Here is a 116,496-nt window from a genome sequence, read left to right on the forward strand (position 1 = left end):
GTGGAGAAGTTGATAATATAGACAAATCAAATATTTATGGAGTTATGCCTTATGTAGCCCCTGAAGTATTAAGAGGAAATCCTTATACTCAAGCAGCAGACATATATAGCTTTGGTATGATTATGTATTTTGTATCAACAGGAAGACAACCATTTGCTAAATATGCTCATGATGAGATTCTAGCATTAGATATATGTAATGAAATTAGACCTGAAATTAGTGAGCCAGAAGCACCAAAATGTTATATTGATTTAATGGAAAAGTGCTGGGATTCAAATCCAGAAAATAGACCAGATTCATTAACATTATACAAATCGATTTTACAATTTCGTAAGTCATATAGAGGAGAAATTTTTGATACAGGAAGTGGAATTTTCGAGGGGCAACTTAATAAGTCATATAATTCATATAGAGGAAAAAATTTAGGTACAGAAACATATGGTATTGGGGAGAAATTAATTGCGCCACATAATAAAAAAAGTTTAGGTATAGCAACATATGATCAATCGAAAAAATTTTTAGATATAGGTAATATATATGGTGATGAAACTGAGAAGTACTATGATAATGAAATTGGTGAGCAGTTTGAAAGGTCACATAATGGAGAGATTTTCGGTGCAGGGACATATGGTGAAATTGAGAAGTATGATAGTAATGAAATTGAGAAGCAATTCATAAAAGCAGAAGAATACAGAATAGGAACTCTTTCATTTGAAGAAGATAATCAACTTAGTAATCAATCAGATACCCATCCACAAGCAATTTATACATCCCGATTACTTAATTCTTTTACCCAAGAACTAAAATTTGATGACAATCCTTCTGAAGCTTTAGAATGTGAGATAAAATAATGATTGATTTACTAAGATGCAATTCACTTGAATTAGGTAATTTATAAATATTATTTCATTCAATATAATTTTATATTTTAAAATAAGTAAATAAGTTTTATATAGGATCTTAGTACAACACTTATTATAACTATAGATTAACATAAAACAAGATCACTGTGTAATTAAGCAATTTGTTTTTAAACTATTACTTGATAAATAAAATTTCTCTTTTTTTTTTTATATTTTGAAGTAATTATAAATATTGCTTTTAAAGATAAGATTTTACATATAGAATTTTGTGTATTTCCATTAAATTTGAACGAAAATTTTTCATTTTTTAATTCGTTTAAAAACAAAATAAAATGAGTGAATTTAATTTAATATTTCATCCGTTTAACTTTATAAGTGAATTAACAATACAATGTTATTTATAAACATACAGTATAATAAAAGTGAAGAAAACCTGGCAAAGTTTAATTCATTAGCATAATTTTTTACTTTGTCATCTTTTGTTATTGAAATCGAGGTCACCTCTAAAAATAACTATAGTCTCCTCAATGCCAAAGGTGCTATCTTGGGTGCCTTGATTGGTCACTTCAAAATTGTTATAAATGTCATCTTCTTTCTCAACATTATCTGCTTTCCTTTTGTGTGTTAAATCATCTTGTTTTTGCTGCACGCATGTACAAGATCAAAGCTGAATATCTAGATTCTGTGAAGAACTAAATATCAAAAAAAAAAAAAAAAAAATACCAGCAAGTCACAGCTGATTCTTCCGATTCCTGAAATAATCTCTATTATCAGAACACAAGATTGTGGATAAGGTAATTACCAAAAATTGATCTTCATTTCTTTCTGATGGCCACTAACCTATGCACATCAACAAGATAGATAAAGGCTTAAAAGACGACTAATCATCCGTACGAACCCTTCAAAACTATTTACATCATCGTCTTTCATGGACTTCAAAGGACTTTTCATAGTTCGGAACTGCTTATTTCATCAACGACTTAATGTTCGTCTGAAAATTGTAAGAAATAAAAATAATAATCAAATAATTACAAATATTTTTAGTAATATGCCATCAACTTTGCATCACCTTAGTTTAGCAGCTCACTTAAAGTTAAATCAACTTGAGACTTTGCAATCTCATCGCTTCTAATCCAAATGATATCGATTATTTCTGATATTTCACTATTTTAAAAGGAAAATTTAAGCAAAAGAGAACTACTGAGTAGTAACTTTTTTATGATATTTGGAAATAGAAATATAAAACGCAAAGAAGCTACATATAATTTTGCGCTTTTCTTCATCCTCCCATCGGGTTAGAACAGCATTCAACTCTCCTCGACAGCATCGAGAGATATAGTTACATCACTTACATGTAGTAGAACCAATTTAACTGACCTTCAGTTAATTCTGTAACAATTTTGCTTTATTTACCGCATTTTAATCAGTTGCTTTGACAACTCGTCACCTAGCAAAGAATGAGCTTGAATTCGCTTCTGAATCCAGTGTATATCAAAGATTTGATAGATCAACTCTCAATATTCATATTTAGCCAGTAAGTTGCACAAACAGTCCAGGTAACGACTGTAACACGCATATTAGTTGTAGTGTTAAGTTTCATATTATTGTATGTAGAGAAAGTGCCGATGGTAATTTTGATGATAATGGCGGTCTGATGTAACATTCACGAGTTGAAAATAGACGACGACTCTACTTAATCTAAACTGGGGGTTCAGTTTTATTAAGATTTATTTCCATACTGTTGCAGTAGAGTTTTCGCAGTATTTGTTTCGGAATAAACTTTTCCTAAAGTTTTTTCCGTAGACCATAGTAAAATGTATCATTAAGACTTAAGTACTAGGTCTTGTTTTCCGTTGACATAGCTACAGGTTTAGCTCAAACGAAAAAAATTTGCTAAACGAGGAGTTTCCGGACGAATGTTTATGTTTATCCGTCGCGTATTTCGTTTCTATTTTATCAATCACATATTCCCGCCGTTATGTGATCCTATGACAATTAAACGTCATAACTTACAGATGAACACGATATACGTTTAAGATATCTTTATTTTGTTTCAAAGGAGATGACAATAAAATTCAACCGTTAATCGTTATTCATTATTAGTCAAAACTAACCAAAACTAGCTTTTTTATTTATTTATTTATTTTATCTATTTTTTTTTTGTAAGGTTCAATGATGACAGAATGACTTGAACTAGTTGCGCGACTTAATAGTGAATGGGTAAATATTGAAAACGCTTTAATAATTTTTATTGTAATACATGAATTGGGCAAGTAGTATTTGTATTGGTACGATGAATAAATTTTGAAACCACATTGCTGATTTCAATTATAAACAATAGGTATTATGTGAAAAATGGAGGAAAAAAAAATTAAATGTCTTGTTATGCTTTTTTACTAGCTTTTCTTTCTTTCTTTCCGGACAAATTGATTATTAACGTATCGTAATCTAGTATCAAAGTTAAAAATTTTATAATATTAAATAATTTTTCTTTGAACAACTTTACATTTTAATTCAAATAAAAATATTAATAAGTACATGGAGCGAATATGGTTAAATTTAGAAATCGCGAAGAATTCATTGTGCAGATATATGATAAATAAATTAAAAGGTATATAAATTATGTGTTAAATTGTGTTTATAAAGAAATCTTGGCGAAATTTTTATCGTTCAAAATTAGTTTTTTAGTTACACAAGTTTCAATGTAAATATAATAATGACCCAAAATAATTATTTATTATAAAGTATTTTTATAAGAAAAGGTTTTATTGTTACATACAGTACATATAACTATATTGATTATTCGTTGATTCAATGAAAGATCAATGAGAATAAAAAAGGAAAATCAATATCTATATCACAAACAGGGGTACGAATAACAGCCACCTAAAATCTTACTTAGAACAAAAAACTATTGTTATATGATGAAAATATTTTTTTTTAGATATTCATATTACTTTGTAAAATACTTTAACAGTTGTTTGATAATGTATGTAATTATCAAAAATTTAAAGAATAAGTTTATTTATAAAATTTTCAAAATTTTCAAAATTTCCCAAAAAATTTATGTTAAACCCATTAATATTAAAAACCTTCCAATTCTTCTACATATCTTAATTTAGAATTAATAAACAAATCATAATATTTTTGAATTTTAATATTATATAACTCAAATTCTTTCACTTCATCTTTAAATGAAGATAAATCAGTATTAGAACTAATAATAGCCAAATATTTGATTCTTTTCTTTTTCATAATATATTTTTTTATATAGAATAAAATAATATCATGAGTATCACGACATTCCTCATCTTGATCTTCACTATAATTGATTAACAATTTTTTAATATAAGTATTCTGAGAATTTTTTAAGAAAATTTCAAAATCTTCATATTTAATAATAAGAGTTAAACTTAAATATTCTAATTTAAGAGGAAGTAATTGACCTAAATTTTGTAATATAATTGAACTAAATTCAATAGCAAAGATTTTGATAGAAAGATGATTAAGATTTTGTTTTAGATTTTCAGTTAAATTGAATAAAGGATAAATAATCCGACTATTAAATACAGTCAAATCAAGAAATTTAATATTTTTACAATATTTTATAATTGATTCAAGTAATTGTTGCTCCTCAGATATAAACGAACTAAAACCAACTTCAAACCCAAAATTTTCCAAATAATCACCATATTTTTGTAATAATAATTGTAATAATTCAATAAATTGTAATTCATTATTTCTATATAAGAATATAGATTTTAACTTAAATGGTTTAATTAAGTTAATTATTTTTTGAACAAAATCAGTACTTAAAATACAATAAATGATATGAACAGATTCTAAAACATTCAATTGTTTAAATAGTTTGTCTAAATTGGTTATAACTTTAAAATTTAGGGAATATAAGATGATTGTATTTAAAGTATTTGATGAATGATTATAATCTTTTGATAACAATGATGATTGATATATAGGAAAACTATTACAAGTTGATGAAATTTTTTTAAGATTTTGACATAAAATAATCATTTGAGGTGCAAAATTTTTAGCATGGCTAAGTAAGACATCAATACAACCGAGTTTTAAATTTCTAATATTATGAAAGAAATCTGGGTTTTTTAACATTAATTCAAGTATATCATCTATATAGGAAAAATTGATCTGAATATCAAAAGTATGTATATTTACTTCATTTAAAATAAATATTTTAAATAATGACATGTGAATTAATCTCTTAAATCCAAGTATTGAGCTTTTTTCGAGTTTAACATCTTTAGCCCATTCTTTAATAGAAGAAATAATTTTCTGTGTATACAAATATTTTAAAAAAGTGGGATAATTAAAAAGTGTATTTGAAGGAAATAATTTATCATCAATTTTATATTTACTTAATTGTGCTTTTAAATCACCATTTAAGTTATGTAAATAAATTATAATAAAGTTATAATTTTTGTTAGGAATTGAAAATGGATTTTCCCATAATAATGGAATCGCTAAACGACACCATAATCTGTTAACTAATATACATGAATGTAAAGTTGAAAAATCATTCTTAAAATATTTTATAATATCATATGTTAATTCAGGTAAATCTGAAAATATTTTTGAATATGACATATTTTAAGCGAAGTAAGAAAAAAAGAGGTATTAGTTTATCACTTATATTAATTTCGGAGTATTGTCGCACAATTAGGGCGTAAAAAAAGGTATTATGTAATTATGTTACAATTTGAATCACGATGATTGATATATCCAAATACTTATTCTTTTCCATATTTTGAAATCATCCTTTTCTCAAAAATTTATTTATTGAAACATTACACTTTTTAATAGTATAAAATGTTATTGCAAAGATAAATCTTATCATTAATCGATAAAGAACACATTTTTCGCATATATATGTTACATACATTGTTTCTTAAATTTTAATTACATTTTATTCTGTTACTATCACGTGACTAAATCAACATACAAAATACTGTTAGAAGTCAGTTCTTGTATGCTTAGGATTAAGCTATGTATATAAATTTATATTTTGGGTTTAGGCAGAAGGTTATAATTAATGGATCATTGTTAACGCTAAAATTGAACTGATCAGATGTAAATAATGTATCACTCAACACTAGTGCATACACTCAGATACAAATAAAGGTCACAAATTAGCAAAACTCAAAAATCAAAGTGTATATTTTAAAGATAAACCTTTTTTATTAATTAAATCCTAATCAACCGATACATTTTAATGCTCTTCTTTTACAGGTCTATATATATGTAAAAATACTAGACTAAAAATATCTAACATATTGCATTTATTAAATAAATTAAACATATTTGATATATTGAACATATTTGATATGTTGCATATATTTGATATGTTTCATATATGCAACATATGCAACATTTCGAACATTGATCATCACCCCGTGATTAGGCCGAATTTTTGTCACGTGATTGATCGTTCGTTACATCATCCCCCGCAAAAATTTCAACTCCCGTTAAAATTCCAATGGATTCGGTTACCAGTTTCTGATATTCTTCATGGCTTAATTGCCGAATCATGGTTGACGTTGTTTGAGTAGTCCGTGTGATTTGGGCAACTCCAGGAAGCTCAAATATGTAATATGTTCGTATGGCTGAAGTCCGATAATGTATTGATAATTGCTGCACGTAATAACTCCGCAAAGTACCAGTCATTTCTTTTTCTAGAAAGTGACCCATATAGAACAAATTTGTCAACAATAAGATTCTATTTCTGAAGCGTTTTGCTCGTTCGATTGCTTCCTTTAATATTTGAAACTTTTCTCCATGGTTAATATTATCATCAAATGGTGGAGGATAAGGGACAACAACTGCCAGTTGGTTTTGATATAAGTCTGTATAGATAATTTGAAAAGCATCCATTTCCGAATGATTGTAATTTCAATAATAATAATAATTAAATAAATAATAACAAAAAAAAAACTAATAAAACTAAAACTAAAATTCCCGAAATTTTCTTTACATATATATAAAAAAAAACATCTCTTTTTTTCATCTCCTATTCTATTGATCGTCAATATTTAGTAAAGATCATCACTTCCAATAATTACACTTCTCATTACATGAATATTTATGGATCACCACCTGATCGTTGGTGATACAGTTTCAAGCGTTCTGAATTGATGGGATCCTTCAAAATTTTCCCGTCTAAGGTTCGCAACTTATAGGCACCATTATTTATTGTTTCATGAACATAATACGGCCCTTTCCAGCGTTCTCGCAATTTTTGTTTTTCTCGTAATTGACTTTGATAAAGGAGAACCAGGTCACCGATTTTAAACTGCACGTCATGAAGAGCATTATCGTGACGTTGTTTTTGTTTCTGTTGCGATTGGTATATTACATCCTGTGTTATAAGCCGATCTCCCACAATTTTTCCGGTCAACGTATGAATTAGGTTGAAAAGATCTTGTTGAATATCACTTTCAGGTAGATCTACTTGAGTAGTCCGAATAGCGAATTCAATCGGCAGTATAGCATCTCTTCCATACATTAAGTAAAACGGTTCGTGTCTAGTCGTGTTATGTCTTTTTGTTCTATAGGCAAACAACACAGACGATAAGTACACGTCCCAATCATCCTTGTTTTCATTGGCATACTTCGCCAATGCTTCGCATAACGTTCGATTGAATCTCTCTACCAACCCGTTAGTTTGAGGATGATAAGCTGTTGATAATCGATGCTTCACTCCAAGTTCTTGACAAAGTGAATCTAACATTTTATTTACAAAGTGGGTTCCTCGATCGGTAAGGATTTCCTTTGGGCATCCATGCCAGCATATTATGTCCTCGTAAAAAAAGGACACCACAGATGAAGCCTTTGCATTTGGCAAAGCTCGGGCTTCCGGCCATTTGGTCAAGTATTCCGTGGCGACCACTATATACATATTTCCTTTCTTTGTCCTTGGAAGTGGTCCAACAATATCCATACCGATTCTGTCAAAAGGCTGCCCCACTTTTATTGGATGTAATGGTTCGTTTCTCCAATTTTTGCCTCTTTTCTGACATTCATCGCAACTTTTGACATAAACACGAATGTCATTGAACATTTGGGGCCAATAGTATCGGATTTTTATTCTTCGATACGTTTCATCAATGGAGAAGTGCCCGGCCAATGGGTCCGAATGTGAGTGGTGTAATATGCTCTCAACATCGTCGAGCTGGTAGTGTAGTCACTACGTTCCTCCACCTCGGCCACGGCCTCGCAGTACCTACATCCCCCTCCGTGGGGCAGGTTTACCTGCCACAGTACCATGGTCTGCCACGGTATTTTTCCACTTATTTTTTTTTCTACATTTTTTCTTATATATAACTTACTATGACAACTATGGCAACTATGGCAGACTACTTAAAAACGGAATAAAAACGCGAATAAAGCCGAAATCAAACAGAATCTCCTGCCATAGTACCTGCCATAGTACGAAAAATCTTATAATAATACTATGGCAGCCTTAGTCAGCCCCTCAGACCCCAAAATTCGATTCACGCTATGATTACCCTTTATATACTCACCTAGACCCTCCAAGTATGATTCCCTATGTCCTGAACTATGGCACCCGAACTATGGCACCCGAACTATGACCACTTACCCCCGTCAGAAAAAATATATTCGGCAATTGAAGATTAGGTAACTATAAGTAACATACAATGATAAACTTACACGCCGCCACTTCTCTTGCCGAAGACCTCGGGCTTGATCTTGTAGACATCTATGGAATCCGTAAATGGATCCAAATTCGGGCATCACCCTCAATGACCTGGACATAGTAGCAGAGATGGTCAGAAACCTTCCGGTTAAAGAATTCGGAAAACATCTCAAGATTAACAGACTCTGGTATAACTGTTGTAAAGCCGAGTTGTGGAAGCGGCATAAAGAAGCCGAAGAGGTATACAAACAGGCAGTAGACTACTACAAGGAAGCCATTGACAATTTCAATGAAGCCGATCAGAAAAAATACACCAGGTTTGCAGGGATGGTAGTAATAGAAAGAGCACTCCTCAGATGCAGCTTTATAACGCAAGAGTCCGACTGGGAGAAATGGACTCAAATAACGTACAACATCCAATTGCTTAAGGAAGGTCGCACTCCTGACGACTCGGATGATGAATCAGATGATGGAGAGGTATCTCTCGATGACTCAGATGATGAGGAATACTTTTAGAAGGCGGTACTAATCCGTCTTCCTCTTTTTTGCCTCCTTAAGGCATTTATCAATACACTGCTTACACGTGTCATCAGAATCTAAGATTTTCTGCCCGAGTTTTTTGCATTGCCGATTGTACGCCGTCTGATGTCTTTTAGCCGCAGTTTCTTTTTTCTTCTCCTTGGTTTTCTTTTTGATAACCCAGTCTATCCCAGTAAAAGTATTCTTATGCATCCCACAAACTACACAGTCACCATGTAAACGATAGCGGCCATTTGTGGTCATATCTTGTATTTCACTAGCAGTCTTGGTTTCCTTCTTACACTTTAGGCAGTAAAATTGTGTCATCTTAAGATTTGAAGTCTGAAATCTTTCCTTTAATTTGTCGTAATATGTCGCATTTAGAGAATTACTACAAATACTACAATCTCTCCAGAGTACCGGCACGAATTCTAAAAGGTGAGGAGCACTACAATCTATATAAAAAGCCCCTAAAGGAGAAGTCATCAGAGCGTCCACGAGTAGTTGTATGGAAACCAAATGCAACACATCAGGCAGATCTTGCAGAGATGCCAGTCGACCCCAAAGGATTCCACTATTTCCTCGTAGTGGTAGAAGTCGCGGGTAAACAAGTCGATGCAGAACCCTAAAGGATAAGACTGCAAATAGGGTTCTAAACGGGTTTGTCAAAATCTACAGAAGAAATCGTATTAAGCCACCAACACACAGACTGGAGACAGACTCCGGATCAGAATTCACTAACGACCAGGTACGTGATTTTTTCCTGAACAGCCTAGGGGTAATGATGAGGTTCGGCGAACCAGGAAGACACAAACAGCAATCATACGCTGAACGAGCCATCCAAGCAATCCAGAAACCTCTCCTAAAACGAATGGTGGCACAGGAGTTGAAGACCGGGGTGACATCCGTGGAATGGTCAGAAGATTTCTGTGATGTAGTTAATAAAATAGATGAAATCTGGCAGAGAAATCCCCCAGACATTCCGACAGGGTCACCCAAAGTGTCAAAAAAGACGGAACTTCTCTCTGAAGGAACACATGTCCGAGTCAAGTTAGACGAACCTATTTCAGTACTCGGGAATAAACTCCATGGAAAATTTCGTACAGGTGACATAAGATGGAATCCCAATATCCGTGTCATCAAAAAAATGATCCTCTCACCTGAACAGCCTCCTACGTATCTTCTTGATGGACCACACGGGCGTCTAGGTGTATCCAGATGTGCGTACACCCGAAAAGAGTTGCAGATTGTTCCAGAAAATGAACATCCCCCACCTGACTCCGTGATAAGAGGGCAACCCGAAAGATTTGTACCTGAGCGGATACTCCGGCATCGCATCAGGAAGGGTCAAGACCAGTATCTAGTCAAGTGGGAACGATACCCAGATACCGAAGCCACTTGGGAACCCGCTGACCGGTTGGAGGAGGATGTCCCTGCCTTAATCCGCAAGTTTTGGGAATAAAAAATAAATATTCCCTATTTTTTGTCTCCTCGATTCACGTCAGAAACTATCGGGATAAAAACATTCTTCTCATTACAAGTAAGGGCGATATGTTCACGTGATTCATGGACATCATAATTGTAACATTTCAGACACGTCTGGCTCAATCCAATCTCCCTATGCTTGTAATCGCTTAAAACTGCGAGATTCTCAGTGATTACACAATCAGGGTTAGTTTGATTGACACACCTTTTACCATGCCGAATGTCCTACCAGAACCCGGAGCGCCGGATATGTTATGTGTAATACTCTTGTCGATATCCAACCCTAATTCTTCAGCGGCTTCCCTCTGAATAAAAGACGCGTTAGCACAAGTGTCTGCTAAACACTGAATTGCTATCCCATTGACCTCCCCATCCAGCGCTAAAAGATCTTTAGTATTCTCCAAACGAGCTATGTCAATATCCATCGGGTCATCTTCCCTGATATCCTCTTCTTGTTTTTCCTCAACTAGGTCTTCTGGAATCTCCGTACTTTTACGAGCAGACTTTAATTCTTCCCGAAGAATCTCGCGGAGTAATTTTCTAAAATCTGCAGACCTTAATAAACTTAATGAATCATTTTTGGTGACGGCTTTTATAAGTGTGGGCTTACTACTAGTAACCTTCACAGGAATCTTAATAGGAGTCATTTTAACTGATTTTTTTGGAACAGATTTAAGAAGTTTCGAGATACTTACACCCTTATCCGAGTTTACTTTTTTTTTTTGTACTTCGAACTGCACAAATCCGAAAACCACCTTCCTCATCGGGAACAATTTTCAAGTCATCAAAACTCGCGGTATTAGTATCAATATCCATAGCATCATCATTAAGATCGAGGTTTCTCATTGCTCGGGCTAATTCCAGATCATCGCGTCTATCTTTAGCCTTCTGAAGTCTCTTTGGAAATCTTTTAGACGTCTCATATCCCATAATAAGATCAATAACATGTTGATCATCCTCACTAGTCCACTCAGGAGCATCAGGGTCACTAGGGTCATCACCAAAATCATGATCTACATAACCATCATCCCAATCAGGATCCTGATGATCCTGAACAACGCGTGGCCGTGGCTTTGGCCGAACAGGTTTAATCTGTTGTCTATAGACCGGTGGTTTACGAACTGGCTTAGATGCTTGTAATTGTTTAAATTGTGCCTGGAAATTCTTGGTAAGTTCCTCGGCTTGTGCCTTGAGCAATTCTTGTAATCGTTCTTGAGTAATAACGTCTGTCGACCTTTGTATTACAGCACCTTCGTGTGGAGTCACGGGATGAGTATAGCCAGCCAATTCCTCTTTTTTAGCCTTTTCAATACCCTGACGCCTTTGTAATCCATAGAACATTTCACCCTTTCATCGCTCAAGATCACTCAATCTATCGATTAATATATTAAGAGGTGCCGCCCCGATTCTGGAAGCTTCAATAACGTTTTCCGGCAAAAGTCCTCTATAGAACTGGTCAGTAACCATAATTCGATTATATCCTACAATATCCCCAGCCCTCTCAACTCGCTTATAGTAAGATCGAACAGGTTCACCTTGTTCCTGGTAAAGGTTACTAAATCGTATTTGAAGTCTTTCTTCCACGACGGTTGGAAAATTTGTACGCATATACATAAATGCTTGATCCAGGAGAATCCCCTGTAAGACTATTGGTTGATTCTGGACAGCAGCATTAAATGGACCTCCATGATTTCCCAACCCATTAACGGGTTGATGAGTAGGACGTCCGCCCGCACGCCTCCACTGCTCTTCAACTTTAAAATTCGTTCTAACGATATCAGCGCGTGATGGGAAAAATGTTTCTCCAACGGTTCTCGCCGCATTAGCTAAAATCCTTGAATATGCATCAACATCAGACCCGGGTAAGTAAGTACCAACATGTAATCCATTAGCAACCTCAGGAACAGCTAAAGCTCTGAACGCTCGGCGAGTAGCACCGGCTCCACCATTTGCAGTAGCCACTAACCGAATATTCGAGAGTTCCCAATTTTTTCCAGTAAGTTCTGCATCAAACCACCTCGCCGCTTCATCTCTCATACAGCTACGAAGAACCCCCATCGCTCGCACCCGACCCAGAGGTGCACCGGCATCGTCCAACGGATCAATACCAACGGTATTAATATACCCTAAAAAGTTATCAATAAAAAGATTAAGATCTTCATCTTCCCGACCATGAAATATAGGGGCAGCTATACCAATGGCAGCCATATCGTATTTTGTGGATGGTTGAGAGGAGGTGGAGGAAGGTTCAATTGTCTGATCCGAAACCATTGTACTTGGATACGCAGAGCGGCTATTTGTTGGAAAAGTCGATTCCTAAGACGTCCCAATGTCCGAATTCCAAAAAGAACCCGATTATTGGCATATACAAGCCGATTTCGTGCCGCATCACGCTCGCCTATAGCTCTATTACGTTCACCTATAGCTCTATTACGTTCTCCTCTCATAAGATTATATTGCTGCTGAAGACGATGATTAGTCGTCCGCATACCACCAAACTCACGTTCCAATTCAGCCAAATTAGCTTCTAAACTAGTAATAGTATCTTGTACGTTATTTAGCTCATCTTGTGTAAGACCTAACAAACCCGTTTGAACCTCGAGTTCATCTTGTAATTCATCACGTTTTTTTCGAGATCGATCACGTTCCGCTTTTAATATATCGCGTTCTTCGTATGTTTCTCTACAGCGATGAATTAATAAATTAAGAGCATGTTTAAGACGATGGTTTGCATTTTGTACATCTTGATTAACAACCATGCGATCACTGACAGTTAAAAAATCTGTTAGATCCTTAATTACCGCAACTAATGGTATATTATTCATATCACGCAAATCCCTAGGAGGCGGTCCAGTAGGCTCTGAAGGAGTATAAATTGCAATTGGTGTCGACATCGTATTTAAACTAAGATAGAATAAAATTCAAATGGATCTTTATGTATACAATTTGGACGAGTACACGACCGACTCGAGACAGGGTAATGAGTTTGCCCCATCATGGCCTTTCCGTCTTGCCGTAGCAGGAAGTTCTGACTCGGGTAAGACAACTATGATTATTAATTTGTTAATGGGAGACAAGAAGGCAAAGGAGGATGGCGAAAGGTACATATTATGTGATGCGGTAATTCTAGTTGGCAGATACCTTGATGAACCGAAATGGGCAGTCGTACGTGATTTTTTCAAAGAAGAAGAAATTCCGTTTACCGCAGTATCCCATAGTGAGATTCCAAATGTTAAGGACTTCAACTCCACCCAGGCTACTGTGGTAATCTTCGAGGATTTGATGGATGCGCCTAAAAAAACCCAGGATCTCATCACTGGATTTTTTACACACGGGCGTCACAAAAATATCTCGTGTATCTATGTGGCCCAAAGATTCTTTACCATTCCTAAGGCTATTCGTGAAAATGTGAATTATATTTCCCTACATGGAGGTCACGGAAGTTTGACCGATACTAAGAGGATCATCCGCTGTAGCCATAGATACTGGAGTAATCGCATAATATGGAGGAATAATATGGAATAAAAGATCAAACGATAGAAAGTCACATGATGGGATAAAATTAACCGGAAAGGATAAACTTTTAGGAGAAGGAATGATCTACATGATGTAATGTTTATTAAATGATTAACGGAGAACCAATAGATCAAGTGGGGGAGTTGATCGATGTGGCTTAGCAACCAGTTTATCAAGTTCAACAATAGGAACAATTAGGAGGAGTAATCATAAGCCACAAATGATAAATCATATAAAAAGGAAGGATAGCGAATTAAAGGAACAAAAAAAAATAGGAACATGTAAAATATTGATGAACTGCAGCCGCAGTAGAAGAATAGCTGACGAGACGCAGTAGAAAAGATAGCACAGCCACAAAAGATGGATCTTTACAATATAATATTTGAAAGATTATTTTATTTTAAAGAAAAGATAGCACAGCCACAAAAGATGGATCTTTACGATATAATATTTGAAAGATTACTTTATTTTAAAGAAAAGATAGCACAGCCACAAAAGATGGATCTTTACGATATAATATTTGAAAGATTATTTTATTTTAAAGAAAAGATAGCACGGCCACAAAAGATGGATTATATCTTTACAACATAATATGCGAAAGATTATTTTAAAGAAAAGATAGCATATTAAAATAGTATAACATATTAGAAAAGATAACATATAAAATAGCATATAAGATAGCGCATAAAAGATAACATATAAAATATTAGAAAGAAATAAGAAGTAGGAAAAGAAAGAATAAGAAAGTTGGTTTAAATAGGAGCGGAATGGGAAGTGAATTCCACAGTCGTCAGATACGATGTAAAACTTTAAGTAAATTAGTTAATTGTGAATTTTATGAAGAATAAATAAAATACCCTTTATATGAAAATTAATTGTTCCGATTGTTTTTGTTACTATTTTCTTATGATGAAAAAGTAATTTTGTTTAATTAATTGTTAGTAAAGCATAATGTTATTTTAAAGGTAATAGGTTCGCCCTAAACTTTACTGTAATGTTCGCTTAATTAATTTTAATTGGACAAATTCATGGTGAATTTAATGTCATAACAAGAATTATGAAATGAATAAAATATAAACTTTTGTAAAGAGAACTATCGTATTTTGAAAGAAGATAATGGATGAAATATCGTGGCGAGAGCTATCGCAATTTGAAAGTTAAGTAGTAATAAAACTAAACCAAGCAAGAATATTAATGTTTCGTGGAGAACGAATATACATTAAAGCAGGGAAGTTTGTTTACCGCCGGGTGGCAGACGGGGGTGACACCGCCAGTATACAGAAGAATCGGAGTCACTAGCTCCAGTAATCGATGACTTTACTCTACAACGCGAATTTATAGTATTTGATCTTAGAAGATCTAAGAGCGATCCGTTATCTATTCGGGTTAGATGGGATACTAGTCTCAGTTCGATCACCGATCAATCTCAGTTCGATCCTAGTTCGATCTCAGTTCAATTCCCGTTCGATCCGAGTTTGAACCCAGTTCAATCGAAGTTCAATCCGAGTTTGAACCCAGTTCGATCGAAGTTTAGTTCCTATGGCCAGAAAGCCGTAGCTGAAGCAAAAAAGTCCTCCCAGCTAATCGAGTTTGCTCGGGAATATCCGTCGCCTAAAGAGAGAAAACACCTTCTCGTATCTGGTGTTATAGCTAAGAACGCAGATACCTGGATTAAGTACGTCTTTCGGGAAGCCTACGGACTATCTGGTAAGACCTTGGGATCAGACTTCCAAAACTTCTTAGCGAAAGTACGGGATAGGACCACGAAGACTGAAATTCCAAAACCTGAGACCGTAAAGGAGTTATTCTCCCGATATGAAGTCCTGAAGTCTAGTCACCCTTTGGATAATAAAAAATTAATAGAAGGCATCGGGGTCCTTTTACAGATCTTTTCTAAGGGTCATATGGACCGTTGAGCATTACGAGTAGGGATCAATAGTATTTTGTAAGAATCTGGCTGCTTTAGCAACCCATCTCGTGAAGTTCTTCCACAGAAGCCCTAAGAATCATGGCGCTTTTTTTACGTCCTTCGAAGTCAATCCGTAGCATCCTAGCTTTTAACCCAATAGCTCCTAAGGCTCGAGAAGCAAAGTTCTTAGTCATCGGATTTCTTACATGACTTACATAGTTTTCATAGAATGTAGTAAAGGGTTCGTCAATACCATCCGGGTATGTATTCCGTAAGAACTGATATAAGGCAATTTCCCCACTGTCACATCCAATGGCTATAAGCTGTTCAAGAAGCCACTTCCTAGTATCCTCGTATGAATCTCCGTCCATAATTTTCATATCCAGTCTTTGTGTGAATAATTGCGTAAAATCCGCATTACTTGCCCGACGGATAATCTGGACCAACTTATCCCTGGCAAGTCCCAAGGCTTGTAAAGGTTCACTCTCGTCGCCAATCTTCTTTATAATCTATCTATACAACACGCTGGATAATCCTCTATATGCCACTTTTGCAGAGAATACTCCACAAGGACCCAGAAATATATATACAGGGGTAGGGTACACAGATGCGTCGCCATCATAGTGGAATTAGACGGAGTAAAGTTTTGATTTGCGTACAATTTTAGAATTTTTCATCTATAGTTAGGTCATCAAGATTGCGTATTTTTTATCAAATTTTTTATATGTAAAAAATTAGTTTGCGTATTTTTGACCTAAATTTGGCTAATCTTATATATATAATATATTTGCTGTACGTACTTATTTAATTAACCGAATTGTAAGAAATTTCTAAGGGTTAAAAAGTGAAATTTTAGAAAATATTATTAAAAAAATGGTAAATTCTATTTTTCACATTAGTATTTATAATATAGAAGCCATGATAAAATAATTAATAACTTAATGTCTGAAATTTTATTTGCGTATTTTTGCAGGATTTTCAATATCAGGTGTCAATTATGCGTACTACTCATATAAAAAGTCTCTGCGTACAGCTCATAGTAAAAAATTTTTTCGCCACCTGACCCCTATATATATATTTCTGGGTCCTACTCCACAGTTCTGACACTGGTTTATTACGATTGATGTTGACATGGCTATCTTTCTTTGATTATTCGCTCACTTAGTATCCTTCACAATCTTTTTTATATATTGTTATCTTTAAATACCTGTCATTTGTATAAAAAAAAATAACTGGCATTAAGGGATCGACCGTTGGAAAGACCGGAGGACCAGAGGACCAGAGGACTGACCATTAGGAAGCGCAGTCCTTGCACAACTTGTCCGTTAAGTCACTTGGGCTCACAGGCATGAGACATTCCCTACACAACTCAATATTAAGCTCTGCAAGTCTCGGGGCATGGTCCTCCAAAGTTCGTGGACGACCGGAAGGACCAGAGGAAGGTGTCCTGTTAGTCGTATCTTGCTGTAAGATAAAATCATCATATTCATCTTGGTCAGCCTGAATAGCGGCCCTGATTTGTTGTATATCATTAAAAGTTAACCGCTGGCCATCAAGATTTTCCTCATTATAGCGCGTTTCATTGATGATTTCCTCTATAAGCTCCTCCTCTTCAGAATGAACAAGGTAGTAGTCCTCAACTACCTCGTAGTCACTCTCAACCAGTCTATGATACGTTCTAGTACCGTGTTGAATATAGCGTCCTGTATCTGTATTTAAATATACAGGTTGTTCCTGGGGTGGAGGCGGTATGGTTTGTCTACGGACAAGCCTTCCATCGATATAATCATGGGATTCCATAACTATTCGATTAAAGGTATCTCCACCAACACGGATTGGACGTCCGGTTATAGGATTAGTTATATAAGGGTATGACATGTCTTTTTTCTGTACATACCTAATTGTTATCTTCAATTTACAATAACCAAGTGACATCGTCATCAGTCCTTGTCAAGGTAAATATGGCATAGTAGCCTTTATCTTTATTAAATTTATTTAACGAACTTACAAAAATAAAATAAAATTTTCAAAGTACAAAAAAGAAAAATAAAATTAACTAAAAACAAAACTATATAGTCTCCAAAACAGTAATAAAGCTATAAAATTAATTCAAAAAGGAAAAAATCGCATAACACTAAAACTATCCTGATCCCCCGCCTAGATATATTCCAACCTAAGAAGAAGCAACTATGCAAACAAACCAACGAACAATGCGCCCATTATTAAAATCGACACACCATCCTGCTAAAGCTGTTAGTAAGTTGCACCGTTAGACGACCTATAAAACCCGAATAGTGATTAAACCAAGGCAAACCATATTTCATCGAGTTCTTTAAATAATCAACATCGGAGTCACATGCGGTATCGGAAAGGGTCGGAGGAGGTAAAGTTGAGAAGGGTAAGTACGTGGACTTTGGCAAATTAGAAGGCCGAGAAAGTTTGAGTTTATGAGTAATATTCATCGCGTCTTCCCATTTAGATTTATCATAGGAGCGCGGTAGCCAAATTCGTTTTCTGATCTTTTGGATAAAGTGATTGTGGATAGCAGAGATAACCTTCATCGCAGAATTACGTGGAATAGAAAGTTCTTCAAAAAATTCGACAAAGGATTTCGGAAGGCAGCCACGGACAAGGCTATATGAGGTCCAATTTGAAGAAGAAAAGGACCAACAAGGAAGAGATTTAAATTTGTTAATAATTAAAGAGGGATCTTTCTTAACGAGATCACCAGCTTCTTGAAGTTTGTTGATAAAATGATGTTGGTAGGAGAGAAGAATCTGTTCCATAGCGATTCGTCTACATTTACACATAAACAAGTGTATGAAATCTTCCTTGGAGTCGAGGCATGAACGACACAATAAAATGTCGATGTACAAGTCCGGGCGAATTCTTTTAAGATGTTCCAAGGTAGGCAATTCTTCCAAAAAGAGTTTGAATTTGAAGGTGCGATGAGAGGAAGCATGAGCACGAGTAAAGGAAGCATCATGCTGAGGTTCAGAATTTAGCGAAAACCAAGTAAGATCCCAGTCAATCACGAAATCTGAAACAGAAAATAAAGTAAAAGTAAAATTGAAATGCGATAAACGCGTTAATCTATGCATCCACAACATCTGCGAATATTGCTTGAATAGGCGTCGAGGGTTGGATTCGCATAAAATATCATCATAGTTTAATATAAAATCGTGGGGAGAAACTTGATCCAGATCGGAAAGAAGAATTGCTGATGAAGAAGTATGCGCAGAATTGGCCAAAGAGTCCGCGTAGTCATTATAAAAATTACCAGAGTGACCTTTCACTTTAACAGCTGTGACGGATAAAGATTTGGAGGAAATGAGACGTTCAATAATAGCCCAGAGTTCAAAATTGGTGGTCTTGTAATAAAGCCTGCTATTGGAATAGGAAAAGGTAGCACATAGACGAAGACCATCTATGGCAGATTGAGAATCAGTATGAATAGTGACCGTTGAAGAGGGAGGAGTAACTGTAAGAGCAGCATGTATAGCGGCGATTTCAGCTCTTGTAGAAGAAGGCCAATTGTGAATAATTCCATGAGCGTGAGTAGCGATAGATTGGAAAAAACCAGCGCCATCGAGGACTTGAACCCAAGACCAACCCATAGAAACATCAGGAGTGCCAAGGTTAATTAAAGAACCATCGGTATAAAAACAATAATGGTTATCAGGAGGAGTCGCTAACGGTGAGGCAGCAAAAGCAAGAGGGGCAGCCGATCCCAAAGAGGGAGGAGGAGAAGGAGAAGGGAGAGTAATAACATCTTCTTGTAAAAAATTAGGTAGAATGTCCAAACGACCGTAATAGGATCTTACAGTCTCGTCAAGGTCCGCCCAAGTAAAAGGAGAAGTAATAGTGGTGGTGTCATGTCTAATACGCTCCTGCGTTGTTGGGAGAAGTAAAGATCTAAGAGGAGAAAGTTTTGGGATGATACATAAAGGAGTAACATCTGTTGGATTGCATTTATTATGGGTAACTGGTACATGTTTAGAACAACCGGGACAAGGAGTAAGCGTGATAACATCATTAGGTCGAATCACACAATCAGAGGTCCAATGGACAATTTTGCAGGAATATTGTTGTTTGCTAAGTTGTTTTCCAAAAAGAGGAGAGCCATCTTCATCCAAAGTCACGATCCATTTCATGGATTTGCGAGAGGAACCAAAGGCTGGAGCCAAGTCAATATTTGAAGGAGTAGCATCGGAAGAGAATTGATCCAAGAGCAGTGAATTGGAGTTTGGAACAGTGACGCATTGGTGAATATTATTAAACCATTTATGCGGGAGGATACGATGACCTTTCCTACTTGATAGATTGGATAAATAAACATTCCAAGTGATCATATGGGTTCCTTGAGGCGTGATGAATTGAGATAGGTAATAGAGTTGCAAACTTCTTAGACGTCGGAAGTAAGATATAAAAATTTTTGGAGTCATCACTTCAAATAAAGGCGTGTGACCATCAGGTATGGTGAGGTCAGACGAGGTTGAAAATCGAGAACGTGACAACTTGAAAGGAGTGGTGGTCAGGAGAGCAATAATGCAAGCGATATAATCCTGTTTAAAAGCGAAAAGTTTAGACCATAAAGTCCAATCTGTAACTAACAATGGAGAAATGGGAATCAAAAAAGAAAATTGAATTAAACGTAATCTATATAAAAATAAATTTTTCATAAAAAAAGAAGAAGAATTAGCTAATAAAAACAAATTAGTTAAATGTGTTTGTGATTGGTGAAAAAATAAATTAATCAATCCCAAGCCTTGAGATAAAAACAAAATAGAATCTGGAAGTACACGTGAAAAATTGGCCTTATGTTTAACCAAGGAACGGATACTGCTGGTTGCCGACGCACATTCAGATTCAGAGAGGTGTGTGACTTGCATGCGATATTCCAATTTCGGGATAAGGACAGTGTTGTGTAAATAAACTACTTGCTTAGCAGATAATTTAGCAGGGCGAACGGTAGCAGCGAAAGAGTTACATTCTCGAGCAACTTGCTTTCTGACAAAATCACGAGATCCAGCGACATTGAACCAGACGCCCAGGAAGCGGAAAGAACTATTCATGGAAATAGGCACAATAGAAATGGAAGGAACTTTGTTCAGTCCAGATAATTGCAAGTCAAACACGACTGGAGAAGGCGAAGGAGCTGAAGTGGGAGGCAACGAATTAGTAATTAAAACATATTTGTTGTGATTAGCGGAAGTATTATTGATCTGATAAAATTCTTCTGTAATAGAAAGCATCGATTCCATTCCAGATTTAGATGACGAAATTAAAGTGGAATCGTCCATAAAGACCAAGTTGTTGATGCGTAATCCATCGGGACTTATCGCAGCCAAGGGATTAGATAAAGAAGGAGCATGAAGTATATATGGATCCATCATTTCATTCTTAAGAACAGTCAATAAAGGGTCTATATATATAACCCAGAGTAAAGGAGAGATAACTTCGCCTTGATCTATACCAATACGAACGCGGTAAGAAGGTGTAGTTCCATGAGCAGTAAAAACGCGATTAGAGCGTTTCATAAAAAGGGATAAAATAAACTTGGTAGCAGAAGCAGGAAGTTTAATGCGTTCTAAAGCAAAACGCAACATCTTGAGATCAACCGAGTCGAAAGCTTTCGAAATATCTTGTGAAAGGATCCAAAGCGGCAATTTGTTGACATGAGCGTCATGGATAATAGATTCCAGGACGACAATAGGGTCACGACAAGAACCACCAGGGAGACCGGCGAAGTTTCCTCCTTTGAGAACATCATTCGAAGCCAAAATGGAAGCGAGACGATTATAGAAGAGTTTGACCAAAGATTTCCTAATTACTTCAAGTAAAGTAATAGGTCTTGTATTCTTAAGTTGACATTTCCATTCGTGAGGTTTAGGGATAGGGAAAACCATAGCTTGACGCCATAAATCAGGAATATCTGCAGTATGGAAGCATGACTGGACCAGGATTAAGACCAAAGCTGAAGCGCTGGAACCCAGATGCTTAAGCATCTCATAAGTAATCATAGAAGGACCAGGAGCTTTGTCGTTAGGCATAGAAGAGACCGTAGACAACCATTCTTCAAGAGTAGGAGGATCCAACAAAGAATCATAAATAGAAGAATTCACATCATCCATAGGGCGATAAGCAGAAGACCATTTTTCAGGAAGAGCTGAAATGTTATCAGGAGGAGATGATTTAATAGGTACGGAATTCTGGAAGTGGTTGATAACAGCGTCATCAATATCATGCAGGTCCGTTAGAAGTTTAGGTTGTGTAGGGTGGTCGATAAAGACTCGATCCAATGTGATATGACGTCGAGTCTTTGAGAGAGCCGAATTAATGAATGAGGAAATATCAGATTCAAAATTGTTGTCCCTATCATCCACTTTAGCACGAATGGAAGAATCTTGAAAATCTTTTTCTTTGAGAAGGAGGAGGCCATAAAGGGCACTGGAAATAGTCTTTAAGGATTCTAATAAAGAAATAAAACCGTCTTGCCTACATGTGGTTAAAGAAGTAGGTAAAACAGGGGGGGAGGGAATAACCTTCTTATAAAGATGAAGAATTTTCTTAAGTCGAATGAAATGTATGGACCAAACATGTTCATATCTATTAAAATATGTGGAAGGATATTTGCGCAATAAGCGTATCGAATGCAAAAGACGGCTGAGGAAACGATAATGTTGAGTTAAAGCTTCCAAATCTTTAGGCACCGTAGGTGTGTGTTGATTACCGACCGTGACAGATGGAAGAAAAGCATTAGCAGCTTTCACGATACGGGAATGTAAATATTCACATTGTTGATTGATGTGCCATGTTGAAAAAGTAGAAGGAAGAACGTCGCAAAGAGAGTCAGTGTGAGTGGAAAAAGATTCCCATTGTTGAGCAGTGACTGAATCAAATTTGAAAATGCGGCGAGTTCGACGTTGAAGTTGTTTAGCACGAGCAACCTTGATAGACGCAGCCAAGAGTGAATTATCAAAATACGTGATGACAGGATTGTGATCAGAAGAGCAGGTATCATGGGCGTCGAATATGTAGGAAGTGAGAGCAAAGCTTTTAAGCATCGGGCAGGACCAAACATAGTCTATGCGAGTAATCTGGTCATCACGGTGGAAGGTGCCTAGGGAATCAGAAGCATTAACAGGAATGGTTTCTTCATAACCATGAGATAAAAGATGATGCAACAAACGATAAGACCGTTGAGAAGCAACAGAAGGGCGGTTAAAATAAATAGGGTAATAAGTATCTAAATGCATATTAAAATCGCCACAAATGGCGTGATAAAAATTTTGTTGTTTAGTTTGCACTAGTAATTGTAAAAGGAGATCAATAGTTTCAGATCGTAATTTAGAATCGGAAATAGGAGGGATATATATAACAAAAATACGCAATTTAATGTTGCCTTTAAAATAAAGGTCAACAGATAAAATACGTGAGGAATGTGAAACAAAGTCTTGTACATGAGAAGCAAGAGATTTTTCAATAAAAAGGGAAACGCCACCAGTAGATTTGACTTGTTTAGTTTTATCTATGTCAGAGGAAAAGACAGTATAATTAGGAAGGCATTTAGATAAAAAATGAATTTGTTTGGGGGATAAATGGGTATCTACGATACCACCAAGGGAAATATGTTTAAGGTTGAAAAAGTTTGAAATTTGTTCAATTTTAACTTGACTATTATGTCGAAGGCCGTTAATATTAAAGGATGAAATATTAAAGGAATTGGGGATAGGAGAAGAATTTAAGGTGGTAAATAAAGATTCATGTTCTGAAAAATTATAAATATCTACAGGGTTGGGAGGGTTCCGAACAAACGTATCATAATTAAAATTGTCAATCATTAGAACACAATGATAATAGAGTACGGGGAAAGGAGGTGAGAAATCGGTTATTGCGAAGGAGCAGAAGCTCGATCGAAGGGAGAACCACCAAGAGAAGCAATAAAACCTTGGATGGAACCAGTGAGCGATTGTAAGGTATCTTTAATCGCTTTTTGATCTTGAATAACTGAGTTCAATTCTTCTTGCGGGGAGGGGTTGGGAGTGGAAGTGGAAGCAGAGTGCGGAACATTTTTGAGCGTAGATTTAGGAGAAGAGGATTTCTTTGCACCAGAAGATAAGGGAGCATTAGGATGTGGGATTAAGGTACCAGTAGTTTCAGGAGGGTCTTCTTCCATCCGATCAGGATCAGAATTGACAACAGGAGCGGAGGGAGGGTTGATGCCTAAATGGGCTTCAATAGCAGATAGCCGTTGATTGTTAAGTTCAAGATTTGAAATGCGGGATTCCACACGAGCAACATCTTGTTGAAGATTCTTTAAAACATTAAGAATCTTAAGGGCAGCCTCAAGAGCATTAGGAGAATTCGGATCCAGGAGTGGAGCACGAGCATTGGACGAAAAAGAAACAGATCTATCTTTGCCTTTTCGATTATTGGAAGGCGTGCGTCCATGAGCAGTTGAGGAGGAGTTAACTGGACCAGAGGAGGAGGGTTTAGTATTGTTAGAGCTATTATTATTATTATTAGAGCGGTTAGAGTTTGAATTCGGACGTTGAGCAGAGGCAGAATGATCTCGGGATTTAGAGCGAGAGCGAGACCGAGAATTATTACGCGGAGCTCTTTGTTGAGCAGGTCTTTGGCCAATGTTGAAGCGTTCTTTAAGGGCGGCAACAGGGTCGCGTGTACGTGAGCGTCCGTGGCGTTGATTGAGCGGGCAGGAGGTAGGAGCACAACCGAGCTTACCACATCTGTGGCAGAGAGCTTTTGAATCATTGGAAGTACCCCATCGAAGAGTACGACCTTGGAATCCAATTGTTTGTTCCATAGCGGCGTCCATTGTTTCTTGTGAGTTGAAGGTAACATAAGCCCAAGGCTTAGGTTTATATGAATTTAGGGAAAGAGGAATGTTAATAGCTTTAGCTCCATGTTCTTTAACTAACGGAGCGAGATGGATATCTTGAGTGTTAGCAGGGAGTCCAGAGAGGACAGCAACAAATTCACGACGAGCAGCTTTTTGTTCCACTGAATAGTGACAGGGAGTAACGCGCAAACAGGTGGAAAAACAATAAACTGCCCATTGGGTGGTAAAACGGGCGATGGCATCGGCATGATCATAAATGATGCGGGCTTGTTGCATTTTGGCACCTTTCCTTGAATAGAGATGAAGGGATAGCAGGTTGCCAAATTTCTTGAAATAGGATTGTAGTTGGGGTTTAGTAATGAAAAACGGGATATCCGTGACTTGAATTGCACGGAGGTCATCATCGGACCAGAGCTGTTTGGGATCATACAGGTGGAATTGAAGGTCCGGAAAATCGGAGTGTATGGAACCAATACACAAGTCTCGAGCCTCCGCGGTATGGAAGTGAATGATGAGACGTTTAGCATCCCCTGAACCAGTCATACGAGCCCGACCGGTATATGATTCATATGTTTCTAAAAACAAATTGTTAACGGCATCAATGATTGCCTTATTAGTTTTAAATTTCTCTAGAGTTTGGGGAGCGGAGTTGGGCGCAGCCACAGCCAGGAAATCTTGACGATTAATGGTAATGGTAGGGGAGGGATCGACAGCCTGATCGGGCGATGTGCCATCATTTACGTCCATATTAAGGGACGCGTTAGGGGATAAGTTATTTTTTTTGTTTCGAGGTGCATGAATAGACGCGTTAGTTCCAGAGGACGCGTCTTGGCCAGGCGCAGTAGGCGCAGCAGAATTATTCGGGGTAGAAGCTTGAGTATTTTCTTGGGCGGTGCTGCGGGAATTATTTTGTTGAGGAATAGCGGTCGAAGTTGAACCAACTAAACCACTGTCAGCCGGCGCGTCGGCAACGAAATCTTCATAGTCTTCATCCATAGAGTCTTTTGTAATAATACGGGAACGTTTTTGGGAAGTGTTATCACTATCGGAACCAGAGTTGTCAGAGAGTTGTTTTTTATTATTTTTCTTTTCTTGACGAGCAGCCTTATTACTGTTAGGGTTATAGCTGCCGCCACCTCTTCTAGCAAGGTTTCTAGACATGTTAGAAGGTATGAGTTGGGTAAAATATAAGAGTTATTAGTACGAAGATATAAAATTTTCTTTCCGAAAATTTTTGGTTAATAGATCGGCGGTAAGAGATCTATCATCAGTATCAGTCCTTGTCAAAAAATGCGAGGATGCCTGATGATGAGGTTACATGGTCATCAGTCCTTGTCGCAAAACACGAGGATACCTGATGAATAAGTTATTGGATTATTGGCCTAAAAAGCATTCATGGAAAAACTATGGATTATATTACAGAAAATGTGAACGGAGTTCATGTCACGTGATACCCTGAACAAATGTGTAGAGTGTCACGTGATTTCATGCGGTACGTAGATCATTTCCTTTTTGGGCGATACCCGTTTCACAAAAAATCGATTTTGGTAAAAATGCGTTTGGAACCTTGTGTAACATAAATTTCCTTTTTCGGTAATTCGGGATTACGCGGTAATGCCGGCCGGATCTAAAAAATATGACTCTGCAGGGTAATTCCTACGAAAGTCAAGTACAAAATGCTTACTCCTGTTGAGTCCATTCATACCACTCCCCAAGGATCGCCTCCCCATCTATGTTCACTTAATGCATGCTCTATGGTTTCCCTCTCTTGGGGGTCCACGACCATCCCATTCCTAAGCATTTTCTCCATAATATAAAGCTGATCCTCGGTGAGGCGGTCTATCCATCTTTTATAGAAGTCGTTTACATCTTCAAATGTTATCCAGTCAACATTTCCTTTTTCGAATGGCTTTCCAAGAGCTCGGACATACCCGATCGTAGTGGCATAATTTTTCCACCTCTTATATGCCTCTCGACGAACTTCCTGCCACCACACTCTATCTACCTTACTCGCTGCAATAAGGTCAGTATCCGGGATCTTTGCGACAATGCGTTCGACTATTTCTACTGGTAATCGGTCTAACATGATGTTATGTTACTTATACTATAGCTATCTTCAATTACTGTATGCCTATTACACATGGATAAAAAATATAGACTAAATTCGTACAGAATCGTAGGACCACAGGAGCCGCTTATGCAAGAAGTTCTGTTAAGGTTTTCTCAGCCTCGTTTTTAGTAATAGCTCGCTTTGGGGGACCGGTTGATGAGTCCTTAGTCGCATTATAATACAATTCGAAGAGGGCCTCAAGCTTATCTAGGAGAGCTTGTTTATTCTTGTATGATTCGCGGATTTTTGCTATTTTAGCAGTATATGCCGCATTATCTGGGAAGAGTTTTCTGGCCACGAACTTCACATATGATACAGAAGAATTTGCCGTTTGGATTCGCTTGATATACTTCACGTGGTCCTGGACGAGGTAACTGGTTTTGCTAAACCCAGATACTAATGCGATTACTATAGTATCTTTTAATGCGCGGATAATCTTGGGGACAGTTTCGTCAGAGACAACATTAGGCTGAATGCGCGATGCCTCGTAAATAACCTCCTCACTAGTGCTGTCAGTGCTGTTAACAATGCTTGCGAATTCGGTATATGTTGACATGATTCTTTGTACTTTGTAAAAAATATAAATCTTCAGTTACCTGTTCATTCGAATGAGAAAAAATAAATATGAACCTCGGGGTTTACACTTGGGATACTGCAAGACAGTAGAAGCGTCGCTCGGCCTTTTGCATCAATGGAGAGCCTGGTCTATATAACCAGGGGATAGCGACTTTCTGGATTATCCTAGCCGCTTTATTGTTCCTTCTTTCTATATATCTCCTAAAGGCATTCTGGATCATTTCAGCATGATGAGTATAATAGTCGAAATTAAAATGCTTTGGGCAACTATATAAATGTAGTCGCACCGCTTGATCCATGAAAGCGTCAGCTCCCCATCCACGATCAATAAAAGATTTACAGTAGGTACAGTACCACCTATTTGGTAGTCGTGATACTATTCTCCTAATGTGCACAATATAAGTATATACAGCTTGACGAGACCTTGGATAAGGTAGCCGCCTATGAAAACCTATTCTACTACAAGTCTCATAATATTGCACAGCATTCTGAATGCGCTTAGCCCACGCGTGGAAACTTTCGTCGTCTTGTCTACATAATCCGTCGGTGTTTTGCATTTGGGTATCTCGTAAGATTACATATCCCATAGGTTTATTCAATTATGCCATCACAATATGTCAGTAAAAAATAAACCTACCAGTTCTTAGCAATCATGTCCAGATAACCTTGTTCGCATTTTTCACATGGCAGTATCCCGCGGTTTCAAACTTGAAAGTCTTTAGAGTCGTATCTGCATTCTCTGAACAAGTGAAAAGCGCGGGACTATCTGGCTGCTCTTCTAAAATAAATCCATCCGTATGGATACGTCGTACTTTATCCTTGTATGGTTGAATTGCCTCAGATGTAATTTTGCGACCACGTGCTAATAAGAATGGGGCGATCCTGGGATACTCACCTTTGAAGGGATTACCTGGGTTTGTGAACTGGAATCGCCACTGGTCAGATTCTACTGGTATGATAGAGTCGAGTGTATGGCCCTCTGGAAATGTAAACGGGTCTGTTTGATCTGCGGTGAGTGTTTTGTAATTACGCTTCCTCTGGCATAATGCTTCCCATAATGTGTTGAGGACTCGCTTTGCCACGCGGCCAGCTACGCCACCCTGGTTTTTAATTTTGAAGAGGAAGTGTACATACTCACCGAATATTACAGTTCCAGGGATTCTCGCTTCTCTATCATATATCAATGCATTTGGCTTCCCATCCTGTATTAACTGTATATTGAGACCAAGTTTTTTTGCTCGTTGTAAGTCAATGAATGTATAGATTCCCCTTTTATTCTGTCGGAAGAGAATATTATTCCCACTTACCTTGGCACGGAATAATCCATACAAGGCATAACCCTGTGGTCAACAAAGTCATTAAGTGTCTGGAATTTACCCCGTCTGATTGGAAAGTTTGCATTCGATTGTTGAATACTCGGGTATAAACTTGTTGCATCGTACTGTCTTCCATAGCCCTTCCACTCGTTATCTGCCCAGATTAATCCTCCCATCATTGCATCACTTAACCACTCTGCTTCTATCGGGTCAAGAGGATCATTGGCTGGAATCCCTACACTTAATCGTTCGAATAACCAGAGAGCCGTTCTTTTGTAAGACCAGTTATGGTATGATAAGTCGATTCCTAAACCGAACTTCTTTGTCTCCTGTAGAAAGGAATTCCGCTCTTCGTGGATTCTCTGATATGCTTCTTCGAGAGTTTCATATACCCCAGTCTTACGGTTTTTCTCGACGGGGATGAAAGAACTCTTGGAATTCTTATTTTTTTGAAACTGCCCAATTGTGCAAGACTTAACCGTTTTGCCGTTGTATATTGTGACTACATTATTGGTCCCATCTTCATGGTATACAATGGGTAAATTACGCTTTTTATCTAATTTACTGGAGTGGAGTCTTCCGGGATTTAACGCGAGGGAGTAATGGCCTTCTGACAGGATGAGAGTCGCACGTCTATCGGACTTACTCTTAGAGATTCGGGTAATGTCCCCCACAATATTAATTGCAAGACTTCCTGCGAGTTGTTCAACCTTGTCCATGCATGAAACTGGGATGGAAGCATCACGATTGAGACCTAATGCCTTTTTGATATACTCGGGCTTTTCGATTGACTTTGGCATTTTAGAGAATGTGCCGTAGATATATTTCAGGCATTCATACAGGCAATCATTTAGCTCCCCGTTGCAACCTCCTGCAACCGGTGGGGCATCTCTCACATAAATTATGAATCGTTCAAAATAATCAGGGTCTGCGTCATCCGGTAGTTGTGCTTCGTCGTAGTGATCCAAGAGTGAGAAAAGGCTAGCTGGTTGGTTTCCTGATGTCCATCCACCGGGTTTCCAGTTTTCATAGGGGAGCAGGATCTGAAATTTATGTGTCGGATACCGGGATTGGAGTCGCTGTCCAAGTTTTGCTATTGCTCCTCTGGAAAATCTTGCGCCTGAATACTGTAATTCTTTGATATCCGGTCTTGTAGGTAAAGCACGGACAATCTCTGAATAAACCATTTGATGTATTTATGAATTGTGTTCAGTTGTAATATAGGTTTTTTATACAAAAAATATAAGATAACTAAGAAGTGCTTATCTTATTAAAAGGAGTCAATCTTGCTGCATACACAATCAAGATCCTCTTCATCCCAGTCATCGATGAGTCCATTGGCAGCTTCCCATTCACGTTCCATATCAGTTTTTGGACGTTCCTCGGGGATCTCTCGCGCTTTACCCTTATCTGCCCTCATAGTTTCATAACCAGAGGGGTGGGAATAATCTCGGCATCACGATTATCCTTGTATATTCTTATTAAATCTGCGAGTTCTTTACGGCTAGGTATTTTAGGTAAGTATCCATTATATTCGATCCAGTCCTTGAAGCGGTCTACTACCTCTATAAGGTAGTACTGGTACTCGTCCTCAATACGCGTTGTGGGACATTCCTCTATTTCAAACGCGAGTATTTCCCAGTCATATTCGTCTGATGCGTCTTGGTACTTAGCCCATAATTCCTTACTTGTATTGTAGAGATCATCGAAGGCCTGGTCTTTTGAATTTTTAACCCACGGTTTGCGATCCCATCGGTGTCTTTCATGCCAAGCCCAATGCGCTCGAGTGCCTTCCTTTGGTTCAGGATCCCGGTCAACTTCTGGTTCTGTGTCGGGTTCTGGGATAAATTGCTCTTCAGGAGCCGGTTCTGGGTCAGGCTTAGTGACAGATGCAGAAGATTCTGCGGGAGATTCGGGTTGTTGTTCAGGAGTTGGGTCCACAGTTGTAGTATCCGAGTCTGATAACAAGTTGTCTAAGACGTCGTAGTCATCATCTGGTTCAGGGGTGGGTTCTTCTTGGTCAGGTTTCTCGTCAGATAGATAACAGTCTGAGAAGTTATCTATAGGTTCATCAGTGTCTGACTCATTAGTATCTTCATCGGGATCCGGTTGTTCTTCCCTTAACTCTTGTTGACGTTCTTTTAAGTGGTCAGGCTTGGGTGGAAGCGGTGGAGGAGTCTTGCGAATTACAGGTGCGGATTTTTCCTCGGCGGGTTCGGGTTTTTTCTCAGCGGGTTTTTCCTCAGCGGGTTTTTCCTCAGCGGGTTTCTCGGCAACTAACTTTACTCCCTCTACTGGTGCTTCCTGTACATCTTGTACATCTTGGATTACTTTACTAAAATTCTCCACGATTTTTGCTTTATCTAATATGTAATAGTTTATTCGGGTACCTGAGCGGCTTACACGCATTTTAGGGGTGAATTGTTTAATCTCCATACCGAATTTATTGTCACTTAGTGTTTTGTTTTCACCCTTCTCACTGCACCAATTCTGGTAAGTGCTATAGAAATTTGTACACGGGATTTCAAGTGTGTCGCAATTGTCGGGCCACATCATTTCAAGGTAATATTGTATAAAACGCTGGGGATTCGGGATACTTGCTTCAATTAACTCCCGTTTCATTTGAGTATCAGGAATAGATCGGGGATTGAAGCCAGTTAAGTCTCGGCTAAGTAGATAGGACATGAAGGAACTGGCTGTATCCGGATTTTCTAATACTTTTACGAGAGAACTGAAGTATTCTCTATTGCCCTTATATTTGGCTGAGACGTTGAGAGCTACAAATCTTTCATCTCCCATTTCTATGCGGATTGGCATAGCATGATTACTGAGGATCATGTAGCCAGCAAAGTCATCAATAACCTTCACATCTATCCCCTTTTCCTCAATAGAGATGTAAGGCTCGGTGATTAAACTCTTGAGTCAGTTGTTTGCCCCGTGCCATTCCTTGCCTGACATATCGCATTCATTGAGGATGATAAGTTTTTTGGCACGAACAGCCGCATTGAACCTTCCCATTACATCTTCAAGACGAGTAGTGGAGAGGAAATTTTCACGGCCGAGAATACGTTCTCCGATAAAATCGGTTAAGATATTCTTACCACATCTGGGGGGACTGCGCATGATAATTGCTGTACCGGGTTTTTTGTCTGGATTTTGAATTAAAAATGCGAGCCAGTTGAGGATGTATATAGTTAATTGCTTGTCCTCTGCACACCATACCTCATGAACATGTCGGATGATTGGATTAACTAGGTTTGGTTTGATGCGCTCAGCGGGTTGGGCCCTGAAACCTAGGAAGAGATTGAAGAATTCAGGATTATACTTTGGCGCATTTGGGGGATAAGGCATGAAGTTTACATCTGTATAACAGATCTTTGCGATTGATGCTTGGAGAAGAAGATCCTTTAATTTGGTGGATGTGGTCACGTCACTGTCTTCTCCGGTATCTGACCGAATAATTACCTTGTGCTTAGTAGAAATCCCCTTAAGATCTGTGGCGAACTCGAAGTATATGCTTCCATTGTAAGCCTTCTTTTTTCTAATCCACATGCTGGATTTTGTGGTGATGAAAGCCACAGAAGCCAAGATTGCTGAATTGACGCTTTCTTTCATGTGTGTACCTACACATTTTTTAAGAAGGTCATCGTAGAAGAAACGGTTGTTGGGGTTAAAGATTGCTGGAACTTGAGCGGCCATTTTTTGTTCTATCAAATCGAGTACTAATTTATAGTTACCTAATCTTCAATTGCCGAATATATTTTTTCTGATGGGGGTAAGTGGTCATAGTTCGGGTGCCATAGTTCGGGTGCCATAGTTCAGGACATAGGGAATCATACTTGGAGGGTCTAGGTGAGTATATAAAGGGTAATCATAGCGTGAATCGGGTGTTGGGGTCTGAGGGGCTGACTAAGGCTGCCATAGTATTATTATAAGATTTTTCGTACTATGGCAGGTACTATGGCAGGAGATTCTGTTTGATTTCGGCTTTATTCGCGTTTTTATTCCATTTTTAAGTAGTCTGCTATAGTTGCCATAGTTGTCATAGTAAGTTATATATAAGAAAAAATGTAGAAAAAAAAATAAGTGGAAAAATACCGTGGCAGACCATGGTACTGTGGCAGGTAAACCTGCCCCACGGAGGGGGGATGTAGGTACTGCGAGGCCGTGGCCGAGGTGGAGGAACGTAGTGACTACACTACCAGCCCGACGACTCAACTTCACTTTCTTTAACAACTTTTATAGGTCTGTTCGGATTGTCTTTATTCTTCTTATACAGTTAATCATTCAATACGATAAAATATCTCAATTTTCATTTGATGGCAGCCCGCTGCTCTTTAGTTAGGTATGTTGGCATAAAATAGTCCGTTAAAAATTGTACGAGTGAAAAATATATAGATAAATCCATTCCGTCAAATCAATATGGGTAGTCTGTAAAGTGGTGTCAATAATGCGTGTCCGATGTAAAAATATTCAAATGTAAATACTCTTTTTTAGTGTTTAATCCGACTAAGTGTATCTACGTTTGAGTGTAATCGCCCAGGGTGGTTTATAATTTCTAGATCATAGCCGTTAAGAATCATAATCCATCGTCCAAACTTGCCAACGGGTTTGATATATTCATGAGATATCTTAATGCCACATGGTCCGTTATAACTGTAAATCGTTGACCATGCAGGTAATGGTGAAAATATTTTACCGACCAGACAACTGCAAGGCATTCTAGTTCGGTAATTCCGTAATTTCGCTCATGCCTATTTAGAGTCCTGCCCGCGTAGGTGATCACATGTTCCCTTTTTTCATCATCTTTCTGTGCCAGGATAGCTCCTAATGCAAACGTAGAAGCATCGGTATACAATATAAACGGTTTTTCAAAAACCGGATATGCCAAAATTAGTGGAGTTGTTAGACACACTTTTAATTTTTTGAAAGCTTCTTGTTGGTCGTTTGCCCAAATGTAAGGAATATTTTTTTTGAGAAGGCGATGTAAAGGCTCAGCTATCCTCGAAAAGTTTTTTACACACTTTTGGTAATACGAGGCCAACGCAATAAACCCTCGGAGCTGTGTTAAGTTTTCTGGGATAGGAAACTCTTTGATGATTCTCAGTTTTTCAGGATCAGTATGGATGCCTTTCCGGCTTACAACATGTCCTAAGAAGGGTATTTTGTCCTTAAAGAAGAAACATTTCTCCGGACTTAATTTTAAGCCGGCCTGTGCTAGTCGCGAAAATACCTGTTCCAAATGCGATAGATGTTCCTCAAAAGTTTTTGATCCCACGTTGATATCGTCAATATATACAATGACGAATTGCCAGAAAATATCCCGCAGTACTGTATCCATGAGTTGTTGAAATGTGGCTGGAGCATTACATAAGCCAAACGGCATTACAGTAAATTCGTAAGTGCCAAATCTGGTGATAAAAGTGGATTTTTCACGATCTTCCGGGTCCAGTTCCACTTGCCAGAATCCACTTGCCAGGTCTAGTGAAGAGAACCACTGAGAACCAGACAATGTTTCCAACATGTCATCGATTCGTGGCAGGGGATAGCAGTCCTTCTTTGTCACCTTATTCAATTTTCGATAATCAACGCAAAGGCGTTTCTTCCCATTTTTCTTCTCAACAACGACTACCGGGGAAGTCCATTGACTATTGGAAGGAACTATCAATCCGGCTTTCAAAAGTCGTTGTATTTCTTCCTTTATAAACAATTGGTTTTTATAGGACGTTCGATAGAATCTTTGCTTGATCGGTACTGCGTCTCTAGTGTTGATATGATGCGTAATCGCTGTAGTTCATCCGAAATCATCCGAATCCCAAGAGAATAAGTTTTTATGCTTATCCATAAATTCTTTGAATGTTCGTTGTTGTATATCATCTAGTTCTCCTGTATGGAACATTCCTTTTTCTACCTCTTTATATTGGTAGAAGTATTCATTTTCAATAAATAAATCTTCCTTCAAATGTTCTTCAATTTCTTGTGCTTTTTCTTGTGTTATAAACTGTGTATTACAAAACATTTGTTCCTGGATATCTTCATCATCGCTTTCGTATTCTTCCTCGGATTCCTCTATAGGTTCATCATCATCATCTACTGCTTCGATTTCAGGTGCTTCAATACTTACAATGTGGTGAGGCACTTCCTGACATTCAGTTGCAACTTCAATGACATTTTCTTTTCATTCAATAATCATCTTATTCTTATTATAATCAATAACGGCTTTGGTCTTTCGCAACCAATCGTTTCCTACAATAGCAGAATACGAATCGGCATCTGTAACAATAGCATCCATTGGTATGGTAAGACCTTGAATCATTAAAGGAATGTTTGTTACTGCGCCCAATGGTCTCCTTCGTTCACCGTTAACATTTACCATTATCGTTTTTGACGCTTGTGTTATTTCCATGTCTAAATCCTTTAACAATGATAATGATATGATGCTTCCGGCAGATCCAGAATCCACAATTAAAGGAAATTGTATATGTTTAATCAAAGCCTCACAATATAGTGCAGATGTTTTGTCACTATTTGGTCGAGCAGTATTCACTTGCATAAGGTCTTGTATTTCAGGAGCAGCTTCTTCTTCTGGGGCTTCATTATTTGTAGATTTCTTGATTGGCCTTTTTTCTTGTTCCTCGTCTTTTTTCCGAACAACAGGTTTTCTTAATTGTTTGGCGATGGTTAAGCCAAACTTAGGGTTTAGGGCTAATAATTGTCCGTTCGTGATGTTAGCGGGCTGATCGAAAAACTGTTGAAGTGTGTAGGGTTCGACCATTTTATTAACTGGAGCGACGATAGGCGATTTCTTCTTAACGATCCTGGTCGTTGCCTTTTTTATTTCGGTTTTCTTTGACTCTACAGTCTTTACCGTTGGTTTATTTTTCGTTTGATTTAATTGAGGAATATTTTCATCCTCTTCCGTATTAATTTTTGTTGTTCCTTGTAAAGGATTATGTCTTGCCTTACTCCTAGTGATTCTCGTTGCGGGATAAGTTTCTAATAATGTGAGATTCGAGGGAATTGTCTTAAGGCTAGTACTCTCACCCCCCTGAGGTACGCCTTTTAGTTTAAAGACTGATTGTTCTCCTCTTCTTGTGATACTAATTGGGTTAGTAGCTGATGAATCTGGGCAAGCTGATTATCGATAGTACCAGTTGCTTGAGGCGTGGGGCGTCGATTGTTATTGTTATTACTACCGTCATTATCGTTACCACTGTTGTTATTGTTAGCGGGCGCCGTGTTATTATTCCGATTGGGACAACTCCTCACGATGTGTCCTGGTTGCCCACAGAAGTAACAAATCACTCTACTTTGCATAGCAGGATTTTGCTGAGCTTGATTATTGGGTTGCGTAGCACCTCATTGGCTATTATTATTATAGCCACTTCTATAGCCTCTATTCCCATTATTTCTGGTAGATAACTGTTGCACTTGCTTCGTCAACTCCTGAATTGCTTTATGTAAATTTTCCATTTGTTTGTCTACGCCGGTGGGAGCAAATTTATTTAAATAGGCGTTAACAGCATGCTGGTCTTGATGGGTCAGTTCGTAGGCTTTAGCTCTATCTACTGCGCCATTCCACGTTTGATCATTATACGGCTTAACTGTAACATATAAATCTGGCAACAATCCATTGACGAATTTTCTAGCTTTGATAGCTTCGGGATAGATGAAAGCGTTGGTTTCTACTCTTTTGTAAAGTTCCTGTAAAGCAGCAGCATACGTGTTGACATCTTCTCCGGGCTGTTGTCACTTTTGTTCCAATTCCGTAGTCCAGATTTTGATCAAGGTTTGCGTTCTAAAAGCTGTAGGGAAATTTTGGATGAAATCAGTATTATTATTGTCGCCAGTCCATGCAACAATTTTATTCGGATCATTATTCGGTAACGCTTGATTGGCATTCCACCAAGTGGAGGCGGCTCCTTTGAGATAGGCTGGTACAACCTCCAATTTTCGGCCATTTGCTATCCCATTTGCATTGCATGATCGAGTAAAGTCTTCTAACCATGCTATTGGGTCCTGGTTTCCCCCATAGAAGTAAGGTAACTCAGCCATCCTTCCCTCTCTACGCGGCGGGTTAGTGATTGCTTGGGTATTCCCGACTAACGCATTGTTAGTGTTTGGCAACGCTTGGGTCAAAGCGGTAATAGCAGCTCGTAGTTGTTGAAAATCTTGCTGATTAGGCTGTGCCATGTTATCGGGTTGTTGGGTTATCCGTTGTGTGTTTGAGTCCTCTGGTTCGGTGTAGCTTCTTCTGAAACTGGTGCTATTGAAAGACTAATCTCACTATAATTGTAGGCAATTATAAATATATCCAAGCGAAAACCTTGGGTAATACTATAAGCGTTCCAAATCTCTTGTTGTAAGGTTTCAAAACTTAGAGTAGGTGTATCTGAATACCTAATACTAAAAATCAAATCAATTATAGCTATCCAAATGTCGTCTCCTTCGACGTACGATAGCTCCTCCAAATATTGTTGAGTGTACCGAGTATAGGTTATGGCTGGGTATTCCGAACTGTACCAGTCCCAAAAGGTACTAAAGTTGTCGGATAATAATAGTTCGGGTGGGTAGCAGTGGTTGCAGGATCTGTCACGATGACGATAGGTGATATTAGGGCTTCTTAGGTCTTGATGTAATCTATCGTGGTTAATATTTCTTTGAAAATGCGCTACAAACATACACTTTGGGTCGGCAGGGGTGTTAAGGATTCTGGCAGAAGGCACCAATTGTTAGAAGTCAGTTCTTGTATGCTTAGGATTAAGCTATGTATATAAATTTATATTTTGGGTTTAGGCAGAAGGTTATAATTAATGGATCGTCGTTAACGCTAAAATTGAACCGATCAGATGTAAATAATGTATCACTCAACACTAGTGCATACACTCAGATACAAATAAAGGTCACAGATTAGCAAAACTCAAAAATCAAAGTGTATATTTTAAAGATAAACCTTTTTTATTAATTAAATCCTAATCAACCGATACATTTTAATGCTCTTCTTTTACAGGTCTATATATATGTAAAAATACTAGACTAAAAATATCTAACATATTGCATTTATTAAATAAATTAAACATATTTGATATATTGAACATATTTGATATGTTGCATATATTTGATATGTTTCATATATGCAACATATGCAACATTTCGAACATTGATCGTCACCTCGTGATTAGGCCGAATTTTTGTCACGTGATTGATCGTTCGTTACAATACAATTTTACTTCGCATATATTTTACTAAGTAATGTCAAATTTTGTTATTGGTATATTACTTTTATTATTTCAATTTGACTAAACCAAAAAAGATATATCTTTTTTTTTAAAAAAAAATTAGTAATTTTATTGATAAGAAACACTCGTTATATTACAAAATAATTTATTGTTCCTTAAGGTCATAATATATTTTAAAACATGATTGTTAAATATAATTTCTGTCACCTCGATTTAACAGCTGGTCATATTAAATAATTTTTAATTAATAATATTATTGTTATTAAATGAGATTGTAATAAAAAATATGCTATATTTATATATTATCTTGAAAAATCATTATGACTTTTTTTGTTTTCATGTGAAGGTTGTTCATTTTTCTGTAAATCTTCAGCTTCAAGCATAGGAATCCATTTGGTACAGAATTAACTTTTGGAATAAAAGATATCACTGATCGAACAAAAGAAATAAAAGTGGTATTTAAGCCTTTTTTTTTAATCGCCTATAGGATTAAAAAATCTTTTGAATTATAAATTATTTAAGTTAGTCTTTTTTTTAACGGAAATTTGCTAAATGTCACGTACATAATTTCTTTATTCGATAATTACATAAACGAATTTTTATTAATTTATAGTGAGAAACCCAAGTCAAATTTTTTCAGGGATATTTCAATTTGATCATTTTTATTGAGAAATTATTTTCGGTTTATTTACTTTTAAATTTAGATAACTAAATGGGTCGGATACCATAGAAGTAATATTTTTTGCTTAAAATTTTTTATTTTTTTGGCTGAAATGCTAATGATTGACATAATAAATCGTAAGATTATTAGAGCACTACAAAAAAAGAAAGGTTTTTCAATATTTTTTTTTTTTAATATAAAACTTTATTAGTATTATAATAACTACAGTATACACAATAATCAATTATAATATAGACGTATACACATCTCTCAATAAAGTTTCCCTCTTTGTATCGTATATATTGAGATCTACCCATTAAGCGTTGGTTAATTATGCCTTTGATAGCTTCATGAAAGATTCGTCCATTAAATATGATTTTCGATCTATCATCTAAAATATTGAGTAACTCCATCTGGAGTCGGTAATCTATCTTTAGATCCTTGCTTTCTAGATTATTATTTAATCTTTTAAACGCTTCATTAATGATTTGAGAAATCGTGGTTTCGTTTTCTTTGCAGATCCATATGTGCGTCCAATTTCAACCGTTCGATTGCACCTAATTCATATGCTACGCGTATAAATTTCAGGATTTCTTTTGTTTAATAACCCATTACTGGTAAAATTTCTAATATTATACGCTGTACGATCATTATTAGTCCACAATATTTCATTTTTAAATTATCTGTACTGACGATCTCCACTCCATATCCATATCCTGAATATTCATTCTCAATGATCTATTCACAACCATTCCGCTTTACATTTAACTTGATTATATTTTTTCATGAATTTCTTGAACTTTCTCGTAATATTTCCTTTCCAATACACCATATATTCCCACGAAGTCTCACTATCGATATTAATATACACTCGGTAATCATCATCCTTTTCATTCAACCCTTGTTTACTTAATGAATCTGCTATATTGTTTCCTGTATCATCAGAGTGGACCTTTACTTTATTCATCACTATAATCAAATTATTATCTTTCACCAAATTATACACCATTTTCCATATCCCTATTGAATTAACATTCCAAATTCTCCTTGTACCCATTGTAGCTCATCGTCCTCAAACAACATTTTCCATACACTAACTACTCCTAAATTATCTGCAATATTTAACATCTTTTAATTTTAACTATAAATAAATTATTCCGAAATAAAATCGGTAATTCTACAATTACCGTATATTTTTTTTCATTGGTAAATGTTTATCATCAAAAACGAAGAGATAAAATCATTCTAAAATTAAGATAATTTTAACTGATTTTGGTTATTAAGATCAACACTAAAATGTCCGTCCAGCACGTGACGTCGTACAATATAAGTTAAAAATAATTACTCATATGAGTCATGATGTGAGTTTCGTCATGAATAATCGAGTATATAATTTAAATAACATAAATATATCTTTTATCTTCTTTTTTTTTCGTCTTCTTTTTTTAGGTCTTCTTATCTTTTTTTTTTTAGGTCTATCTTTTCTCTGTCTAGGTCTTCTCTTTATTATTAGGCTCCTTTCTTTACGTCTTCCTTTAGGTATGTGGGTTGAGAGTATGTAGGGTTGTGTGTGGGTGGTGTGTGTATGTTTGTGTATTTCTTTCCCTTTCGTATTTCCTTTCCCGTTTTCCCCTTTCCCTCACGTATTACCCTATTCCCCTTTCCCTCTCGTATTCCCCTTTCCCTCTCGTATTCCCCTTTCCCTCTCGTTTTCCCCTTTCCCTCTCGTATTCCCCTTTCCCTCTCGTTTTCCCCTTTCCCTCTCGTTTTCCCCTTTCCCTCTCGTATTCCCCTTTCCCTCTCGTTTTCCCCTTTCCCTCTCGTTTTCCCCTTTCCCTCTCGTATTCCCCTTTCCCTCTCGTTTTCCCCTTTCCCTCTCGTTTTCCCCTTTCCCTCTCGTTTTCCCCTTTCCCTCTCGTTTTCCCCTTTCCCTCTCGTTTTCCCCTTTCCCTTTCGTATTCCCCTTTCCCTTTCGTATTCCCTTTCCCTTTCGTATTCCCCTTTCCCTCTCGTATTCCCCTTTCCCTTTCGTATTCCCCTTTCCCTTTCGTATTCCCCTTTCCCTTTCGTATTCCCCTTTCCCTTTCGTATTCCCCTTTCCCTTTCGTATTCCCCTTTCCCTTTCGTATTCCCCTTTCCCTTTCGTTCTCCCCTTCCCCCCTGATCAATGTTGCTGCACCTCAACGTGGTGATCAGGTGACAACAAGTTTTTAAAAAGACTTGGCTAAGTCAGCAACAAATAGTAACTACATATTACATAAGCCATATCGATTTAATAAAACATACCACAAGTTTTAATTTTGAAAGAGCCGTTGTTATTAACTCACTTTCTGGAGGTCCAAAGGCTATTGAAATATTATCATTGAAGCAGTTAATATAAATGGACGTATGTATATATATAAATTATTTTTCAACAAGTTCTGTGATCAATAAACTAATTAATTAATATTTATTGGTTATAATAGGTATTATCAACATAAAAAGAAATTACAAGTTTTTGATATATATGTGCGGTACTCTAAAACCCCTCAAAAAAACCTTACCTTAATAAACAACGTGATACCAAATATAACAATCTTCATATAATTCTGAATAATTTTTTTGTTCCTATTGGATAAAGAATTATAATTCACAAAATCTGGACTTGTTTCCACAAGCAATTTATATTCAATTAGTTGGTTAAGGAATGCCTGTGTTTATACAGCAGAAACAAAGTACATCTATACAACATTGGAGATATACTCAATATCGTTTAACCATACAACATTGGAGATTATATCATATCAATAACTATATTATCAGCAAAAGCGTCAAGAAATATCCTTTGTGCAAAAGGAGTTGAACGAAACTTTAATCAAATCACTTGGAAGTATCATACTCACAACATTCGTTATTTGAAATAAATAATGTAACTAGTTTGATTTAAATTTATTAGCATGACATTTTAAAGCTTTTCAACAATATATGTTAGGATGGACCATTTGAAATTTCCCTCTAAGAATGCTATAAAATATAATGTCATTTACTGTACTTAATTACTGTTGCATTATTTCTTTAGTGAATTATTGGTTAAAGAATGTTTAATAATGTAAATTTTGAATTTTTAAGTTTAATTGACTTTTGCGATATGAATATTTTTTCAATCCAAATTTAACTTGGGCAAAAAGAAATAAAGTTAAAATAATAAAATTAAAAATAAAAGAAGCCTAACTTTATTGATTTTAAAAGTTTTAATGAGTATAGTAAAAAAATAGGTGAGTTAAATATTTGCAAAAAAGTTATGGTATATTGATATTTTCGTGTTAACGTTAATTTTTTTTTTTTTACCCCGTGTCTTCTATATGGCTATATATGGCTATGCTACAGGAAACGTTTGTTTTATATCATTTTATTTTACTTTTACTTTAGAAGGCAGTTACTGCCGATATGCCGATAATGGTACAGAATTACAGCGGTAAATTGATTACATGAAATAAAGTAAGTTATCTATCGACTAGAAAAATAGTGGACAATAGCTAGCCACAATAACATAGTTGCTGCTCTAGCAAAAGAAAGTGTTAAATGTTAAATAAAAATCATAAGGGTAAGAAGAATAAAAAGAAGAAGAAAAAGAAAAAGAAAAATTAAAATTTATAGAAAATCAAAACTTGTTAACGGGAAATTATGTAGGAAATTATAACTAGTGAAATAGATCCACTTAATAGTATCATCGTTAATACGATAGTTGTAAAAATTACGGTAAACATGAATACATGACAGGCTACTATCGGGACGACAACCCGAATCGGGATGAGCATGATCTCCCTATAAAAAAAATTGACCAATTTTTGATTAGAAATCGTCTATATTTTCCGGACAAAAACAGGATCTACAAACATCCGGAATATTGCAATATTCCGGACATTCATAAATAAGGAATTTGTTTGTATAGATTACTTTAATGGTATTTTATTATTATTTATACAAATTAAAAGTAAAACAAAAAAATATCATAGACTAGTATGTATAGAATTAATACTGTCATTTCAATTAAATGTGATCTACTTGCACCTACATTTATGAATATTGAGACACAAGTAAATTTTTAACCTCGCTGAGCAACTTTAATTAAACACAAAAGAGTGGTTAAATTACGCTCTGAAGTTGAAAAAATTCAAAAATTAGTAATGTTATAAAAGCGTGATTTTCTTCACAAATATTATACTTACACTGAAATACAAGTAATTTTGTCCTCACTGAACAAAATTTACTTAAGCACAAAAGGGCAATTTTATTTGACAAAAGTGGTAAAATTACGCTCTGAAGTTGGAAAAAAATTCAAAAATTAGTGATGTTATAAAAACGTGATTTCTTCACAAATATTATACTTACACTGAAATACAAATAATTTGATCTCACTGAACAACTTTACTTAAGCACAAAAGGGCAATTTTATTTGACCAAAGACGCTCTGAAGTTGGAAAATAGAAAAGTAAAAGTTCAAAAATTAGTAATGTTATATAAAAACGTGATTTTCTTCACAAATATTATACTTACACTAAAATACAAGTAATTTGATTTCACTGAACAACTTTACTTAAGCACGAAAGGGCAATTTTATTTGACAAAAGTGGTGAAATTACGCTCTGAAGTTGGAAAATAGAAAAGTGAAAATTCAAATTAGTAATGTTATAAAAACGTGATTTTCTTCACAAATATTATACTTACACTAAAATACAAGTAATTTGATCTCACTGAACAACTTTACTTAAGCACGAAAGGGCAATTTTATTTGACAAAAGTAGTGAAATTACGCTCTGAAGTTGGAAAATAGAAAAGTAAAAATTCAAAAATTAGTAATGTTATAAAAACGTGATTTTCTTCACAAATATTATACTTACACTGAAATACAAGTAATCTTGACCTCACTAAACAACTTTACTTAAGCACGAAAGGGCAATTCTATTTGAACAAAGTGATAAAATTACGCTCTGAAGTTGAAAACAGAATAACGAAAAAATTTGAAAATCTAAAAATCTTGTAAATATTATACCTATATATGAAATATGTAAAGTTTTTATCCTTCGCAAGATATAAGTAACAAAAACTGAGTTAAAAGTGTTTGATATATGCTAGTTTGTATTAACAAAGCTTTTTTTAAAAAAAAAGAGGAAAGATTTTTTTTTTACAGCTATAACGTAAACAAAAAACAAATAAATAAAAAAGGTAATCACATGATACTGATGACGATCACTATGTATTCCTTTGAATTTGATTGGCTCAGTTAAATTGATTTTTTGTGTAACATTTTGAAAAAAAACAACACGCGCGTAATAATTTTGCAAATATTCAAGCTAACTTGATAAAAATTAATATTTAATTAGTTTCATCCCCCTTTCTCTAAAGTGTTGGAACTGTTAAAAAACTACAAAAAAACGTGCTTATTGTAAAATAAAAATTGTACACAGTTTACAACAATATCCCATGCTCACTTTTCAAAATAAAATTTTAAATATAGAAAAGAGACGATCTCATTCTCTGAATATGGATTATTCTCTATTTCAAGATGGATTCTAAAAATTCTGGACATTTCTTTTTTTGGATAAATTCCGGTTGATCAAAAATTACGGACAAATTCTGGATATTCAAAAAATTCCAGATATTTCTTTAGGGCAAATTCCGGGTGAACAGAAATCCCGGACAATCAAACATTCAGAAAATTGATTCTTGTCCTAAATCCAGGGTAATTTCCGGATAATTTTTGGATGCACCCGGACATTTTCAGATACAATTTCCGGACATTTTTTTTATAGGGTCTTGATTATGAACAAAATTTCCTAAAACTGGATTTGATGATGTTGAGTGTTTCATTCCATTGGGATAATTTATCACATTTATAACGCCAAATATTGATATAAATATCTCGATGTAAGTTATACACAAAGTTACATAGTGGCTTTTTCTAATTTGATGGCTGCACGGAAAGTAACTATTAAGTCAGAGGGTATTAGATTTAGAAGTAACGTCATAAGCGGTTTGTTAGCTGATATCTTCGTTGAACCAGTTTAACACTATTAAAAGCGTCAATCACTGAATCGATCGTATCGTTCTTTTTCGAACCACCATTTCCGATTATATCGTTCCAAGCATTGTCCGGTTTTCCATAATTAAAAGTCAAATGAAGAGATGGCTTCGTATTGAAGTATAGTAAATGTAATAAATTTAATTTACAGAATATTTATTCCGTTATCAATTAATCTCGCGTACTTTGAAGAGGGAACAAAGATCGAAACTATCTTTGAACAAGATTATATATTATTAAATAATGCATCACGATTTTATTTGTTTATGCCATAAAATTTATTCCATAAAATTATTATTTTCGTCTAAATTCGATTATTATTGTTGTAACGATTAATAATGGTTATTATAAGATAATTTATATATTTAATAATTTGAATAAATTTATCACATAATTATTTAAATTACAAACTAAGAATCTTGTAAAATATTTTACTACTCTAATCTTAGTGTTTAAATAATTCAAAATAAAAAAAAAATAAACAAACGATAATAATTTAAAATATAAAAAATATGGTTAATTTGATTTATCAAAAGACAATTTAAAATCCATCTAAAGACAAAAAAAATAACATATCAGTAAATTAATTAATTTGCTAAGTTTGATTTTTCTATTTTATTTTAAGAACTTACCATCAGGAATTTCCAATTCATCTTGTTCATTCGAATGAAGATTTGGATTATTATACATTTCGTCATCATCTATAAGAAATTAATAAATAAAATTAAAAAAAATATATAATATTGATATTATAATTGCAACATTTTTACCATCAATATTACTAATATTTTGTCTTTTCGTTTTTCGTAAAATTAATTCTTTTTCATCGTCTAAATTTTTAATTAAAGTCACATTTAATATACAATTTGCAAAAATGATGCATTATTTTTTTGCTTACCATTAATATCAATATTTTTTCCTTTTACTTGTTTTTGTCGTCAGAATTTTTTAAATAAGAATCGTTAGTTTTAATAAAAAAAAAAAATTGAAATAGTGAATAACTTTATTCATTTATTTACTCACTATTTGAATTTATTTGCAACATTTTAAATTCATTGGGTAATCTTTCACTATCACCTAGAATTGAAAATGCAAAAGTAGATTTAATAATAATTTCGTTATTTTCAAAAATAAGTTCAAATCATTTACCTCTGAAAGTATTAATTATTTTTGATGATTTAACGCTATTCCGCTCATTTGATTTATGAAAATCATCGACTAAAAACAAATATCGATCGAGTTATTAAACATCAATATATAATTAATTCAAAATTGTATCGTTAATAAATACTTACTATTGTTAGGAATATTAAAGTCATATGATTTACTATGAGATGCTATTATTTAAAAATAAATTATTTTAATAATTAGAAATATTAATTTGCCTTCTATAATAATTTAAATTAGAAAAATGACAATCTATTTAAAACAATAAAAAAAATTTATTAATAAATTATACTTAATACCTTCTGTTGAATTTCTTGATTCAAGCAGATTTTCAAAATTGTGAACTTTACTTATAAATAATCTTTTACTTGTATAATTCGCTTCTAAATTATCAATTTCTTGTTGAAATAATTCATCTGGCATACTTTGATAATATAAATTAATTTTACGTATTATTTTCATAAGTGTACTAATATCAGGTCTTTTTAATGGATCAGCATCCCAACATTTTTTCATTAAATTTTTATATTCTAACGGAGTTTCTGACACAATTTTTGGTCTTACACCATTAATTATATTTATTGCGAGATCATAATCATGTTCATAATTTATAAATGGTGGTTGTCCAGATGAAATTTCCCACATTAGCATTGCAATACTATAAATATCAGATGCATAAGTATATTCTCTTCCATCAATAACCTCTGGTGCTATGTAAGGAAGATTTCCATATATACTTGTTGAAGATTTATTAGCAGGTCCACAAAATCCAAGATCACTAATACACCAGCAATCATTATATTGTGAATACAATATATTCCCAGAATGCAAATCCCTATGAATTGCTTTCTCAAAATGAATCGAATTTAGTGCATTAGTTATTTCAAAAGTAATTCTAATTCTTTCTTTCCATGTAAGTTGATTATGATATTGTTGTAAATATTTTCTTAAATCTATATCCATTTTATATATTACAAGCATATAACTTCCATTTGTCATATTTTGTGTTAAACCAAGACATTGAACAATACTTGCCCATTTATTGCCTATAGTCAAATGTGACACAGCCTAAAGACAATATTTATCAAATTGTCAGTGTTAATACGAGAAATTATCTTAATTTTATAAAAATTTATAAAATTTAGAATAAATTATACAAACCTCTTCAAACCAACATTGATTTGCACTTTCAACATCTTCTAATCCTTTAAGTATTACTTCTAAAGATTCGTTGGTTCTTACTAATTGTTGATTTTTGGAATCCCATTCATCATAATTTCCATTAATCCAGTCTGCTGTATAAATTTCAGAGAATCCACCTTTTGTTAAATAATTGACATTTTCTAAATTATTGTATGGGATCCATTCAACTATATTATTCGGCATGAGTGATTCCATTTGACATTTCTGGATTAAATTATCAATATCATCATTTCCAGATGTCCAATTTGAAAAATTTTCTTTCAAATAATTTCGAACGCAATATTCACAATATAATGTAGCTAAACAATTTTGGTTACAATTTTCACAAATTCTTCTTGTACCAGAATTAATCATAACTTTATCTCGATCATAATTTCTAGTTAAATCTCTTATTGCTTCAGTTTTTTCTTCATTTGTAAGAATTTTATCAGCAAGAACTGTTTGTTTTCTAAATTCGAAACGTTTATGTATATCATTATGAATATTAGTATCTATTAATGTAAATGATCTACTATTTGTTGCATAAATTAATTCATATCGAAGAGTGGACATAATGTAATTAATAAATTAAAGGAAAGAAAGAATTGTGTTTCAAGTTCGGTCACTCCAAGATAAATTAGTAAATGCAAATTGTAGATCAAAACTTGTATCACCATATGATTAAATTCTGTGAAGGCGCAGTATCGACGCCTCTAGTATTTTAAAAGTTAACAGAAAATATAATTTATGTGGCAAACTTTTTTCTTTACTTAATAAATAAATATCATTTAATATTTAACTTCATATTAATTAACATTTAATTTGACGAAAAAAAAAAAATTTTAAACTTTCATTTAATAGAGCTTAGATCCGGTGAATGATCCTAATGGGTTATTCAGTGAATATCCTAGGATTACGGATATATCCGTTCACTTTTAGATAGGATATCCGGATTTTGCTTAAGAAAATAGGATATTCACTGAATATATGATGTAAATATGATGTAAACATGATGTAATAAAATTTCAACAATGGAATATTACTTAATATTAATCCCATATGTATTTTTTTGGAATGAGATTAGTTTAATTAACGTTCCCATCTGAATAAGTAGTCTAGAGTTATTTCAAAAAAAAATACTAGCTTAAAGAAACAGGATGTCTACTGTAATATAATAGAAGTACAGTAGATAGTAATATTGAGAATTACCTAGATTTTGATAAATGTCAAAATATAGATGACGAAACAACAACAATAATTCAGCTTTTAAGATTCTTTTAGAATCTGGTGGCCATAATCAGGATACGAATAAAATTTAAAAATAACTCAATGAATATCCTATGAATATCCGGAATTACCATCCGGATTAATATTTAGAATTGATACCGGATATCAACGGATAATCCGGATCTAAGCTCTAGCTGAATTGATAATATCTGCAAAAATTTGAATGAAGTCCTAAAATATTAGTTAAGTACATATTTTTTTTTGTATTTAAATATGTTAAAATTTGAATTTAATAAAATTTATAGAATCAAGTATTAAATTTACTACTCTACTTTTAAATTTTTTAATAGCGAGGTCTAGTGGATTTCATCATATTTTATCCTAGGATAATCCGAATTATTTTAGAATAATTTATCCGGATCACCATTTTCTAATATCATAGGATATCCAGAATTCAAATTCATCTAACGAATTATCCTAAATTATTCATAGGATAATCCGGTGAAAACTCCACATAAAGTAGACGTACAGTGCATATAAATAAATAGAATAATTTTTTAAAAATATGTTATTCGGGAAAATGTCCATTCAGGATTTTGTCCTGTCGGGAAATCGTTGTCGGGAAAAGGATACGTCAGGAAAATGGATGTCGGAATCGGTCCGACAACGAAAAAGGTAGATTAAATAAGTGCTAAGTCTCATAATTTTAAAAATTTTTGTTTTTCAATGAAAAAAAGAAGATTAATAAAAATATTTGAAATGTTTCTCATCATAATATTACCGAATAAGAATTCTCGTTATGTGCAAATGATAGATTTTTGATATTTTATCAATAATATCTATTATAATATAGCAAATTGAAAAGCTGTATGTCAAAATAATAAGCACAATAAATCAGTCATCATAATTTTAATTAAATAAGAATTTTAAAATATTTTGTATTATAACTTGATCTTTTATTTTAAATATTTATTGATTTTTAATTATAAAATATTACATTATAATTTTTATAAATTAAATTCTTTTTATTTTTCATCTAAACTTATAATAATGACGTTATCAGCGTAGCAGTTAAAAAAGTCAGTAAAACATATTATAATGATTGAGAAGTTACAGTTTATTATATATATATGTGTTATATATATTTATTTATAAGGTTATCACATTAAAATTTTTTTTCGTTCCACTTTAATAATTTTAATAAATTTATTCAAATTCTTACTATAACCGTAAATTTTTATAATCCCAAGTTTACATCGCTCGCCAAGTCTCAGGTTTTCTTCCTTTCATAAAATTCGATAAATTCTTTCGTGTGAAGGGCTGCTTGTTTTTATCATAAAATCATTGATTATGTAACCGGGTCTTGAACTAATTAGATCAATGAATGATGAATAAATATACTCCCCACGTAAAGATTAAAGATTATAAATCAGTTTATGTTAAAGTTTATTTACGATAAGTATTTTTTTATTTAAGTCTGATATTTCACGTGGGAAAATTTAAATATAGATTCACTCATAAAAACAATGAATATTTCGTGCTCTAAAATTAAATCCATGTTTATATTTATTAACTGTATCCTTAAAAAATATATAATAAAATCTATAATTATCCAGAATACTCCTAAGACTTAGTTCTAAAGCTCTACATGAGCCGGCTCAAGCCGAGCTGAGCCAAAATTCGAGCCAGCTTGGCTCGATTATAATGGCCGAGCTTGGTTCGTATCGAGCCAACTCCAAGCCGAGCTTTAAGGTAGCTTGGCTCGAGCCGGCTCGATTTTTTAGATTTACTGTAAATATAGAATTTGCGAAATGATCAGCTGATGACCACATGCGCAAATATCATTTATGCTTAGTTTCAGAGCTCGCGAGCCAGCTCATAGTTCGTGAGCGAGCTTGAACGAGCTGCATTGAAGCTCGGCTCGAATGATCCGAGCTCAATTGATTGCGAGCCGCGGCTCGCAAGCTGGCTCGAGCTGGCACGGCTCGTTCGGAGCACTACTTAGTTCTATAAAAAATATGCGTATGAGGGCGTAAAAGTGATAAAATTAAGCCATAACATAGCTTGAGTTTATTTTATTCAACAAATAAAAATAAAATGAAATCAATAAAAAATAATTGAGTAAATTGTATTCTTACATGGTAAAAAAGATACGCAGTATCTTTTTTCTTAAATGAACCTATTTATTTGAAAAAGAGAATAATTTATAAATAGCGGTTAGTATCATTATCATAATTAAAAGTCACTTGCACATGCAAAAAAAATTATACTTACTTTAATTAGAAAAAATAATAATAATGAATATTTACCGTATAGTATTGTATACAATAACCCCAGCTATAGCAATAGTATTGAGATACTTATTATATACGGTATCTACAAATTTTTGAAAAGAACCTGGCGCTGATTTGACATTTGGCCAAGAACCATTAGTATTCGATCTAAGCTTGTTTTTTGAATAAGACTTGGATACTACATGCAGCGTTATGGCTATAAATTATGTCCCTGTACAGTATTTGAAATGCGATGATGGTAACTTAATGAAACGGTAGATTTTTAACTTTTGTTATTAAGTATAAACAATACAACTCTAGCCTTCAATATGGAATAATTTTAAACTTTTAAATATTTTATCTTTATCATTTTATTATTGCAAATATAAAAATATTTATACTTAAAAAAAAAATCAAATTTGAAGATTTGAAATTCGATCAAAAACTTAATTTTTGATCAAAATGTTTTGTTAGATTATAGACAAAAAGATTGACATAATTTAAAAAATTAAAGAATTGATTCGTTAAATTTAAGAAACTGATAAATGGTGCAATAATATATTTGTAAATATTTTCCATAAAATAATTTCAATGATAGTTCTATCGAAAATTCTTTTTAACGCTATCGCCATTCGTCACTGTAGTTTCACTTAATTAATTGTATGGAGTGCTGTAGGTACGAAAATAAAAAGTCTGAATCGTATATAATGGAAAAAATATACGTTCAATTTAATATATGGGCCCTGACATTTAATAGATGTTTAATATTATTGAATCTAATACAATTTTTTTAATAAAACAATCACGTTACCTGTCAGATATTCCGTCTGATAGATATTTTTTGATTTTTTTGATAACGAATGAAATGTTTGTTATGATTTTACAAATGTTTATGCCATAAATATACTTTATATCATATTTAACATATATACAGTAGTTGTAACGGTGAGATAAATACATTCTTTATTGATAATGATAATTTATATATTTAGTAATTGATATAATTATTTAAATTACAAACCAAGAATCTCGTAAAACATTTTACTACTCTAATCTCAGTGTTTAAATAATACAAAATAAGTATAAATAAATGATAAAAATTTAAAATATAAAATAACATTTGTTAATTTATCAAGAGATAACTTAAAATCAACCTAAAGATAAAATAAATAAATTAGTTTTAAATTGTTTTAAAAAGAAATTTTTATTTTATTTTAAAAATTTTACCATCGAGAATTTTCAATCCATCTTGCTCTTTTAAAAGAAGATTTGGATCTTTATATATTTCGTCATCATCTATAAGAAAAATGAATAAGCAAGAATTAAAAATAGTAAAAAAAAAATTATTTTATTATTATATAAATTTCACCTACCATCAATATTAATATCTTGCTCTTTTTGAATTATTTCTTTTTCGTCATCTAAATTTTTAAATGCGCCACGTTTAATAAATGAAAATGATATAATGATAATTCGTTCACTTATTTACTTACCATTTGAATTTATTTGCAACTTTTTAAATACTTTAGATAATCTTCTACTGCCAGCTAAAATTAGGATTTTGAATTAATGTTAAATTCAATTTCAATTTATTACTTCTAATATATAATTAATACTATTACCTCTAAAAATATTAACTACTTTTGATGATCTTCTACCATTCTGCTTATTTGACCCGTCAAGATCATTAACTGAAAACGAATAATATTAAAGTTATAAACATGATTGTTATGAAAATAATTCAACAATATATTATTTAATACTTACTATCATCAGGAATGCTAGAATCATTTGATTTATTGTGAAATTCTATGATCAAAATAAGTGGTTTAAAAAAATTAAATTATTATAATAATTTGATAGAGGGCAAGTAATTTTAATTTATACCTTCTTGTTCTTCTATATAATTTAAATGAAAAATGATATTAGTATATAATTTATTTTTGAATTAATAATAAAGATATAAAGTTATACGCTTATACCTTCTGTTGCATTTCTTGGTTCGGGTAGATTTTCAAAGTTATGAATTTTACTCGTAAATAGTCTGCTACTTGTATAATTTGTTTCTAAATTACTAGCCTTACTTATTTCTAAGTTATCGCTTTCTGATTGGAATAATCCATCTGACATATTTTGATAATCAAAATTAATCTTTTCTATTTTTTTCAAAAGTGTAAAAGCATCAGGCCTTTTTGATGGATCGGAATCCCAACATTCTTTCATTAAATCTTTATATTCTAATGGAGTTTCTGGTACAATTTTTGGTCTTATACCATTGATAATATTCACTGCAAGATCATTATCATGTTCATAATTTATAAATGGTGGTTGTCCGGATGAAATTTCCCACATAAGAATTGCAATACTATAAATATCAGATGCAAAAGTATATTCTCCTCCAATAAGAACTTCGGGCGCTATATAAGGAAGATTTCCATATATACTTTTTGATGGTTTATCAGCAGGTCCATAAAATCCAAGATCACCAATATACCAATAATCATTCAATTGTAAATATAATATATTTCCAGAATGTAAATCTCTATGTATAACTTTCTCTTTATGAATATAACAAAGTGTAAGAACTATTTCATAAGCAATTTTAATTCTCTCTTTCCATGTAACTTTTTCGTGGTTTTGTTGCAAATATTTTCTTAAATCTATATCCATTTTCGCCATCACAAGCATATAATTTTCATTTAATGGATTTTGTGTTAAACCATAACATCGAACAATTTCTGTCCTTTTATTACTTATAGTTAAGTATGATTTAGCCTAAATGACAACATATTATTGTTAATAGAAAAATCTTTTAAATTTTATAAATGTAAAGTTAAAATTATAATTATACCAACCTCTTCAAACCAACTTTTACTTGCACTTTTAACATTTATTAATTTTTTAAGCACTACTTTTACCAATGGACTTTGTATTTCAGGTCTTTCAATTCTTTTTAATTGTTTTTTATTAGAATCCCATTCATCATATATTCCACCAATCCAGTCTGCTGTATAAATTTCGGAAAATTCATCTTTTATTAAATATTTAATATTTTTTAAATTGCTGTATGGGATCCACTCCACTATCATATTTGGAGCAAGTACTTCCATTTGACATTTCTGTATTAAATTATCAATATCATCATTTCCAGACGTCCAATTTGTAAAATTTTTTTTTAAATAATTTCGAATACAATGATCACAATATAATGTAGCCAAACATTCTTGGTTACAATTTTCACAAATTCTTTTCGTACCAACATTATCCATAACCTTATCTCGATCATAATCTTTAGTTAAAAATCTTATTGCATAAGTTTTTTCATCATTTGTAAGAAATTTATCAGTAAGAACGGTTTGTTTTTTAATTTCAAAGTGTTTGTGTATATCATTATAAATATTAACATCTATCAATGTATCTGCTCTATTTATGGTTGCATAAATTAATTCATAACGAAGAGTAGACATAATTTTAATTAATGAGAAAGCATGAATGAATAATGTTTAAAATTTGTTCATGCAGACTCCGAAATAAATTGATAAAAAATGCAAATTGTTGATCAAACCTCGAATTGTACCACCACCAAAAAATGAATATTGCGACCTTGAGGCGCAGGACTTGATAAAATAAGAAATACTTTTTGCTTCAGCCATCAAATACGATTACCACATTGAAATATGGTATTTTTGCAAACACAATTTATGTGTGACAAATTTTGATTTCTATATTTAATATATTTAATAAATAATTAAATCAATACATTCAATACATACTATTTTTATAATTTGACGAAACAAAATCTAAACATTCAATGATTTTCAAATGATTGGCTAATAAATTAATTTACATTTTTCATTAAAAAATATTCATTATTTTAAAAATTAATATAAGCATGGTTGATATTTGATAAAAAAAAAGGCCCATATTTCTAGGTAATAGTTTCAATTTGAATTTATTTTAAATAAAAATAATGAATATTAAAATTTTTTTTTAAAAAAAGATTCATCTTATTATTATTTTTATTTAAAGTCGTATCCAAAGTTGGAAAAACTTTGTAGAATTTAGGGCAGTGACGTCTATTTATTTATTACGTAATATTACGTAATATTCATTTGTTTATAAATCTTAACCCACCCCCACATAACATATAAAATCTTATGTTACACTATATATATTAAACCTTTCTTTACTCACCCCCTAAATATTACATAATAAAATTTTCATTTGCCCTTATTATTTCTGTAACCTGTTACGTTGCAACAGGATTAATTTATGCTAATATGCTACTCTCAGAAAAAAATATATTAAAAGAAAAAATTAGTAAAAAAAAAAATAAATAAACTATTATAGCCCTGCAGCGTCGATCTGATCACCCTATCACCTCTTCTCAGTTATATTTCGATACTCGGCGATCCGATCCTAAAAGACATAATAAGTAACAATTATATACACGTAAAAAAAATATTAAATATAGTTTATAAAAAAAAAATATAAAAAATAAAGGTGGTTTTTTTTAATTAAAGAATAGTAAAAAACATTAATAAAGAACCAAAAAAAAAAGTACGAACGACTGCGGCAAAGATATGTCACGGGGAGAATATCATTCTAAACGTCAGATGAATTTTTTTTTGATGGATGTGATAAATAATAAGGCTTGATTTTTAAATTTTCATTTTCATTCATTATTATTAAATTTATAATAAATAATTGCAATAACTTTTTTTTATGCATTAACTTTTAAATTATTGATCATATTAAAAATAAATTTACTGGTAGTATATTTTATATTTCACTGATATTTTATCATTACAACCATATATTTTGAATTTGACAAAAAATTAATATAAAATATGGCATAATCAGCACCAGAAGAAACTATTTGGAGATTTATTGATAAGGGAGAAAAATAATTACTCTATTTACCATTATTTAGAATTATAACTGTGTTGCATATATGATATGATTTGTAACAATGAATTCTAAGAAAGCTTTTTTTTATTAGAACAATTTGTTTTTATCTTTCGCTAAATTAGTTGAATCAGTCGATGTTGAACCTGTTCTATAAGATAATACTTAACGGTCATAAATGGGTGTTAGTATTATATGATATTAAAGTTATTATCATAGATTTTATATGTTTTTATTTTATCAATAAAGAGAAGACAGTAAACTGACCTGATTAATAATTTATACTTTTAATAATTGATACAATAAGTTCGCTATAATTATTTAAATTACAAACTAAAAATCTTTGTAAAACATTTTACTACTTTAAATCTTAGTGACCTTTAAAAATATTAATAATTGTTGATGATTTGCTACTTTTCTGCTTATTTGACCCGTTAAAATCATTTACTGAAAACCAATATTAAATTTATAAGCATGGTTATGAAAAAAATTCAACAATGTATTATTAAATATTTACTATTATTAGGAATTCTAAAATCATAAATTCATACGATTTACTGTGAAATATTATTATTAGTAAAATAAGATATTTTAAAAAATTAAATTATTACAATAAAAAATGATAAGAAATTATTTATTTATACCTTCTTGTTCTACTGTTGCATTTCTTGGTTCAGGTAGATTTTCAAAATTGTAAATTTTACTTGTAAATAATCTGTCTGCTACTTGTATAATTTGTTTTTAAGTTACTAGCTTTATTTAATTCTAAATTATCACCTTTTTCTAATTGAAATAATTTATCTGGTATATTTTGATAATATAAATTAATTTTGTTCATTTTAATCCCTAGTTATCAGGTCTTTTTAATGAATTGGCATCCCAACATTCTTTCATTAAATTTTTATATTCTAATGGAGTTCCTGGCACACTTTTGGCTTTATACCATTAATAACATTAATTACAATATCATTTTCATGTTCATAATTTATAATGGAAATTTCCCACATAAGAATTGCAATATTATAAATATTAGATGCAAAGTATATGAAAGATTTCCATATATACTTTTTGATGATTTATCAGCAGGTCCACAAAATCCAAGATCATTAAATTGTGAGTATAGTATATTTCCAGAATGAAAATCTCTATGTATAGCTAAAGCGTAAGAATTATTCATAAGCAATTTTAATTCTCTCTTTCCATGTAAGACGACTATTATTTTGCTGTAAATATTTTCTGGAAAGTTCGTACTGCGGGTTTATCTGATTACCATTTGTGGATTACTATTACTAGGTTATTCGTGTGAATGAAAAATTGAATCATAAATACCGTATTAATGCTATAATGAGTCTCTTAATGTATCAAAATAAGAATGAACCTGCCTTTCCATCGGTTCAAGAATTCAAGATGATGAATTCGTTTAGTCTCTGTGAATTCCTAAAGAATAAATATAAACAGCAGGAAGAATTTTTTAATCATTTCGAGATTCTCAGACATGAAATGATTGATGGTGAAAATTTTATGTTATTAAATAAACCAAACCTCGAAGATTCTCCATTCATATTTCCTGCCGGGGATCGAAGATTTGATCAAAAAACTTAAAAGTCAAGAAGGAGATAAGGAATTATACAGTAGCTTATATTGCTGAAACTACCGAGATAAATATTCTAATTAATCGGATGATCAAACACAGTGTACTACATATAATGTCGATCATAATATATTTTTTATTTGTGTAAAATGCCGCAATTTATCATGTGTACATAAATGCAATAACTGATAATAGTTATATCCACGAAAAATTCTCAATAAGGATTAAATAGAACAGTATAATAGTTTCCAGAAAGTTCGTACGATATGGATTGTATGGTTGACGATAACAGGTTATTGTGGGAAATGTGTGAAATGAAAATTGAATTATAAATACAGTATAAATTCAATAACGGGTCTTATTATGTACAAAAAAATGGTATCTCCCCCACGAAGAATTCATAAAATTTGACGAAGTCGTTCGCTAACTTTTTAGTGGAAGATATGAAATTTATTTCAAAAAAATGAAAGACTAACTTATTGATGGTAGTAATTTTATGATGTTAACTGAACAACGACTTCAAAGCGATTCTTATAATTTTCCCGGTGGCGTCATTTTATTTATCGAAGAACTAATCAAAAAATTCAAAAGTCAAGTAGGAGGTAAGAAATCAAAACTTATAATACTAAAATAGTTATAGTAAATTGTATGTATATATTCCTAAAGGAAAAATAGTTAACACCGATGTTGGGGGTTAACATATGTATCATCTGTGGAAGTATTAATTTTATTGGACACTAAATAACACTGAGAAATGGGGTTGAAATTGATACGTAAACTGGTTGAAACAAGAACATCATTTAACTAGATGAACTTCTCAGTTGCAATGTAGCCAACGTTCCTGATAAGATAGTTCTCCAAGCATGAACATAATTATATACCGAATATTCATACTAGACTTACATCCGAATGTATTCAAAAAATTTCTTACGGAGAATTTTTTATAATTATTTTATGAATAGGTACCAATGTTGGGGTATAGAAACCTCTATGGAAAAAATGAATATAACGGAAATTCAGGTATGATAATTCGTGCATTGATGATTGCGTAAAAGTATACTATGCCTTATTAATATTTTTCCAAAGCCCATTCCAAATTAAATGATATCGAATTACTTCGAAGATTATTCAGAGGAATAGCCGAGGACAATAATTTCACATTTAAGGCCATCGCTGACGAATTAAAGTCAACAAACCATTCTATCAGTGAAACCACAGTAGAGAAATTTTATCGTAATAAATCCGACCTTACTCTGGATAATAAATTAGCTGTGCAGAAGTGGATAGGAAAATTTATAGACGAATGGAAAAAGGATGATCAAAGTGTGACGATTTTAGTCAAATTGGATCCCGCACATAGCACGAAGTAATGTCAAATATATTATTAGTTCTCGAGATCGATATAAACACAATTGTTATGTATATAATTATCACACTTTGTATCTGTAAATAATATACTGATCTTTCATCGAATAGAAAAAAATCAATAATTTTTATTTCATATAACTACGAGATTTATTACAGTATTAATTGCTAGAATATACTGAAAGGCGACTGATGATTTATCTGTTTCCATCCAGTAGAACTCTCGTAATCGAATATCGAAATTATTTCTCATTTCCAAATAGTTATCGTACTGATCTCATATAGACTATAAGAGGAGATCCCACACAGCCATTCTTATGTATTAGCTCATGTGGTGAGATTTTTGTTAACAAAGCAGAAAATTATATGATATCGTGGTTAATCACATCATGTCTCGAAATTCCAGTAATGTGTTCCCCGTAATAAGTAGATAAAGACAGGTTAATAGTTAATTGCTAACATTGGATTAATGGAAGTTATGATGAATGAGTTCCTAAGAACAACAATTAAAAAGATTTGGAACTATTAAAGTCATACTTAAAAGATTAGTAGATGTTGAAAATGTAAATCTAAAATTTTATTCTAAATTTACTTATATAATCCGAAGTTTCAGTTTTGTATTAAATAGAGTGTTATTATTTAGGCCAAATCACATTTGGCTATAAGTAATAAACAGGCAGAAAAAATTGTTCGATGTTATGGTTTAACACTAAATCCACCAAATGGAAATTATATGCTTATGATGATGAAAATGGAAATAGACTTATAGAATATTTCATTTCAATGTATCTTTTATTCGTATTATTCGCAGATAACATGTACTGTATTTATAGAGAACTCTAATTTTTCTATTTGCAGGTCCTTTTCCTTTACGCTTAAGAGTATTAAGCAATTTATTTAATTAGGTAGCAGAAGGTTATAAAGTGTATAATTAAACAACGTATCAAAATTATCCGATCAGACGTGTAGTATAACGCTGTACGTCGGCATATACTTCCAAATACGAATAAAGGATTTCACACAATAAAAAACTATCAATATACAACAATGAGATAACCAGATAACCTTTTATAACTTTAAATAAAAACTTTATTTCGTTATTATCTTCCTAAACATTACTACAAGTAAATTGACCTATATTTATAATAAATTATACATATATTAATATCAATATGACTAACATGTTCAATATGTCAATCATGTTCAACATGTTAATTAGGTTCGATGTTAATCATGTTAAACATTTGCAACATCGATCAATTTCGGAGTGGCACATGATGATCACAAGACACGAGTTACATTACAACATAGTCAGATTCTCGTTGCCGCCAATGTGAAATTCTCGTCAAACATCACAGGTTGTGTTGACACTATTAATGAATTTTCTCGTAGGTAACTAACCAACTAGGACCATTCATTAGTATTATTTCTCGTTAACTTTTGCATTAGTGTTCTTTCTTTTATTGAGTAAAAATCCTACGTTGATGTTGATGACATATATCTCGGGAAATATGCGATTTACACACTATATCTATTAGTTAGTTTACTGTATAACTCATGTCACATACGTATATCTCGGCTTTATCTCTTAAAATCATTATGAAACAAAAAATGTAAAACCGAAGAAATCTACCCGATCACCCTGAAAAATAGCATTTCAGAAGAAATTATTTCGTCATTAGCGTGTGCACATGGCGCTTTTAAATTCTTTATTTTCGCATATTTAGTATTTATTCCATTACATGATATCCAAGAGATACGCTTCACATATAACGTAAATACAAAAAGTCACACGAGACATATATATATATAATATGTAACATATATGAATTTTATTTATAAAAGAAAAAAAGAATTATTTGTACCTTTATTCCTCCTTTTCACGTACAGACACATTTGACAGATGAATTTGAGTATAGAGATGGTTTTTATATCCCTTTGAAGTTATGTATTTGTTGCAATATTCGCAATAAACGTGCGTATTTTGTCCAGGAGTATCAGGAGTAGACTTGGAGTGATTATGCTTGCTATCCGTACTTTTTTTTTGATCAATCGGAACAACCACGCATTCATCCGTATAGTCCGAATCTTGACCTTCATCATTAGGAAAGTTTTCATCCTCCACTACTATTTCTTTAGAAACACTAGTTCCAGTTGCGTTCGAGCCACCTTCTCTTTCGTTGCCACCCAGATCATCATCGCCAGCGTTCATCATACCCAATATATCTTTCACTTCTCGTGTGAGCAAATTTAGCTTCTGATAATCATCGGAATTTTGTGATTCATTTTCTTTTACGGAACTATCTAGCTGTCTCTGCAACTCCACGTTTTTACATGAAAGTTCTCTATTCTTTTTTTCAAGTTCCGTACATCTACGTTTAAAACTTTCTTTTTCTTGCGTTATCGATTGTAATCGTTTCTTAATAATTTCTATATCCTTTCCCAGGGTTTCAAGCAGTCCTTTTTTTTCTTTTTTTTCGGAGGACGACATGACGTTACTACTGTCCGTGTTATCTGTCATCATTAGAGCTGTTTGCTGAACTTTTAAAGAATAGTGTGCGTTTCATAAAAAAGTATTCTTGCCAACCTTCTTAACAAAAATTAACAGGACTAACAGGAAACTTTAACAAAAAATCCAGTTTACGTTTAAATAGTCCCACGTGGAAAGAGAGAGGTAAGATACCAAATGTGTTATGATCTTCATTCCCTTGTATTCCAAAAAAGGAGCTACAGTTTTGTAATGCAGTTTACATGTAACGTTACATCGGTAATACAAACATAAAAATTTGGTGACGTATCATATTTGTAAATTCATGAACTTAATTTACAGAAAAAACAATACGGGAAGAGATTATTTATGTTTTCTTAGACGAATAGTGTCTTAAAATAATTTTATTTTATCATACTTCACAAAAGTCTAAGATCACCATTTTATTATTCCCTTGCTCGTGTGAGTGATTTTTATAAAAATACTTAGGAACGAAGACTCTATCTTCCTTGTCGTGTGATTCAGAGATTAACAAAAGTGTTTATATGCAATAAACAATGTGGGGACACAACTAATTACATACTTACCACAGAAAATACTTTCCATTATGACCCCTTGCCGCTCAACCACGTCTTTTATTCATACATTTTATCGATAACGATCATTTATGTCATGTCAAAGAGAATACCCAAAAAAATAAGAAGGTTCTAGGAACACACCTTCGGTGAGCTTTTGTATTACACAGAAATAAATATATCACTTAATTTATCGATAATTTATTTTCATTTGAAAGTCTTGGCAAATTAAGGATCAATATGAAAATGAATCTTAATTGTTTTCGTATCAATTAACGTTAAAAAGTAGAATCTCTGTGAGAATATCAAGAAAACAAATCATGAATTATAATTATGTAACACGATGGTAATATACAAAAAATATGATTTTTTTAATTGTTTCTTTTTATTGATTGTAAATATCTTGTTGAATTTAATTATTGTTATCTGTCATTTGTTAAACTCTTAATGTCTTAATCGTTAAAAATATTTATTAAAAATAATATATACCAATTTTGGTAGTGAACACAAGATCTCGATAAATCTCATAAAAACTTACTTAAAAACTTAAAATTATACAAAGCTGCGTCTAACCCATTGTCCCAACCGACATCAGATTGGATTTAAATAAATCATTAAATATGATGATTTTAAAAAATCAAAGAATAGAATTGTAAAACATTTATTAAACTCTCAAACTCAATACAATTTTTTTGTCCCAACTATCATGCCAAGATTTTCTTCGTGATCAAGGTATTACATTGATTTTTTTCTTTCAGAGTAATATTTTTCTAACAGCTTTATAACACAAAGTCAGGTTACTTGCAAGAGAATGTAACTTAAGAGCGTAAAAATTAGCAGTTAATTATTTCTTATACATAAAAGTTGTTTCTAATATTTTGTGTATTTAGCTCCCTTAACTCTTCCTCGAGCATTTCCTCGCCTCTCATATTCTAAAAATTACAAAAAACCACATCGATATGCCCGCTCTTGTAATTCAATGGAATGATGCCGGCTTTAATGACGTTGCAGCCTCACCTGGTAACAGAAATGGAGTAGTTGGTCGAGATAGAAATGCGATAATTAATCACTTGGTTACAGGGGGGGAAACAAACCATCACGAATGGACAATCGGTTGGAGACTGCGAAGCTACTCTTCCCAATTGGTATGAGAAATTTCTTTTCTTGATCTCATAGCTCTAGCTAATTCATTTTCATTTTCCTTTTATTCTATTTGCTAAAGATTCCGGCATCAAACCGGAATTCCTGATGTTGTTATTTCTTGTTATAGAATAAATAAGCTAACAGCTGGGGGTGTAATTGATGTAGAGATATATAACAATGCATTTAGAAGATAACGTGAGTTGAACACTATTTTTTTGTTTATAGCATCGCCCACTAAATTCTAAAATAGGTGATTTCTTTTATTTATCGATAATTCCCAAATACGGATATTATTTTTTAATGAATTTTTTTTCTAACATTTTTTTAACGAACTTTCATGCGAATTTTTTGGTTTTTTCAATATATTTTTTTGTTCTCTGCCAAATTTTACGAATTTTTCTTTGTCTTTGAATTTTTTTTTGTTTTTTCAATATATTTTTTTTGTTCTCTGCTAAATTTTACGAATTTTTCTTTGTTTTTGAAATTTTTTTTGTTTTAATGAACTTTTGTTTTTTAACAAATTTTTTTCGATTTTTTAACTAAGAATTTTTTTTGTTTTTAACAAATTTTTTTCCTTTTAGCAAATTTTCTTTATATTTGAACTATATCTTTATTTGTAAAAAATAAAAAAATTACAATTCATAGTTACTACTGACAATAATTAGTTTTGTCCTTCCATGTTCTTGGCATTATTAATTGGTGTTTGTATTCTTTTATTTGTTGAACCATTTGTTGAAGAGGAATAAAATTAAATGAAATATTTCCATCTATTTTTTCCTTCGAGTTAAATTAATAGGTTGGCGCAATCTTGAATCACTAATAAGAATGCCCTTTTACGGAAATGATTTAGATTTCAGATTTACAATGTCATCGATCGGTTTCTCATAAAACCGTTATTGCCTCTAACCCCGTTAAGACGCGTAATCCCTAATTAATATTCTATTTTTGGTGAGTTAATCGGAATTGTCGTATTAACGAAATCTTTCCAAGATCTTGTAGACCCAATGCAAATTTATAAAAAGGTGATGTCCCGATCAGTGAATCCTTTTATCTGCCTTGCACACTTTCAATATTCAAACAAACGAGTATAACCCATAAAGTAGTAATAAAGTAGGTCGGTTTATAGTTCGTGTTGGTAAACGAAACAAAAAATTTGTTTGGATAAATGAACCTAGTAGAATGAAGAATACATAGTTTCTAGGATAAGTGGGCGTGCACTACATCACCAGGGGGTTCCTTAAATGTATACGATACTAACGTACGCACCGGCCGGAGTTAAGTTTAACGCTTTCACGTGCAAGTGTATAACTCCTAAACTCTAGTAGGATATACGTACGCACGGTGCGTACGTTAAGGAACCTCCCTTATAGCTAGATGCCCCATCGTCACGAGATCAATCTAATTGGTCTAAATAAATATGACTAATTCTGGCCAACTCCATTGTAAACTCTGACCAAATTCCAGAATAACTGGTCAAATTATTAACATAATAAAGAAATGTCCGTTTTTTAATTCTGCTCCATTTTTCGACGTAATTCTGGCCAATTTGTAAAAAAAAAATGAACATTTAAAATGGATAAATATTAAAGTACATTGGGGTGTATATTATTAACGTACAAACTTATATGTATGACTAGAATTATTGTAATACAGGTAAAAGACTGATAATTTTGGTAAACTATTAAAACTCCATTTATCACGCAATTTATAAATAGACTTTCCTAAATAAGAATATTTATATGGAAATATTAATAGTACCCTAAAAATAAATAAGATATTGCGCGAAATCTTGAATCTTTTTCCTTACATTGTAACCGCGAACTTTTTTTTTTATAGAAAACATGTCTAATAGCGAAGTAACACCTATATCTAAAGATATTAAAAATGCATAAGATATTAAAGGTGATACTTTTAAATTACAGTTCTTTTGAAAATTTATAAAAAACTATAATACTTTACATGGCAAAATATGATGATGAAAAAACAATGAAATAAGATGAAGAGAGATAGTTTGTTCAAAAAGTAGCCTTACAACAAAAAATAAACTATAGAAAACGAATAAGCCGTAAATAACAAATCCACTAGAAATAGATCATCTTAAAGATGTAATTGTACTTTTTTATTCGTGGAATTAAATCGGCTTATGGATTATAGTTAAAATTGATTTGACACATAATCATGATCTCATTCCTTTACAATTAAGGAATTTTATACCAGATAATCGAGAAATACCTGATAATATATATTAAAGATACAGTATATACTTGGTCTACATATGGCTGGAATTTATGCAGCAAAGATTCGTGAATAAATCAACAAAAGAAAAGCTTTTGATGCGCATAATTTTGTTACATTATTAGATAGAAAATAATGAACTTGCATATGTTAAAGTTAATAATTACACAAATGAATTTGAATCCACAATTTGGATGTTTCCAGAATAAAAACAAGATTTTTTGACATTGTTGATTTTGACAATACATATCAAACAAATAGGTTTGATCTTCCATTTGGAACCTTTACAGAAGTTATTATGGTCAAAGCGTTTGCTTCACTGTTGCATTATTAAAAAGTGAAACAACAGAAGATTTATATGGTCTTTTCATAATTTTTTGAGTTTAGTTAATTATCAGCATCAAATGTTTACTTACAGATAATGATAGTGTTATGGAATCTGCGTATAATGTTACATTTAACAATTGTGGAACTAAACACGGCTTATGTCAATGGCATTTAATTAAAAATAAATCAATAAAGTTTGATTTTTAAATTTTTATTTTTTATTTTCTTTGCTTTATTGTCTGAAGCGTAGCGAAGGACTCTATAGCAGAGGCATGCAAACGGAACCGGAACCCAGAAACCCGGACCCAGCCTGGACCAGATCCGGGTTTGGGCCGGCAAACTTTCTTTCAAAATTCACCAGGGCTAGACATGATTTTTTTAAACTAGGATTCTCGTAATTCTGGCCAAAATCGTCTTAATTCTGGCAAAATTAAGTTAGACGTACGAATTTCGTCAAATTGATATAATAAAGCCCGGAAACTTAATATATTAAGTTCGGGATGGGTTGAGTCTACAATGAGTCTACAGCGGGACAATGTCAAGTCTACAATGAGTCTACAACCAGATAATGTCGAGTCTACAATAAGTCTACAACCAGTCAAGGTTGAGTCTAAGATTAAACTAGACTAATCATAAATAGATCACAAATCATCTTAGACAGGTTTTCAGAAAGTATATTTTTTTCGGATATTTAGATTACTCCTTGCATCCTCTCATTTTCTAGCCCAATATTCAGCTTCATGAAAAGAATTAAATGTATTCGGCTCTATTGTCCCATCCCTTCCAGCGCTAGGATTGAAAGATTTCACTTGATCATTTAGGGCTATAATTTTTAGATCTTTTGTAAAGATAATATCCTCCAAGTCTTTACACACAGACTCGGCGGTCTTCTTTATATCCCGTTTTTCATTCTTAAGCTGGAAAATAGTAAAAGATAACTTGCCGATCTCCTTATCTTTTCTAACTATATATTTATCCAAAGTAGAGATACGTGATTTATATTGCTTCTCTAACTCAGCTGAGCGTGAATTATGCTGGGATTCCAATTGATGTTTAAATGAATATGTCTTCTGTTTCATATCTACCATACAATTATTATATTCACTCTCTTTGCAAGCCATAAGAGCATCATATTCATCTTTTAGACGTTTGCATTCCTCAGCAACCTGAGCCTCAATAGTTTTTTTAATATTGTTTTCCTTCTATCTTAGTAAAGGTCCTTAGTAAAGTCTCATGCTCCTCCAACTGTTTTTCCAATCCATCCAATCCGGAAAAAGTAATAGTACCATCAGTGGAGATATTTGCTTCGATCTTAATCTTCTGGTGATTTTTAATCTTATAGTTACCTATTAACATTACTAGTGAGCAACTCCTCTATATTTGGACGAATTCCTCTAGCCTGTTCCTCAGATAGTGGGTTATTTTTGCGGGTTGTAGGATGTAACCATGCATCTTTTTTCATGGATGGGGGTAATTGGTCAAGCAAACTCTTATAGTGCTCATTGAAATGTGATTGGCTGAACATATGACTGATTATAATTTAGTTCCTTTGGCAAAGTAATATAATCTTAAAAAAAAAAAATCAAAAGTTCAGAAATTTCAGAAATTTCATATTTTTCCAAAAGTATGGGTATTTCATTTGTTTCCAACAATAATTTCCGCCTAGAGATTGGCTAAAAATTTGTCAGAGTCTAGTTTTCAGAAAAAATACTAAGAATATTCGTGAAAAAATCCTCCTAAACAATCATGGTTTTTGTCCCATCTTTCAATCTTAATGCGGGCTGATTAAGATAGTTTATAGATGGTAGTAAGTTATTTTGTTTTGCATATAGAGACAAGATAAATATTTCGCTTGTATTACTTTTGCAATTCGATGATTGATAAGAAGTTGGTGAAATCATTTCTTGCCTGGTTGTTAAAATACAAGCTGGCTCAAAATTTGGAGCACTGGGCATAGTATTTTTTGCTATAGTTGCAGTTTCAGCCTTGAAGCAAGAGTAATTCCAATGATCCTTCATCAGATTTTCAGACTCAACTTCATAGGCCCATCTCCCCCATCCACTATAATATTCCTTTCTAGGCTCTACTTCGGTAATCTTTACCAATTTCCAGCATTTGAAGCAGATAGCCATTTGACTTTTATGGACACTAGGTTTACAATAGCCAAAGGGATTTCCATATAACTCACCATTAACATAGTATGTTGTGGATTTTACTTACCCGAATGAAGCAAAAAGGCAGTATACATGGTATAAACTATATTTTCACTTAGAAAATAGTTCTTGCAAAGGAGCCCTTATATGAACAGCCCATTGCTGGGGTGTTTCATGAGGTCTAATAACGGATAAATGATCATATTGTTTTTCTATTTCAACCACTTTTTCATACTGATAGTTATCAGTTTGAAGTCGATAGTTAAAACCATGTTCCATATCATATCCAGGACGGAGATTGATAGGTTTAGGAACAGATGTATTATAAATATTATCTAATATGATTTTAACTGTTTTACCGGGCATAATTATTAATAAATTAGCGATTTAGTGAATTACAGTGAATTGTAGCAAATTATAACAATTTATTGATTTATAGTGTTTTTTAGCGATTCTTTATTAACTTTATATTAGTGTTTCAAATTTGTTACTACATTTCCCGATCACTAACTAATTATTTTCCTTAATTCGTTTCTCATGATCCCTAGTTAGATTTTGTCATAAATCGGCCAAAGGTCTTTATTATATTTAAGCAGTTGCTTTTGCAGAACAATAAGTTCATATTTAGCCCGATTAATTTCCACCTATGATCACATGATTTGTTTTCTGTTTGGGATCCATTATCGGGTGTCAGGCATTCCGGCCAACTTTGAGGATGTGATTTTTTCCGATCCATAGTTTTGCGACTCCGGTCTAATGATTTCTGGTAAATCTCTAATGTATGGTGCAAATAATCCTCTATCCGCATATTTTTCTCAGAAATCTGGTTTTGAGGAATAGGTTTGTGAGTGTGATTTAGGAGCTGTTGATAAGCCCTTTCTAATTGAGAGTTTACCCGCCGTAATGCGATTATAATCATGATACTCAGTTATTTTGCGCACCCAGCTTCTCACAAGTTCGAAACCAGAAAAAAAATATACTTATTATGCTAGAATTGAGAATGATATAGAAATTAGATATTTGATAAAATGCTTATTGCGTCAGTTAACAACATATTAGTCTTTTTAATTTGCTCTAAGAAATCAATACCTTCTGTTTGGGTCGCCATTTAGTAACGAATTTACTACATTTAATCTGATAATGTTCAAGTGTTTGTGCAAGTAAAATCCCCAGAATGCTAAAAATAATGATTATGAAGTAGCATAAATACAATACATTTCCCGCATATAACAGTTACCAAAGGTAATGGTAACAACATATACACAGTTGTCTGATGTGGGCGAACTTTATTGATATACATTTTCGGTGCTATTTTTTCACTACAGTATAATAGATATTGCTGGTCACAAGTGTGGTAATCTTGGTGCAGTAAACAAATGGCATTCGACACAGTAAATCTCATAAATTTTTATTACAAAAAAGGAAAACTCAAAATATATATATTATGCATTATAAATCTCATTTCAGAAAAATAAAAATGTGCAATTAATAATATAACTAGATGAAGCGAAACTTATACAAAATAAGCCTTACTACTACACATAAGAAAATATAATTTTTTTTTAACTACATTTGAGACGCATGATAATCTATTGATTAACGCATTGGTTTAGGTACGTCGCTTAAGCGCATGCTCTTTTCGAAAATGCTTCATAAATATGTGATTATCAGTAAAAGTTTCCGCACATTTAGGACAGGCAGATCTAGTATCATCATCCGATGATGATGAACCTGAATATTGCTGTAATCATTTCATGAAATAAATAAATAACTAAAAATGAACTCCAATAATAAATATAACATACTTTTGAGATAGCCTTTTCAATCATCTCTACATCCAAGATGAATCCTGGAAGAATCTGCTGACCATTAACAGTGGTATTCATATCTCTCCATCCATGTTCATAATGATGAACAGTATCACTATTTTCGTACCTTCTCCACGAATGGATATTTCCCACCAGTTGGTTGTTTTCATCTTGGCCGATGCTAACTAGAAATCCTAACTCTACAGCTGTTCCCTGTGCAAAAATTTTATTTCTGAATCTATCGTCAAATACTTGAAATTGTGCTTCAGTTTCAATAAAATCAACCTCAACAATGAATATTGGAGTGAAGGGTTGGCCTTGAAAGGTCCAATTTTGTAAGCTGTTCAAATTACGGTCTGTTTGTTTTGGAGTGAAAGAAACATCTGGTGCTAGAATGGTTCTCTGTCCCCCAACATTAAAATTAAAGCCACCTTGCGAAAAGGTAACGCCTCCATTTTGGCGAGTTTCGATGTTCCAGTTAGCTAACTGTCTCCCAATTTCTAAGACAACCTTTCCTCTTGCGTATGGAGTCTGTGGCATTGGGATTAACTTTCCATTTTCGTATTCGAAGAGGTTAACTGGTTTTCCATTAAGTTGTATAGTGCGAGTCTTAAGTTGGTCGTTTATGTACTCGAACTCTTCAAATGTATAAACCTTCTTAAGGTCTATAATTTCGAGATCTATTTTCTCACAGTAAACTTTTGATATGTTCGCCATGGTTGTATGGTTGTAGGAATAGAGTACGAAAATTTTTTTAATACTAAAAAATTCGTTTTTATGACTTTACGTTACACAAGTGAATAAGCCAATGACTTGCTCCTGTTGAAGATGTAAGTAATCAATCCCCTTACTAATATAGTATCCGATGTATGACGTAATAGCGATCCAAAGAAGAACACCAGCAATGGGAAAAAACTAAAAATGACAAAAGAAAGGCTTTAGATAAGTAATAATCTCAAATAGTAAATTCTGATATCTTAATAATCACACAGAACACAAGTACAGCAAAAATTATGAGAAGGATAGATAGGATATTGATTAAACTTTTCTTATAAATGAAAAAAGAAGACATTGATTAAAAGAAGTGTAGGAAACTTAGGAAACTTTTTTTGAATACTCGTTATTATATATCTTTATTTGATTCTGACATGACATTATTGATTAATGCTATATTTCAACGATGCAATACTGCGGTAGAATTTTTTACATACGCCCACGTGATTGTTAGGAAAATTCAAGTTTCCTAAACGGAACACGAGTACGGGAACATCTAGCTATAGATTTATAGCAGTTTTAAAGACTTTAGTGATTCTTTATCAACTTATACTAATGAATATCATTCAAGAGAGCATCATACTCTTCGAATTTCTGAGCAGATCGTTAAAGATAAAACCAGCCACATTCGTTACTACTTCTTGATCATACCCGAAATTCTCTGTTAGGATGTCCTTATTGAGATCATTTAGATTTTGCTATAAATGTTTTGAACAGTCAGAATAAAACAATTTTTATAAAGTGCATAAAATTTATTAATAAACATCTTACTTTCTCATTTTATCTGTTATTATTCATTTATAATTCCTTTTTTTATATAATTCTTTTTAACTTTGGTATTATTTGAGTTACGATTTTCTCTCTCCTAGCGTAATTTTATGTTAATAAATTTCAAGTTCGTTAGTAATTATAATATCAATTTCTAATTATCAACCAGTATGAAGAAAAACAACTACTATATAAATATACGGTTCCTAATAACAATTCATGATTTTTTTTTCTTGATATTTTCACGGATGATCATTAAAATTAGTAATAAAAATTAAAAATTCCATAAAATCTATCATTATTAGTTAAAAAAGTATAATAAAAAGTTTTATGATTCTCATGACGCAGTAACTATTTGATACTAAAATTAGTTTAAAAAAGACCAATTCGAAATATAGTGGACACTTGATAATTTTTATTGTCGGGATTGTCGGGTACTTGGGTTACTGGGTTATTAGAAAATATAAATAACACGGTATACCTTAATTAAATTTTAATATAACATAATTTATAAATATATATATGTCACGTGTTATATATCTTTTCTAATAACCCGACTAGCCGAGTAACCCGAGTACCAGACAATCCCGACAATAAAAATTTTCAAGTGTTCATTAATTATATTTCGAATTTTGCTGTAATAATTAGAGATTTTTTATACCTCCGTTCCGGTCCATTTATTTTACAAAGAAATTTACTGTTTTCAAAAATTTATTAATATATCCACATGATACAGTATATCAAACTCAATGAAGATATTAAAAGTAATGATCATCAAATTTTTAATGTTGCGATTTAACGATATTCATTAATTTAAAATTATGATCGTTTTAATAAGGATAAATCGACAAAACTTCAACAAAACTTCAACAAAATTTCAACCAAATTGATTTTAAAATGATATATTAAATTTTGTTTTATTTTGTTTTATTTTTTTTTATTTCTTTGTTTTATTTATTGATCATCAAAGTTTCAATTTGAGAAAAAACAAAAAGAAAATATCGTTTAAAGTTTAACCATTCGAAGACCAAGTGAAAAAATAATATGTTATTATCTTTGTAATTTAAAAAAAGAATTTTAATTTATTAAATTAAAACATATAGTTTATCTCTTGGGTCAATTAATTAAAACATTGGACAACGAAAATGAAAAATAAAGAAATTTTGATCGACTAACAAAGACTAACAAAGAAAACCATTGATTTAACCTAAAAGTTTCATTTATTAATAATTTAATAATAATTCACCCAATTAATCCACCCAATTAATCATGAGCTGATATAAATAATATTTTGTGCTACTATAATACTATTAAAATAAGTTCCAACTTCCAACCACGTTTACATGAACACGAGACGATCATATAATACAATCGTGCCATTTATAAAATTAATATTTTAATTAATATCCTTATCGGTAATTCAATAAAACTTATCTTATAAATTAAATCATTGAAAGAAGTTTAAATGGCATGTTTTTATTCATCATAAAATTAGGGGAAAATGTGTAAAATTTATTTATTTGATAAATACGATATCAAATATTACTTGTACTTTTATTTTGACCAATATAAATTTGTTGCACATTGTACACATACACGGAAATTGCTTAATCCTGATATAGTTATGAATTTTCCTACAAACTAATACTTGGCTAATTTATGCTGGATGTAAAGTTAGTTTATGCATAATGCAATGCTGGTGAATGCAATCTGCCGGTAAAGACGGGAAAATCCGATTGGTTAAAACGTCGTCACGTCTGGACACCGCAGTTACCGCACACAGTATTACAACTTTGAATTTTAACGCATCATCGGGATCCTGGTTCCATACGTATTTTTATATTTACATAATTATATGATTATTAAAATGATTTATTAATTTACTAAAAAATCTCAGTAAATTTATATAATCTCTATATAAGATAATTAATTTTTAAATTTTAATATGATATGTTTTTTTATATATAAATATACAAAGACTAAATTATATTATTATCACATTACATAATCCTCTTAATATAATTTATCATCACTATCATACTCGCTACTAGTTTCACTTTCCTCATTGTTATTGTGATTAAACCCTAAACTTCTTGGTGATTTTACTCCTATATTATTATAATTATTTTCTCCTGGAACAAAACTTAATAAAGGTTTAACGTTCGTATTCCGTAATGCTATTGTATGTGCTGCATCAGGTTTTAAATCAATTTCAAGTAATGTTTTTCCATTTGGTGATAATATACTTTGAACTGGTGCACTCTTTGATAATGGTGCATCTATTTTTAATAATGTTCCCGAAGGATTTTTATGTGATCTTTGAGTCTTACTCTTAGTTAGTAAAGATCCTTTATTAAATTGTACCCCGTTTTCAATTTGCACCAATCGACCTGTAGGTGAATTATTGGAATTATTATTATTTTCATTTGTTGTATCATTATTCTTATCTAATAAAGATCCTTGGCTGAATTTTACAGAAGTATTTAAATTAACAAACGTTAAACTATTCTGATCTCTGATGATTCCGACCCCTCCTATAGCTTTACGAAGTTTTTCTCTTTCTTTAGCTTGTTCAAATAATGCATCGTTTGAAGCTAATAGTGATCCTTTCACAAATGCTTTACTTTCAGGTTCAACTTGTTTGGGAGATGGAATTTTTTCGTTATAATCTAATAGTGAACCTTCTTTAAATTTTTGATCCCCACTCGATGCTGATGTATTATTCAATGAATCTTTTATCCCATTGTCTGATTCTTTCTTTTTAAGTCCTGGGTTAGTAATAAGTCTTAGGGAATTATTTTCTATTTTACCGTATAATGTTGAATTACGAACATGTTTACGTAGGTTTTCCCATTGGTTAATAGACCTACGTCTTTCCGATACTTTATTATTAGATTCATTTAACTCCGTAGAATTCTCGCCAGATTTCTATTCCGTCAAATAATATAAATGTTAAATTAAAATTTCTGATTTTTACTAAGTTATAAAATATATATATAAAAAAAAATATATTCTGCAAACCTCTGAATAAAGCTTATCATCACTTTTGATGGTCTTTTCAAACCTTTCCGGATATTTAGCTCGTAGCAAGTTATTCTATTAAACGTGGATAAAACTTTAACATTATAAATTTTATAATATATATAAATTTTATTTTATGAAAATTACCTTAGCAGCTCGAAGACTCAACACCCAGTCTTTCATTTTATCCAAGTGATCTGCACACAAATAACGTATGTAATCATCTGGATTTTCAAACATTGCAACTTTGTCTTGAGATTTCAATGCAAAAATAAACTTGGTTGGAGATTTTCTCACGGTTTTTGTAAAAGTATACACATCAAAGCTTGCAAGCGAACAAAGGAGAGTTTCATTATTCCCCTAGTTATAAATAATGTTAATTTTTTTTTTCAAATAAAGTAATAATTCACAATTTTATTTTTACCTTTGCATCCTTGCAATGATATACAGTTCCATCTCTGATAAAAAAGTGTCTTTTCTGCCATTTATTTTTCTTCACCTCTAAATGTAGAGATCCAAACATGGGAGGTACAGCATTTTTGAATCCCTAAATAATGAAATTGAATTTAATAATTCTAGCGAATAAATTATTTAACATAAATAAATACATACTCCTAATGTCAGACAATTCCTGTTTATGTATTTTTTTAAAACAAGTGCATTTTGTTTATTTGGTTCCCAATTTCCGATGACTGTAGCAACATATTCCCAATCTCTTATCGGACGTTCTAAATAACAAATTTACAATTAATTAAATTTTATAACAAAATCTTGATATCCTAAAAAGAGAAATATTTATTATATACCTAAACCATATTCATTAATTACTTCAAATAAAGTCCAAGATTCAGAATCAGAAATTGTTTCATTATCACGGAAATAGTTTAAAATGTCTAATGCAGTTCTAGTTGCTGTTATTGACAATGTTCTATATTGACGTAAGTTTTCGATAAAGATCTGTGTTGTAAGCTAAAATTTATACATATATAAGATTAGTTTAAATTGAGAATAACAATTAACAAGAATGGTGCAGTAAGGACATCACTCACTTTAACTTCAGTGATTTTCGCTTCCTCTTTTTCAACATGTACTTCCGCCTACAATAAAATAAACAAATTTAAATACGCTTAATAAAATTGGTACATAACGATTAAAGCCAGGTGATACGCAAAATTTTCGTATAGTTAGGATTGTACCTTTTCACGACGATAACGAGTTCGAGATTTAGCTCGTTCTCTGTTCTCATTTTCTTGAGTCTTAGATTTAACAACTTCACGTTCTTTTGGTGTTCTTCCACGCTCTTCTAGTGGTTTAGATTTAACTCTCTCGCGTTCCTCTTGAACTTTTGATTTGGTTCTTCCACGTTCTTCCTCCTCTCGAACTTTTGATTTGGCTCTTCCACGTTCTTCTTCCTCTCGAACTCTGGATTTGGCTCTTCCACGTTCTTCCTCCTCTCGAACTCTTGATTTGGCTCTTCCACGTTCTTCCTCCTCTCGAACTCTTGATTTGGCTCTTCCACGTTCTTCCTCTCCTCGAACTTTTGATTTGGCTCTTCCACGTTCTTCCTCCTCTCGAACTCTTGATTTAGCTCTTCCACGTTCTTCCTCTCCTCGAACTTTTGATTTAGCTCTTCCGCGTTCTTCCTCTCCTCGAACTTTTGATTTGGCTCTTCCACGTTCTTCCTCCTCATGAACTCTTGATTTAGCTCTTTCACGTTCTTCCTCCTCTCGGACTCTTGATTTAGCTCTTCCGCGTTCTTCCTCTCCTCGGACTTTTGATTTAGCTCTTCCGCGTTCTTCCTCTCCTCGGACTTTTGATTTAGCTCTTCCGCGTTCTTCCTCTCCTCGGACTTTTGATCTTGCTTGATCGTGATCATTATCTAGTTCAATGTTTTTACTAGATTCTCTTCCTCGCTCTTCTAAATTTTCACGGTTCACATTTTCTTTTTCTGATGATTTTTCAACTTTATTCTTAGATCTTATCTGTTCTTTATCTTCAGGTTCTCTTATCCTTGATATCGCTCTTGTACTAGTTACATTAATCTGTGAATCCACATCATGATCCTGAGAGTGTATTCGACGTCCTCCTTCTCCGTTTTCTCCTCTGTATTTATTACCAAGAACTTCTCTATCATCAGATTCTTTTTCGATTGACTCCGAACGATCATGAACATGCTCAGTTTCTTTTAATTTACTAGAATTAATTGAGAAAATCTTGTTATCATTAGAATTTCTTTCCTGAGATCTTGGCCCTTCAGTATGTTCTTTCGAATTTGGTGGTTTAGAAGTTTCAATATGATCATCTGATGACTTCTCTTTAGATCCTGAACTTCGATGAGTTTGATCAATAGAATTTCTGTTTCTTTGCGTCCTTACAGGTGAATTTGTAGAATTTAATGAATTATCTTCACCTTGTTTATCTAAATTAGTATCTTGAGCTTTTGAATTAGATCTAGATCTTAATGGACGGTTTTCATCATCAGTCTCATATAAAGTAGATGAAGAGGTTTCACTACCATATTTTGATTCTTGAGTTCTTAAATTTAAACGAAGTATAACTGATTGTTTATCAAAATTAATATCTTGAGCTTTTGAATTAGATCTAGAACTTAGTGGACGATTTTCATCATCTGTATCATATGATTTTATAAAGGTTTCATTGACCGATTTAATTTGTGATTTGCCTAAACCACGACCGGTTGTCGGAGTCCTTTTAATTTTCTTTTTACCAGTTGATAAATCAAGGGATGATGTTGGGGACAAAGTTGGGGAACTATTTTCATTTGAGATGGTGGTTTTTTGATCATCAACAGCAGAATTTTTAATATCTGATAAATTATTTAATGATTTACTTCTTAATGTACCCATCAATGAACTATAATCACTATCATTATCACTTCCTGAAGTATCATCTGATGATGACTCGCTAACGTCATTGTCACTATCACTACTTAAAATTGAGGAAGGATCCATCATAGTCCTAGGAGAAAGCATAGAAGAATGTATAGGCATCACAACATCATTAACATTAGCATCTGATAAAGACCTAATACGTTGATAGTTTGAAATACCAAGTGTTTGTGAATCACGCGGATGTAAAAGATTATTATCTCGTGGTTTTGATTTCACATTACGAGAATCAACAGATTTCGATTTTTGATGAAGCGAAGTGCTATCTAAATTACGCATTTCTTTGTGAGAAGCAGATCTTTGATGAGTGTTAAAAGAAATTGTAGGTGGTATTGATAGTACTGGATCGCTAATTATGGGATTGGACGAATCTTCTTTTTTTAAGCTTCTCTCTATTTCAGATTTTAAATTATACAAGCTATATAAATTTGCATCTAACTCTAAGGGACTATCATTTTCAGAAATAGTATCCGGATTTACATCATTCGAGTGTAAAAGATCATCTGAATCCTCTCGAGCAAGATCCTATTTTATAAAAAAACAAAAAAAAAACGTTCAGAATATTTGGTATAATTATTATTTTCATTTTTATAACCGAAATTCTAGAAAAAAAAAAATTCCAGTAAATAACTAACTTACCGCGGTTAATTTATCAACCTCTTGCTGTAAAAGGTCAAACATTAATTCAAGTTGGCCACTCATAATTCTTCTTTTTACTATTTTTTTTTATTTTAATGTTTGTTTTTTTTCAAATGTTCTCTTACACTCAAAAAAAGAAAAAAAAAAAATTTCTTTTTTTTTATCAAAAAAAAAAAGAGAATTTAAAAGGTTTAGGTTGGAGGCTTTTAAACGATTGAAAAGAAAGCTTTACAAAATATTTATGTTCAAACTTTAAATAAGCATAAGTTTATGACCTATTTTTCTATATATATATTGATCAAGTTTTTTTTTTAAAAAAAAAACCACAAATAAATTAAATAATTAAAAATAAAAAAAAATAAATTTACAAAATGTTTAATTTTTGAAAGTTATAAATAATTATTCTTTTTTTTTTCTTTTTTATTTAGTTCATATTTTTTTTTTGACTTTTTTTACCGCATTTACAACGAAATATATGTATTAAACTGTTTATAGGGTAAATAATGTAGAGAGTATATGAAAAAGTGAACAAAGTTCAACTTTTTCCAAATTCATCATTATTATAATATTATATTGCCGTATCACTTAAAGAGATCTGAAAAGTATAACAATGGGGTCACAAGCAACGAGGAGAATATTCTAAAAAAATAAACTGTACAAAAAAAATTTACTTTTTCCGGAAACGTTTTGTTTCACGTATTTATAAATGATCAATTTATTCCCAAGTGATAAGCGGTTGAACCAATTGTCGGATAGTACGAATGGTGTGAAAATTTAATACTACTTGGCGAATATCAAAAACTTCAACGCTGCGGTATGACGCAATTGTTTAAATTAAAAAAGATCTTTTGTCGATTGAACTTAACAAAGAATTTTTTTTTACTTTATCCAGTCCTTTAAAAGTTAAGTGAATTATATAAGTGAGAAAAAATATATATTTATAATTTTTTTTTTTTATATCTTTTCGAAGGAATTCTTTTTTTTTGTTTGTTTGTTATTGTTTGAAGCCACCACGTGCTCTAATTCATTTCGAAATGATAGATTTTTTTAAACATTTTTTACTGTGTTCCCTACTTTTTTTTCTAAAAAAAAAGTATTATTGATCTTCATATTGATTTAATATCATTTGTGAAACATTGAAAAAAGGCTTTTCTTATTAAAATCATCATCAATTTTTTAAATCTCCCATATACGGGGAAATCTGATGCAGGTAATCCATATCAGTATTTAGTTAGCTTATAATATCGGAGTTTTTCTCGGACATTTAATAAATATCATTAAATTGGAAATTCCTTGCCGTAAACGATGTAATATCCGCGATTCCGGATTTTTTTATTGTTAATTATTATTAATTACTATATTTTTTACTATGTACAAATAAGGTATTATTAATTATTTTTTTTTTTAAAAAAAATTCACATTTTAACATATTAGTACAATTGTTTTTATGTGTATTTAATCTCCCAAAATATCAATTTAATTATTAAAAAGAAATATTAATGAAGATATTAATTATTATATAGGTATATATATATATTTATTTGAAACATATTGTATGTCTCGTTATAGTCATTATAGCCATACTGGTTCATGTACTTGTCCATTGAGTTTATATCTGAAATCAACAATGGTTTCTTTTGCTTTTTCAAGAAATCCCTTACTGAATCTTTTATCAGTTCCTATATGTAAACGATGCAAGTGTTCTTTTAAATATCTAAATAAAACTTCTAAATGAGCATCAGAAAAATCCGGTGAATATCGAAATACAAGACTTTTGAGAGGTGCCCTTGATTTAACAATAAAGATCTCTAATGATTTGGCACAAAACCGCCATTGAGCATCAATAAACAACTCTTTTAAATTCGATAATTCTTGATTAGCTATTCTTAAAAATAATTCATCCGCAACATCTGGATTTCCAGTCAATTTCACTTTCTCAAGGAGAGGACATGATGCAAAAAGAAGCATCAACTGTTGAAATTCTCTTCTATCCACATATATCTCAAGATGAACAAGATTCTGACAATAATTTGCGACAGTCGTTATAACTTGAGGTATGAAGTTGTGTTCAGGATAATAATATCTTGTTAAAGTAAATGTTCTAAGTGTCTTGCCTGAATGTTGTACTATTAGTTCCGGAAGAATGGTTTGATCCCTGAAACAACAAACATTGAAAGATAATTTTGTTAAATGAGGGAAATATGATTGTTCTATCATGTTTACTTCGTTACATTGAAAATTAGCGTGAGAAAATATTATTTCCCTTAAATTTGTTAAATGTTTCACTTCCGAAAAAATACTCCAATCCTTTACTATCCCTTGAAAATAAAAAATACGCAACGTTTTCGCTTGTGTTCGAAGTCCTTCCATGATTGATGGTAAAATACGAAATTTACATTTAATAAATTTAATTTCTTGTAAACAATTTTGTACTTTTATCAATGTTGATAATCTCTTTGCATCCTTTCTACTTTCATCCCTTCCAAAATTTGACATATCAATCACAAGTTTTCTAAGATGATGTGTAATTTTTGATAAAGCATCTAAAAAATTACTTGTCCAATGAGTAGCCCCCCACGTAAATTCGACAAGTTGTGATAAACAATTCTGAGATCCGGTATAAGTAGGAATTAATAATATTTCATTAGGAATTTCATTTACGGTAATCCAGAAAGAAATACTCGGCAAACTAGTACATCTTTGTTTATCCTCTGACCATTTTGTATTCACCATATCTATCGATAAATGACTTAGATTTGAACAATATAACACTAAAAGTCTGCATAGATCACAAGCCATTTTTTGAAATAATGATTCCGCCCAAGTAATCGATGATGTTGACCAAGTAATTTCTGAAAAGAAAGGCTTAGAACTACATTGAAAATCCATTAAAAATCGTTGAGATCGAAGATATTCAACGCCATCATGTAAAGCCCAAACTAAATCATGTATGTCAAGATGTCGAATGAAATCAGTATATGCAAAAGTTGTTAGAGGTGCCGTTGTCCATATAATCAAGTCTTGAATATTTACTGAACTTGCTGTATGTTTGTGTGCAAGAATGGTAGTCAGAGTCGCAAGGAATTTTTTTACTTTCATTCGACGTTTTTGTTCTGAACATCGACAAAATTTAGAGCAAGTATATAAAAAACGAAAAGGTTTTCTCCATAAAAATTGAACCGCAACTTCACACCAAAGTCTATTAACCAATAAAGCTCCGTGTAAAGATTTTTTATCATGTTCGAGATTAGTGAATATTTCCCAAAGACAATCACGGTTAAGGGCAGTCATTTTTAAAAATACATTGAATTAAATCAAAATTCAGGTCTATAGAAAAGTAACCCGTGATAATATTTTATTGGCTAAATTTCTCGTGATAAGCTTCCAATCAAGGATGCCACATGTCAAAAACGACACTCATAAAATGGGGACGATTATCAACTATCATTCTTTAAAACTAAATAGTAATGGAAACCGAAATTCAAAGCTCCCCTTTGGGTCAAAATGTTGATATCAAAACTCTTTTTACTAGTTTACGAGTAACATTAGATCATCATGTAAGTAAAAAAAATTAATTTATTTGGTTTTGTATTATAGACATTTTATTAATTATTTTATTTAATTCCATGGAATAAAATTTGATAGTATGATAGAAAAGAAAGAATTGTCAAGCAGTCAAGGTTTTAAGGCGTTTAAAATTATTGCAAATAATAATTTAAATTTATTTTAATTAATTTTACATTAATTCGATCTTTTTTTTTTCGATTATTATAATTAAAAAGAGATATTACAGGATTGAGTAAAAAATTAATATTTCTTGCTCATAGGTACGTTAATTTAAATTAATTATTTTTTATTTAATTCTTTATTCTTTAAATTGAATTTTTATGTTTCTAAATTATTTATTATGAAATATATTAAGATCAAACCAAAAATCATTAAAATCGATTTTAGAAGAAGCAGAAACGAAGAAAAAAGAAATACTTGAATTATTTCAGAAAGTATCATGTGAATTAGAAGGAATAAATTATTATAAGTAAGTTTTTTGTTATCATAGGTTCTTGTTAACATGATTTAGTTTGTACCAAAATTCTAATTTTTTCATCGCACTATAATACGGTTAGATATCATAAAAGTATTTCTCCTGCAATTCAAGAATTTATCGAGGCTATATCATTTCTAGAATATTTGGAACATAATCGTTTGATTTCTATGAATGATGTTGAATTAAATTTTAGAGACAAATCGGGTAATCAGGTAATATACATTTTTTTCACGGTATATTATTATAAGTTTAAAAATTTTAAATATCTTTAGCTCTTCTATTTAATTAGTATTTACAAGTAACGGTTGAGGATTATGTTCTAGGTATAGCAGATCTAACAGGAGAGCTGATGCGTTACGCCATTAATAGTGTTGGTAAAGGAGATCATGATCGTGCTTTACAAGTTTGTAAATTTCTAAGGAGTTTAAAGTCTGGTAATAAAACTTTATTTTATTGATTTCGATAAATAATTTTTAGTTTAATCTTAAACTAACTAATAAAAAAAAAAAAGATTATGATCTCCTCAAAGTATCAGGATATTCTCTCTTAGGAAGAAAATTGGACGGGATAAAAACAAATCTAGCAAAAGTTGAAGATGGTACGAACTTCAAATAATTTCTTTTATTTATATGTTATTTTTATATTTATTTTATTTTATCTTCATTACCATTTTTATTAGCTTGTTACGCTCTTACAATTAGAGGTTCCGGTAATTATTGCTTTGTTATGTTCTGACATCTAATTTATTTTTTTTAAAAAAAATATCGTACCTTGTGGTTAACATTATATTCTTTTGATTACCAATTTATAGAGTATCCAAAAGAATTTTATCAACACATCGTTAGTGAACATGCAAGAAATTACGGCGATAATATGGACGTTGATGAATGAGGCTTTATGCATTTTTATTCTTTTGAAGTCATTATTTAATATTAATAACAATAACAACATGTAAAAATAATTATTAAAGATTTGAGATTAAATAGCTTTGTATAATAATAAATTTAATATTTTCACCACTGTTTTTTTCATATTTCGTTTTCAAGTTTAATGATTTTTTTATAAATATACAAGTTGAATATTTTCATCGCAAGCAAATCCCCTCTTCCTCCCATCCAGAGTTGAATTGGAGTGGGGATATAGTCAATACTCATGTCCTTAGGAAATTGATAAGTACTTCTTGTCATCAAAGAGATGTGGGTTTTTTTTGTTACATTTCGTTTTTAGTTGTTACCACGCTCTTCCTTTGTCCCCATATATGTTTCTCTATAAATTTCTACAGAACAATGAAATCTCCTCCCACTTTTTTACCTTTAAAAATTGGATCTTCCCAGTGGTTTTTCCTTGCAATATAACGATTATATTTCACTCTTTGGTAAGAATTGACCCGATCTCGATCCCTGTATGCTCCTTGCAGATAATAAGTGCAGATCTTGGAGGTGCACTGTTCATCATATGCGACATGTGCGGTCGACTGTTTCATGTGCATCAAATGAGCATACTGACTCATCATTAATGTCCATCATGTCCATCTAAAAAATCTGAGATCTCGTAGGATTAGCAATATATAGTATGGTGCGCACGATCTAAAGCTAACCACATTTATCACATGACTTCAAAAAAAAAGAAGTAACCAAAAAATCGATTATTTTCTCTGTTAAATAATAGATCAGATCATTATCTTTCATATGGCAGAGCCCTTTTCTGGTTAAGTAATCAATTAACAAAATCAGGTATTATTATTAATTATAAAATGCAATAAATCTTAAAAACAAAACAATCCCCCCCCTATTACATCGATCAGTATTAAGTAAAAAATAAAATATTGATATCCGCATGCAAAATGTCACAAATAGCAAGCAAAAAAATACAAATTACCAATGATAAAATATTTGATAATTTTGAGGATGATGATATTTGGGATGATTATGATTTGGAGATAATCACACCATCTGTATTTGATATTATGCATCAAAAATTCTCGTAAAGTGTAATTATATATGCGTTAACCATATAAAAATTCATTTCACGTGATATGATTATAAGTCTGAAAATTTTGGCCACTAAATAAAATATTGATTGGCCTTACTATCCTGTTTCGGTCGGGATCCAGGATAGGCAAGTGAGGGTCCGCTCCTTCGGCCTTTGACCGTTGGTTTGGACGAAGTTTTATAATGGTGTCCGTTTGTTAGAATAGTGTAGCAACTTCTCATTGTAATCCTGCTTTACATAAAATAAATATAAACATTGATTGGCTTTAGACTGAGCGTTTGATGGTGCGTATATTGCAAATTTTAATTTTCCTTTGCTCATCATTTCAACACCATCATAATACATATATTTAGGAACAAATTTCTTTATATTCCCGTAATTAAGTTCAATGTCTTTCTTTTTTAATTCATTTCTCTTCCTCACGCGTCAAATTAGTAGTAATATTTATTAACAAAACTATTATTGCAACTTTCTTCTTTAGAATCCCGGCGAGTCTTATATGTAATTTTGCTACGATATAATTTATTTCTTAAATTGAGTTCAGAATTGAACTGCCTTCTTCATAATTATAAGAATAAAAGAATTCGTATATAGGTTTTCTAATATTCAATTTTTTTGAATTTCATAGGTGAATGCCAGTTTTCGTTTATTATAAGCGTTGAGGAATTTTTAAATTCGTTAACTAGTTACTTTATTATTCATAATATTATGAGATTGTTCATTTTTTCTCTGCTTGTAATAAAGGGTTTTCTGCGTACAGTAGTAAAAGTTGGCTTGATTGATTTTACGATTCACGTGATATCTTTCACCAATATTTAAACCACATGATAATGTTTCGATGTATGGGATGTGCATTCCGCGTCTATTTTATATACCTAATTATCATGTAATTAGTACCTCTGTAATTTTGTATTGTATCGACAGGTTGCCTGCCTTTCTTGAAATAAAAATAAAATAAAATAAAATAAAATTCTTATTTTTTTGATGGGTCAACCGAAAACTTTATTTTCAAGTTCTTTCATCATATCAACATCTTGTAGGGTCGGATATTACTATTTTTTATTTCAAGGGTTGCATTTCCAAGTTTTATGTCAATATTCTGAATGGAAACAACTTCAGTTATATGAGATGATTAATATTGAATGGGGCTGCTTTATATGTTATTGATAGAGATTAGGTTGTTCACGACGTCTTTTTGATTGAGATTGAGCGGGTGTGGGAGTTATATGAGTGGGAGTAACATATATACAGTATATATTCACAAGCTATTATTACAACAATGACAGTTGAAAAGAGCACGGTATCTTTATTTTCAATATTAAGTACAGTCATGGCAACTGTGATTGTTTGAGGTAGAGTGCAACTAACAGTGCAATGTGTGCGTAATAGGGCTGCTTGCTCGTTATCAAGTTTTTTTTTTATTAATAATATTCTTTTACAGTAAGTAGATGAAATTCATGATCTAAAAGAGGACAAACGACAGCATGATGTGTATTTACAGATAATCTATACATTAAAAAATTTATACTAAAAAATAGCTTTGCAACAAATCTCTATCAAAAACTCAAACAAAATCTCTACCAAAATGTATCAAACAAAATCCCTATCAAAAAATGTCCCAAATGAACCCTTAGAAAATTTCTCAACAAAAATCTATCACTTCACTTTGTGTCTTTATCATCTCCCGGTGTAATATAACATGATTTCCACTAGATGCTGAATAATTTTTACCATCAGTAAAAAAATGTCAATTTTTCAATTTTCCATAATCAATATGATTAGAATCTCCGTCATTATCAGATCTCGCCCTTTCATTTAGTATGTTGTACTTTGATTCTTACGATCATCCACATTGCTTGGTCCTTGATTGTTTGACTCTTTTTTCGTCCCTTATTGAGATTACAATATATTTCTAGCTTTACATAATATTCTAAAAATAATATAATGTGATGAAATTGCTGACTTATTTTCGGATACAGAGATTTAAATTCAATGTAATATTCTTTTACAGTAGATAGATGTAAATGACAGTATGTTAAGTATTTTTTTACTTTATAGGTAATCAAACATTTTTACAGATAAATTAAATGTCAAAAGTAGTTTTGCAATAAAATCTCTATTAAAAAATGTCTCAATTGAATCCTCAAAATTTTTCAAACAAAATCTTTATCAAAAAATGTCACATAGCATCAATTTCAATATCAAAATCTTCACTATCTGAATCTGCTCTTTACTAGTATGTTGTACTACTTTTACGATACCGATATTCTTACGGTTACATATTCTTTTCTACTATATAAATTATCTAATTTTAATTTTTGTTAATGTTAAATAAATCTTCGTTCCAACTAAATTGTTTTTTATATCTTTACGGGCAAATAAGTCGTTCCAAATTCAAGATTGATTTTACTTGCCACTCCTTTCCAGAAACTATGTTTCATGTTACCGCTTTTGTTTTCGTTTTTTTCATTATCGTTCCACGTGTCCCTTTGATGACAATATCGTTCGTGGATTATGTGCCTGATTATACCATCATTAATAGGGAAATCGATTTTTGTACATCGATGTTTTCATGTTCATGTAATCATTTAATTCATCTCCTCCCTGAATAATTATTGACTTTAGTTGAGGTCATATAAGATTTAATTTCAAATAATCATAAATATACATACAATAAAATCTCTAATGAGGGAGCCATTTACTTTGTCCTTTGTAAAATTCTTGCACTGGACAACGAATTTTACTCCCCTATGTTCAACAAATGGTATGTGTTCTGAATCTATAACTCCAATATAAATTCTTCAGGTACAATATTTGATTCATTGGATTTAAGTCTTTTTAATTCATTACTTATACCCCTAATTTCTTTAGATTTCGAGCCTTTCTTCCATACTTTTTAATCAATCTATTATAGATTACAAAATATTAATTATATATTTATGTTACTTTATTAACCTCTAAATATTTAATTGGGAATACCTTCGATATTTGTATTAACAGGATGCATCCTAATTAAAATTTCGACTTGTCATTGAATCCACCATAAATTTGTTCTTTTATCGTTATTATCACTACTGGTCCATTTATGGTAGGCTGATATAGCCGATATGTGTCCACATATTGTATATCTCATATTGTTATTTTTTCATAAGACGTAAGATCAAAATATAACAATGATGTAATAAAATTCTTCTCTTAATATATCAGACGATTTGAAATAAAAATCAAAGATATGAACGTGAGAAGTGGTAAATTTGATGATTTTTATATTAAAAATATTTTGCGGTATATCAAATGTGAACAAACATAATTGATAGTTATTTACATCTGTTATTTTCGAATTAACTAATTTTTCTTTCGTATTAGTTTTTCGCATAGTTGATTATTTTGATGGCAATGCAGGAATAAAAATTTGAGACAATTGCAAATACTTCTTTTAATATATATATATATATTACAATATGAATTCTAAAAGTAATTAATCAATGATAAATCGAAATGGTTTACTTATATGTGATTGGATTCAGTATAATCATTCCCATTGATGGAATATAAAAAAAAAAAGAAATAGTAACCAATCAGCGTAACTTTATGAGATGGTTCAGGAATGGTAATTCAAATTTTATTTCCGGTCCATTGAGATTTGAGAATGCCCTTAAACTTCTTTGAAAATTTCAATAACATGAAATTATTTTTTATATGTTATTAAACATATTTTTGTATTATTTTTTTCTTAAAGAAAATTCTCATATTATATTTGACATATATGTATTAAAATATACACGTCGTAAGTAAAAATTGGATATAATTAAATAATTAGGAAATATTTGACATTATAGAGTTCTAAATATAATTAACTTTTTATTAATATATCATAATTGTTAAACTAAATAATAATTTGTATATGTATCGGGATTATATCAATTTAGTAAAAACAATACCAATCAAAAATGATAATTTTTGCGTCATTGTTTAGATTCTTAATTTCAAACATTAATCAGCACGTGATCGATATCAATTTTGATAACAATATATTTAGCAAACAAAAAAAGAAAGTGCATAGGCGGAAGGAAGGAAATAATTCTATAGTCCTACGCTTCGCTCCGGACGATAACAGGTTTTAATCTTCATATGACAATTTTAATTTTTTAAATTGGTAATAGGATGTTTTTTTTGCTGTAAGGTAAAAATACTATTTTAAAAATTTACAAGGTAATTACCTTCCATGTTTTACAAGCATTTTAGAGGTGATTAACAATTCAAATCATTGTATTAAATATTAATATGAAAATGAAACATGTAAGTGGTGTGATTTGAATGATTGAACGAATATTCTATTAAACATAAAATAAAATTTCATCATGGTACGATCACTTACAGTAAAAAATCATTTTTATAAAGTAAGTGGCAATATACTCTTTACTAGTTAGATTTAGTCTAGATGATCACTAACTGGAAAAAAAATTTTTAGACAAAAAAAAATTAGCGACTGTTTTAATTTACTCTACGATAAACAATGAGCTCAATACTAGCCCAGACCGATATTTCTATTAAGGAGTAAACGAAAATAATGTAAATGAAAATTTTTATAGGAAAAATTTAAATAAAGTTATAAAGTGGATTAAAATAGCATAAAAATAAAATTTATAGAAATTAATACATCACTTTTATTGGATGTATGACGTTGAAAACAATCTAAATTATAATTACCAAATACAACTTGATTTTGTTTATGGTATATACAATTTTCTAGGTGAATTTTTAATTCTTCATAAATATAATAATTTTCTGGTTCAATTTCTATTTTTTATCTTTCAGTAATCAATTTATAATTGTTTCTAAAATAGTTATAAAAAATTAAAAATTGATCCAGGAAATTGATAATATGATTAGCAGAGGAAATGTTTTCAAACCATGTTGAATATCAATATCATTCTACATATATCTGACATGGTGTCTAAACATTATCCGACATGATGTCCAGACATCAGCCGGCGTGATATTCAAACATCTGAAGACTGCTAAGTGACCTCTGTTTTTGTACCAATTTTCTACACAATGTTTAACTCGCTATATCTGAGCGAATAAAAAAGTAGTGAATAGGACATTATCAATGTTGAGGAGTCTTACTGTACATAAATTATAGTGCTTTTTAATTACAGTATTATCAACGTGTAATTACTTCCGAAATTGACTTGCATAAGAACCAATCATGACAAATTATCTCACAGCTTATTTTCAATATCAACACAAAAATTGAATTAATAAAAAGAAAGGCAAAAAACTTTATTAAATTTTTAATATGCGTAAGCTTTACAATACGGTATATAAAAAAGTGCTAAACTTTGAGATCGTGAACTTGGTTTGGTTCACGAAGTCGATGTTTATGACAAATCTTAGCAATTACATTCTAAAAGGATTTCTTTAAAAACAACACTTAAGCATATAAATATACAGTGTCAAGGTACAATCATGAACTTGAAGCTATATATCTTCAATCTTCAGGTCAAGTTCAAGAGCGTATTGTTTAAAACGACCAAACCAAGCAGGTTTTTTATTGATAACAGTTTTCTTTGTAGTGTGAATACTGTAAGTAGTAAATCTTGTTTCAGGTAAAACAAAGTAAAAACTGATCTCCTCATCTGGACGTGTTATTCCACGAATATACTTTTCCAGGCCACTCTTGACGATAGGATGTCTCTCTGCAATAGTCATCTGGAAGAACTTGTTTGTAGGGATAAAAGAATCGAACGACTTATTATTTTTTTGAGTTGGTATGTAATATTTAGTAGTACCGGACGTATTTGTAGCATCTCCAATATCATCAATGTCACTAAACAACACTTTTTCCATGTTATTCAGTACAAGCCTTGGATCATTCCTTTTGAAGTCTCGATCTATAGGGCGAACTTTAAATTTTCCTCCACGTAGCAACTTTCGATGAGCAAGTCGCTCAAACATAGTACCTCGGAGTGAACCAAATTCATTCAAATCATCGCTACTATTCACAAAATCTAACAATTCTTGCTTGTGTTTTTCAGCAAGTTTGTTTATTACCATTTCGGAAACGTAATCAGACGCAAACTCTAGAATACGTTCACTATAATAAGACATTTTATCAGCGAGTTTAGAATCTGTGGAAGTTGCGAGGTCTGCCGAATTCACGAGAGTTGCTGATGTAGAAGAACCTTCAATTTCTCTCCCCTTTCCTTTATTTTGTATATTTCGTGCCTCTTCCTCTTGACCCGCCTCTTCCTCTTGATCCACCTCTTCTGCTTGATCCGCCTCTTTCACTGGTACATTTGTACAGATATGAACGAGATTATGATTAGCACTGTTGCCCGAAGAGGTTTCACCAACAAAATACATTATGCTTTTTTCAACTTCAATAATTGCAGCATCCAGTTGTTTTTGCGAATTGTAATTGCGAGCATGAAACAAGACAAATCGAGGAATCCCACCCCATTTATAATGCAGGGCCCGAACTTCTTCTTTAGTAAGATGTTTGAAAATATCAATTTTATCCCTACAAATATCGATCTCTGCAAGAGACCACACCGGCATGTATCGTACATTTATCCCAAGTGAATCAAACGTTTTATAGTATGTCATCTGGGGCGAACAGACAAGAATAGTTTTTCCACGAAATTCCATCGGTTCCCGAGCGTCTACAATATACCAAGTATCATTTTTTCCTAGGTAATCCTTGAATAGGTGAATATCGTCTACCTTACTACAGTAAACTTTGTCTTCGCTGAAAAGAATCGGAGATCTGTGATGTTGGTGGTATACGACCGTTCTATTGGCTTTTGCAATAATATAAAGCAAATAATAACCGAAGAAGGTTTTCCCAATCCCCGGGTTTCCGGTAATACGCCAACGAGACCTATTACTTTCAAAAATTATCTTGGACAAATCGAGATAGCAATCGCGGATGAATATAGTAGATATTGGATTTCCGTAATCGTCAACGCCCAGAAAATAGGAAGCATCATTGGACAAATTAAGGACATTGTCATCTATTGTCGCCTCCTTGAATGCTTTCCAAACCTTTTCAAGAGATTCATTATCATAGTTATCACTTTGAATTTCTTCTTCATCATCAATTTTTCTTCGTTTGTATCCTAAATACTGGAAAATATTAAATAATGAACGGTTATCAAATAGTCAAGCCAAAATGCGTTGACAAAATCTATTACGACTCATTTACAGCAGTGGGTTGATCTACAATAACGTGAACGTTTTTTGGGAGGGTTTGACGGTTTGATGATAAGAAGCAGGAAAGAAAAGCACATTATTGGCAAATATGAGAATGAAATTTACTTACGTCCTTTATATTCATTAATCAAATTTACAATCATTGTAGAAGCTCCAAGAGGTATTCCATAAGCTTTAAGACCTTCGTACGTTAATTTAAAAAAGATCGAGCCTTTGACTTCTTCAGCTGTTAACGTGTCTATGTGATTATCAATGTCGCTTAACCTCTCTTTCAAAAATAAATTAAGTTCTACGGCATTATATCCTTTCACTTCCTCGAATGTCGGAAGAGGAATAACAGGAACACCAGTGGAGGAACTTGCAACGTTAGACGACATAATTTTTGCGATTAAAATAGTATGAAAAGAATGGATGAATCGAGAAAAAAAATTTTGGGGTTATTCATATATGAGAAATTGTCTCACAGACTGATCTGACTCATCAGTTGATCGGTTACGCAAATTACATCACACAGAGGCGAGAAAAATAACAATTATCTATTACCTCTGATAATGAACGCCTTAACGGCGGGCCGACAAGAATTTTCCTGATATCATACAGCGTATTTCGCATGATGAAATTTTCGTTCTCTATGCTTTTACCGATACTATTGGTATACCATTTTGATACAAAGCCTCCCAGCACTCTCCAAAATACTCACAACAGCCCTATCGACCATCTTTACCATTCTTTATATTTTCGATTTCATGGTATTAACAAGGTACTGAACTGTTAAACACAAATTTATCACCATAATTCTCACTGTATCTCAATAATAGATAAGGAAACTGCTCTAACACTATATGTTTTCGCTTTTCATCTGCTTCATCAGGTAAAATAGAGATCGGAAGTCTGGATATGGATCTCCCCTGAAGAATAGATGATGTACTCACTTCAACTTTGGACGATCTGCCTGGATCGATTCCTTTGGAATCACCCGAAGAATTGGTGTCATAAGTTAAAGAAATAGGTGGGTAAATGTGGGTTGATATGCTTACTCCAAGGTATCCGCTTGCGTCTCCTACGCATTGGTCTAATCACCTCTTCGGAATCAATAATAGAGTCATCCTGATCATCGGGTAATTCAGTGTTGGATTCTTGGAGAAATAATCACTCCTGTTAAACAACATTTTTGTTGTTCTTTCCATCACTAAACTAAGTTAACCGACCTTCTCCTTTAGTCAAAATACTGTTGAACTAAAAAAATTAAATTAACCTCCCCAAAATAAATAAAAATTTTTAATGGTTATTTTGCTAATAACATTTGATATCGTGGTACACCAAGTATATTTTTTGTAAAAACTAAAATTTACTATCTACGATTTTAGCAAAAAGCCCATGTACACGAAAACTATCCTAAAAAAACAAAGCAAAACAAAATTTTACCTAAAAAAACGATAATACTATTTCTTTTCTCAATCTTCTTTACTTTTTGAGGTCTTTCTACCTGCCTATTCCATATTCACCCTCTTCGTCTTGTCTTCTTTTGCCAAACGGCTCGCCATCTTCCTATTGTTAGTGTCAATTTTCGCAATCTCACATTCTATTAATTGTTTTGATAGCCGATCCCAAAAGTTGCGATCATCTACTCCATCACGTCACCATCATTGAACACCGACACTTTATGTATTCAACCACGTCCTTCTCTGATATCTTTTCTTTATCGAGAAGTCTTGACGAACGGTCCACTCATCCATTCCGGGTCCTTATTTTTCGACTCCGGATCACGTGATTGATGATCGTACCTAAAGTCGCCTGTAACTTTTCCCGCTTCATCAGGTTCGACCGACGAATGTAATACTTCTCTAGTTAAATTCTTCTCCTTTTCCAAGAATTCGCCCAGCGCCCATTCGTGACGGTCTTGGATCTTTTCCGAATTTACCGATCCAAAAGATTCCCGTTTGAATAAAGCTTCTCTTCTTTTTGTTCGAGGACTAATTTCTTCTTCTCCAGCTGCTCCTTTACTTCTTTGAAAGTTCGAAATGACCATTTTGTTGTATCCCCTTTTTCTGCAACCAGAGCTCCAGATCCTTTTGCGACTTAAAATAAGTTGACACTTTCCACGGTCGATGCTTTTATTACTTTGAGAACGCTATTTTGGGATTACTTATGATTATTTTATTACGTTACAATCGTTACATCCAGATATTTTATTAAGATAGAGTTATCTTGGCCAGTTCTGACGGAATTCTATAACGTAAGTTGACCTAAATAATGATTCGATATGATATTTTTTTTTTAAAAAAAAATCGTTTACACATGTGATAAATATAGCATTGTCGAGCTATAGCAAAAAAAAAGAAACCATAATGATATTAATAAAAATATAAATTCAGATAATATTTTAAATTTGATGGATCGATGAACTTTGAAAATGATACGGAAAAACTTTTTCAGTTAGAATAAAAATATGAAAAGAATTAAAACCTTTCAAACGCCCATTAATTAATTTATGAAATTCACGCACAATTAAGTACTGAAAAAAATTAAAGCATTAGAAAATCGAAAAAAAAAAATAGGGAAACACTTATTAAATATTATTTGGAGATTTTGTTGATCCGAGTTCTAGTGGCGGTTTTGGTGGTTCTTGGCAACGGTTCAAGTGATAGTTATTATGGTGATGAAGACAATCCGTATGACGGTTCTAACAATTCAGGTAGCGATTCTGATAGCGACTTTAATTCTAGTTTTAATAAAACAAATACATTTACGAGATTTGAAGATAAGTATTTAACTCCGGGCGCAAGTTGCCGCCGTTCAGTTTAAATTACAGAATAGGTACATAAACAATTAATCATTTATAAGAATATACATCAGATGATCATCCAATAAATAAATACATTATTTTAATTTTTTACTTTTAAATAACTTTTTACAAGTGTTACAAATTTTGATATCTAAAATAGTTCTGTGATTTTTTTTTTTTAAATAATATTATATACATTATATACTTTTTACTATTACTAGTATTTACTAATTAATTACACGTCAAGTGTTTTGACAGCATGTTCGTAGAAATCCATGTAGATATAGTATTTTGCAAGTAGATTTTTTAATTCAGTTTGATTATTGAGATTACTAAATTCATTAAAATTTTCCTCTTTTTTCGAGATATTTAATTTTACACTTCTATCATCTTTAATTTTCCCCAATTCTTTAAGAAGTTTCGCTCTATCATGTTCTATGAATATAAAGCGTGAGACAAACCCGAATGGGTCCATCTTGCCACGACCAAAAAGAAAGACGAAAACTCCCCAAATGCTAATGTAACCACCGATATTACTAAAAAGTTCAAATAATGTAAGGGATGGTTTTAGAACCTGTGTCATAATATGTGTCGGTGAAGAGAGTATAATTCCAACCAAATTTTCATCTTTGACAGTAGAATCAACATGACCCTTAAAAGCCATCTGAAAACTTCGATATGTGGTTCCATTTAAAACTTTAGTGCGTGTCTCTGTATATTGTAACATACTCATATTTTTTAATGTTAAAACATCTACATAACTAAATTTGTTCCCTTGAGGAATGGAGCGTGACCAGTCTATATCATTGTTGGTGTCACCCATGAAAAATATAACATCAGAAGATTTAAAGACTAGAACAAAAACCCCAGCAGCATTAACCTCCTGCTTCAAAAATGATGGGAACAATGTACCATTAAAAAATTCACAATCACCATGTTCTCCAGAAATAGTAGTAAAAACTCGTGATTTGATTAAATTAATGAATGGGGCAGAATTATTTTTCCTGACATAAGTATCAAAACTGACATAATATTTTGCAATTACAATTTCGAGTTTAGCGTCAGGATTCTGAGTGTTAAGACAAAAGAGCATAGATGGAAAAGATTTATTCTCTTCCAATGTCATGGATAACTTGGGAGGATAAAATATCATTTTACGAACATTATATGAAGTGACTGCTACAAAACCGAAAGTCAGAAGTAAGAAAGTAATTATTTTAAGTATTCTTGTGGGAACGCTTCGAGTATTGTCATCAATGAAATAATTTATAAATTGTTGACGGAATTGGGGAAATTGAAAGATTCGTACGATGAATGTAAGAATTATAATAACTACAAAAATTATGGCTACTATTACTGCGAACACACCAATTTTGCCATTGAGAGTCTCAAGCCAATCATATTCAACAAAATGACCAGAATCGAGAGAGTCATCCATATTGTTAATTTTTGTTTTTAATAAAAAAAGGTTTTATAATATTTATAATATTTGAAAAAATTGGAATAACTAGAATATTTATTCTATTTTATTTTTATTTATTTTATTTTTTTTAAAATATTTTGTTATTTTCTGTAGCAATGATTTTTTTTTCAGTTCTAAAAAGTTTAATTTATAAAGAATTCAACAAATAATTTTTTTAACAAGATTTTATGAATTGTTATTGTTTTGATAATAACAGATAATAACAAAATCGATTTGAATTTGCGTAACTAATTGTTCTCATTATAATCATTGTAAGCATGTTATGATACATGGGGTAAAATATTATCCTTAAATGTATGTATCCTTAAATGTATGTACATTTAACAACCTGTCGTTTTTCCTAGGATAAAATGATTTTTACCAAAATGTTATATTGGCGGATCTATTTATGTTACGTTGGCAAATCTATTTATATGTTATTGCGGATCTTTCCTTTTAGTGTTTGTTGTGAAGTTTGATTTGGACGCCATCATGCAATGTCGATCAAATTTTCTTTAGTAAGTCCGATTTTTTTTTAGTAAGTCCGATTCTTACAATATTTAGGTTAGTATGAAAAAATCTGGTGTAAACAGTATTATCCTTTAATAATTGTTGAATCGCAGCCTTTTATTTATGAAACACGAAGAATAATAAAAATCTTGGTAGAGTTTAATATACCATAAGGAGTAGCAAGCATCAAAAGTTTAAAAAAAAGAAGTTTGATCGTAATACAAATGATATGACAATTATTAATAATAGGAAAACCTATTGTTTGATAAAGTTTCTTTGTATGAAAGTACATTACTGTATCTTTCTTTATCAGTTATACCCGAATTATGTAGTATTGCAATTTTCTGTATTTTGGTTTTTTGCTATTGGCGAGTATATAGTAGAAAGTGAGTAGGTTTATTTATAATAGGCATTTTTTCTTTCAATTTGAATAACTGTACTGTACGTCGTTTTTTTTGTGACGGAGGCGTGTGAATTGAAATTATTATCGTGGTTCCATTGTATTTTATCTTATGATTATTATGTAATTTTATTGTAACGGTTTCTGAAGTAATTTTATTAAGACATTTTATATACTTTTAATTATTTTTTTATAACCTTTTCTTTCCTTTTTTTAACTTAGACTCGCAAGTATATGATGATTGAGTAACAATTTAAGATTGACATTTTAGATAACTGCGTAAATACAGTAGTGCTTGCTAATTAATTAATTAGTAAATAGGAAATAATTATGATATTTGGTAATAAACAGTTTTAATTATATTTTCTCATCAGTATTGATATATTGATAATATCTTTCAATTATTTCAATTATTGTATTATTTATAATTATAAAAAAGAAAAAAAATTGATTGAAAAGATAAAATTACCTTTTCGTCTAATTTAATAAAAAGATCTTCTAACGGTATTGGAACCCAATATGGAAATGTGGTATCGAAATTTTTCGAAAAACATTTTTTGAATGGTCTTTTAAATAAATTGTAAATAAATTTTACAAGAAAAATTTTTATGTATCGCGTGGGAATTGGAAGTAACATATTTAATGACTCTTATTTTAGAAATATTTTATTGAGGTTGTTCCTGAATAATAATTATTTATGTCATTTAATTTAAAGTGTGGTACAAAAATAGTCTTTCGCGTTACTTTTGCATGTAATCAGTCAAATTTTTTTTTGAATTAATTTTCTTTCACATGAGTTTTTTCGGCAATCTGTGATGACAAATTTAATAACATTTTCCCCAGCGTCACTATAAAAAATTTAAATACTTTAAATAGATAGCCTTCTAAAAATGTACTATTTAATAATCATAATTTTATGAATTTTATAAATTGAAACACTGTTATCAAAATTTTTTATTTATTTTATTGACTAATTATAGCGCTAGAAATTTAATAAATTAGTTAGTATTATATATAAGAAAATTTTCATTTTAAATAATATATAGAATTGAGTTATTCTTTTTACATAATATATACTTTTTTTGGTTTACTGATTTTACAAAAAATTTCAGTATGTAAAAAACAAATCATAGTCACGAAGTAACGATAATATAATCACTACTATTATCAATATTTTCCATTCTTTTAATTCTTTCGTCAAAGTAAAAGAAATTATTTATAACTTTACACTTAGATGTTTTTTTATTTTTAGTTACAGTATTTATTTATAGAAAATGTAAAATTTATTATAGCGATAAGCATGTTTAAAAATAGTTTATTATGTCTATTTTAAACTTGTTTGTGTAATTGTTGTTACACTATAAATTTAAATTTTTTTTTCTTTCAAAAAAAAAAAAAAAAAAAAAAATTCATTTTTCCAATTTATATTTGTATTTATTTATATAATAAAATAAAAAAAAAGTTTTCATTTAAACCTTTATAATAAAAATTGCATTATGTCTACTATTCGAAGAGAATTAGTTTATGCAACAGCTCATAGAGCATATTCGTTAATTGATTATAATATTCACACTGACATACACAAACAATATGAATTTCAAAAACAATTTATTCTTGATGATAAACTTCTTACAGATGATGAAAAAACCGAAGCAATAAATTACATAACTGAAACTTATGACCGAAATAAAGTTCTTTTTAATTCAGGAACAAAAAGAATTTGTGAAAATTGTAAACAAGAATGTTTAGCTACATTATATTGTGAATATTGTGTTCGAAATTATTTAAAAGCAAATTTTAAAAATTGGACATCCGGAAATAATGATATTGATAATTTAATACAGAAATGTCAATTGGAAACATTTGTGCCAGATACGGTAGTTGAATGGATTCCATATAACAATCTAAAAGATATTGAATATCTAATAAAAGGTGGATTTTCTGAAATTTATACAGCAGATTGGATTAATGGAAGTTATGATAAATGGAATCCTAGTGAACAGCAATTAATAAGATTTGAAAATGAAGAAATAATACTTAAAAAATTAGAAAATGTTGAAAGTGCAAATCAAAGTTGGTTTGAAGAGGTGCGTATTTTAAATTATTTTATAAATTGAATAATTTTTGTATTGACAATAAGATTCTTAAATTTTTTATAGGCTAAATCACATTTAATTATAAGTAATAAATGGGCAGAAGTTGTCCGATGTTATGGTTTAACGCAAGATTTGTCAAATGGACATTATATGCTTGTAATGAGAAAAGAGGATATGGATTTAAGAAAATATTTACAACAAAATTATAATCAACTTACATGGAAAGAAAAAATTAGAATTGCTTTTGAAATAATTAATGCACTTTATTTTATTCATCTTGAAAAAGCAATTCATAGAGATTTGCACTCTGGAAATATATTATATTCACAATTAAATGATAGATGGCTTATTAGTGATCTTGGATTTTGTGGACCTGCTGATAAATCATCAAAAAGTATATATGGAAATCTTCCTTACATAGCACCAGAAGTTATTAATGGAAAGGGATATACTTTTGCATCTGATATTTATAGTATTGCAATACTTATGTGGGAAATTTCATCTGGACATTCACCATTTATTGATTATAAGCATGATGATTATAATCTTGCAATGGATATAATTAATGGTATTAGACCAGAAATTATGTCAGATATTCCTTTAGAATATAAAAATTTAATGGTACAATGTTGGGATGCTGATCCATTGAATACAATCTCTTCGGAAAAAAATAAAAAAAATTCATCTATCATATCAAAATATGCCAGATGAATTTTTCCAGCAGTCAAAAGCAGTGAATAATTTTGAAATAAAAACTAGCACAAATTATATAAGCAGCAGATTATTTACAAGCAAAGTTCATCAATTTGAAAATTTACCCGAACAAAAAAATGCAACAGAAGGTATTATTTATGAAGTTTTTTTTTATTGATTAAGATATGATGACGTTGCTAATTTTTTTTTTAATTTAAATGATTATACACATTATAGAAGAACAAGAAGGTTAGCTTTTTTATTGTTATTTTATTAATTATTATAATAATTTATAACCTATTTTTCTTATTTTTTAAATAGCATTTCATAGTAAAACATATGATTTTAGTATTCCTGATAATAGTAGGTATTTATTGAGTATTTCATTTGATGAAATATTTATTAATCAAATTTGCGTTTTTATAGTTGAAGATTTTAATAATTCAAACGATCAGAAGATTAATAAAACATCAAAAATAAATAGTATTTTTAAAGGTAATTTAATTATATATTCAAATTTTTAAAATAATGATACAAATTTATCTCGATTTTAGGTGGTAGTAAAAGATTATCTAAAGTATTTAAAAGGTTACAAATAAGTTCAAAGAATGGTAAGTAATACTATTTTAAATTTTAATTGTTTACAATATTTATTATAATCTTATTTATTTATTTAAAAATTTAGACATTCAAAATGATCATAAGAAAGAAAAAATGCAACAAATGAAAGGATCAGTTAATGGTAAGTATAATTTTTTTTGTTATAAATTTTCATTTTATTTTTTGCAATGTTTAAATTAAAAACTTTTGTCCTTTTATAGATGATGATGAAATACATAATAATCTAAACCTTCATTCAGAAGATCAAGATGAATTTGAGATTCCTGATGGTTAGTTTCTTAATATTTTTCTTAATATTGTTTGAATAATATCTTAAATACTAATTTATATTATTTGTATATATTCTTTTTTAGATGGATTTTAAAATTATGTTTATAAACAAACAATATTGAAAATTTATTGGATTATTTAAACACTAAGACTAGAGTAGTAAAATATTTTACACATTTCTTAGTTTGTAATTTAAATAAATTTTTTTTTATTTATTGTATATTATCAATAAATCTAAATCATTATTTTTTATTTATTAAATCAAAAAACGCAAAGAGAACAATAATCTATGAAAACAGTAATGTGAAGATTAGGTTATTAAATATTATGGTTTCTTACGCAAGTTACATATCTATAACTAGGAACAAGAAATTTAACATCCGTATGTGAAAGTTGGTCGGGAATAATTAATTAGAATGCATGGATAGAAAAAAATGTATCAATAGAAAAATGTATTAATCGAAAGAATGTATCAATAGAAAAGATAACAATAGAACATGTTACTATGTTAATAATTAATTTGTATAGTTATTGCTTTAATATTTTTTTTTTTATTTCAGTAGATAAGAGTATTACAAAAAAAATTTTAATATGGTGCAAGTAAACTATACTCAACAATAAAATTGTAGTACTAAAAAATCTTATAAAATTTTAAAAAATAAATTTTAAAGAAAATAAACTGGTAGTTTTATTCTTCAAGACAAGTACTATCAAATTACCGGTCAGATATTTGAAAAAAGATCTGTATAAAAAGTTATAGGCATTTAAAACTAACCAATTTTTATATGATCGGCCTAAATTTGAAACAAATTGAATCACACGTGCCCTATCTTATTGGCTAAAAATTTTTATAATTCAGGCCGAAATTATGATATTTCAATGCTGGCCCGAATTATCACATTCATTTGATGAGAAAATTCCTTTAACAATGAGAAAACCTTCTGATTTATGAGAAAATCATCACACGTTTACTGATGCCATGTAAAACAAAATGACAACAACAAGTTAGTAAGATACCTAGGAAAAAAGGTTGTTATATATAACAATACCATGTAATTTAAATATGAAGAGTTTCAATGAATAAATTTTTCGTTTTGACATAACAGATAAAATATTATGTACGAAACAGTGTAACATATAAAAATTCTCGTTTTTTATTGGACAAGGTCTGATCACGTGATATGAAAACTTGCGCCAGAAAATTGAAACATCATCACGTGATTGTCGAGTATAGTTTACTTGCACCATAGAAGTAACAACTACAAGTAGTGAAAACTAACTATTATCTGTGTTAACATCCCGCAAGTAGGACCTCGTCTCCCATTTTAGAACTACTTCAACAGTAAACTACGCTACTGCTAAAGCTAGTAGAAAATTGAAACGAAATAAAAAAAATAAAAAAATTAACGCACTGGGGAATAGGAATATGACCAAATAGGATATAAAAATGGGGAGGAAAAAAAGCTAAAGCTAAAAAAAAGCCTAGAACCGTCGCACTACAACTACCTACAATTACAACTATACACTCCTTAAAATTCACCCAACTACACCACCGTGGGATCCTACATAAGAAAATAAAAAGAAGGCATCATGGAGTTAGCATATGTATACTACCGGTACCAGAGGAACGTTCTTCTTTCTCTTGGAAGGATTTTGCTTGAAATCTAGGAGAGGAGATTGTTATTGCTTTAATATTTATTTTTATTTATTTTAAGGCTAGCCAGGAGAAGTACATTTGTAATAATTAAACTAATAAAAATAATTATAAAAATAACAATATGTAGAATCATCGCTCAAATAAATTGAGCCCTAACTAGATTAAAGAAAAACTATCTAAAAACCCAACCGAATGAAGATAGCTAAAATCAATTAAAAAGAAAACTAAATAATCTGTATTTTTCTTTCAGCTTACACTGCCACCTGTAAATATTGTCATAGGTGGAATGTTTCACATTGTTTGAAATTGTTGTATTTATGGAAGAAAGAAGAAGAAGAAGAAAAAAAGAAAGGGAAACACTAAGATACAAATCATCTATATTCTGTAAATAAAATGAATTTTAGTAGAGAGAAAATCATCTTTTTCCTTTAAAATAGTGAATGAGGTACACGCTCTTTTTGCTATAGGAGAGAATTCCAAATTTTGGTTTAGATAATTATTGTTCAAATGCCTTTTTTTGTGATGAAATTCGATCTTTTTAGTGTCATCAGAAGTGGCTTCCTGATCATCAGGTTCGTGGTCAATACTTTGTGGTAAAATGATTATACGTTGCGGTATAAACTTTACATCGCATGGTTTTTCAATAATTTTCCTCTTACAACTTCACCACCATTATGAGTATGAAAAAAATCTTTAAAAAATTTTTTATTAGTAAAATGTAAAACATATAAGAATTTAAATAATAAAATATTACCACATGTTTTTCTCCTTGAATTTAAAGGAAAAATTGTTTTACACTCATTATTTTCAATTTCAGGCTATTAAATTAATAAATAAAATTAAATAATTTGTAATTAGATAATAAAAATTGTAAATTTATACTTACTATATGAGATCCATTAAATAAATTTCTCAACAATGATATTAGATCAATATCATCTGGTATTTTCATGTAGCGATGCCATTTTTCGCCACTAACATACTTTTCACATCCAATTATATATGTTACTACTAAAGTACCATTACATTTAACTTTTCTCAATGTAGCTTTGCCAGTACATTGCACATTATTAGATTTAAATTTACATGTTGATTCTTGAGCAGCTAGAAAGAAGCTTTTCAAAAGAAATATAGGATAAGAAATTATTTAGAAAGTTAATGTTGTGACTTAATTTGAAAACTGTAATTATAAAAAACTTATTATTGATAAATTTAAATAAACAAATTAGATACTTACGAGCAAGTTTTTCTTTGTACTGTGTTATTTTCTTGTTGTGCAATGATTCTTTTAAAATCTTCTGAATCAAAATCAACACATTGATGGCTTTGGTTGATAAATTCAGCATCTGCAAACTGGCAGTGCTTTATTCCTCAGCACTTACGTTCATTTTTTTTTACTGAAGTGCCAAGAAATGGACAGTCTTTAAGTGTAATACCACCACCTGATCCATTTATAGAATACTGTATCTATAAATAAAACAAGAATGTTAGAAATGATTTTAAATGAATAAATAGGTAAAAATATATTTACATCACTGAAACAAGCAAGAGGATTAGACCATCCAGTTATGTTGTAAATTGTAGCAACACCAGTTGGTGATGTTCTTGGATACTCTATAGGAACTGAAGTATGGATTATAGTATTTACTGAAAACTTTTTTGTAAAATATGCTAGAAAGTCTTCATTATCATCATTGCATTCTTCATCACTCTAAAAATTAATATTTTAAGTGGTGCTAAATGTCAATAAAAACAAATAGTTTAAGCTAAAGTTTTACCTGAGAATTAATAGTCTCATTGTCTGATATAAATTCTATGTCTGATAAACTCATTTTTGAATAAAAAAAAAAATAAAAAAAATAAGAACTTGAAACTATTTGAGTTTATAAAACTGATATTGTATATAAAATATTTTATTAAATTGAGTGAAGGTTAAAAGTTTTCAAATTGACAGACGCGTCACGTAAAAAGTATATAACTCACATAACTGAGAGTAAGCCACAAAACTATTTATAGAACTATATGAACTATATTATATCGAATCGCATGATTTAACTCTCATAACATAAATATTACACAATGTTCATCATACGTTATGTATGATTTTGATGCTTACATATATGTATGGTTTAAAATCAACCATACATTACATACTTCGTCATCCATACACTACATGTTATATATATACTCAAGAAAGAGAAGGCCAAAGGTACTGAAGAAGATAAAAGAGTGTTGAATATAATAGTCTGAGGTATATTTTTCTGCGGTTGTGTATTAATATCTAAAACATTATTCTTAGCAAGTCCGCCTTCGGTAATATTACTTCCGCTATCGGAACATGAGTCCAGCTGCAAATAAGGTTTTAAAGGTTCATACGGAACTGAGGAAAAGTCTTTTTTAACGTGGTTTGAAGAGGACATATTCCCTAACAGCTACTAAGTTTGGGTTATGATAAGAAATAAACCTCGTATAATGACCGAGGTGCCCTAAAGGGCCTCTTCCCCTCAAAGGTTTAAAATAGAAACTAGAAAAAAATTAACTATGCGCTATTTACTGCGGAAAATGAGAAAACGTAAAAAAAGGGGAAAGAGTTTTTTCTGATTTATCTGTTGCTTTAATAAAAAATAACGATAAACTAATCACATGATAATAGTCTAAACACGTGACATTTGAGGACTAGCTGTAGCGATAAAAAAAAATCCTTAATTTAATTTATTTATTTATTAACTTTAAATTAACACATTTTGATGTTGTCTCCTTGTCATGCTGGTTCGCTTTGGTCTCCTGGAAAATTATATATGTATTGGCATTTCTTGCACTCCTGTTGGATATTTCGGCTAACTACTATTATTTAAAAAAAGTGTATTTAGAGAAAATATTCAGCCAAAAATAGTAGACGTTGAACCAATAAAATATTCAAGATCAACATGAATTTTTTTCGGCTGGGTGTTGTTAGCCGAAAATTTACTGCACCTTCAGCTGAATTTTTCGGCTAACTACACCATTATTTTCGTAATTCGTTTTTTACTAATTTTATTTCATTTTTTTTAGATCTTTTAGTTCTTTCAGTTCTACGATTAATAAAAGTATGTTTTTATTTTTTATTTATTTTTTTTATTTTGTTTCTATCTTATATTTCATTTCTTACTAACTTAATTTCAGTTTTCTTTTACTTTATGGTTTATTTTTTACTTGATTTCCTATCATTATCTTTTGCTACCCAACCCTCTATCATGATCATTTTTTTTATTTTTTGTCTCTCATTAATTTTCACCTTCTATTACTTCTCATTATTCTATCCTTTTCGTCTCTCATTATTTTCTATTACATCTTTTCATTTTCCATTATTTCTTTTTCTCTCCTGTTTATTTCCCATCATTTCTTTTTGTCTCTCATCACTCCTCTTTATCTTCCCATCACTTTTTTTTGTCTCCCATCACTCCTTTTCATCTCCCATCACTCTTTTTCGTCTCCCATCACTCCTCTTCATCTTCTCTTTATTTCTCTTCATCTTCCCATCGCTCCTTTTCGTCTCCCATCACTTCTCTTCATCTCCCATCATGTCCTATTTCTCCTTTTTGTTTCTTATCACTTCTCATTACTCTTTTTTACTCTCCATTATTCCATTGTTATTTCATTTTTTTTTTTATTAGCATCTTTCTTCTTGATCATTGTAATTTACTTGTCTTTTCTTTTATTTGTATCACTTCATTAAAAATAAATACAGTGATTTTTTTTTATTTAAAATCGTAGATGTGTGATTTAAATTTTAATATTTGCAAATAAAATTTCATTAGCTAAGATTATTTTGAATAGATATGTTTGCAAAAAATTTTTTTTAAAATATCTTTTAAAAATTTTGAGTTTGGCCGATCAATAATTAGCTAAGTTGCTGATTAATAAATTTACTCTTTATATTGTACATCATGTGACATATTTGAAAAAAAACCAAGGCGACAATAGCCCAGGCGACGTTTAGCAATTCCCAATTATGTTTACAATAATGTAGCTGTTTATATTAATGATCTGACGTTTGAATGTAGAATGAAATTCGGATTAATTAAAGAATTGTGAAAAAATAATTATTAATAAAAATTGATTAATTTTTTAGAAGTATTTTCGAAAAAACTTTAATATTATGAAAATCATACAAATATTTTTATTAATTTTATAATGAATAAATGTATTTGTAACAGCCTGTTACATATCTTATTTGTAACATCCTTTTTTTATTTTTTTTAATAATAAATTTAGTATATAGTTTACAAATAAAATTTTTAAGAGTGTTTCATAGACAAAATTTCAAGTTATAAGCAGTTTCTTGAAATTTTTTAAAAAATTCTTTTGTCTTGGTTACACGACTGATCTTTTGTTTTTGTTTACATTACGCCTGATCTTAAATTTTAATTGGATAAAATTGGGATTGTTACAAATAAGACGCGTAACAGGCTGTTACAATTAGATTTATCCTTTTATAATTATTTCTTATTATTTTATATTACATCAATCTTAAATGTATTAGAATCTGTTCATTTCATCTATTATTATTCTTTTAATACTCATTTTACTCATTTTACTCAATAAATTATTAATTTAACTAAACCATTTGAATTAAAACTTTATTTAGAGAATCTCGGATATGGATTTGGTTGTAATAATCTATTATTAATCAACAATTTCTTCAATCAATTAATTATAAAATATTGGGTGTGTTTGCAAATTCATTTGGATCGGATTGAGTCGACGCCTCAATCCAACCCAATTACAAAATTAATTTAGATCTAATTGAGTTGATCTGGATTTTACTATTAAATTTCCGTATATACCCCACGATTAAACATACCGTACTACTTACTATCCACCACCCTACTACCACATGTTACCCACTATGATCACCTATATAAATTTTTTTTGATAAAATAATTTTTTTCTCATATTAAATTTTCTTTCATATTTCATTTAAATAATGGAAACAACACTTCATGACAGTGCAACTTTTAGTAAAAATGATAACGCGCAAAATTCTACTAAGGTGGACCTTAAAAACAATAAAAAAAAATCATGCCAATGGAACGATGATACTATCAAGCTTTTACTTTCATTTTTAATAGAACGGAAAGAAGAAGCAAACCATATAGTACCAAACGAGGTGACAGTGGTAATACAAAAGAAAAGCTTTGGCAAGACGCGTCAAATATATTTCTTAGCAGTCATTGCCAGTATTCTGTCGAACAGTGCACGGTTAAGTGGAAAAACATTAAAAAAAAAATATGGTACTACTTGAGAATCTACTTATTCAAAATCCGATGCTCGTATTTTCTGATCTAATCCGAATGGATCGGCAATTCAATCTAAATCTAATTTGTAAACGAAAAATATCAATTTTTTTTGATTTTATGAATTTGAAAATTTATCCAGCGTTCAATTTAATTGAAAAACCTTAATCAACTTTCTATCAACGTCGGTCAATATTCCTACATGTTACTTAATTTTTTTTAAAAAAATAATAATTTTGTAAATATATTTAATACAATATTTTATTTCTTTATTTAATAAAAAAAGTTAAAAAAAATTTGGGGAAAGAAAAAGAATAATGAAAGAAATCGGTTTAAAAAAAGGAAATAAGTACTGAAAAAAAAGGATAATAATTCGGTCCAAAAAGAGTGAAAAAAAAATTTTGAAAAAATAATACGGTCTAAAAAAAAGATTATAAAAAAAATCGGCCGAAACAATTTCAGTTTTGGAAAAAAAATTAAACCTAAACGGAAAAAAAAAGGAACCAAAAAAAGCTAAAAATATTTGAAAAAAAAAAATCGGTCATAAAATTTCATTAACTGAAATTGGATTAGTTTTTTGGATTTTAATGGGATTTCAAGTTACGCAATTCAAACTATTTATACATGTAGTCTAAACGTTGCGGTTAAACTTGTTTGTGTAATTGTTACATAACATTTCGGGTCATACCAAAATTCAAATTTATGTTACACTATTAATTTATTGAATTTAAATTTTTTTTTAAAAAAAAAAATTTCATTTTTCCAATTATATTTGTATTTATTTTAATAATAAAATAAAAAAAAAGTTTTCATTTTAAACCTTTATAATAAAAATTGCATTATGCCTACGGTTCAAAGAGAATTAGTTTATGCAACAGCTAATAGAGCATATTCGTTAATTGATTATAATATTCACACTGACATGCACAAACGATATGAATTTCAAAAACAATTTATTCCTGCTGATAAACTTCTTACGGATGATGAAAAATCTGAAGCAATAAATTACATAACTGAAACTTATGATCGAAATAAAGTTCGTTTTAATTCAGGAACAAAAAGAATTTGTGAAAATTGTAAACAAGAATGTTGATGTTATTTAAATGAATGAACATTGTAATAACTGCGGACTAAAAAGGTTAATATTTCCTAAGACGGTAATAGACAATTGCTTATTGATTACCTTTTCAGATTTAATTTAATTACTTTTTCGACACATAAATTCATTGATGAGAAAAAAATATTTTTTTTTTCACATTTCACAATTTTTTAAGATTATTAGGATTTTCACCGAAGTATTCCTTTAAATGTATGAGTAGATCACAATTTGAATGAATGAACTATATCATTAAGCCTCAATATTTCTTAAGTCGGTAATGATCGATTATATTATGGCTGCGGGATTGTTTAAAATTAGTTACTGAGGGCTCATCAATTATTTTTTCAAATCAAATTAATTTTAACTAAAAAAGAAATTTTTTTTTCATATTTCATTACAAATTACATATATGTGGTGCTACTCTGCTCAATAATGACTAATGACTAATGATTACTGTATGGGTAGATCATGACCAAAAAAGAGTATTTATTCAAGTGGAGTACATATATAAAAATAAATAAATATTACTTGAATAACATTTGCGTTACAAAGTCCAAATAAAATAAATAGGGGACTTGTTTTCTATCCTATGATAATGCAGATACTTAAAAGCGGATGAGAGAATTGATAAGCGAAAAAAATCCATTAACAGATTCTTTTTCTTAATATATTCTACATTATTACAAACAAAAACATAAAATACACAACTCACAATAAATAACACATTAACTGAAAAAATATTAAAGGTTGATTCCTGGTGCCACCCTAATTTACACTATAAATTTGTTTCGTTTAAATTTTTCCAATTTATATTTGCATTTATTTTAATAATAAAACAAAAAAAAAGTTTCATTTTAAACCTTTATAATAAAATTGCATTATGTCTACCATCCGATATGAATTAATTTATGCAACAGCTAATAGAGCATATTCGTTAATTGATTATAATATTCACATTGGCATGCACAAACAACATGAATTTCAAAAACAGTTTATTCTTGATGATAAACTTCTTACAGATGATGAAAAAACTGAAGCAATAAATTACATAACTGAAACTTATGACCGAAATAAAATTCTTTATAATTCAGAAATAAAAAGAATTTGTGAAAATTGTAATCAAGAATGTTTAGCTACATTATATTGTGAATATTGTGTTCGAAATTATTTAAAAGCAAATTTTAAAAATTGGACATCCGGAAATAATGATATTGATAATTTAATACAGAAATGTCAATTAGAAACACTTATGCCAAGTAAAGTAGTTGAATGGATTCCATATAATAATCTAAAAAATATTAAATATCTAACAAAAGGTGGATTCTCTGAAATTTATACAGCAAATTGGATTGGTGGAAGATATGTAAAATGGAATTCTAATGAACAGCAATTAGAAAAATCTGGAACTATGACAGTAATACTTAAAAAATTAGAAAATGTTGAAAATGCAAATCAAATTTGGTTTGAAGAGGTAAATGTGATAGGACCCCGAAATATACATAAAAGGGTCAGGTCAGAGTTTGAGTATAATGAGTCAAAAAAATCATGTAGATCATTCCTTTTATGGATAATCCCAGCCAAAATAATATTTCCTAATTTAGATAATGGCTGAAATTATCGTAATTCCGGCCCTGAAAGAATGCGTATTTTGGACCACTTCTGGACCTGACCTCTACATATATATTTCGGGTCCTAATGTGATTATATTTAAATTTTTTTTTATGAAATTTTACGGTTTTGTATTAACAATGGCATGTTATCATTTAGGCTAAATCACATTTAACTATAGGCAATAAACGTACTTCTATTGTCGATTGCTTTGGTTTAACACATGATATATCAAATGGAAATTATATGCTTGTAATAGGAAAAATGGATATGGATTTAAGAAAATATTTACAACAAAATTATATTCAACTTGCATGGAATGAAAAAATTAGAATTGCTTTTGGAATAATTAACGCACTTTATTTTATTCATCTTGAAAAGGTAATTCATAGAGATTTGCACTCCGGAAACATATTATATTCACTATATAATGATAGATGGTATATTAGTGATCTTGGATTTTGTGGACCTGCTGATAAATCATCAAAAAGTATATATGGAAATCTTCCTTACATAGCACCAGAAGTTATTAATGGAAAAGGATATACTTTTGCATCTGATATTTATAGTATTGCAATACTTATGTGGGAAATTTCATCTGGATATTCACCATTTATTGATTATAAGCATGATGATTATAATCTTGCAATGGATATAATTAATGGTATGAGACCAGAAATTATGTCAGATATTCCTTTAGAATATAAAAATTTAATGGTACAATGTTGGAATGCTGACCCATTAAAAAGACTTGATTTACAATCTCTTCGGAAAAAAATAAGAGAAATTCATCTATCATATCAAAATATGCCAAATGAATTTTTCCAGTCAAAAGCAGTGAATAATTTTGAAATAAAAACTAGCATAAATTATATAAGCAGCAGATTATTTACAAGCAAAGTTCATCAATTTGAAAATTTACCCGAACCAAAGAATGCAACAGAAGGTATTATTTATTGAGTTTTTTGTTCTTGATTAAGATATGACGTTACTAATTTTTAATTTACTAAATGATTATACTCGTTATAGAAGAACAAGAAGGTTAGCTTTTTTATTGTTATTTTATTAACTATTATAATAATTTATAACCTATTTTTCTTATTTTTTAAATAGCATTTCATAGTAAAACATATGATTTTAATATTCCTGATAATAGTAGGTATTTATTGAATATTTCATTTGATGAAATATTATTATTAATCAAATTTTCGTTTTATAGTTGAAGATTTTAATAGTTCAAACGATCAGAAGATTAATAAAACATCAAAAATAAATAGTATTTTTAAAGGTAATTTATTTATAAATTTTTGAAATAAGGATACAAATTTATAAATTTATTTTAATTTTAGGTGGTAGTAAAAGATTATCTAAAGTATTTAAAAGATTACAATTAAGTTTAAAGAATGGTAAGTAATACTATTCTAGATCAGTAAATTTTAATTGTTTATTAAGCAATATTTATTATAATCTTATTTATTTATTTAAAATTTAGACATTCAAAATGATCATAAGAAAGAAACAATGCGACAAATGAAAAAATTAGGTAATGGTAAATAAAATTTTTTGTTACAAAAATTTCATTTTATTTTGCAATGTCAAATTAAAAACTTTTGTCCTATTATAGTAGATGATGACGAAATACATAATAATCCGAACCTTCATTCAGAAGATCAAGATAAATTTGAGATTCCTGATGGTTAGTTTCTTAATATTTTTCTTAATATTGTTTAAATAATATCTTAATTACTAATTTATATTGTTTGTATATATTCTTTTTTAGATGGATTTTAAAAATTATATTTATAAACAAACAATATTGAAAATTTTATTGGAATATTTAAACACTAGGACTAGAGTAGTAAAATATTTTACACATTTCTTAATTTGTAATTTAAATAATTTATTTATTTATTATATATTATCAATAAATCTAAATCATTATTTTTTATTTATTAAATCAAAAAACGCGAAGAAAAATAATAATCTGTGAAAACAATAATGTGAAGACTAGAGGTCTCCGGCCCGCACTTGGAAATTAACCTAAAGTGCCCGGCCCAGCCTGAACTCAATATATTAAAAACCCGGCCCGGCATCAATTTGTTGTATCGTAAAAACAAAAAAATCGGCCAACTTAATTTCGGCCAGAATTAATACGATTTTGGCCGGAATTACGAAAACCTAGGTTTAACGGAAAATCATGTGTCCGGTGTAATGACGTGCCTACGATAAATCACGTTTGCCATCACGCCATTAAACATTGTTTTATTAATTTATAAAAATATACAAAATAACTAAAAATATCCCGAATTCTATGTTTGATGATGATACAATGACTATGATCATCACGCAATTTCGAAGTTCTTTGTATTATCTGATCTACAATCAATCACATTCAAATTTATTATTCATATCACATTCACAGTTTCGTATAAACAAAACGAACCAATAAACTAATAAAAACAAATTATAAATTACAAGAACTATAATCCAATAATTCGGACTATATGATACAGTTTAACGTCATGTGTCTGGACTTAATTAATAATCCTACTTACTAATCCAATAGTTTAACGTCATCGCGAACGCATCTAAAAAATAAAATTTCTAAGTATCTATTCTAAGTATAATACTGCGCCCAACATTTAATAATTCACTAGGTAAATTCCGGCATTACACAGGCCCGGACCTGGCCCGGGTGAATGTTGAGAGAAAGTTTTCCGGCTCAAACCCGGTTCCGGGTCCCGTTTTCAAGCCTCTGGTGAGATTAAAAATAGTATTCACTTATAATAATTACAAATTTAAATTCCTTACTTTTAAAGAATTTCAAATTCTTTTTAACCTCTAAACATTTATTATTATTCAAATAATTTGTACAATGTTTATGTAATAATGTAAGGCCACAATTTCCTCCTTTGACAGTTTCTTTATACAATTTATCATTTCCAATTCCTTGTTCATATTAATATCCAAGTTTAAAATGAATCTAACGACGGAGCTTTAATTTGTTTTTGTAAATCATTAGATGATGAAAAATATCAAGTTTCGCATTAAAAGTTAAAATACCAATGTTTAGTAATCATATTTGACAGTAACACTTGATATATTGATCAATTGACGTGACGGATATGATGGACAAATTTTGTGGTATTTCGTACCATCGCCGCAGTCGACGATCATAAAAGTTGCTTTGATCAAAGAATGAATATTTAGCAAACAATAATAATATAACGAATAATTTAAATGTTAAACATAATTTATAAATATAAAACTTACTTCCAGGCTCTGTAAGTCTGTGTTCTCTTTTAAAAGCTAGTAAGCTACTATGCATACAGTAAATTGGCACGGCTTCTACTATATTAATATTTCTTCATATTAATACATTTAATATTTATTGTCGTAAAAATAACGAGCATAAACAAATTAACGTTAAACATACGTTCAGTTGTAAATTGCAATCTTTCAGAACGTTTGTCACTAATTAGCCCAGCATTAAATATACATTCCCTCAATATAGCTATATTATTTCTGAATATTCATCTGGTACAATAACAACCTGTTCCATAAAGTCAATTCTATACCAGTATTCAGGAATTGTTTCTTCAACTTTATTAACTAAAATAAATAAAATTAGAGAATATTAAAGCTAAAATAGATTATTTAAAATTCAAATAATCCGATTATTTATTTACCTCTCCAATTCTACAGTAATTGCCCTTTTAAAATGTATAATCCTATATGTCAACATAAAACGGATACAAAAAGAGTATCATTGTTTTGTTATTATTATCATCTGTACTTTTCTTGAACAAGGCCGGATAACCCCAAAATTCAACCTCTTCAAAGTCATCATCATATCAAAGTGCTGTATTTGTTTTGAGTTTCCCCGTCGCTCCAGGGCCCAGGCCATTCAGTATTATGTTATAATGTTCGTTAGATCATTATCATACACATGACATAAAGAAAATCTCTATCAAAAAGAAAAATTCTTTCATATAGTAACAATTCTAACGTAACGTAACAAAAGTATATTTATTTACCGAATAAATGATTCCAAAATCTACGGATTATATTAATGCAATTAATTAATTTGGCATTAATATTATGCTTTACCTAAACCAACCACAACGCGAGTATCGATTGCCATGAAATTACATCCAACATATTAAACTAGTAAATAAACCGATTGTATTTATATAAAACGTTTTATTTTTTAAACTTCTTTGTTTCTTTTTTCTATTATTTACATATGAAAATCAAAGTACTCCGAGAATTTTAATAAGTTTATTCATTGGACTTCTATATCTTTTATAATATAATGTGCACATTTTCATTCATAAATGTTCTAAAGTCTTTTCTAAAATGGAAACAACGGTCTTTTAATACAATGGTAGTATTTTACGTAACAAAACTATTTTTTAGATAGTTTTATTAAAAAAAAAAGTGCAAGATTTTACACAACTGTTTAAGATGACAAAGAACTTACGTTCGTACAAAAATAATCACGTGTTGATAAAACGTGATTATTCTGTTGATCAGTCAGCTACGCTTTATTCTGCTTTTGAATAAACAAGTTTTGAATATTGCAATGTACGAGTTTATGCTGTAAAGAACATATCTATAATTAATGGATTCATTATAACGAAAATTAAATGAGAGCCTTTCAAATAAGGCAAATTAATATTAGTTTTTAATATTGCTTGCACAATACTCGTAAAATCCATTTGATAGCAATAAAATAATGTAATTGCCTTACAAAATTTGACTTTATTTCCTTAAAAATTAATCATTACATGACCTTTTTACGACAAAAAATTGTTGACATAATATCTAATTGAATGAATCTTTCTTCCTACTTTGATATGTTTTTTTGAAGTACTTTTACAAAAATAAAATGAATAAAAATTTACATAAATATTAAAATAATATTTGAATTATTTATTAATATATTAATAATTACAAAATAAAGCACAAATTGTGAAAAAAAACTCACGTTATTTCAATAATAAAATTCATTTTTTAAAAAAATGAAATTTAATCATCTGATCCTCAAATTAAGATATCCAAAACTTTCTTGTTAGGTTATTTATTGCCTAAGTAATCTAAAAAATAAAATATATGGTAAAAATATATTAGAAGACTCGAGTACTCTAAGTAAGCTTTGTAGAAAAGACAGATTCAAGCCCCCATGCCTATTATCAACTGACATTAACGATATATCGTGAGTGATCAAACTCGTGCAGAGGTACTGTCATATTGATAATAAGACATGAGACCCACCACCAAAGGGAAGGGCCCCACATACAGAAGTCTGCGACATAGCTTGAGATATTATTATTTTTCCATTATTTTTCTCATTAAGGTAACCAGACTTCTAGAAGAGGAGGATAACCAAAGCACTCTAGGTGCACAAATCCCTTATACATCCCAGCTTAGTCATTTCCACTTACCAAAACAATAAAAAGCCCAATAAATTTATCTTCATTGTTTGATATTAAGTAGAAGTCTTCTTTCTAAGGCTTTTTGTATATAAAAATATAAGTTTGAGAAAGATATGATAAATATTAAAAGAAAAATTATGAATAATGAAGGAAATGATAAATATTAGAGAAATAATAACAAATATTGTATTAAAAAAAAAATAATATTAAAAGGAAAAAAATTTCGAAAGTTATTTATTTCTCATTAAAATATATACTGAGTGTCATTATTATTATATGATATAAGATTGTTTACGCGCTATAATCAATTAATCATTACGCGCATTACACGAATGTTGATCACGTTGTCAGCGGGTTGTCATCCTAATAATAACGAAAATATTTCACTCAATATGAATGAAAATCTCGTCCCTTTTGTGATCTCTCAAGTTATCAAGGTTGTTAAAATGCCTTACGTACGATTACAGTTAGTAACTTCGTCCCAAAAATTCCCTAATGATCATAGGACAGTATTTTGGTAATTCAATTTCCCACCCAATATCAAATCGAACCGCTAAAGTGAAAAAAACCAAATATCAATAAACGAGAATTATGAACTTATCAAAACTTTGCAAAATGATGGGATTTTGTATAATGTATATGTGCTTCAATCCCGTTGCACTAATCACAATTTCTCGCTTTGATTATCTATAAATCTTATTAATCAAATGTGATAGGAAATCTTCGTTTATCTCCCTGTAAAAAAAAGTCGATCCATTTTTATATTCCACCTTCTTTCCGTAAAAGGCTAATATTTCTGGAATTAATAACCTTATATCACGGTATTTATCGAATTATTTACATTTTTTTTTTGTGAAAGGCTCATTTTTACGGAGTTTTTGCAGAAATAACGGATAAAATTTTTTATACTATTTCAATTCGATACATAAAATTTTTTTGATCCGTTAATGGTTTTTATTGCCATTATTTTTCTTCTTTTTTTAGTATTATAAGCAAACTTTGTATCTTATAATGAATAAGACGATGTGAATTTTTTTTTCAAAAGAAAAATTCAGCGTGCATTAAACAAATCATGTTTACGTATCTTTATTTTTAGTTACAGTATTTATTTATTATAGTTGTTAAGCATGTTTAAAGATAGTTAGTTAGTTACTGTGTTTATTTTAAACACGAGGCAATTTTCTATATCAACCATAAGAGATTTATTTTAAAATATTTCAGAAAGGAGGCGCAGTAAATTACCTATGAAAGGATGATTAACTTACGTTAATAATTTGTTTTTACAACATATTTGAAACAGAGATAAAAATGTTAGAATTGCGCCTATTTTCTAATCAAAGATTTTACAAATAATAATGTCACTTAAAACACGATTTTAAACACGTGATATTTTTCCAGTCGTTGCAGTCATTGCGACATTTTTCAAATATTCTTTTTCACTGCGTGAAAATTAAAATTTTCCAAATACAAAAATGTTATAATAAAAAAATAATGATTTAAAAAAAAATTGATTATCGCAAGCAAAAAATTTATCACGAAAATTATTATTTTTTTTAATTAAAAATTTTTTTTTTCTTTTGATTAAAATTGGATCATGGAATATCAAATAACACGAAAAATAAAAATTTTTAAATGAAAAAAAAAATAATTTTGAAAGTTGAAACAAAAATAAATGAAATAAATGTAATATAAAAAATTTTTTTAAAAAAAATGATTGTACACATAAAATAAAATGTAATGATACCTGAAAATTAAAAATAATAATTGAAAATAACGTAAAATTTGAAATTAGTTGAAATATAGTACTTTAATGAATATTTTTTATTTTTTATTAGAGAGATGTCAGAACATAATTTTATCTATATTTTTTATTATAATAGTTACGAGTTTCAAAATAAGGTGATAGATGGTACACCAATGACACGTCAAAGGTAAAATTTCGGCTTATTTAATTTTGTTTTGTAAAAA

The 116,496-nt window shown here is 31.1% G+C and overlaps 28 protein-coding genes across 28 annotated transcripts in view; 7 read left to right on the forward strand and 21 right to left on the reverse strand.

Moving 5' to 3' along the window:
• OCT59_026091 (uncharacterized protein) overlaps positions 1 to 851 on the forward strand; it is a gene marked incomplete at both ends in the record, with an annotated part of 2,880 nt that extends 2,029 nt beyond the window's left edge. Inside the window, one exon of the mRNA XM_025321937.2 lies at positions 1 to 851. This exon is cut by the window's left edge and continues 322 nt beyond it. Coding sequence (XP_025167595.1) covers positions 1 to 851 — 851 coding nt within the window.
• A 3,096-nt stretch (positions 852 to 3,947) lies between these two features.
• Positions 3,948 to 5,483, reverse strand: OCT59_026092 (uncharacterized protein; the record flags this gene model as incomplete). The annotated part of the gene is made up of 1 exon (XM_025328209.1): positions 3,948 to 5,483. One exon carries the CDS (start codon positions 5,481 to 5,483, stop codon positions 3,948 to 3,950), a length of 1,536 nt encoding a protein of 511 aa, XP_025167596.1.
• Positions 5,484 to 8,628: 3,145 nt separating this feature from the next.
• Positions 8,629 to 9,066, forward strand: OCT59_026093 (uncharacterized protein; the record flags this gene model as incomplete). Its single annotated transcript, XM_066142941.1, has 1 exon — positions 8,629 to 9,066. One exon carries the CDS (start codon positions 8,629 to 8,631, stop codon positions 9,064 to 9,066), a length of 438 nt encoding a protein of 145 aa, XP_065992511.1.
• Positions 9,067 to 26,541: 17,475 nt separating this feature from the next.
• Positions 26,542 to 26,928, reverse strand: OCT59_026094 (uncharacterized protein; the record flags this gene model as incomplete). The annotated part of the gene is made up of 1 exon (XM_066142943.1): positions 26,542 to 26,928. One exon carries the CDS (start codon positions 26,926 to 26,928, stop codon positions 26,542 to 26,544), a length of 387 nt encoding a protein of 128 aa, XP_065992512.1.
• A 109-nt stretch (positions 26,929 to 27,037) lies between these two features.
• On the reverse strand, positions 27,038 to 27,508 carry OCT59_026095 (uncharacterized protein; the record flags this gene model as incomplete). Its single annotated transcript, XM_066142944.1, has 1 exon — positions 27,038 to 27,508. The coding sequence occupies one exon, from the start codon at positions 27,506 to 27,508 to the stop codon at positions 27,038 to 27,040; it is 471 nt and encodes a 156-aa protein (XP_065992513.1).
• Positions 27,509 to 27,590: 82 nt separating this feature from the next.
• On the reverse strand, positions 27,591 to 28,085 carry OCT59_026096 (uncharacterized protein; the record flags this gene model as incomplete). The annotated part of the gene is made up of 1 exon (XM_066142945.1): positions 27,591 to 28,085. One exon carries the CDS (start codon positions 28,083 to 28,085, stop codon positions 27,591 to 27,593), a length of 495 nt encoding a protein of 164 aa, XP_065992514.1.
• A 93-nt stretch (positions 28,086 to 28,178) lies between these two features.
• Positions 28,179 to 30,031, reverse strand: OCT59_026097 (uncharacterized protein; the record flags this gene model as incomplete). The annotated part of the gene is made up of 2 exons (XM_066142946.1): positions 28,179 to 28,698; positions 28,836 to 30,031. The coding sequence occupies 2 exons, from the start codon at positions 30,029 to 30,031 to the stop codon at positions 28,179 to 28,181; spliced, it is 1,716 nt and encodes a 571-aa protein (XP_065992515.1).
• Positions 30,032 to 30,260: 229 nt separating this feature from the next.
• On the reverse strand, positions 30,261 to 31,643 carry OCT59_026098 (uncharacterized protein; the record flags this gene model as incomplete). The annotated part of the gene is made up of 1 exon (XM_066142947.1): positions 30,261 to 31,643. The coding sequence occupies one exon, from the start codon at positions 31,641 to 31,643 to the stop codon at positions 30,261 to 30,263; it is 1,383 nt and encodes a 460-aa protein (XP_065992516.1).
• A 123-nt stretch (positions 31,644 to 31,766) lies between these two features.
• Positions 31,767 to 32,543, reverse strand: OCT59_026099 (uncharacterized protein; the record flags this gene model as incomplete). Its single annotated transcript, XM_066142948.1, has 1 exon — positions 31,767 to 32,543. One exon carries the CDS (start codon positions 32,541 to 32,543, stop codon positions 31,767 to 31,769), a length of 777 nt encoding a protein of 258 aa, XP_065992517.1.
• A 6,943-nt stretch (positions 32,544 to 39,486) lies between these two features.
• OCT59_026100 (uncharacterized protein) lies at positions 39,487 to 39,801 on the reverse strand (the record flags this gene model as incomplete). Its single annotated transcript, XM_025328034.1, has 1 exon — positions 39,487 to 39,801. One exon carries the CDS (start codon positions 39,799 to 39,801, stop codon positions 39,487 to 39,489), a length of 315 nt encoding a protein of 104 aa, XP_025168493.1.
• A 2,706-nt stretch (positions 39,802 to 42,507) lies between these two features.
• On the reverse strand, positions 42,508 to 44,313 carry OCT59_026101 (uncharacterized protein; the record flags this gene model as incomplete). Its single annotated transcript, XM_066142949.1, has 9 exons — positions 42,508 to 42,548; positions 42,799 to 42,845; positions 42,949 to 43,043; positions 43,116 to 43,141; positions 43,321 to 43,369; positions 43,452 to 43,477; positions 43,666 to 43,685; positions 43,777 to 43,830; positions 44,216 to 44,313. The coding sequence occupies 9 exons, from the start codon at positions 44,311 to 44,313 to the stop codon at positions 42,508 to 42,510; spliced, it is 456 nt and encodes a 151-aa protein (XP_065992518.1).
• A 1,033-nt stretch (positions 44,314 to 45,346) lies between these two features.
• Positions 45,347 to 46,395, reverse strand: OCT59_026102 (uncharacterized protein; the record flags this gene model as incomplete). The annotated part of the gene is made up of 8 exons (XM_066142950.1): positions 45,347 to 45,357; positions 45,438 to 45,506; positions 45,576 to 45,635; positions 45,704 to 45,730; positions 45,829 to 45,882; positions 45,955 to 46,023; positions 46,101 to 46,142; positions 46,272 to 46,395. The coding sequence occupies 8 exons, from the start codon at positions 46,393 to 46,395 to the stop codon at positions 45,347 to 45,349; spliced, it is 456 nt and encodes a 151-aa protein (XP_065992519.1).
• A 5,408-nt stretch (positions 46,396 to 51,803) lies between these two features.
• On the reverse strand, positions 51,804 to 52,784 carry OCT59_026103 (uncharacterized protein; the record flags this gene model as incomplete). The annotated part of the gene is made up of 8 exons (XM_025333894.2): positions 51,804 to 51,808; positions 51,882 to 51,950; positions 52,028 to 52,075; positions 52,148 to 52,201; positions 52,277 to 52,345; positions 52,422 to 52,463; positions 52,542 to 52,553; positions 52,637 to 52,784. The coding sequence occupies 8 exons, from the start codon at positions 52,782 to 52,784 to the stop codon at positions 51,804 to 51,806; spliced, it is 447 nt and encodes a 148-aa protein (XP_025168490.2).
• Positions 52,785 to 56,906: 4,122 nt separating this feature from the next.
• OCT59_026104 (uncharacterized protein) lies at positions 56,907 to 57,164 on the forward strand (the record flags this gene model as incomplete). Its single annotated transcript, XM_066142952.1, has 1 exon — positions 56,907 to 57,164. One exon carries the CDS (start codon positions 56,907 to 56,909, stop codon positions 57,162 to 57,164), a length of 258 nt encoding a protein of 85 aa, XP_065992520.1.
• A 957-nt stretch (positions 57,165 to 58,121) lies between these two features.
• OCT59_026105 (uncharacterized protein) lies at positions 58,122 to 58,523 on the forward strand (the record flags this gene model as incomplete). The annotated part of the gene is made up of 2 exons (XM_025328032.2): positions 58,122 to 58,173; positions 58,240 to 58,523. The coding sequence occupies 2 exons, from the start codon at positions 58,122 to 58,124 to the stop codon at positions 58,521 to 58,523; spliced, it is 336 nt and encodes a 111-aa protein (XP_025168488.2).
• A 1,665-nt stretch (positions 58,524 to 60,188) lies between these two features.
• OCT59_026106 (uncharacterized protein) lies at positions 60,189 to 61,134 on the reverse strand. The gene has a single exon (XM_025321586.2). The coding sequence runs from the start codon at positions 61,040 to 61,042 to the stop codon at positions 60,386 to 60,388; it is 657 nt and encodes a 218-aa protein (XP_025168487.1). The 5' UTR covers positions 61,043 to 61,134; the 3' UTR covers positions 60,189 to 60,385.
• A 1,406-nt stretch (positions 61,135 to 62,540) lies between these two features.
• On the forward strand, positions 62,541 to 62,830 carry OCT59_026107 (uncharacterized protein; the record flags this gene model as incomplete). Its single annotated transcript, XM_066142953.1, has 2 exons — positions 62,541 to 62,726; positions 62,804 to 62,830. 2 exons carry the CDS (start codon positions 62,541 to 62,543, stop codon positions 62,828 to 62,830), a joined length of 213 nt encoding a protein of 70 aa, XP_065992521.1.
• Positions 62,831 to 67,022: 4,192 nt separating this feature from the next.
• Positions 67,023 to 67,418, reverse strand: OCT59_026108 (uncharacterized protein; the record flags this gene model as incomplete). The annotated part of the gene is made up of 1 exon (XM_066142954.1): positions 67,023 to 67,418. One exon carries the CDS (start codon positions 67,416 to 67,418, stop codon positions 67,023 to 67,025), a length of 396 nt encoding a protein of 131 aa, XP_065992522.1.
• A 132-nt stretch (positions 67,419 to 67,550) lies between these two features.
• Positions 67,551 to 67,805, reverse strand: OCT59_026109 (uncharacterized protein; the record flags this gene model as incomplete). Its single annotated transcript, XM_025328030.2, has 1 exon — positions 67,551 to 67,805. The coding sequence occupies one exon, from the start codon at positions 67,803 to 67,805 to the stop codon at positions 67,551 to 67,553; it is 255 nt and encodes an 84-aa protein (XP_025168485.2).
• Positions 67,806 to 72,625: 4,820 nt separating this feature from the next.
• On the reverse strand, positions 72,626 to 77,988 carry OCT59_026110 (uncharacterized protein). The gene is made up of 9 exons (XM_066142955.1): positions 77,359 to 77,988; positions 75,007 to 77,244; positions 74,860 to 74,907; positions 74,617 to 74,779; positions 74,423 to 74,538; positions 74,235 to 74,357; positions 73,958 to 74,170; positions 73,811 to 73,885; positions 72,626 to 73,717 (listed from the first exon to the last, which is right to left on the reverse strand). Exons 1-9 carry the CDS (start codon positions 77,419 to 77,421, stop codon positions 72,803 to 72,805), a joined length of 3,954 nt encoding a protein of 1,317 aa, XP_065992523.1. The 5' UTR covers positions 77,422 to 77,988; the 3' UTR covers positions 72,626 to 72,802.
• Positions 77,989 to 78,659: 671 nt separating this feature from the next.
• On the reverse strand, positions 78,660 to 80,628 carry OCT59_026111 (uncharacterized protein). Its single transcript, XM_025321585.2, has one exon. The coding sequence runs from the start codon at positions 80,455 to 80,457 to the stop codon at positions 78,931 to 78,933; it is 1,527 nt and encodes a 508-aa protein (XP_025168482.2). The 5' UTR covers positions 80,458 to 80,628; the 3' UTR covers positions 78,660 to 78,930.
• Positions 80,629 to 80,825: 197 nt separating this feature from the next.
• Positions 80,826 to 82,294, forward strand: OCT59_026112 (uncharacterized protein; the record flags this gene model as incomplete). The annotated part of the gene is made up of 9 exons (XM_025323643.2): positions 80,826 to 80,915; positions 81,004 to 81,038; positions 81,141 to 81,185; positions 81,281 to 81,394; positions 81,483 to 81,615; positions 81,693 to 81,837; positions 81,915 to 82,001; positions 82,083 to 82,112; positions 82,215 to 82,294. 9 exons carry the CDS (start codon positions 80,826 to 80,828, stop codon positions 82,292 to 82,294), a joined length of 759 nt encoding a protein of 252 aa, XP_025168481.1.
• Positions 82,295 to 88,879: 6,585 nt separating this feature from the next.
• OCT59_026113 (uncharacterized protein) lies at positions 88,880 to 90,990 on the reverse strand (the record flags this gene model as incomplete). Its single annotated transcript, XM_066142958.1, has 2 exons — positions 88,880 to 90,519; positions 90,723 to 90,990. The coding sequence occupies 2 exons, from the start codon at positions 90,988 to 90,990 to the stop codon at positions 88,880 to 88,882; spliced, it is 1,908 nt and encodes a 635-aa protein (XP_065992524.1).
• A 1,322-nt stretch (positions 90,991 to 92,312) lies between these two features.
• OCT59_026114 (uncharacterized protein) lies at positions 92,313 to 92,642 on the reverse strand (the record flags this gene model as incomplete). The annotated part of the gene is made up of 1 exon (XM_025311775.1): positions 92,313 to 92,642. One exon carries the CDS (start codon positions 92,640 to 92,642, stop codon positions 92,313 to 92,315), a length of 330 nt encoding a protein of 109 aa, XP_025168478.1.
• Positions 92,643 to 93,633: 991 nt separating this feature from the next.
• On the reverse strand, positions 93,634 to 94,062 carry OCT59_026115 (uncharacterized protein; the record flags this gene model as incomplete). Its single annotated transcript, XM_025329481.2, has 1 exon — positions 93,634 to 94,062. The coding sequence occupies one exon, from the start codon at positions 94,060 to 94,062 to the stop codon at positions 93,634 to 93,636; it is 429 nt and encodes a 142-aa protein (XP_025168477.2).
• Positions 94,063 to 101,730: 7,668 nt separating this feature from the next.
• OCT59_026116 (uncharacterized protein) lies at positions 101,731 to 102,939 on the reverse strand (the record flags this gene model as incomplete). Its single annotated transcript, XM_066142959.1, has 7 exons — positions 101,731 to 101,798; positions 101,862 to 101,925; positions 101,994 to 102,222; positions 102,345 to 102,405; positions 102,490 to 102,574; positions 102,639 to 102,818; positions 102,886 to 102,939. The coding sequence occupies 7 exons, from the start codon at positions 102,937 to 102,939 to the stop codon at positions 101,731 to 101,733; spliced, it is 741 nt and encodes a 246-aa protein (XP_065992525.1).
• Positions 102,940 to 103,242: 303 nt separating this feature from the next.
• Positions 103,243 to 103,527, reverse strand: OCT59_026117 (uncharacterized protein; the record flags this gene model as incomplete). Its single annotated transcript, XM_066142960.1, has 1 exon — positions 103,243 to 103,527. One exon carries the CDS (start codon positions 103,525 to 103,527, stop codon positions 103,243 to 103,245), a length of 285 nt encoding a protein of 94 aa, XP_065992526.1.
• Positions 103,528 to 106,073: 2,546 nt separating this feature from the next.
• OCT59_026118 (uncharacterized protein) lies at positions 106,074 to 106,391 on the forward strand (the record flags this gene model as incomplete). Its single annotated transcript, XM_066142961.1, has 1 exon — positions 106,074 to 106,391. The coding sequence occupies one exon, from the start codon at positions 106,074 to 106,076 to the stop codon at positions 106,389 to 106,391; it is 318 nt and encodes a 105-aa protein (XP_065992527.1).
• Between the last annotated feature and the right edge of the window lie 10,105 nt (positions 106,392 to 116,496).

This window comes from Rhizophagus irregularis, chromosome 6 (genome assembly GCF_026210795.1).
Source record: "Rhizophagus irregularis chromosome 6, complete sequence".
Lineage (NCBI taxonomy): Eukaryota > Fungi > Glomeromycota > Glomeromycetes > Glomerales > Glomeraceae > Rhizophagus > Rhizophagus irregularis.

Coding starts and splice junctions, on each gene's coding strand:
- OCT59_026106 (XM_025321586.2), bottom strand. CDS start 61,042: ATGATGACAGATAACACGGACAGTAGTAACGTCATGTCGTCCTCCGAA.
- OCT59_026110 (XM_066142955.1), bottom strand. CDS start 77,421: ATGAGTGGCCAACTTGAATTAATGTTTGACCTTTTACAGCAAGAGGTT. Junction 77,245..77,358: donor AGGTTGATAAATTAACCGCG/GTAAGTTAGTTA, acceptor TTTATAAAATAG/GATCTTGCTCGAGAGGATTC. Junction 73,886..73,957: donor TGAGTCTTCGAGCTGCTAAG/GTAATTTTCATA, acceptor CACGTTTAATAG/AATAACTTGCTACGAGCTAA.
- OCT59_026111 (XM_025321585.2), bottom strand. CDS start 80,457: ATGAAAGTAAAAAAATTCCTTGCGACTCTGACTACCATTCTTGCACAC.